The sequence below is a fragment of the Liolophura sinensis genome, chromosome 13 (assembly GCF_032854445.1).
Source record: "Liolophura sinensis isolate JHLJ2023 chromosome 13, CUHK_Ljap_v2, whole genome shotgun sequence".
Lineage (NCBI taxonomy): Eukaryota > Metazoa > Mollusca > Polyplacophora > Chitonida > Chitonidae > Liolophura > Liolophura sinensis.
In genome coordinates, this window is record NC_088307.1 from 24,662,446 (window position 1) to 24,806,624 (window position 144,179).

Consider the following 144,179-nt stretch of genomic DNA (forward strand, 5'->3'; position numbering starts at 1 on the left):
AGTAATGACAACTGTGATATACATGTAGAATGCAAAATAGGTGAATAATTAAATGACCTCATCAATAAGTTGGCATAGTTGGCCAGCTGGAGCAAAACTTCAGAAAGACTTTGATTGTTGACAGAATAATGAAAAGAGGAATATTGAAAACATATAGATGTTATATTGCTGTTTATTTGGATGAAACATCTGTATTTGGTAGTAATATTGTACTGTATGCAACAGGATGAACCTAAACACCATGACTCTAGCTATAGAGAGTTCCAAGGTTTACACACGTCAGGGCGTGTCCATCTCGGTGACTGGCATTGCCCAAGTGAGTCCTAGACCAATGAGAAGTTGTTTAGCATTGATTGTTCCACCCACTTTCCCCCCACTCCTTCGATGTATAGTTGTGTTTATATGGTTCATGGTAGTTGGCTTATTACCTGAGTGTATTTGGATCCCGGTGTTTACATTGGTTGAAATAGCAGTGTTTCTTGTTTGTTTATATTTTTCTGTTTTCACTAAATGGCTGTTGTTTTAAGTTTTTGTGTGTCCTGTGTTATTGGTAACTGTTTGTTGGTGTGGAGAGTTAATAACAGATTCCCCATTGTTTTGTCACTTATGTGAATATAGGTGACATGGGTACAGGGAAGAATTTAGCTTAGGCACTCCTGGCATTAAATGCTAGAGCTAAAAAATGTTCACCCATTTCTTGTGATAGGAAGCTGAATTGTTTTCATCTTGACTTTATAATAAATACATCTCCTTTCAATATTAAAAAGCACAAACATTTTCAGCAAAGTCCATGTTTTCAACACAAGACTCTTTAGTTAATTCTGTATACAGCTGACATGTCTAATATATCTGAACATGTTTGCTGCAGATATTAAAATGTACATGTCAACGTCAGTCATGCCAGTCCTTTGATTTTCAGCATCATGCGCACCTGCACAAGGTATAGTGATATCATCATCTAATAAGTCTGGCGAACTTAGAACCGATGGTTTTATGTAATAAGTCAGGAACTGTAACAATGCAAAACAGTACTCCTATGTGACTATAATAGTTTTTACACTTTGTTGTCGGACCAATCAGCTCTTGCCAGACTTTACCAACAGAGACTGCCCCACATTCTTTGGTGGTGGTGTTTACTTCCGATTGGTGGTCGACAAAGTCTGGCAAAAGCCGAGTGTTCGACAAGCTGGCCAACAAAAAGGCGATGTGTCAACATGACCGTCCAGTGCGAAAGACTTATAAAATGGATCCACCTTTGAGGAGTTTTGTACTTGTGCACATGAATCAAACTGAGGGGGACAGAATGGTACGTTGGTAAAATACGGCTTCAGGGAGTAGGGAGAGGCTTGGGCTTATCCTCTATAGAGAATAATCTATGAGTAAGCCCATTAGAGCTAGCGGGGCACAAGCTTTTAATACACAGACAGAGGTTTCACTGTTGTGGTGATGTTTTCTCTTTCAGAATAAACCTGAACGTTATGAACTTGTTTATTGAGAGTACTTTAGTTTACACCTCTCTGGGTGTTCCCATCTCAGTCAATGGCATTGCTCAGGTGAGGCTTCACAGGGGATGAGGTGCTATAGTTGGTTCTGCTTCCCTGACATGGGACTCATTTATAATAAAGGGTGAATATACCTGGGAAAATGGTACGCTTCTGTTCATTTCTAACGAAGGGTGTTTGTACCTGGCTGTGAAAATTACCGATGTACACAAGTTTCTAATTTGGTGACTCTTTGCAGCAATTCTGAATATTTACAAATAATAATGATAAAATTATAAAAGTATTGATAAAATAGTAAGTAATAAAATGCCTAAGCTCTACACTCAGTTTGTTCATGAAATTAGACCCTGTGGCTTGACTGTACTTTACCACAGAGGCACTGCTTGCTTAACTCAGATCAAGCATACCTTTACTCTTGAAGTCCAGTATGTCCAGAGCATTTCCTCTCAACTCTAATCATGACAAATTCTACACACAAGTCTTGATGCATATCCCATCTAGATTCAGCTGGAAGCATGTGGTCATGACTGCCCTCGATAGGGAGAAGCGAACCTAAACCTTAACTGGAGAAGTACATTTTTATCCTCCGTCCTCCATCATTAGAAATTTACAATCCCAGAATGCACCTTAGGGTACATGGGAATTCAAGGCCCGTGTATAATGACAGGATGTCATACTTTCAGAAGTCCTGTTTCGATAATGCCCTGTACTGGAAGGTTTTTTATACAAGTTTTGGTGGAAGGACTCAGATATTGCTTGCTCTAAAGGGAGATAATTCTGAACAGCAGCACCATCCACTTCTTCAGCATGTTGAAGGTAATGGCTTTCCAGTTTTAGAGGGGACTTGGCATTATATTGGTGTTTTGTTTGCGACGCAAAGTTAAAACTGTTGAAACTTGTGGATTGCTGACCTCCCATATGCCTGCTCTAATTACCCGTGTAGATGCTTTTTTACTTATAGTATTTTTTCATCATCTTCATGAGATATTTACATGTACATTTTCGTCTTTAGTAAGACTGCTGCCATTCTCGTAGATGGTATATCTTCACTCATTTTGGGGACATGGTGTGTCGACTATCATGATTTTCGAGATCATACTGCTAGCTTTCAAGGTCTTTTCATTTTTAATTTTTTATTACCCATACCCATTTTAATACCCATATTGTTAGAGTTGATTACTTTTAGGGTTATCAGTAATTTATTCTGCTTTAGCGTTCCATTGCTATATGAATGTAGAGCTGTTGTAAAGGGCTCATTGCGGACTGTCCATTTACCGACCATCCATGTCTGTAGATACCCAACATGTGTGTCGGTATTAGTGTTTTGCTGTCAACATTCTTAACACATTTACGTGTATTTTCATTGCAGTTTAGGCCTCCGTCACAACTTTCGTACGCATGTAGTATTTTCACTCATTTCAGGATGCACTCATTTTCAAGGTCAAAGTACAGTTTTCAAGGTCATACCATTTTTATTTTATTCATAATCCATTATTCATTTCTAGGTACATACTATACAGTATATGCCTGGTGTAGTTTTAAGAATTTGTAAATTCTACCTGATAAAATTCTGATTGATTGACTGACTGCTGTATCCATCCATTGACAGAGTTCACCTCAGTGTTATGACCCTTCACATAAGCAGCTCCCACGTCTACACTCAAATGGGCGTACAGGTGTCTGTGACAGGCATTGCGCAGGTGGGTGGCCAAATGATCCCCACCCCAGGGCACACTCATTCCTTCTCACTCTCTGAATGTATAGTTTATTTATTTATTTATTTTATTTATTTTTTTAAATTTTATTCTGTATTTGATGTAGATTTTCTCTATGATTTACACTTGTGGCCAGGTTTTATGACTTTTGTTGCTCTATTGACCTTAGAAAGTGTTTTAGGTTTGTTTAGAAGATAGTTCTTGTACCATGGTATCCTATTGGGAAAATTGAAATTTCTGCAATGGTAAATAAGTGATTTTTCATGACCTTTATTTGATGCTTATTATGTAATTTTTGGAGGCAAATTTTAGGCCAAGTACAATATTTTTTTTGCTGTTGCAGTGAAAAGCTGCTGTGTAATTTACAATTACATAATTGTCTTGTAAGTTTGCAACTTACAAGGAACAAATTGAATTTAAGCAAGAAGTAAATAATATTGAAATATTGTTTAGACTTTGGTAATGTATACCAAGCTACAATGTTGTAGTAGCAAATTTTAGTGCAAGTACTGGTAAATTTACCCATGACCCATTGGCTGGATGAAGTGAGAGTACTAAAATTTGTTGTTGCACAGTTACTAAAACTATATTTTGCCACCAACACTATGATGATGTGATTTCTCATATTCAGCATGTAGGACAGAATGGTTTCAAGTCCTTGTTTCCACTCCGTAACAAAACATTTGATTTGTTTTTATTTCTCTCTGTCTGATTTCTTCTTCTTGTTTTTCAACTAGACATGCAGTGTTTTTGCTATTCCTAATTTTGTATTCAGTTAATTTTATTGACATCATCACCCTGTATTCCTTCATGTTAACATTGTCTATCTGATTCGTCTTTGTGAAACAAGTGCAGAAACATGCATTCTCACAGGTAGGATATTGGAAAAGGTAGAATTTTGAATGTAAACAAGTTGACATCAAGAATTTATAATAGTTGAATGAACGAGATCTTTTGGCCACCCATTTTGTGATGTTTAAACTACTGGTCATGTAGATGTGTTTGGAAGCAAGGTTTATTACTGCGTTATAGGTTGCCTAGCATTGTACATGTACACATGTTATTGAAGCTTCAGAACTAACAGTTGTACATGCCATTTTAGATATACAGTAGGTGCATCAGACACATGGTTAATAAGTATGATTAAAGTAAAGAGAAGATGAATTTTGCTCATTACAGATGGTTTTCCATCTTTTCCTTTTGGCATTCAAATTGTATGGCAGGCATTTTCTGTGGGTGTCAGACTGATAGCTAAACTCATTGCATGGTTTTGTCTGTGTTTATAGGGTGACACTACATGTTGCGTAGGTCAAGTGTCTTAGAGAACCAAAGGGGGTGTGAACTTGTAAAGCGACATTGTGCTGTAAAGTGAGATTTGCGCATTATAGGATAGCCTTGTGTTCACGTCAGGCCTATTGCATTGAATAATTCCTGCTGAGAAGCAGGATTTTGCATAATGCGAGCGCTGTATGCCCAGAGTTGTCAGATGACTTGGTGTAAGCTGTTTAATGGTGGGATGGCACTAGTGTGGAGCAGGGCCTCGAGAACGTCAGAAATGGATTGCAATGCAACATCTGCAGTGTTGCAATATGTCAGTTTCTACTGTGTTTAATGTGATGTCATCATGCTGCCAGGCATTTGACAGGTGCCCATTAGCGGATCTGTATAAAGCCTGCTGAAATAAACTGGAAGGGCAGACCTAGCCGTCCTGAAAGCCCCCTGTCTACATGTATGTCATGATTCTGAATGTTATGGGAAGGTTTATGTTTGATTCCATTGTGAGTACTTGTGTTATCTATTAGGTGCTATTTAAGTTAGAACAGTAGTACCAGAATTGCTATATATTTGTCTGTGTACAACATGAAGGGATTTGTTTGCTGGTACATGTATGTTTGTGTCAAATGTAGATTGTGCGGGGAACTGTTTGCAAGGCCTTGACAAATTGTCTTGTGTAAGAAACAGGCCCAGGGATCACAAAGCCATCTTAGGCTTAAGTCAAAATCAAAAATTATTTCTTATGGAAAATGTTGAAATATTGCCTAATAGCTTAAATTGTGGGTAAGTTATTGTGCAGCAAATTTCAGTTAAAACAAGGGAAAGGAACACACGTGTACCAGACTTAATGATTGAAACTTTGACTTAGTCTTAAGATCCTAGGTCCAGAATGGCAGTCTAGGCTTAATCAAGTGATTTACGTGATGGAGTTTGTAGCTTTACACTGCAAGGTACAGAAGAGGTTAAGGAACTCTTTCTCATTTGTATTCCTTCATGAAAGGCAAACTCGCAATAACAAATGTTGTGTGCTTTAGTACCTATTTATCCCAGTTTTTCATGTAAAATTGTTACTCAGTATCATAAAATCCCCTGACACATTCGTACTGGCACACTTTCCTTTAATGACACACACTTCTCCAAAACGTTTATTGCACGGACTCCGGAAGCCCGTGGCTCCACCTCTCTAATCATCAGGGGCGATAACTTTTTACTACTAAAGTGTGAGAGACAAAATAACAATCTCCCTTCTTTTTTAGGCCAAACTGAAATTACTCTTTCAAGGAAGTCATACAATGAAAGAATCTTATTTATAAAACAGTTCTGTATTGTCTCTCAAAATTCAAAAAAATTTTTTTTGTTCAGAAAGTGTCAGGTCATTCCTCTTAAAGCCATCACCAGTCAATCACATTTGGAAAAAGCACCGCTTTCAATAAAAAAGACCTTTCCCCTTAAAAAAAAAATTTTTTTTCAAAGGAAACTGATGCAGCTGTTTGTGTACAGAATCATCTAAGTATTCTACCTTCACTCAAAGTTCTCAGCAAAGAGAATGGAGAATAATAAAGAGTTCACCTTGTGTACCCTCATCAGGAAGGTTGCTAAGTGATGCATCACTGAAAACAAGCCTCTCAACACCTTTGCTGGGCGCCTAGATTTGGAAACAACTCTGACACCACCTCAGATTTTAATCTACGAATTACTTTGTTTAATTCTAGAATGATCTGACTGGTTGCTTTCTTCTGAGCTGAGGCTAACATGGGCACATCAAACGACATGTCAGGTCTGCTCTGTCGCGGTATCCACAGGAGCTGTCCCACTTTGGAGCAATGGGCTTGCAACTCATTGTTGGTCAGGAAAGATTCTTTCTGATCAGAACGTGTTTTCTGCACCGCTGAGAGCTTAATACCATCAGTGTATTGCTTGCCATAGTTCCTGTGTGGAGTAACATAAACAGCCTCTTGTTTTGAATTAAATCCGAGTGTTCCAACTTACTTTCAGTACCAGTGAAAAGGCCTGATTTTATGTCGCAAACAGTTAATTCACTACAGGCTGTGAGAGCCAACTGTCTTTTTTTTAATCACTAAATTTGCATCATAACACAGATTAAACGCCAAAACAGCATCAGGAAGAGTCATTTCATATTTCCATGCCTTGGACTATCTTTTCTCAAATTCAATTATATAGTCTGACATCTTGATTTCTTCCATTTTCCAATCAGAGTCAGATGTTTCATAAGCACTATCTCTGGCTTGTTTCTCACATATATACCATCGAATTTCTGGAACAAATTGTCCATACCCATCTTTGTATTTAGTTCGTCGGTTGACAGATCAATGGCTGCCTCTCTGGATTTTCCAATTAGGGACAGTGACATTGCCAATGCCTGCTTCTCCATCGTGAGATCTGTGATTCGTCGCCATACCTCTAATTCGTTTTTTCCACAACTCATAAGACTGTTCCTCAAACGTTGGTGTGTTATTATAGCTTCCTGCCATCTTAACCTAACCACTATTTGCTACCAGTGTTACTCATTATCATAAAAGCCCACAACACATTCGTACTGGCACACTTTCCTTTAAGTGTATTGCATGGACTCCGGAAGCCCATGGCGCCACCTCTCCTGTCTTGAGGGGCGATAACTTTTTACTACTAAAGCCTGAGAGACCATTAACAGAATTAGTATAGTGAAAATTACTTACACCATAATGTCACAACTGATCAATGATGATGTTGTGTAGTTAGATGTACATTTCCAGTAATCCTCGCATATATGCATCTTTATTTACCCTACTTACAAAGAAAATTGAATTTTGCTGAAAAAATATTACAGTAATTTTCTTCCAGGAACAAGTTCAAAGTCATCTTCATTTGAAGACAAAGGTTTGGAGATTCCTGTACGAGGATCATATACATGTATACATCATTGGCCAATGTGAAGTTCTTGGTTTTTGGCTGCTGTTTGGCTGCAGATGGCCTTTTGCCAGACCCAAAGGCTGATAGTAATAGAACTTACAGTAGATACTGCGATAAGCCTAATGGTATGCTGCAGTTCTAGTCAGAAGTCGCTCCATTTAGAATGATGAAGGGTTTCCATACAAGGTTGCCAATGCTAAACTACCCTCGTTATCTTCTCGTTTCACCCTTGTTCAAAGCATGTATAGTCCTCTCCTCTTCCGCAGTTAGTTCTTTTACCTGGTAATCCCATTTGAACAGTATTTTGGTGGATAAATTCTTTCACTATGGAAACTCTAAGTTATTCAAAATGGAGTAACTGTGACTAGATCTGCAGCACGCCTTTCAGGCTTTTCACATTATGTGGTTAAGCTTGTGTCAGAAAATTCAGACTAACAGTATGAGTCTTCCTTTTTCATTCACAGAATTTCACTTAATACTCTGACCTTGCAAATAGAAAGCAATAATGTTTACACCCAGCTTGGAGTTCCAATTTCTGTGACCGGGATAGCACAGGTGAGAAGTCGTTTCCAGAGAATGTGGTGACATTAGCAGGAAGGTCATTATCTGGGTCAACTGAAGGTCAAGGCTACCTGGTTTTCAGCACCGTGTTACATTCACTTCCATCTTGTCTTCAATTCCCGTTTCCTGTATACTCTATGTTAAGGGTCTTTTCTTGTGAGGACCGCTTTTCATCATCATGTTTGTCATATCAGTATCAATGTCACATAGGTTATATGTGCTGTGGTTGAGAAAAATGATAGGAGGTACTAATGTAGTATTATGAAGTTTGATCGAAGTATGCCACTGGTGAAGGAGATTGCATACGTGTAAGACTAACAATGAATGGTTTATTGGGCCGAGAAAAAGATCACATCTACAAGTATTCGCATCCACTGCATGCCTTTTCACGAACACAACATGCCTTTTCACGAACACAATCATTTTTGTACAATCACATGTGGACCAAGATTAAGTTACATTCCTGTACATGTAATAAGCCTGACCCATAATTACATCATTGCCTCTTTACGACGGTGCATTCTGGGAAAACCTGGGTGTGAAATGACCATTTTTGTTTGTTTTCTGGGTTGTGCTGTTTTGGGATCTGCTTTAATTCCAGTGTTAACATGTCACATGTTAACATTTGGGTACCAAATTATGTACTGACAGTTCAAATGTCTCCTGGCTCCCCTAACATCGTTGTTACAAGAAATGCCTTGCGACAAACAAATCAATGATGTAATTAGGTTTTAGGGCTAGAGTCTACTCTATTCAGCCAACACACTCGTTTGCATATGTGTTGTAATCAGACATCAGCCTATCAACTTGTCCCATGCTGACGGTTATGAACCATGAGAAAATGTTTTAAGAAACCTTCTGATCTAGTTTACCACTGTATTAGAAGCCTTATTTAGAGGACGTATATAGTGCCGTAAATATTTGTGGCCAGTTCTGTTATTGGCGTCATTCAGATAGTGAACATTTGTTGGTTAACCCAAATGCAGCAGAGAAACCAGACACTCGCTTTGCTATTGTACGTAAGCTGCGAGCTGTTTTATTATATGTATCCTCAGTATTTCTTCGGCTTAAAACTGTGCTTTGTGAGGACATTTTAGGTTTGATCATCTCTACATCTACCTGTGGCCCCTGCCTTCGATGCTATATGTTATGGCTTTACCTCACTAAATGTTCAGAGCTGGTTCGCTTGTTTTCAGAATTTTTTCACATTCGTCTCTGCCTCCAGAGCAAAGAAGCCTATTGAAAATGAGCCATATTGGTTATTGGTTACATTTGTTATGATATTTTTGTGAAGTCAGCACTGTATTTTAAGAAATATGTCAAGAGTGTGAAATAAAACCATACTGTGTATTTCGATCCAGGTCTGATGGCATTGCCTTTAAATCACTCAGTTTGTGATTTAAATGGGTGCAATCTTAGGGTTCCGAAACTCTAGTTGTGTATGAAACAGGCTGTTTTATATCAAAGTTGGCTTTTTCTGTGTTACCTCTGCTTAGAGGACCTGATACAGTGTACTTCAGGAAAAGGAGGGGATATTTATGGGTTTCGTCAAGGATGCAAATTAGTGAGTAATATGAAAATATGCCTGCATGACCAGGAGTTCTCAACAGGGGGTGACTGATCAATGTAGGTGGATGTTGCATGCACCATGGTGCCTGAAGTTTGGTGCTCAAAGCAGGGGTGACCGATCAGTGTCTGTGAATCTCAAAAACATCTGTTTAAATGTTTTGGCATTATTTCTGTCCACAGACTGTCCCTTAATGTACTGACTTTACAAATAGACAGCAGTAACGTTTATACACAGCTGGGTGTCCCTATTTCTGTCACAGGTATCGCTCAGGTGAGAAATGTCGCCCTGACCTTCAAGGTTTTAAAGTATAGGTCAAGGTCATGGGATGTAGGTCAAGGTCACTGCCAGGATCAAGGTCGCTCTGCCCTGATCATAGGCATGATTGTCACTATGACAGTCTGCAATAAGTAGAGGTATAAGAGAGAGTATTATTACTTATTTATCTATTCACAGAGGTTGTATAAAGATCTTACATGGAACATCACTCAATAGCATAGCAAATTATAAACCGTCAGTAAGTCACAAACAACAAAATAACGACAGCAAGGTATTTTCAGATTTACAGGAAATATAAATCTGTACTTAGGTTTGTTCTGCAGCGTTGTGAGGAAAGAAAAAGCTGTGAAGCAGTGAGTCTGGTAGAGTAATCCGCATACATGCTCTGAGTGAGGTAGAAACAGTGTATACACACCTGCATTCATACTCGTTATTTTTCTCTCTTATGATTCTCTCACCCATACACCTAACTGCCGTCATATAAGTGAAAAGTACTTGAGTATGGTATTAAACACCAATCAGTTCACCAGTCACCAATCATATGATTTCTTCTCTGTATCAACAGAAATGTTGTCATTTTTTTTTCTTTTTGTATCAGTTTGTTTATTTTTTAATTTTTAAATAAGCTTACACTTGCAAATTACACCAGCATTTTCACGTTAACCAATACATAATCTTCCACCAATACTCACACCTTTACACAAATCTAACTCTGGGTGGATGTTATTTTGTTATTAATTAATGGGGTTCTGTGTTGTGTGTGACCATTCTACTTCTTTACTTTCTTTACATACATGTGTATTTTTTGTGATACACCTGTACATATTTAATTTGCATGAAGCTTCATTTCAAAGTTGGCGTAGTGACAGTGGCCTTGGATTTGACCTTTACCTGCTTTGTGGACAATCTTTAATTTTGGTTTAAAAAAGGACAGCTACCTACTTGTATGTTAATTGTAAATAATAAAGATTTGTCAGATCTCTATTTCTTTTATTTAATGAATAACTGTAAATCATAATGTATACAAGATGTTGTTTCTGTAGAATCGTCAATGAACTTTAAAACTAATTCTTGATGGGAGTTTATCTTTTTTTTTGTTGTTTTTAACATTTCATTCTGTCGAATGTGTTGAAGTAATTCTTGAGTATTGAATTTCATATGTTTTCCCCCCGTTGTATGCTTTATATGTGGACGTAAGAATGCAGTATCTCAACTATCGAAAACTGATTTAGGTAAAAATTCAAGGACAGAGCAATGACATGCTGGCAGCTGCTTGTCAGCAATTTCTGGGGAAATCTGAGAATGAAATCCGTAAGATTGCTCAGGAGACACTGGAAGGCCATCAGAGAGCAATTATGGGAAACATGACGGTCGAGGTAAGTGGCACAGCCTGATGGCTTAATCCCTAAACCGTCAGTTTTAGGCCACACAAAGCTAAAATGGTTTTTTTTTTTAGGAGAATAAACCATTTTTTCTTGCATTTTCCTTGTTTCTTTCATCCAAATATGTTGTCTGTCAGACACTTGACACACCTTTTCTATATCTTTACATGGGCACGTTTAATAATTTTGGCAGGTTTAAGGAACAACTCGGGTCGAGTTAAAAGGTTTCGTGTTTGTTTATTCTGTTGGTTATTTATGATTTTTACTTTATTTTTCCTGATAAGAAAATAATCAGATTCTGCAAAAAAATCCTCAAGTGGCTCAATAATGTGTTACATGAAAAAAAAGATGAACTTTACGTTAAACAATATATTTTGACCTTGCATTTTCCGTCCACAGGAGATCTACAAGGACAGGAAGAAGTTTTCCAAGGCCGTGTTTGAAGTGGCTTCCTCAGATCTGGTTAACATGGGCATCTGTGTGGTGAGCTACACACTGAAAGACATCCGCGATGAAGAGGTCAGTAGTCTCCCTTTTTTATATTGAAACGCTTGGGGAATCCGTTGCTAAAAGTTCACCATGCCGTTTTCAATGAGTTACGGAAATAACATTTTGCAGGACCATGTGTTAACGAATTATGTAGTCCTCATGAAGGATATGTCAGAAAATATGTGTTTTTCTAGTTTAGGGGGCCTCCGTGGCTCAGTTGGTTAGCACGCTAGCGCAGTGTAATGACCCAGGAGCTTCTCACCAATGCGGTCACTGTGAGTTCAAGTCCAGCTCATGCTGGCTTCCTCTCCAGCCATACGTGGGAAGGTCTGTCAGCAATGCGCGGGTGGTCAAGGCTTTTCCCTAGTCTCTTCCCGGTTTCCTCCCACCATAATGCTGGCTGCCGTCATATAAGTGAAATATTCTTGAGTACGGCGTAAAACACCCATCAAATAAATAAATAAATAAATTTTCTAGTTTAAAAAAACATAATGCCACATTGATTGGGCAGTTAAAACATGAAGACAGAAAGGACAAAAGGATGTGGCTAAGTTGTTTATACGCAAGGACTCACAAGGTGCGTGTTTAGTTTCAGTCCTGGACTTAATATTTATACCTGTACATTCCCCGTCTTTCCCTGATCGTGTGACTTTAGTGTTGACAAGTAGTTGACAACACTCATGTGGCCTAAAATTCGTAGCAGACCACTTTTTCACCAATCAAGTGTGTAGTCTATTGGGAAAATTCACCAGTATCTTGTCAAAGATGGTTTTTATTTTCCCTGAGCGTTCCATTCATCCACACCAATAAAAATGAACAGAGTGGAAAATTTGTATGACGTTAAACAACATTCATAATAAATTATAAAAGGGAGGACAGATTTTTTGTGTAACAATTGGGTTCTGTCCTGTTCTTCAACAGGTAATTTTAAAAATTCCCCTGCTTTTGTTGTCCTTGGGGGCCCTTGGTGGATTTCGAGTAGTCATGCATGAAGTTTGCTTGAGGCGACTTATTATTTGCCAACATGACCAGCATACACATGCCACACTTGGGAGATTTCTTTATTAACTCGCCAAAGGTTGACATTTTATACTGTTTAGAAATGTAAGTGATGAAAGACCGTGCTTATCTAAATGACAAATGCTGTTATTAAACGCTGTTCTATTTGTTTTATCCAGGGCTACCTGAGAGCCCTGGGTATGGCCCGTACTGCCCAGGTAAAGAGAGATGCTCGCATTGGCGAAGCTGAGGCCAGAAGAGACGCTGGCATCAAGGTAGGTCTGTCTGTGGCCTTCGCGCAGAGACAAAGATTTCTCCTGTCTACAAGGAATACATATACAGCTGTAATACATGATATTGTGATCTGGGAAGTTCTGCCAGCAAGCTGTTGGTCGTGGGTTTCCCTCGGGCTCTGCCCGGTTTCCTCCCACCATAATGCTGGCTGCCGTCGTATAAGTGAAATATTATTGAGGACGGTGTAAAACACCAATCAGATAGATAAATAAATGAATACATCATGGTAATTGGTTTCAATAAGTGATTTTGCTGCGAGATGCAGTTTAGTAAGTTTAATCTTTCAGTCTGTAAATGAAATTTTTCACATGCCACCTTGTAATTTGCCCGATTATTGGACATGAACATTTTGTTAAATGTTGCAGCTAGTCAGTACTGCAAATTTGAGGTTATTTCTGGATATCTTTGAATATAAAAGAAAAGAATTGTGTTTTGTTTACCTGTAAATGTTCACAGAAAACGGCATCAACTCTTGGGATGTCCTCATTTGTTCTTTACCTGTGGAGCAGACTATAATTGTCTTTGTTTTCTTTTTTTTCATTAGGAAGCCCAGGCTGAGGAACAGAGAATGGCTGCTCGATACGCCAACGACATTGAAATTGCCAAGGCCCAGAGAGATTTCGAACTGAAGAAGGCTGTCTATGATATGGAGGTGCAGACAAAGAAAGCCATGTCAGACCTGGCATATGAGCTTCAGGTAGATTTCGCCGAGATCGAGCTTGAATTTCCCCTGATGAAAACAGAGTAAAGTTAGGCATAGAGGTTGATTTATCCATTCCCTTCATTGAGGGCTATAATATAGTAAGAATGGACGGATTGGTATGGTAAACATTGCAGCATCTAATCTGTCCTGGCACAGTCTACACACAAGTAAACCTGCTGCTGTTGTATGTTTAAGGCGGCCAAGACGAAACAGCGCATCAAAGAGGAAGAGATGCAGATCAAAGTAGTGGAGAGAACTCAACAGATACAGGTGCAGGAACAAGAAATCGTGCGACGTGAGCGCGAACTCGACTCCAACATCCGCAAACCCGCCGAGGCAGAAAAGTTCCGTCTGGAGAAACTTGCAGAGGCTAACAGGTGCTGGGAAGCTTTGTAACAAGAGAAAGTTTTAAGTGTGCAAAAATATGATGGTTTACCAATAGAAAGTTTTCGTACAAATTTCTTTCATTCACAGTTTTAAAAGAACTCTTAAAAAGCATCATTTTTAGTTTCATTTTCAGTATTTCTTCATGCACTTTGATGTGACCATTAAAGTTTGAGATCAGAACCTTTAATGTTTTTCTAGATATGAATGACATCTCCCATTGTAGTGGTTTTCAAAGCACAAAATTATTTTTCATGAGTGAACCAAATGAAGTAGCGATTGAAATTGTGAACTTCTGAAATGTGCTTAAATCTAAAAGAAATGTTCTTCAGGATTCAACATGGTTTGTTCTATTTTCAGAACCCGAATTATTTTGGAAGCTGAAGCCTCAGCTGAATCTATCAAGGTAAGGCCTGTCTTGTTCTAGTGTTATGTCTGCTACTTGAACTGTTTACAACGAATTAAAAGTTCTCAGGTTATACACCAATTGATTGGTTCGTCCTTCACTCCTATCCTCTGACTCGTATTGGCCATGGGTTTCCCTAGGGCTCTGCCAACTTTCCTCCATAATGCTGGCTGCAGTCGTACAAGTGGAAATGTATGGCATAAAGCACCAATCGAATTCTGATGTCCGGAGACTCATGCTCTGGTGATTTTTATGACTTCAGGTGAAGGGTGACGCTGAAGCATATGCCGTAGAAGCCAAGGCCAAAGCTGAGGCAGAACAGATGGCCAAGAAAGCTGATGCCTGGAAGGATTACCAAGATGCTGCTATGGTGGACATGGTCCTCGAATCTCTGCCCAAGGTCTGTACTTTATACATTTGATTTGTTTGCCAGCCTCAGGTTGTGGACCCTCTTTTCAGCTCATGTCTCATTGGCTTTGCTGAATTGGGTGATGCAGCCGTTGGCTAATAAGATCAAAGAAGCTTGAAATCAGTTGTTAGTTTTGCTTCAGCTTTAAGCTGTGAAGGGCTGTTTACTTCATCCAGAAATCTTTCTCACTGCTGTCGTATGAGTGAAATACTCGAGTTCAGTCTTTTCTGCTGTAATGGGAATTTCTGAGACAATAATTTACCTTCCATTTTGAGGGAAATTAAACGGTCCTTTCTATGGAAGTACCCTTTCAATGCAATTTATGCACATTTTTGTGTGATTTTTGAAACAAAACTACATTGGTTGGATTGGCCAGTTTCAGGGCATCACGAAAAGTATAACTTTATCAGTCAACACAGAATAATGCCTTCAGAATATGCTTGAATAAACACCTTGCCAACAAAGGAAATGTTGAATCACTGTAAACTGTAAGAATTTTGGAATTTTTTTTTGCAGTAAGACTTTGTGACGTTAATAAATAGGCTAGTATCATTGTCATTAAATACCAATTACAGAGGTGTGGAAGACCAACTGAACTAATCTTCTCTGTTTATCTACGTCTGTGAGATTCTTTGATGGCCGTTAAATTGATCTTGCAGCACTCCAGTTTCCCCGACTGGTTATTTTTCGATAAGGGATTTAAGAAGCAGTCCAAACGAATTAAATTAAATTGGCTCTAACCGTTTACTATGTTTTTGTATACCTCAGATTGCGGCTGAGATTTCTGCACCACTGTCCAGTTGTAAGAAGGTGACGATGGTGTCCAGCGGCAAGGGTGATGTGGGTGCCCTCAAACTGACTGGTGAGGTAATGGCCATCATGGAGAAGCTCCCCAAAGTGGTGGAAGGTCTGACCGGCGTGGACATTCACAGGGTAGGTTGACATTACTAACAGCAGTCGTAATATGTGTGTGGAACACGGTCAGCAAACAGTTAGGCCAGGTATTGCTAGCAACATTTTGACCCATTTCAGCCTGCAGTGTTTGGGCCTGTTGCAGCCTGCAACTTTTGGGCCTTTTGCAGCCTGCAACATTTTGGCCCATTCCATCCAGCAGCATTTGGGCCAGTTGTAGGTAGGGGCGCAAGGAAAATGAGCAATGACTTTTTTTGTGGATTCCCCTACTCTCACTGTTCGTTTTTGTGACAATAAGCAATTGTCAGTGTTCATGTGGCTGTTTTGCACATTCTAACGTTCATTGATGACCACTTGTCTTCACCCCTGTGTTTTGTGCAGCTGCACGTGATTTTTCCCAGGCACACAATTTTATTCCACCCATAAAGCTCGTGTAGGTGGAACATTCTTCAGTGAAACTACAATGAAATAAATAAATAGGTGAGGCCTAATTTGGCTTAAGTATTATTCTTGCTCTTTCCCTGGAGGCCTTCATGGCCTGGGGGTCAGTGTGCTAAAGACCCAGGAGACTCTTACCAATGCGATCTTTGTTAGTTCAAGTCCAGCTCCTGCTGGCTTCTTCTCCAGTCGACTGGCCCCGATAACACAGTTGATAGAGCGTCCGTTTTGGGAGCGGTAGATCCAGGGTCAATCCTGGGTCGAGTCACACCTGAGACCTTAAAAGAGGAAGTTGCAACTTCCTCGCTTGGCGTTCAGCATGAAGGGAATAGTGCGACGACTGTTTGACCCCTATCAGTATAATAGCTTGAGAGGGGCATCTTATTTGCCTTCAGTAAGGCGTCACAGTGAAGCAGCACTAGATAAAAGAGCTGTGGAAATCCATCCTGCAACAAGGAGGCACATTATATGCACTCTAAGGATTCCTTCGTCGTCATATGACTGAAAAATTGTTAAGTATGACGTTAAACCTCAAGCACTCACTCCTCTCCCGTCTTGTGGAAATGTATGCCAGCTACCTGCAGATGGTCGTGGGTTTCCTCTGGACTCTTCCCGTTTTCCTCCAATCATAATGTTGGCCGGTGTCGTATAAGTGAAATATTCTTGAGTACGGCATAAAACATCACTCAGTCAATGCATAAATAACAGATCAAATCAATAAATGCTAATTATGTTGCAGGCCTTGAAGGTGGGGCCTAAGGTGAAGTAACTGACCAGTATTCACCCATACACATCCAGAGAGTGGAACAGATAGTGGCAGCATTTGTGTAACCGATGATGATATGACGAACATTTCTAACTAAGCCTTTCTCTGACGTATTCAAGCGTTAACCATGTAACGTTTAAAGCCTCCTTCAACTAAGTTATCGCTATGTTGGTGAAGCTGGGAACTTGTTGAAAAACTCAGAATTGTCAGGTACATTACACTGTCTTATATAAAAGGACTTGTGTAAAATGTTCCTTTAGTCAAAAACATCTTGCATTGATCTAAAACTGAAGTGTATATACATGTACCATTATGAAGGTGTTTGTAGCCACTGGTTAAGTCATAGTAAACTGAGCTCGTCATAATCAAAAGTCCAACCATACAGTTGGTTATTGATGGTAAGCCAGAAACCCGGATTCTGTTCTTTAACAAGGGTGAAGAGGAGTGTCGTATTTTGGTAAAGTTAAACCAGGTAGCAGACATTTGTCTGCCTCCTGGATGGGAAGGTGTGATGAGTAAGAAAAAGGAAAACCATGATTACGTTTGTTTTGTCTTTATAAATACTACAGCCATAGGTTGTCAGAACTTAAGTCGTAATTCCAATCATTGTGATCTGGTTTGATTTTTATTCCGAGATCTGGGTGAACTTGTGTCTGCGTGAATATTGCAGAGTTCTTCACAAATCTGAGCCCCAATGTTTAGCAAGTTATCTTCCTCCAAAAGTTTCCCAGTTGTCCTCTGCCATATCTGTTACGAAGGTCTAAGGTGTCTTTGAAGTAGACAATGGCATTATTTCATCTATTGTTCATAATAAACACTTGTTTTTTTTTATATTATTTGTATAACCTCATTTTTGTTTTTTGTTTTTTTGGAATGGAAGAGAAGGTAGACAATTGTTTTTTGTTATGAAAATGTATTTTTAAGTTTCAAATTGTATCTGTTTGCCCGATTCATGTCACCCGTAAAGAGCATGTGGTTTTATTTTAGTTATTAAAGTGAAGTTTATGTATGTGCCGCCATTCCTATGTAACAAAGTATTATATGAAAAGATTTGTCATGATTGTACATTATTTTATCGCCATGATCTTCTTGGCATGAAAAACCTCTCCTCCCATATCCAGCAAATTTCATAAAAGGACACTGGAGTGAACGTCTTTCTTATTGTGAAGGAGCCACCATACTGTCTGCGGTTGGCAGTGCACTTTGACGTGTCTCATTTGGTAAAATATTTCAACAAGCTCAGCAACATGCAACTCTGCCTCGTCCATAAAAAAAGATGCTTTCACAGACATCGCATTTCCAATGTCAAACAATCTGTTCATTTGCCAAGCTGTAACCAGCTGTTCACCTAATAACCAGCAACCAGTTACCCTAGTATTTTTAAGGACGTTGAAGAATTGAATTGATTCTATAGGACATTTGTTATCGAATGATAAAATAAGCCTGGCTGACTAGAAAGAGAACATAATGGTATACATGTATAATGTGCATTTGAGAAATCCAAAATATGAGATAAATGTAAACATACATATTTTAAGAACGTAGTAATTTTTATCGACAATTATTCTGAGAAGTCCTTTTAATTGGCAGCCTGGTTCTATATCTAGAAGTTCAATTATGATTGACTGGAATTTTGTCTGTAACCTTGGATGTCCCCTTTGGATTTGCTCATGTCTCGGTGCCTGTGAGGCTGTAGCATCGAGAGACACAATGATTTACATAGATCCATGCAAATATACCCAGCAAAGTGTCCGGTTTAGTCAACAAGTTTCAACATTCATGGATTCTATGCTATCTATATAAATTTTTAATCTATTACAAGTTCTTTGTATCTGTATTACTCTTAAGACCTTCGTTACACGATGCTTAATTAACGGCATAGTATGATTACTGTAGCAGTTGTTAGAAAAATGATAAATTTTGCCCAAGTTTCTGCTTTTTAGCTTGCTCATTTTTATTATACGTTTATGTATTTTGTCATATTTTGTTAACCTTATTTTGTATCGTGTTTATGCAGAAGTATGGCATAGAGCTCATTTCTGTGACTCCACGGTTTGTATAACACTGATACATGTATGTAGCTATTGAGTAAGCTGAGTCAACATTGCTCATTTGAAGAAGCTCAAGTCTGATGAACTGCCATTGGATTGGTCAGCCATGGATGGTATATTTAATTTTCATTGTTTGGCTCACTCTCTTCCAATCCCAGTCCCAAGATGAGAGAATTCAGATGTCCACACTCCATGGCTTTCACAACACACGTTTGTACAGTTCTCATCCCTGATGTCCATTATGTGAGTCATCAAATTTATCACAATATACAAGCACCTTCTATGTTAATGACCCAGTAGACATCTCCTTGAATATGACAACTGTTATCATCCTTTCACCTGCTATATTGCCCTGAAAACAATACCTGACAAACCGTCTTGCATATTAACTAATATTTGCTGGACCATTTTGATTTGGCTAAATACCAGTGCAGCACTTGTTGGTTGGTTGTGGAAGTGTGAATTGCCTTGGGTGTCCTGAATGAGAGTGAGTCTGCACCTTAGTTTGTAGCTTCACTTGAGCTTTGAAAAATGCAGCAATACTGATTCAGTGCCCACAAATGGACGAGTCTTGGCATAATTGCGAAGAAGGTGGATTAAATGTTATTGAGATGTGCATTCAGCAGAACAACTGTCACTTGGAATCCAAACCTGAAAGGACTTTCAAAGGTGTTCTTAGCGCATAAGTATCATAATTGTGTCATTATTTTACTTAAACGAGAATTGTTCCATGTATTACTGAATTTAGCATAGGAAGTGTCCTACAAGATGTCCAAAGTATGTGTGTGGTGTTTATGTACTGGCTTTGAAAGAAGAGCTGTTTGAAATTGTTTTCTGTAAACCGAGTTGTTTGCCCTTTGGTTGTGACGTCACGTAAAATCATGACCTCCATTGTAGCAAGGGTGGTATATGCACCATCTTGTGCCAGTAATTGCAGTCAAAACTCTCTAATGTGGATAAACCAGTATCTCAAGGATGGGGTCATTTTTCTGAGTGTCTGTGCTAGTGGTTCTATTGTTTACAAGTAATTTCCAAGCCGTATATCCAGTATTACCAACGTTTGGAAAGCAATCATAATCAGAAATGTCTATGGCTGTCCAAATATTATCACAAATTTAAATTCAAAATATGACCAACATTTGATAAGCCATCATAAAACAGAAATGTCCATGGCTGCTCAAATATTAACACAAATTCATGTGAGAGCGACCAAAATTTTTTCACTGAATTGAAAATAAGTCTCCTGACATTACAGGTAAACTAATCGTCCTGGCAAGATTGAAATATATGTACTTGCTCTGATCAAGCCTATTTATGGAGAGAAATCCAGGCATTGCTCAAGATATGATGGAAGGCAGTTGTTGACGAAGTAGTTTAAATTTAGTGATGGTCAACCAGTCAACTTTGACTATCAGTAAATAACGATCGAGTGAATGTTGCATCTACCTCTTAGTAATTCTCATAGATGGAGTGAAAATTATAAGCTCTGAACCCATAACTCTTAGAGTTTCAGCCCTCTCCGTTATGTAAGATGACACAAATATTTTAGCATGTCAGTTCTGTTATAACGATATAATATTGATGCGATGTAGTACAAAGGACGAAACATTACTTCTCATAATTCATTTATATGAACTAAAGGTAAATGGTGTGTATCCTTAATATCTGCATGTGGATTGTAGAAATTCTGTCAGTGATGTAACTTATCTTTGCCTGAAGCTGAGAGCTGCTTTGGTATCATATTGTTAACAGCATGCAAACAGTGTGTAAACAATAAAAATGTAGTGCTCATTTGTGTTGACCATTGCGAACAGTTCCGACATCATGAGCTGTAGTATTCAGCTGTGCGTGACTGCTTCTGTAAGCTCCTGTAGCACTATACTGCTGTTGTAGATACAAGAACTAGGATTTAGTTCCGTCAGCATCTGTCACAATGTTGATCCTTTTTAATACTTCGAGAAAAAATTAGTCTCATGTTTGTATCATAATGCTAGATTTTTATTACGTTTGGAGATATTGTCAGCTACTGTACGATCGATAGATGAAATGTTAGTGATTTCCTTTGTGATGAGTTTTAAGCAGTCTTACGATCTTTTTATGATTTGTATTATACATTCACTTTTATTTGATTGTAGAACTTTGAAGGTCAATAAAGTAACTGTATGTCTATAAAGTTGGACTTGTTTTGGACAGGCTGTGGGCTGCAGCTGAGCGGTTAAGATGCAGGTACATTTGCATTTGTTAAATGATTGTTCTCGGGGGACCTGTGTGGCAGTATGCAATATGCAGGATCTCTTATGAGGTCTTGTTAGAATTGAAATTGTTGCTGCAAATGAACTTTCCTCCAGCCATAAAACTGGCCTCTCGAGCATTACATTGAACAACAATCAGGGGCCTTCATGGCCGAGGTGGTTAGCATGCCAGCAGGGCACAGTTACGCAGGAGCCTCTCACCAATGGGGTCGCTGTAAAGGTATGTGGAAAGGTCTGGCTGCAACCTGCAAATGGTCGTGGGTTTCCCCCGGACTCTGCCTGGTTTCCTCACACCTTAATGATGGCAGGTGTCATAGAAGTGAAATATTCTTGTACGGCGTAAAACACTAATCAAATAAATAAATAAATATGGCATTAAAGTCAACCAGTCATTGAAACAATTCCTGTGTTTTCTATCATGGAAATTTATTCACAGCTGATGCTTTCCTCGGAAGGTTGGGCGTATCAGTCATGAATCGCGAAATCACGCATCAGTGCCAGATTTGCAGGCTATTGGATAGACTAGTGTTTACGTGTCAGTTTTATCATTTTGAATTAAATTTACGTTGAGAAATTTGGATTAAGCATTACATAAACAACACCCTGAACGTTGTCAGATAGATATAATTCAAGACATGATGGTTTCCTCCCAGATGTGATACAGGTGTCTCAGTTTCCTCCATGACGAGGAGACAATGGTGGCACCTGTAGGCCTACTACTGACAAGTCTTTTTGAAAGAAACAAAACATTTCCAGGCATTCTACTGTAACAGAGAACATTTCAAGGCATTCTACTGTAACAACTGTGATTTATTACATTCTATACAAATTAAATACAGGAATTACAACTGATATATAACTGTACCGATTCGCATCCCATACATTAATACACAATGTATTATACCTTACATTGACAATAACAAATTCTAATCTGGCGACGATCACTTAGACCTTACACTTGGACTTTTTCAATACCGGACTATTGGGTAAGCATTTCAACACAAGCAGAAGCTTCAGTCGTGTATAAATGGATTGCCAAGCCCATCTACAGCAGTATACCAACAGGTAAAAACTGATGCCTAACATTCAAAGCAAAAGTTACTGGTTTTAGGTTGCCGCACGTTCTTCCTTTGCAATAAATTCATTGCACGTATGGTAATGGCCATAAAGCCAATTTTTTTAGGCATAAAACATGACAACTGTGTTCTTTAATAAAATGTTTGTCTTGATTTCCACTGTACAAGCTAGCTTGGTCAGTGTGATTGTATTTTGTTTTACCTGCAACGCTAATGACATATGACAATACAAGCGTGCGGAAATAATTTAAACATTGCACATTGAAAAAGCTCAATGAGAACTAATGTGTCAACCATGTGCATGCTGGCCCAAAACCTTTCACTGTGTGGACTTTGAAATAGATAGGCCTATCAAAAGCAGGAATTCAATGATTAATACTTCAATTCATGGTAATCATGATCAATCAAGCCTCTTTTTCAACCTAAAAATGGGTTGGCAAATGAAGTTTAACACTATCTCCTGATCTGGTTCAAAATTTGGCGTTTGTTACCACACAAGTGCAAAAAAAAACCTATCCATACTTAGCAAAACACATGTGTCCTGACCTGCATTTATAGCGCGAATTAAAACTCTATTTTATAACTGGCTAAATCTAGAAAACCTTGCTAAACCGGTACCCTTATTAAGCTGATATATTAACAACACAGCTCACCGGAGTTGAACTCTTTTTACAACAACAACAACAACTTGCATCACTTTATAACAACAACACTGCTATGTGTACACAGTAACATATGTATGTAATGGGCAGGAATATATAAATTATGAATCTTTGATCAAGATGCTCACACTAAGGTAACCATTAAATATGCCCACAAAAATATTGAAGTTGTTAAAAAGTGCAGCACCCACATGGTCGGGTTATGGTTATACCAGGGTTATGGTTATACCAGGGTATTATCCCATCAGCTCGCCAGCAACCTTCTGGCAGGCCAGAGGCGAACCACTGGCATGTTAGATGCAAACCATTGGCAGGCTAGAGGCAAACAATTGGCTGGCTAGAGGTAAACCATCAACAAGCCAGAGGCAAACCACCAGCAGGGCAGAGGCAAACCATTAGCAGGTCCAAGGCAAACAACTGGCTGGCCAGAAGCAAACCACTGGCAGGCTAGAGGCAAACAACTGGCTGGCTAGAGTGGCTAGAGACAACCCACTGGCAGGTCCAAGGCAAACCACCAGCAGGCCAGAGGCAAACCACCAGCAGGCCAGAGGCAAACCACCAGCAGGCCAGAGGCAAACCACTGACAGGATAGAGACAAACCACCATTTAACGAGAGGCAAACCACCAGCAGGCCAGAGGAAAACCACCAGCAGGCCAGAGGCAAACCACTGTCTAGCAAGAGGCAAACCACTGTCTAGCGAGATGCAAACCACTGGCAGGCCAGAGGCAAATCACTGGCAAGCCAGAGGCAAACCACTGTCTCGCCAGAGGCAAATCACTGTCTAACCAGAGGCACAATATCTAGCTTGCACTGTATGTATAGTACTCTGCACACTTCTCCATTTGGCAACCATTTGAATGAAGTTCCAAAAAATGACCTGAGCACTGTTAAGAGCTGTATTTACCGAGCCTTTTCAAACAGCAACTGTTCATGAATATCAGAGGTGATGGGTGCATCACTGCCCCCTGAAGGAGGCAACATCACTTCTTACATGTTTTTAGCCAATAGCAACCTTTTATACTAACCGTTAACTTTCCAACATAGTTCTGAGGGTACTAAGTTTAGTGCTCCTTGCCCAAGAAACAAAAAAAAAAAATTCTACTGACTTCTTGACAGGTAAACAAAAGATGAAAAATAATAATAATAAAAGAAAGAATACCCTATTTGACATTTTTTACTTTCATGACCTACAGGATTTATAACCATCTCCTGATATAATTGCAGAATGTCATGCGACAGTCACTAACTGAACACCCTGGTATGTCAATCAATAATTCCTTCTATCTTTACACAATGCCGTTGTACAGCTCAACAAAACTTTGTTTATAATATATACAAAAATATGACATCTATTATGACAATTAAAATATACAGACAAATGAGGAGTAACACAATCTTTTGGTTTGTCCATAAAACTTTACGGGGTATACCGGTCTGTATAGGCCATCTGATCTACAGGAAGAGGATGAAAAGGTAAGCCAGAAAATAAATAACCTAATGAGAAACAAGCCCACTTGTAAGAAAAAAAAATGCAAATAATTTAAAATACATCTTTGCTGCGGGTCAGGTGAATGCTGGGGGTTACTACGTTCACCTGCAACATTTTGCTTATGTCTGGATTATCACCATATTTTCCCATCTTTTCATTTGTCCATAAATGCTTTCATTTTAACATGAAAAAGCCTTCAAAGACAATGACATGCAACTTAATTCAAAAAGTTTCATTTGATCAAGACAGCACAAAATTTTTCACTACACAAAACTAGTGGTTTACTAGGGGGCTTTTTTTGCCAGATTTAACAAAAAACAATTAATGAAACAAAAGATAATGTTAACTTAGATACTTGATTGGCATGTGTATGTTATAACCTGTACATCTACTATTCCAGCCACCATAGTGTTACATGTGCATCATTTCCCCTCACTGTCATTTCTTTATGCTTTTCTAAACAAAATCTAAATGGTCAATTTCAACCACTCATTGATAATCAATGTTGTCCTATCTCTACACATACCCTTCTATGTTTATATCGCTTAATTATGTTTCCACTGTTTGGCAACTGGAATAAGCTTAGAGACATCTAGTACCATCTTTGCTGCTCCATCTGTATGTGTTTATATTTTTACACAATGTGTTTATATTTTTACACAATGTGTTTTGACTCCCAGGCACACTCCCAGGTGTTTCTCTTGATACACTAAACGTGCTTACAGCTTCAGACAATGTGCTTACAATAAAACCACAAAACTGCTCAATCTACAGCTCCATAAAACAACATTAGCATAATAATGACCACATGTACAGCCCACTTCACACTCTACACATATATGTATGTACACATAACACAGGACTTCACATTGATCTAAGAGCTGGCCTCTTGCACTTTTTTTTCAGATATAAACGTATCAAAGAACAAAACGTGTATGTTTATGCACATACATATACAATGTGACGTTTTTTGGAACCATCTCAGACAATTTGCACACAGCAGTCTGTACCCACAATCTGCGCATTCCACATTCATCAGAGAATTAAAAGGTCTTTCAATTCATGAACTGCGCCTTGAATTCACATTGACTTCCTGGAAATTGTGGAGCTGACAACCAGGCTTTCCAAATCATACACACATGTGCAAAGCTTTTTCGTCGTTCAAGAAATTCCCCTGGCTTCAAATGTTGCATGCTCAACATCTAGCTATAACATGTCAACTTAACCGACCTGGCACTTACAGTATTCGAATTCATGGAACTCAAATTCTGTGTTCACTTTGACAGACATGCTTCCAAAAATATCACAAAATAGAACTGACACACAGCTTTCTTATGTACAATTTACATGTTAATCATTACCTAGTCTTGTGCAAAAAGTATTGTATTCTTGCACTGACACATTGACAAAGTGCTAGTTTACCCACTACAGTACTGTGCATATGAAGTCTATTGCAACACAAAAAAAACAGCATCAATTTACATCTATTTACTACAACTAAGTGTCTATTGCACAGAACTGTTAACTCTATGGCAAACATTTTTTTTATAAAGTTATCATTAACACAAGTGGGAAACTCCGAGAATTTTAAAAATTTCGATAAAGTTTGAGTCGCACAAAAAAAAACATCTTACAGCTGTCAATCGATTTAAATGCACTACTTGGCTGAGTCATCGTATTTTTAAAACCATCCATATTTTCTATTTTTGAACAAACTTTCTCCCAGCTGGGTAAGATTTAAACAAAACAAAAAAAAAAAGAGTAGCACAGTTATAGACATTGTTTACATGCTATATGATTACACGGGAAGTTTAAAACATATTTACATTTACCAGTTAATAGTATACATGTATGTAGCCAAGTGAGTTAGGAAGAAACTTTTGAAGCATTAGTTTCTTCACTTTCTCAGAAAGTTATTATTTAAGAAAACACTGGAATGGAGATCACAAGTACCTACAGTATACATCGTAATAACGTTATTAATAGTTGCATAAAAAATTATGACGCTGACAAAATTTCTCCCACTTCCTCATGAATATTCAATTAGGAAAAAAATTGTCTAAGGCTATAGAAATGTTTGGTCACATGACTGGTCAGATGATCTGAGCATTCTCTAAACACGTGACACAAATGCTATTTAACATAATATTATATCATGACTTCCAGCATCACCACGGCAACTGCATTGCTATACATAAACATGTTTTTTTTCTTCCACAATTGGATCCCGTTGTTTAAGTATCTCCCTCTGTAGTTGACTTCTATTGTTACTGAGGTCGGGAGGGCACAAGTGGCGGTCTGTCAGGGATCCGAGGAGGAACATTGGGCGCATTGCTGTTTGGCCTTCTGCAAAAGAGATAAACACCCGTTATTCAGGTAAAGTAAATGCGATAATGAGCGTTCTTTAATTGTCCATCAAATCCTGAAGATGTGCCCTCACTTTGCTCAGCATGTGAAACAGTTACCAGCCGATAATTATTGCCTTCTTCGGAAAAGCCTGGAATGTCAAGAGAGTTACATTATGTGCAATAAATAATTGAAATGTAAAGCACAGAAGTTACACAAAACGTAACTTGTTTATAGGCTTCTCCAGCTGTAACAGAAGAATGTGGCAGTTTTGCTGTGGAAGTCACAACTTTGTCCCTTTAACAATTTTTTACATTTGTTCTAACAATGTACGTAGAAAAGACATGGCTAGTCTTTTTCTTTATATAAGTTACAACTTTGTGATGGTCTCCTTTCATTTCCATATCATAAAATGTAATAAGTTTAAACAACACCATCAAATGCCAGACCAATCAGCTGTAACCATCATATTGTCATGAAAAGGTCTGTCAGCAACCAGCAGATGGTCGTGGGTTTCCCCCGGGCTTTGCCCAGTCTCCTTCCACCATAATGATGGCAACCGATGAGTGAAATATTCTTGAGTAGTGCGTAAAACACTAATCAATAAATAAATAAATAAATAAATACTGTGATCAACTTAACATTTATTTCATTGGTGTTGTACACTGCAATCAAGAACACTTCACTTCTGGCAGCCAGAATTATGGTGGGAGGAAATCGAGCAGAGCTCCAGGAAAACTCATAACCATCCGCAGGTTTCTGGAAGACTTTTTTTTAAATACGGCTGAAATAAGCCATCCAGAGCTAGACTTGAACTCCTTGCTACAGCATTAGTGAGAAGTTCTGGAGTCTCTGTGCTGCACTAGGCATGCTAACCATTCAGCCAAGGAGACCTCTAGGCATTTTACTTTAGTTCTTGCAGAACTACTTGTGGTAGTTCTTGTATCTTTTCACACAAGAAATGAAACCTACACCTAAGTCTCATTGCAAGGTTATAGTCTTAGAAAATGGAATATCTGGATGAAAATTTTAAGTAAAATCAGTATACCACCAAACAGGTTTCAATGAATAAACATAATGTATGTACTGCAAATCTTCAACCTTTTCAACCACCAAAGCACTTTTTTTCCAATAGAATTTAAATGTACAATTATTATCAAAATGATGCGAAAATGATTTTGTGTCACTGAAGATGCAAGCTTCACAAAACTGTGAAATTTATTTCCCTTCACCCCTTACTTATCTCAGAATGTTTCAAAATATTGGTGGCAGAGGCAGTTGAAACGGTTGAAGAATTTGGATACATCTCTCTCTCATTGCAAGGGTACAGTGTGACAAGAGTGATATACCTGTATTTGGATGTAAATTCTTAGTGAAATCAGTACAATACCATGGGCTTCAACGTATAAATATATGCATTTGTATCCAAACCAAGAGATACAAAATTTGAAACCTTTGGAGGCAAACTTTTGCAATGTGAACTTTGTTGGAAAATTCGGGGCAAATGTTTGTGACTGCACTATGCTGATCATCTGTTGTAATGATGAGCATTGTAACAAGGTAGACGTGCACTGGACATAAACAACTTCTGTTGTCTTGTTTTTTCAAATGCAAAATCAACCTATTTCCTGGAACCTGTCAGAATACGAAAGATTATTTTTACGAGAAAATATTTTTTTCGCGCATGTATATCTATTCTGTAATACTGTTCACCCTTATTGTATGAAATGGCGAGAAAAGTCGAGCTCAAAAGATACAGTACAGGAGCATGGTGGCTAGCGTTTCCAAATCCCACAACCTCGTAAAGAGCAAAGCATATGCAAGGATAATGCCTCTAAGACAAATGTTACTACTCTTTTAGTACAGTTTATTTGTATATTAAGAGGAAAGCCAGAATCAGAAGGTAAGACAGTTAAGGTTAGAAATTCATGAGTAACCATCTATAAAACAAGCATTCTGTAAGCACTGCTGCTGGAATAAGTGGTATGCCCATGTACCTTATAAACATAAAGCAGAAACTCTCACAGGGGTGACATGAAAAAAGGGAGTTTAAAAAATGAAGCCTTTTGTAACTCTTAATGGCAGAGCCACATAGTTATTTTCAACTGGCTAAAGAGCAGTAATTTCATGATTGCTGATTAATTTATTACTTCACTGTCTATAGCTGTGATAAATATTTTTCTTGTACATAGAGTCAGGTTTATGGTTAGAGGAAATCTAAGAACCAGAGGATAAACCAAAACCCTATGTCCAAGTATCCAACAAACCTTCTGACTATAATAAAACTGTTCTTGATAATATTTGTTCTTTGGAGTTATACGCTGTACTCATTATCATGGCAGAGCCCAGGGCAAACTCATGACCATCCATGGTTACTGGAAGACCTTCCCATGCTCCTGGGTCATTGTGTTGCGCTAGCACGTTAACCACAAGGAAACAGAGGGTGCTCTGTAGCGAAGATGAGGAAACTGGACACACTGGTCACAAAACTCATTGATATAATCTGCGACTGACCGTACAATAGCTTTAGCACTATTTATTCATTAATTTGATTGGTGTTTAATCAAGAATATTTAACTCATACGGCGGCAGCCAGCAATATTGGGGGAGAAAACTGAACAGAGCCAGAGGGAAACACACGACCATCATCTACAGGTTGCTGACAGACCTTTTCATGTACGGCCATAGATGAAGCCAACATGAGCTGGACTTGAACTCGCGTGTTAGGCACCAAGTTTTAGCTCAATGTCACACATGATTTTGCAAATATGAGGGCATTGGGGAATGCCTCTTCACACACATGCAAGTTAAATATTCTTCATAAAAAAACACCCATAATTTCTTACAAACATTAATCAATCGAAAAGAAACTCTAATCTAATTGAAAATCTTCATGATTTCAAATCTAGGTATTTCACTTTCAAAAGTGTGAAGTCAGAAATGACGATCATCTCATGTTTACGTTGGCGTTTTAATACCATTCTCAAGAATTTCTCGCTTATGCTATGGTAGTCAGATGAGTGACCAGCGTATAAAACAGCTGACCTTTGGCATGCCACTGATTAACTTTCCTAAATGTACAGATTTACCAATCATACAAGCAGAAGACAATTAATCTTCAAACATGTAAGATTGAACAAATGGCAGAATGACAATAATATCAGAGGATACATATGAATTAAAAACCCAGAGAATGCCATGCAGAACTATCTACTACGTATATACACAATGAGTTAGACGAGATACACTCAGTCAGTATTAGATCACAAAGCTTACAGCAAAGAAGACCAAATAATTCAGCATTCACAACACACTATACAATGTTACCATGGTTACAGGCTACGTGTACATGCAAATGCTACGCCAAAGCCTTGAAACAAAAGTGATAAAACTGAAATCAGACCATAACCCTTTTTGTAACCTGGTTAAAGATAAAGTCACTGATGTGGGATGTTCGAGGGAAGATCAGCGAACAAAAAATGAAAAATGTAGGATCGGGACCACCTACAGTATAAACACTCATTTACAAAGATCTCTGGAAATAGCTGACTGTTTCTGGAGAACATATAGGCACAACACGACGGACTACTTTGTTTTCCTAAAACAATTTACATTTATGTAAAATATCTGTTAAATTTTGGACTGGCTGGGGAGCAGTGTGACAAAATCCCCAACAAACGGAGACTGGGCATGTGGAAAGTTTGATATCAGTTCTGAGACCCTTACTTCAAGGCTTCACACCAAACTAGAGGGAAGGCATCCGGAGCATAAAGCGAACCAAATGGCAATGAGTAACAATGGCTGCAAATTTCCACATTCACATACTTAGGTATTGTTGGTGACCCGGTGAATTGTTGTCTAACGTAACTCTTTGTGTAGTTTGTGGCTGCGTTTGCCGCAGCGTGTCCAGCGGCTTGACCGGCGCTAGACTGAGCGAACCGTTTGGCGATTTCCTGAGACTGACGGCTGTTCACCGGTAAGCTGCCCACTCGGGTAAGATTTTGGCTCATGGAGTCGGACATATCGTAGCCTGATTTATTCCACCCAGCCCTAATCACAATGGGAATAGTGGAGGAGTCAAGATGCAGAAGGGTAATCAAGTCACAGCATTCACAACAACAACAACAACAACCACACACAACCATTTACAGCCCTATCTTAGCAAAGTTAAAAAAGAACCAACACTGACTGAAACAATCTGTATAAGATGAATCATCCCGTGATAGGCGAAAGAAAAAAATTTAGCCAATAAGAATCAAATAATCCACACATACAATAAAAAAAAAAACGTAAACAGCAATTTTAACACTAACACATTCTTATCAGAAATAACAATGCATACAATGAATCTGAAGAATTTGCCCATAAAATTCAGAGCCATTCTCAAACATATTCAGCACTGAGCTTTAAATCAAACAACTAAATTGAAGCACACAAGACTTAGGATCACACAAATCTGAATAGTTCACCCACAATACCCAGATGTGACGTGCTACAGAAGTTCCCCTGTTAGCCCACTAATTATTAGTATTGCTGGACAACTAGCCCATACAGTACGAACTAACTAAACCAAGACCTAACCATAAAAGATTATTTTGTGGTCAGCGTAAGAGGTCACAGGTCAACCTACATGTAAAACATGTCAGTGCGGTACAGAGCAATAAAATGACTATACTGATCTCGAGGGATCCAAGATTATATGGTAAATTCCAGGTGTGCTAGTGTGCCTTTTTTCCATAGGGCTGAAACAACAAACTTTGGTTGCGGAGCTGTGGATTGCAGGGTGCTAGGGGAAAAAGCTTAAGTTAGACTTAAGACTTAAGTCTCATTTATGCATTCAGGTGCCAATTCCACACAGCCACTTGTGCACAGTTAACTTTAAACGTGATTTTGATGCATATACTGGATGCTTTAACTACAACATTCGGCCCCTGAATGTCTTTGAGAATTAGAAGATGAAGAGTACACACAATACGAACAAACATCACACCGTGTACTCACGTTGGAATAAGTGGCTGAGGCAGAGGCGCTGCCGGTGCTGGCCTAAGAGGTACATGTGGTGCAGGGCGAGATGGCACTGAGGGGCCTCCTCCAGGGCGATTTGGAGGCGGGGGAGGAGGCCGAGACCGTGACAAACCTGGTGAAGGTGGTCGGCTGTGGGAAGAAGAGAAACACAGTCAAGACATGTGAAGCAGAAGTTCCTTGTACTTGTATTATACTTATATCTTTTACTATATCAAGGTGTGTCATATACATGTTCAGGTAAAAGACAAACAAAACAATTTCCCCCTATGTACTAAACAAATGTCAAGAGACCTTTGAAATAACAACTCTTATTCATGACTTCAAGATGCGTAGCGACGACTGGCTGACAGACTTCCGTTTAATGCAAAAAAAGGGCCATTTCCAAAGAATTTGTTTTCTTTTTTTACAGTCAGAGCATATGCAGAACAGGTTTGATGCACATACATGCATCTTAAGGCTGAGAAGGCATTCACGTTTTTATTTGTTCAATAGAATTTACACCCTATACCTCTGACATATTTACCTGATAATCATCTTACTGTTCAAGAGAATAGATCTAACTCCATCAAAGACACAGTTGTAACTGTTGTTACTAACAATAATGTTCTCATTTAAAGGATTTCCACAAAGCCATTTCTGACTTAAGTCAAAATATAAAATACTATTATTTCGTAGCTTATTTTACAGAGATCCAAATATTAAGCACCTCATAAAATTTTACATTAGGACAACAGATGCCAAAATTTCAACTTCCAGTACCAAAAAGGCATTCTGACAGGGTTTTTCTATTTTGACTGAGTCAGAAGTAGCTTTGTGGGACCAGCCCCTGATATGAAGATGACCATTACAAGCAGGAAGTGGATACAACAGACGTCACACGCGGATGGCCCTGGGTTTTCCTCATCCTCTGCCCGCCTTCCTCCCACAGTCATGTTGGCCTCCGTCGTATGAAAACTTCTCGACTATGGCATAAAACACCTAGTACTCTAACTGACCATAAATTTTGTCCATGACTAACTTGCCCATTTTTCCTGATTTTGAGAGTTCTATTGATTTTAGAACGGTGTTTTCAGGTTTGCTTGGAACATGGGATGATATTCTACTGGAAAATTGTGAGTTTCAGCACCAAAAATAATATTTTATGACATTTATTTGCCTCTAAAAATGCACTGCTGTGGTCAAAATTTGTGGTCACTTGGGTTAAATAGAGAAATAAACACAAAGAGAAGTCACGATTCTCACCCGTTGTAAGAAGAGCTGTCCACCGTGAGCCAGTCATCATTGACTGGGGGTGGCATGGGGGTAGACACTGTTGATGTTGACACCTCTGATATAATGCTCAGAGCCTCCTTTGTGGCGTGGTACATCCTTAACAGCTCTTCTCGACGGCTAGCTTCTTCTGCAGACTCCTCCATCATGGAATTCTGGGATGGGGAAGAATGCAACAGTCTTTGTACATTTGAAGAGGTTTTAGAATCTCTAACAGCTTGAGGCAGAAATTTCCAGACATAAATTTGCACATAAGTGGAGATGACTTTAAAGTGATAGTTACCTGGTCACCCTGCGAGTACAGATGTGCCAACAGTTCTGCATGAATAAACTCTTTGATCTGAAAGACAAAATTCACAGATGTTTCAATAATCGCATGACATGTCACATATTTAATGGACACCACAGTCAACTCTTTTCAAGTAAATGCCCTGCGTAAATTTTGACATCTGGTACTACAAGATTCAGTATTCATTAAAACGTTATATTTAATAACCCAGACTACCAACTAAGACATTCACATAAAAAAATCCAGAAAACGGATAATGAACAAAAGCATTCCAACATATTCCTCAGTGCAAATCAAGCAATTACAAAACAGTCTGAACATAAGAATATACATCTATGTATCCCAGTATCTGCATCACAGAATTCAACAAAAAACATGTTATTCAAAGGGAGTAAATTCAGACTCACGTCATTGACAATGAGGTGCATGATGACCTTGGGCACAAGGTCACGCTGCGTTTTGTTGATGATCTTCATGTAAGAATCGACCAAATTGCGGATTGTCTCTACCTGACGCTCTAGCTGAGGGTCCATTGAACCCAGGTCTTCCGATCTCTAAAAGTGCCAATACCAGCTTATTTAATAATGTAAAAAACACAGATTTTGCTGCCCTCTTTCTACTCAGACAAAAACTGTCAATAAACACGTGATTTTTCAAAACATTTCATCTTCAAACGCTGCTGTCTGGTGTTAAAATTCCATAAAATGTATTTGATTTACAAGAAAACAATTTGATACATAGAATGGAGAATGGACATGATTTGCAAACATCTATTTATTTATTCATCTGGTAGCAGATTAATACCACGTTTGAGACGTTATACTTTCGCTGGTATGACAGCAACCAGATTTATGGGTGGAGAAGACCGTACAAAAAGCAAAGAAATCAAATAATTGGTAACCACAAATCCCAGATGAGGTAAACATTCAACTACTGTAGTCCAGGAAAATTATTCTTTATACGTGATGAAACACAGCATATTGAGTATTTCTAGACCATGCAGTCACGTCTAATAAATGCAGCGACGTTTACTTGCATTGGTTGATTTCTTCATTTATTTATTTATTTGATTGGTGATTTATGCCGTACTCAAGAATATTTCACTTATACAACGCTGGCCAGCATTATGGGAGGAAACTAGGCAGAGCTTGGGGAAAACCCACAGCCAACCGCAGACCTTCCCACGTATCCTGGAAATGAAGTCACAACCTCACTGGTGAGAGGCTTCTGGGTCATTGTGCCACGCAGGGGTGCTATCCATTTTAGCCACGGAGGCCCCGTGCACTGTTTAAATGTGTTTGTATTTTAACTGTGATAGCTACACAGCATTTTGAGTAATTCTAAACCAGTGACTTATAATAAAAGTAGCATCCAAGCATTTTTTTAAATGTAATTCTGCTCAAGAAATGGTTCTAGAGGGCATGTAATTTGCTACTATAATTAAGCATTTACATGAACAGTTAGATTAATACCCTGAGGTAATCTGACAAAAAGGCGTACTTCATCAGTTGCATTTGATTCTTTGCCAACCATCACACTGTCTTTGCTGCTCTAGTTTTACTCTCCATGCTGCAAGTCTAATATATTATGTTCTTCAGCTAGAAAGTCCTTACACTATCACTGTCTTCCTGTGATCTGTCTGGATAGACTCCTGCTCGTAGGAAGGAGGCTTTCCAACTGTCCACTTCCTCCTGACTGTCAGCGGACAGCTCAAGCTGCTTGTAGTCCTTATACACATTTCTACAGAGGAAAAATGGCATTCAATCAGACAGGTGCTCCAATGTTCACAGAAACAGCATAGAATTTTGAAAGAATTGTGGAAACATTTTATATGGTAGAATTATGTTTTAAATAAACAAGGAAATCCTCTTTCATAGGATTTATGGAAATTCTTTTTCATAGGACTTATGGAAATCCTTTTTCATAGGACTTATGGAAATATGGATGACTTTAAAAACAGTGAAATATAAAAATTGGGTATAAAATCAAGGAAACATGGAATTGTAGTAGACAGAGAAATATTAATCTGATACCTAGAAGAATGGAAATCGTATAGAATTGTTATTATGTTAATGAAAATGACTAAAACAAATGAATTTCTGTCAGCTATATACAAAAACTGGTAAAAAAAAATTTTTTTGAACTGTATAAAAATATGGAAATACATGTATAAAAATTGACCTTAAAGATGTGTTAATTGTGAAATGTACACAGACGTATGCTGTTCATAGGACCAAAAACTTTCCATCTTGGATAAGACACCTGCAGGTAGATCACTTTTGCAAAGCTATTCTTGACTTTAATGAGGGAAATATCAATTCTTGGAATCAAATTTAAAAAAAAAATGCAATATGTGTAAGGATTTGAAAAACCAAATCCTAAACCAAGCATTGTAACTGAAGATTTACATTTTTCACAGACATCGGATCAGGAAAATTATTTCGAAATGTTAGAGCCAACACAGACACAGTATTTCAATGCTATCATGTGCATCAGGATAGAATTCTGTAGCTGAATTAAATTCTGAGCTCTACATGCAGATTTTTGCACCAACAAGTACATGTAGCCAATGAAATCACTCCCTGTTGCAGTATTAATTTTTCTTTGTTGCTCTATTTTTTTTATTGTTCCCATGATTCAAGAGAAGGAAAGTGGGGCTCAAGTTAATAGGGAAGGATAATAGCCATTAGTCTTCTACAGCCTTGGATTCTAATTAACAAGTGGTTTCCGCATGAATTAATGCCTATTTAACACTGAATTACGAGACAGTCTCCCTTGAATAAATCTTCACTGTGGAGGTAGAAAAACATTTTCAGTTCTGAAATCATGTCCAGCAGGTAACCTGTAATACACCCAAAACAAATCGTTTTGAAAATATGGAAGATGGGGAGTAAAATATTTTAACATAAAATTATACATTGAACTGCCAAAGAAAGAAAGCAGAAATCGTTAAGGTTAGCATTGGGATCAGTTACATGAAGTATTGGACCCAAACTGTACAATTAGCAGATAGCCAAAACAAGAATGTATCAACAGATACTTCGTAACTTTTAGATTCATGTTATTAGATCATTAAATCCAACCTATAGAAACCACTTGTTTTGAAAGTCTGAACACTTAAATAAAACCTTAAAATTAAAATTCATGCAAACACATACAGCTTGAAAGCAAAAAAAAAAAAAAAAAAAAAAAAATGGAGAGAAACGTAAAAGACACTGTCTTTAAAACAGTGTGGGGCCACCACATAAAATCTGCCATCAAATTTAAGCAACAGGAGTTGATAAATTTGTTTGAAATTATGTCAGATAATTTTCTGGTAATTTCATGATGTGAGCTGATCTGCAAGATTTTGTTATATTTGTAGACTTTGGTGTTTTACACACTAATTAAGGGTATTTTAGTTGTAATACAACTATCAGGTTTGTGTGGGGTAGAACCTTCGGTAACCCATGTTACACTACAGCCAATCCAGCAGCAGGTCAATTGGAAGGGGACAAATCTTGGGAAAAGGGGACAGCTCTTGAGAAGGGGGACATCGTCTGGGGAAGGGGACAGGTCTTGGGAAGGAGACAGGTCATGGGAAGGGGACATGGTCTGGGAAAGGGGGACATAGTCTAGGGAAGGGGACAGGTCTTGGGAAGGAGACAGTTCTTGGGAAGGGGACATGGTCTGGGAAATGAGGACAGGTCTTGGGAAAGGGGACATGGTCTGTGAAAGGGGACAGATCTTGGGAAGGGATAGGGCCTTGGGAAGGGGACAGATCTTGGGAAGGGAACAGATCTTGGGAAGGGATTGGGTCTTGGGAAGGGGACAGGTCTTGGAAAGGAGAGAGATCTTGGGAAGGGATAGGGTCTTGGGAAGGGATTGGGTCTTGGAAAGGGGAGAGATCTTGGGAAAGGGGAGAGATCTTGGGAAAGGGGAGAGATCTTGGGAAGGGATGGAGTCTTGGAAAGGGATGGGGTCTTGGGAAGGGGACAGGTCTTGGAAACGGAACAGGGCTTGGGAAGGGATGGGGTTTTGGGAAGGGGACAGGAAAGAAACAAGAAGATCAAGAAGTTTACGTCTTGAAGGTCTTAATCTTGCCCAATATCAAAAGGACAGCTTATTAATTTTTTGCATCATCTATTGATTATATTTATATTCTGTGCTGTTTGGGTGAATGCTGAATTTTATGGTCATCTGTGTATTGGAAGAAGAAACTTTTGCGCAGTGGGCATACTCCAAAATCTGCAAGCTTGTCACAAGTGTTCATGTCTTAATACAAGATACCAGCAATGTCTGTCTGGTGTAAGAACACTGATGATCCAGAGAAATGCACCACACCTGGCAAGCTACCTGACAAATATGCTGAGTCAGCAGAAGCTATTGTCGATCAGGGAATCTTCTGGCCCAACAGCAAGAGACCCTTTTTTCAAACCACATGGCCAGAGAGAACACCTCCCAATGATGATTTGTGGTCAGAATTTACTGAGATTGAAAATATCACTTTGTAATATCACAAGTTGTGGTCCTGTGAAAGTATGTGCGTATGTAATTATGTACGTACGTACGTATGTTTTAGGTTTAATGTCGTACTTAACTCGCCAGGAAATGGCTGAATATTGCCAATGTGGCATAAAGCCATAATCATTCATTCGTACTGAACTCATACTACGGCGATGAATCATTTAGGTTGTAAAAGGGCAAGCCCGTGCTGCTAAAGTGCTGCCGCAACTGAAGTATCATGCTGAAGACATCAGACATGACACCATAAACAGTCACATTATACTGACATTAGGCCAACCAGTCCAGCTTCCTTGCTCTAACCTATCAGTGCTGGGTGCCAAGCAAGGCAGTACAAGTACCATTTTTGAAGTCTCTGGTATGACCCGACCTGGGTTGGATCCCAGGTTTCCCGACTTTGAGGTAGACTGTCCTACCATTAGGCCACCGAGAAGATCTCCTGTGAAAGTGGTTGTATCGACAGGAAAACACAGAAATGAATGTAGGTCTTTTGCACTAAACACTAGTCAAATGTACCTCTCTATATGGAAATGCTAGAAAACTGTTTTTTTGTTTTTTGTCTCACTATAAATATGTGAGACACGTTCAACAATATTGATCTAATATTGTATGGTGTAGGTGAAAAAAATAAATGTGTTAGTTTGAATAGTTGCTTAGATTCTTTCATATACATGACAGAAACATTTTCTTATAGAAAGGATATTTTAATCCCAAAACTGTTTTCTCACTCGAGTACAGAAACCGCCAAGAATGAAAGCTGTTCCGTTCCTTACAGCAATATCGGTGGCCAAGCATCAAGGCCCAATTGAATGTCAAATAAGAAATCATGATGAAAGTAATGCACTGAACTGATTTGCCATGATCGGAAAAATTAAGGTTTGGAAAACATCTGTTTACCAACAGACGCTAACACACAATGACAAATAGCTTTATTCAACTGCTGAAGTACACAGACAATGGAATATTCAACACTTTCAACCTTTTACAAACTGTAACAGTATTTACAAAAACAGGCAACATGAAGAAAAAGCATGACAAAAATGGAAAATAATCCATTAGGTTTGAACCCCACACTACCAGATTTCATATGCAATGCACCACAGCGTCTTGATCGGGCTAGGCCTTGGCGATCATCATCGCACCTGGTTAAGAATGTACATTTCAGGTTACTCAACACATGGTGTGCTATCACCTCACTCTAAGTTTCCCATCTGGTTTGTCGGGGCTCAGTTCAGGTTTGACAGCGGGTGAGGACAGAGTGCATGTAGCTGGCCAGAAATGTTAGGAGATTATAAAGATACGAAATTTTGGTCTAAACAGTTAGAAGGAATAAGCGGTGTTGTGTGTTGTTTGTTGAATTTCCTCAATTCAAAGCCATGGTGTATGGTTTCGCAGTTACTTTTCTGTGCGATATCCTAAAGCCCGTCTCTTCCTTACAGGCATGTAAGGTCTAGACCTGAACAGAAATTGGAAACCGTGATATTTCTTTAACGGTTGAATTTGGCCTAATAAGAGTAACATGTTTTAGGCTCATCGTGACTCAAGGTACATGTGTGGATAGACATTTTTCACAGGGGTATGGGGGAATGCCGTCAAGATTGTTGACCATTACCCATAAAGGCTTTATGTGCAAACATTGAAAATTGTCTGTTGATAGCTGTAGAGAGGAAGGAGAGTTGTTCATTTCTTGGTTTGAGTGAGAGACGGCAACCTATGGGGCAGGTTACCTGCAGCACATGTATAGTAATACACAGTTACCTACAAAATCTATGTTAAGTGTACCGATTTACTGTAGTAGGGTGGTGTCACTTAATCCATTAGCATGCACCAAAAAGTACATGTCTTGGGCTGCAATTTGGTGCAAGTCTCAGATTTGTAGCTTTTGTGGTTCTGGAGTCCCAGGTCACTGAAATTATGTGACTGAAAACAGTTTTTGGCCATATTTAAAAAGTTACGAAGATAATCAAAATCCGAAAGCAGATTCAGAATCAACGTTGTTAAATACACCTGAATACATGAAAACATTATCAAACTTCGCTGTCATATGCTTGACCAATCACTCTACAAGTATACCAAATTTCAAAAGAATCCGTTCGTTGGTTCTTGAGAAGAAGATTTTTAAAGGTTTTGATCAAAATCCACGATGGCCACCATGTCACTTGACCACAGTTAACCAAAAACAGCCAAAATTTGCCTTGTAACCTTGTTCCTAAAATCACCATATTTAAACAACATCCAATAAAAACTTTTCACTTTACAGTTCTTAAAGCTTTCAAACAGCTTTCAAAACAACAGAAGAAAAATAAGAAAAAACCGACCGATGTCAATAGGTGTTCCAGCAAAGAGTGCTTGACCACCTAATAAAGAACCAGATGAGGTTTAGTTCTTTCTTTTTGTATATTTCATTAAGTAGTTTTACATTTCCAGTTTATAAGCATATGAAATTTACTAAAACTTAAAAGAGACAATTCTAAGTAGCTGCAACTGCAAAACTGAAAAAGAAACAAAGAGCACCAAAAAAAAATCAAAAAAAAAAAATCACAGAGGAAAAATTTTAACTCAGAAGTAAAATGAATGAGCCACAATACTGAATAGTTAAACAAAAACCATGCATCAAGTGATTTCTGGTGCAACCAATCAGAATGTGTGTTAGACTTCAAAGCAAATAAGGAGAGACTGTGACCAATCAAAAAAGATCTTCATGCACAGTGAAGAAAGCAGTCTGTTTTCAGCCAAAACAGCTTAGAAAAAGAAATGTGCCAATAGAAACAGTTGCGTGGATCTTAAAAGCCTATGTTTTAAACTTAAAAGGATAGCAATTACAAGACACAAAATCAAGTGCAGATTGTGAATTTAGGTATCGTATGAAGGAACCAAGATTACATGTCACATCTTGTCCAAATGCATGCAGAGAAACAAATGTTTATTTCTCGACTATCTCGAAATGTCCAATTATGCAGGTCAAAACTGGGAAGGGCATGCCAGGTTTTGTTTTTGATAAAAAAAATCTCCAAAGGGAACTTCAAAAAAGGGGAAAATGCGAAGGCTTCTGCAAGAACATAGCTCATGTGTCCAAGCAGATTTGATCAATAAAGTATGTCAGGTAAACTTCAAAAAGCTTATCCAGAGTGGTAGATAGGTGCACGGTCTTACCAAGGCTGGGTCATTCAAGGTCTTACTAGTTCTTAAAGCAGCATCTTTGTCTATATAAGCAGAATCTTGTGACAAACCTTCCTGCCTAATAACGACAGCATGGAGGATTTACTGTCTAACAAAAGAGAAATTCATCTTGTACTCGGCAGTCTGCTTAGTTTCAAGTAAAAAAAGTTGTACATAAAGACAGCAACTCCTAAGAATCGCATTAATAGTTAAAACTATTAGTGTAGATTGTAAGTACATAACAAGTTAGTTTTCAAGCAGAAAGTGATTTATCCCAGTACCTGAAATTTGGGATGCTGATAAAATTACCGAGGATAATTTAAGTTGACACCTAAAAATCTAGCTGTTTTACATTACTAAAGGACATTTAAGTTGACACCTAAAAATCTAGCCGTTTTACACTACTAAAGGCCATTTAAGTTGACACCTGAAAATCTAGCTGTTTTACACTACTAAAGGCCATTTAAGTTGACACCTAAAAATCTAGCTTTTTTACATTACTAAAGGCCATCTCCCTGCTACCTTCGCACAGCCTTTGTTTGACTTCTTCAGATACATGTACTAACAAAAGAAGACCTAAAAATCCAGGCATGTCAACTTGAACACAACAGCAAAATTTTGATTTTATATGAAAGAGGGAATGCTTTATGGCTTTGTAATGCCAGACTCCACATGCATAATAAATCAACACAAAGCCATTCCAGAAGATACAAATTATCCCACTGGTCTACTCTTCACAGTCCACTAACCTTACTAGCATGCTTGACAAGCAAGGAAGGCTTCATCCTCAAAGATTTGACTAGGAGTTGAATCAAACCAAACCAAAATTCAAATCTGGTTTTTCAGCCACTACACCAAAGTACAATGTCATTTGCGATGCATACATGGAAGCATACAGAATCTTTTTCACAGACTAGAAATCTGTGTACGGGATTTGTCTCTACACTGAACAGGTGTGATAGTATACACTTCAAAATCAAGACATGAAGATAATTTCAAACATAAGAAAAGGGTAGTAACTCACAGCAGACAACAGCACCAACCCAGGTGTGAGATGCACGCACAAAGAGTCCAGATATGAGAGAACAACGTGGAGTCAGTGTGACAAGAATTCAGTCAGGGGTCGGTGAACACACGCAAAATGGCTTACCTAGCTTCTGGATTAAAAAGAGCGAAAAGGTGTTTCGAGGAAAAAATGCCACCTTCGAGGTCGCGCAACTTTAATCCATCCAGAGGAAGCATGAAACGTTTCTCAGACTCCTGTGCACAGCGAAAGATGAAGCCAAAATCAAAAAGGGGTGAAAAAAGGAAAAAAAAAACAAAACAGACAGCTTTAGTACACTGTACAGCACAGACAGATAAGAGTGTCTTATAGTGCTGTATTTCAGAACCGGACTGCAATCCAATTCTGTTCAGGACAGTGAGAGTTACCTCCCTTGAAATGACGACCTTGTTTATGTTCAACCTTTCTACAGCATAACCAGCTAACACAGTCCTCCACTACAAGGACTGATACACTGGTCAACTACTGATGATGCTAAAACCTTCAGATACCTAGACACCCCCTAAATATTTGTCTCAGGCAGAAAATAATTAACCTTTACTGCAGCTTGCACAAATGCGAAATGTAGATTCGGTGTGATTGGGTTTTCCTGTACATATGTAGTCCGACTAAATGGAGTTTGCATTGATGGTTTAGGGTGGCTTTTTGACAAGGTTTTGTAATACTGAGAATGTACATGTACTGCAGTGTGATGTTTATGTCTTTGGAGGTTGGGGTTTGGGGGGGGGGGAGGGGGGGTGTAATGAAAGGATCTTGAGGGGTGGGATAAAGATGTTTATATGGGTTGAAGAGAGCAGGGTTAATTCCTAACAGTCAGTTTAATACTTACCATCCATGAACCGTTACATGCACCAACTACCCTCACTTGCTTTGTCAGATTTTGCTAGGCTGAGATTATAACTATATGGTCCTTCCCAGACCAATAAGTGACTACCCTATGAAAATTATGATTAAGAACACATGAAGTGCTGTAAATGCAAAATGCTGGGCATCCATATGAAGGAATGTATTAAATCATGCTGTCTTAAAAATAGCAAGAAAAGCAGATGACTCGATGGCAAGCTGATGACTCAGTGGCAAGCTGATGACTCAGTGGCAAGCTGATGACTCGATAACACAAGCAGATAACTTGGTGGCAAGCAGAAATGCAAGCAAGCAAGCGAGTAAAGCATTGCAAAGCAAGTTGTAACGACAATGATAATCAATTATCATGTGATTCTGTGTTTCAGAAGGTCTTGTTCAATACCTTGAGTCAGGGTTGAAGAGTTTAAATTGGTGCTTCTTAGACATAAAACTTTGTTCCTGGTTATCCCGTAATTTAAGCCCGTCGAGAGGTAGCATGTAGCGTTTTTCTCGCTCCTAAAAAAAAGTAGCAAAAAACCAAACAGGCCATACAGATACACATGCAGCAAACAAAACACTCAGATGCGCAAATACATGGGCTAAAATGCTTATTGTGTACTTTGGTGCGTTGCCATCTAACAACAACACATTTACACTTCTCGGAAACTCGCTTGTGTAACAGGTAACGAGTCTCAAATTGTGCAATCATCTGTACCCTTTGGGACCATTTTGTTTTCCAACCATTTTCGTTACACATCGCATGTATTCCAGGATAAATAACTAAGAATGTGTAGCTACAGATTTATACAAGAACATCTGGCTCACACATCAATAGGCCTCCTCAGAGTTACCTCCCTTATCCCAAGCCAGCAGCTTCAGGTGTGGTGTACCACAACATTAGTTTTTAAGGCATGAAAACACGAGAAGCTATTATCTCCGAAAAGCTTAACAATTACATAAGGTTTATCCTGGTTTATCCTCATGCTTTCCAAATCATTTTACAAAATTTATATCTGTCTTGTAGGTCTTAAACCGACTTACGCACAGTTGGCTTCAAAACTCATTATTAGCCGTTTTTCAGGTTTTCAGACATGCTAACTCACACCTAAATGTGCCAATTAAATGGGAGAGTGTCACCTCCAGGGAGGTAATCTGGTGCGGTCCTACTGAACTGGCTCAGACTCCACAGTCATCTCCTGAGCTTAATACTAGAAAACAATGAGGATCCACTATTTTGGGCCTTCAAAGTTTCACAATTCACATGTAGCAGCAGGCTGCCATCCAGTTAGTAATGCAATGTTGTCTCCTCCCCTCCCCCCCCCCCCCCATCCCATCCCATAAAAAACAACCATAAAACAACTGTAGATATGCATCTACTGAAATTCCACCTCTGGGATGACCCTACATCTTATGATTGTGGCTATTTTATTTTAGAATTAATTGTTAACAAACATAACCCATATACACCAGAAAATTGTCTTTGTGTAAGCAACACGTTTTAGAACAAAGAATAAAATAAAAAAAAAATTTAAAAAAAACTTTTAGGAAATAATTTGATCTAAATGTGCTGGTATATAAATGCAATATTTCTTAGGTTTATGGTTTAATTCTGTGATTTTTAAAGTAGCTTTTGAAGCATATACAAAAACTTTTCATGATGTGTGCTTGTGGGGGCTTAAAAACTACATTCGTACTTTTCAAACCCTACTTGGTCATGCCTTGTTTTAATTCTAGTTTTTGTTATTTTCATTTTTCTTCATTTTTTGTTTATGTCCCTATAAATATCATGGAATATATGTACAAATATATACATATATAATATGCTCAATATACTTTTGCAAATTAAGTAAAGGAAAATCAAAGGTGTCAACAAGAAGCAGAGAAAATTGTGTTATTATTTATTAGATTGATACATATTTAATGTCTTGGTTAGTGTTACGTTTATGCTTTGATTAAGACGATGTTGCTGAAGCAAACTATGATAATTGTATGCTATATGTAAGATGGTCATTAAAAAGCACATGATAAACAATAACCCAGAAACCTTATCCGAGAGAGTAAAAAGCCTGACCCTGGAAAAACTGAAAACTCAACCCAACACCATGTGTACAGGATGTGATGAGTGGAGATGTCTATAAAGGGAGATAACTCAAAAGCCATCACCTTGTACACACAAACTAATAAAAATCATGTGGCCATAAGCAATAATGTACACAGCAGTATGCCAAGCCAGCTGAAAACCCATGCACATTTAATATTTCACTCTGTGGTTAATGTTTCAATACAGGAGTTACCTCACCATGACATGGGAACTCTTTCCAATTTAAAGGTAAAAACAGTACGCCAATTTAGTCGAGAGAAGCTTGTCAAGACTGATCAACTTGTCAATAGGGTTTGTCGACGAAAATCCAACATGTTAAAACAAATGAAGTGAAGACTTCAAGAAATCAAAAAGCAGTCTGAAATGCGGTTCTGTAGGTCAGTGACAAAGAATAAGCTTCTGAAGAAATTCTGATAATTACTTATGTTTCACTGTTTCTACCTTTAAATTAGTTGTAAGCAGCCCAAGCCCAAGGCATCACAAGGGAGATAACCCATGTACCCATTCAAATTTTAATGGCTGATTTTAGAGCCATGCGGAAAGTCTCTTGTTAGTGATGTTAATAAGCTTGTGTTTACCAAGGTCACGCATCCTTCCATAGAAACAGAAGAATGCTTAAACCTTAGGTACAAAGATATTTTGACAGCATTTTTTTAACCAGACATGACAACTTCATGCACCAAATCCAAGGCTTTGAGAGATGACATTCCACCCATATTAAGGGGACACAACTCTGTCGACTGTAATAAAGGGAGGGAATTAGCAATCCAAACTTAAAGGAAGCTGTGTGAAAAGGCAATCAGTTGTTAAAGACTAAATCAATACTTGCCAAAAAAAAAAAAAAAAAAAATTGCTGCATAAAACATTGCAGTGACTAGAAAAAATCTAGAATGTACAAGAGGTTTTGTGTTCTTTCCTCCATGAATAAACCTGTAATACAATGTCATGAATGAATCTATGGATGACAAAAGGTACCTATTATCAGTGTTAATCAAAGCAAAGGTTGGTCTCCGAGAGAATATTCCTGTCTCCATATCCCGGATTTTCAAGCAGTCTAGAGGAAGCAAATATTTCTTGTCCTTCTCCTGAAATTCAAGCGGGAGTGTTGAGACGAGATCAGAAAACACTAGTTTAATGGCCAAGCCTAACTAAAAATATGACATGCTAACAGCCAATACTAAATTGGGATCAAAAAGAATTTATGAAATTTAATTATGCTATTATTCCAAGCTGGCTTAAGAGTTGTCCTTCCACTGAAATTCAAGCGTCAATGTTGAGCAGTGATCCAAAAATACTAGTTTCGTAGCAAAGCCTTAATTTTCTTGTGAGTCATTTTAACAGACAATACTAAATCTTTACCAAAAAGGCACTTAAGAAAATTAAGTAAGCTATTATTCCAAGCTGACTTAAGGGTTAGCTTTTTAAAGTTAAGAGCAAAAAACAAAAAATAAATAACACCAGACATGATAACATACGTTTTGGGTGAAAAAAGCTTTTCTGTTTTTCAGAAGTTTATACAGTGCTTAAGAACTGTATCCCTTTTCCTATGGCTGTACACATAAAATTATTACAAACTACTTGTAGCAATATTTACACATAAATGATCATATTTTTTCCTTTCATTGGAAAATTCTGACAATTTCCACGGAAAATTTATTTACATCATTGTGCTTGAAATCCACTGTGGGTGTGTTAGTTTTTCTTGACTGCCACTAGTGAGACAGCGGCATGTTAAACGTTATGAGGCAAAAACATAAACTGCTCATAAGAGTAATTCTAACGATAAGGAAAGAAAATCTTCTAATCAGAGTAATTCTAATGATAAGGAAAGAAAATCTTCTAATCAGAGTAATTCTAACGATAAGGAAAGAAAATCTTCTAATCAGAGTAATTCTAATGATAAGGAAAGAAAATCTTCTAATCAGAGTAATTCTAACGATACGGAAAGAAAATCTTCTAATCAGAGTAATTCTAATGATAAGGAAAGAAAATCTTCTAATCAGAGTAATTCTAACGATACGGAAAGAAAATCTTCTAATCAGAGTAATTCTAATGATAAGGAAAGAAAATCTTCTAATCAGAGTAATTCTAATGATAAGGAAAGAAAATCTTCTAATCAGAGTAATTCTAACGATAAGGAAAGAAAATCTTCTAATCAGAGTAATTCTAACGATAAGGAAAGAAAATCTTCTGATCAGAGTAATTCTAACGATAAGGAAAGAAAATCTTCTGATCAGAGTAATTCTAACGATAAGGAAAGAAAATCTTCTAATCAGAGTAATTCTAACGATAAGGAAAGAAAATCTTCTAATCAGAGTAATTCTAACAATAAAGGAAAGAAAATCTTCTAATCAGAGTAATTCTAACGATAAGGAATTACCCTGATGAACAGATTATGTTTCTGCCTCATGACATTTAACATGCCGCTGTGTCACTGGTTGGGGACAAGAAAAACTAAAACATGCCACCTAATCATGAAGAAAGACTGAAATTTCAATTGTTTTTCCTGAAAAATTTATAGTCAAATTAAGGTTATGTTATAGAAAATGTAAAGTAAAATTTCACTTTTTTGCATTTTTCCCAAAAGGCGTTTATGTATGAATGATAAGCTGATCGATCACTTGTATCTGCGGCTAAAAGTTTATATTTTACACGTCTGTTTTTTTTTTTCCTAAATTGTTAAGAAATTTTAGACTAAATGAGGATATGGAGCCATGTCATTAAGTTTAGGAGGAACACTGCAACAAAAACACAAAAAAATGCCCACACACACATACACACTTTGTCCTGCACAGTTGCTTTGTTACACAATTCACAAGCTTTTGGGGAATACTATTTGTCAAATTGTGATCAATGATTTCTGCACTATTTCTATTTGGAACACCAAATCAAATACATGAAAATCACACCCAGTGTTGGGTGACACCAAATATGACACCTAATTAAGCTGTCACATCAGGTCGACGCCAAACATGACACTGTGACTTGCTATAGTACTTCATAGTACCAAGCATTAAGTATGAAACTGTATCCAGCAGTGACCTTAACAATCAATAGTACGCCATGCCACTTCGTAATATTAGATTTTGAGTGGCATTTTGTAAGAATATACATAAATCACAATGAAATACTGATATTCATTTTTACCAAAGCACCAAAAAATATGTTTAAGTTTAAAGCAATTTAAACACATGATAAGGTATGAATAATTAAAAAAAAAAAAAAAGCTCAATAGAAATAATTCTGACTTCTACAAAACTATTTTGGGAAATAGCTGCATCAAATTTTATCATGACTATAAATTTAATTAAAATTTAATTATAAATTTAACCTTAATTTAACATAATAATAACGTAATCAGAATATTTCCGGTGAAATATGAAAATATACACTGAACAAAAATATAAACGCACGAACAAATATTTTCTGTTATTTATATGTCACAAAATATAGTACATATCCCAAAAGAATGGGACATATTTCTGAACAATTCAGCTTTAATTTGCGAGCATTGCAATCAATTCTCAAGCAATAGCCCTGCAGTAATGGCAGGAAGAGGACAATGGGGGTCAATGGGTCAAGTTTACAGACGTCAGTAACGCGTGTGACCACCATTGGCCTCGCGTAGAGCTGTCCACCGGCGACGCATGGTCATCACCAAGTTGTCAATTGTGGGCTGGGGGGATGTTGTCCCAGTCCTCCTGGAGTGCCACTCGCATTTGGCGAATGTTCTGGGGAACTGGAACCCGGTGGCGGACACGCCTATCCAGAACATCCCAGAGGTGTTCAATGGGTGACATGTCTGGTGAATACGGCGGCCAGTTGAGGACAGGAATATCCTCCTCCTCAAGGAAGTCCCTGCATATGCTGGAAGTGTGTGGGCGGGCGTTGTCGTGTTGGAAAGTCAAATGATGGAGCACCACAAAGGGCGCAACAATAGGTCTAAGGTTTTCATCTCGGTAACGTTGTGCATTAAGGTTGCCGTCGATGAAATGCAGACGTGTGCGCTGTCCATGACAAATGCCTGCCCACACCATGACACTTCCGCCACCGTAAGCCACCCGTCGCAGGACATTAGCGTCAGCATACCCCTCACCAGCACGGCGCCAAACCCGAACTCTGCCATCAGCATGGTGCAGCTGGAAGCGAGATTCGTCACTAAAGGAGCACAGTCCTCCAACGAGCAAGTGTCCAGCGCACATGAATATTGGCCCAGTCCAGTCGTGTCCGACGTCGGGCTACCGTTAGGTCGATGCCCTGGTGTGGTCGACGTGACCGGAGATGAGCCTCCCGCAGCCGGTTCCTGACTGTCTGGGCTGAAATCTGCCTGTTGTGAAGACCGACAGTCTCATCAGCAGTTCTGGTTTGCTGGGCGGGGTCCGATCACGCAGGTGTTGGAGCCGCATGTGCTAGTCTTGTGAGGGCGTGGTCACACGTGGCCGGCGTGGCATGTCGGCATGTGGCACAAATCCACACTTTGGGGTGGCCTTTTACTGAGCAAGCTGTAAGGAATGTCTGCGTGTTGCTCACGCACACTGACCATCGCACTGTCACGCCCCATTGGTCACATGGGTTGACTTTTTTCAGCATATGAGTATACCCACTCAGAATGGTCAATTGCAATGGGACCACTTGTGTTGTGCAACACGAAAGGACCTATTAAACAAATATATCACTGGTTTGACCATTTCCAAATAATGGTCAGTTTGACTTGGATATATAGGTTGGTGCGTTTATATTTTTGTTTCAGTTTAGTTCAATTCCCATCATAAATTGCAATTCTGCTTTGTCCCATTTTAGCATAAAACATTTTCAGCCTAGTCCATTACATAAACTTCAACTTTTGCCTTTTTTTTTGTCATACATATTAATTCACCACAATGTTTTTCTTACCTCCTCATCCTTGAACCAGGAGAGCGTCTCTGCAGTCAGCACAAACCAGAAGTCCTTTTGACCCTCCCTTCATGAAGCTGATATTATGTAAAGTTAACCAGCCTTTACGAATCACCTGCAGGCACATAGGAACAAGGTTATGGTCAAGTAAGCACAGTAAACAACATGCTGCTGGTGAGCACTTTCTTATGTTAACCCTATGCAGCTACCAGAGGTTGCTTTAACACATGATATGACAGAAAATTACACCAGATAAAAGTAAAAACAAAACATGAGGTACATATCTATCAAACGCATAGTGACTTTACTATAAATATTCGACCTTTTTCAACCCCTAAAGCACGTCTTTCAGTGGAATTCATGCATACAACTATTATGTTAATCAAGCTAAAAATTATTTAATGTATTTATGTCACAAAATATTCAAGCTGCATAAAGCTGTGCAAATTATTTCTGCACAGCCATAGTTTACTCAGAATGTTCATAAAAAATAATGGACAGCACTGGCTGTTGAAAAGGTTGAGGCATAAGGGTGAAGACTTCACGACTAGAATTAAATGTGTTGCTACTGAAATCTAAAAATTTGTACACTGATTCTTTACTGCAGAACAATGAACCGACCACAATTCGAGTTCAATCCTGTTCTGAATTTGGCTTTTTAAGCACCTGTAATTGATGACTTGAGTTGTAAGTTAATCAATAAATACGAGCCTTAGGCCCTCGCGTCATGAAGTGATTACCAGCATCCTGACTGTAACTACTGTGACTGTACATAAACACATCAAAGATTTACAAAACTGAAAATCTTCAATCTTTTCAACGACTTCAGAACTTTTTTGAAGTGGAATTTACGCTTAAAATTATTATGAAAATGACTTGTTCCAGCCATTAAAGATGCAAGCTTCATAAAACTGCAAATTATTTCTCTACACTCCATTGTTCATAATTAGGGAATGTTGCCATGGTAGTTACAAACAACTTAGTTCATCACCACTTGTTGGAAATGGGACATAATTATCAATAATTATCAATAATTATCAATAATTATTTTGGTATAAATAAGTTATAGAGAGATGATATACATGTACCACAGAACACCATCTTTGATCCTACAAATTATTTTTTCAAAGAGACTATTTCAGAGATGCCATACCTGATTCCCGACTTTTCTTTTGTTGTGCTTTCTGACTTTTGTTGGGCACTGTTGAAAAAAAAACAAAAAAAAACAAAATCAGAATCAAATTCAAATATGGTCCACATCAGAATTCTATTGTATCATTCACTAAAAAAAAAAAAAAAAAAAGAAAAAAAAGGGTTCAAAAATCAATATTCTTGTACAAGTAATATTTTGAAATAATTTTCAACATGTCAACAAGCCCCCAGACAACGCCAGCTTATAATTTGAGCTTTTTTCACGTGCATTTAAGAGGAACCCCTGATGAAACTTACTTGGCGAATCCAATGAAATCTTCATGGTTTGTGTTCATGTACGCCAGTTGGACCTCCACCAGCAATAAAATCTGCTCTTTTGTACACTGTTCCCGCTCTCTAATACGCGTGTTCACAATACGCTCTGTTTCTTCTCGTAACCGTGGGTAACGATTCATCTGGGGAAAGAAAAACATGGAATATGGTTAAACTGCAGTAGGAAGTTTCAACCTCAATAAATTTTTTTGTGAAGAAAAAAAAACTTTATTTATTTATCTATTTGATTGGTGTTTTACGCCCTACTCAAGAATATTTCACTTATACGACGGCGACCAGTATTATGGTGGGAGGAAATCGGGTAGAGCCCAAGGGAGACCCACGACCATCTGCAGGTTGCTGAGAAACCTTCCCACCTATGGCTTTATTTCAGTGTCTACAGTAACTGCATATTTAAAAAATAAAGGTTAGCTTTTTGCGGGAAAATTACTTAGTTACACGCAATGAATCATGGGGTACACTTAGGCAAATCTGAGAGTGGAACGCGCCCACCCCCAAAAAAGGGACACACAAACGGTTTGAAGATGAGAAAGCAGCTGCTCAAGTCTGCACCATAACACAGCAGATTGTCAAACAACAGGGTAAAGTGCTTATAAACAATGTATAATTAAGTTGCACTTATAATCTAACATGTCCCATTAGACTCCACAACATGCTTTACTGCTCTAAAAATCACTAGATTGAAAACTGATGAATGATTTGTGATATGTTATAAATAACTCCAACAACTATTTTTTTTTCCTTAAAATTTTGGTCAGAGTTATTGCAGTCAGCATGCAGAGTTCAAGAAAACTACATATTGCCATTTACAGGACAAACATTAAGCTCATCTATATTAAACACACAGCTTTATTGGTCTGAGATTCGTGACTAAGTGACATCTCATTAAATCAGTGAGGCATTACAAAAACACTAATTTGTTTAGAGGTAATAATTTGATTGGTGAATCCAAGATTTTTTCACTTGTCCAGTTCACGGGATAAGGAAACTGGATATGCTGGAGTGCCCTGTGTAAATCAACTGCCCTGTGTAAATCAACTGTCTTTCACTAAGAACCTGACAAACCTCTTGACAAAAAAGTTACAGCCAAACAAGCAAGAACTGAATTTGAGCATGTACATCACCTGAAGTGAGAATCATGCTTAGGTTGAACTTAAAGGCTACCAAAGAGTTTAGCCTGATGCATGAGGTGCAAAGTCGTGGATTTTGTAATTCACGGTGATTAATATACACACAGAGCATCAAGAATGGAACATTTCCCTCAAAGTCACTGTGCTTTAAATGGACACAAAACCTCAGTTCAATACATGCATCACTTTCTGAGATGTCACTGCAGACACTGATTCCAATACATAATACACTAAGACAAAAATTTTGTAATTTTAATTCAACGATGGAACACTCCGCTGCTACTGCGCTCTACATACATGCAAAGCCTGTGCTCAACACATGCAGTACTTTCTAAGACACCACTCCTAACATTTTGTTTAACTTTGCATTCACTCCTACTGAACAATGACGTCGACGCTAGGGGACTGACATAAGCTACGCTACGTATAAGCTACGTATTTTGTATGTATGTCTGTATGCCTGGGGTTAATGTTGTGCTTAACAATTTTTCAGTCACATGACGATGAGGTGTCATTAGTTGTGTGTACATAAATTGTGTCTTCTTATGGCAGGGCGAGTCCATGCAGTTAAAGTGCTGCTGCCACTGAAGTATCATGCTGAAGACACCAGACAAGACACTCCACCAGTTACATTATACAACAGGTCAACCAGTTCTGTTTCCCTGCTCTAACTTCCCAGAGTTGAGCTCCATGCGCCTGTACTTTGTAGCAGCGAGCCAATAAACCAGAGACTAAACTAATTTGAGGAAGAAAAGTCTGTATCTCTTACCTGGTCACTCATTTTGCGGACTATGTTTGTGAGTTCCTGTATAACCATGTCGACACACTTCACTGATGGCTCTCGCAATTTGGAAATCTGTTTCTTGACAATTGTCTCAAAAGCCATGTCTGGTGTGAACAGGCCAGTCCTTATCAAGGGAAGAACAAAAATAGAGATTGTCAGTGATACCATAGAAGTATAAAATCCCCTTTACCATGAAAGCTAGGAAAACTTACTTGATAAAAAATATGTTACGAATAAGCGATCCATGGACCTGAGAAGACAGGCCATCGAAAAGTCCATATATCAATTCGAAATAGAGAGGATCTAGTCCATACATGCAATTCTGTAGAATACGAGTCACAGTTTCAGCTGAACTTAGCTGCTGACTTTAACTCCTGGACCACAATCACGGCTTCATGAACAGTTCGCACGTCTCTATGGTTACAATCACTGCATGTCTCTATGGTTACAATCACTGCATGTCTCTCATGGTTACAATCACTGCATGTCTCTTATGGTTACAATCACCGCATGTCTCTTATGGTTACAATCACTGCATGTCTCTGGTTACAATCACTGCATGTCCCTATGGTTACAACCACTGCATGTCTCTATGGTTACAATCACTGCATGTCTCTTATGGTTACAATCACTGCATGTCTCTTATGGTGACAATCACTGCATGTCTCTATGGTTACAATCCCTGCATGTCTCTTATGGTTACAATCACTGCATGTCTCTATGGTTACAATCACTGCGTGTCTCTATGGTTACAATCATTGCAAGTCTCTTATGGTTACAATCACTGCATGTCTCTATGGTTACAATCAATGCATGTCTTGATGCTTACCTGATACCATGAATATTTTTGATAGCAAAACTGATCTCTCGTCGTAATTCCTTTTCATCAAACTCCATCTAAAAATAGAAAAAAAAAATTTACTTTCATAATCAATCCTACAGAAAAGTGCTGCTCAGATATTAGGGTCCCAATGAGTTTAGTTTAATATTTCACCTAATATTTCAAGATATTTAAGAGATTTCTGACAGACATCAGCTCAACACATATACTTCGCTCTCTTTGTTGGTAAGTCAGTCTGTCTGTTGGACAGATATTCATTCAAATTTGACATTGTATCATTTACCATGGGTAAATGATAGAAGAGTGGGCTTGAGGGCAAGCTGACATCGATCTTTAGTGGGAAGTCGCAGTTACTACAATTATGTTTACAAAAACAATTTTATGTACCTTGACCAGTTCAAATGGGAATCGTTCGTGGAAAATTCTGTTGATTTTGGCCCCTCCGGACAGTTCCATGGTGCTGACCTCCGCCCCAGAGCCCTCAATACTCTTCTCGATGTCCACGGCGAAACCCTGCACCATCCTGGCAACAGTGAACACAGATAAAACACTGACCAGAGGTCAAAATAACAGGGTGTCCACGTGTCCCAGAGCAACAAAAGTCACATATGTCATAAGAGTTTTTAGTAAACTATTCATGAAAAATTCTAAAATATTTTTCCGTATCAAAAAATCAAAAGTATTTTAATCTGCATATTTGAATTTGTTTGAAAATAGGAGTGACTGACTACCCTTTACAAACCGATTAAATTGGGACATTAAGTCTCATTGAAGTCAATTTTTCACTGATTTCAAGACACACATTGGTACATGTATAAATGTTACAGTGACTATGGCAGAAATCATACCAAAATCAATTTGTTCTTTTTTATTTACATGCATTTCCCTGGGCTAAAACACTCTCACAAAACTTTCGAAGTCAATTTTTGTTAACTTTCTCTCTAACTAATGCCACTTTATTTGTATGTTCCATAGTCTAAACAACATAATTACTAAAAAGGTTAACAGAATTTTGATTTATAAAGGTTGCATTTAAAGTAACAAAAAGGACTCACTGCATCATGGCTTTGGTCTTGCGCGCGGGATCGTCTGGCCTAAAGTTTTTGTACTCTGCGACATCTTTCTCCATGGACAGGATCTGTGACTGAAGACGGTTCCTCAATGATGGTAGCGTGTCTCGGATATGATTGGTTAGCTGCTGGTTCAGCACGCGCTGGAGGTACGGGGTTCCCATACGGTCAGCCATGTGTCTGTCAAGTTAACAACAGGTTGACTGGTTGAGAAACCTTGTCTTTTATTGATTAGTTTAATGTAATACAAGAGTAGTGCAACTCTGAAAAACAAAAGACTCAACGATGTATTAAGTCAAATTGAGACTTTCGTTATTTCAGAGTTACACTACCCTTTGTCTAGGGAGTGACAAATATCCGCAAGCTAACCACCTCATCAGACTCTTGTCAAAATGAATGAATGAATGAATGAATGAATGACCATAGCCCAACGGAAGCATATGTATTATACACATTTCTTGGAATGTTTGTTCTTGCATTCCAGAGAGGAATGTTTTTTGTTGCACAATGCCAGCATGAGTTTAAGGAGTTGTATACTGACCTGTAGGCCGGATGACTGAGGAAGAACTTTCTCTCTCCTGCTAAAGCTGCTCGGATATCCTTCTTCCCATCAATGTCCTTCTGACTTCTGTTGACAACCCCAATGTATCCTGAGCAACAAAACAAAAACAAGACACTGGAGATAATTTAATCATGTATTTGATAACATACTCAAGAATTTTTCAGTTTATGAGTGGACCAAGCTGGTATGCCTGACTTAAACCACTGACCTTGGGCAAGCTATTCGCAAACTTTGCCTTTTGTGATGCACAGATGTGCAGACTATATTGGCAAAGAGGTCTTTAGCGAATATTAGGCTGTGCAAATGGCATCCTAAGATTCTACAACTGGTGACGGTCCATAAAGTCCTACAGGGAGAGCAGGGAACAAATTTTCATGTTTAAGACTGGGTTTGAACCCATGCTAGGTGACTCATTGTGATTACTTTAATAGGCCAGCAGCTTAACTGTTGAAGCAAAGCCTTTTCCAACAGAACATGGTATACTTGAGAACAAACATCCCAGTAACATAATAGTGTTTGATCAGTTTATTAAAGACAGCCTTCGGTGGCTTCTGATGTGCCACAGTACAATACTACATTAGAGAACTATGATTGATGAGAACATAAGTTTACAAGCTGTTTGATAAAAAAAAACAGAACGAACAAACAAAAACAAACCTCTGCGAAGTGGGAGTAATCTGTTCTCTAAGATGTTACTGGCATCTGTCCCTTCATCCATCAAGTCCAGCTTTGTGATAACACCAATGGTACGAAGACCTGAAACATGAAGCAAGACTTCATGTATAACCACGTGTAAATGACTTTTCAGCTTTTCTCCACTAAATGGTTATTTTACATATATTCTAGCAGTAGGTTATGGGTCTATGGACAAATTAGAATAATTTCTTTCACTTTTGCTTAACATCGTACATTTTTGGTGAAGGAAACCAGGGTGTGCTTTCACTGCGCAAGCTTTTCCCATAAATATGGCCTTATGGCACTATACCCTAGACAATGTTTTTTTTCACAAAAAAAAAAAAAGATCAAGAAATATGACTTACAAAGCTTTGTGAAAGTGGATCGCTGGAGTTTTATACTGGTTAGCTGTTCAAAAGGCTAGATGTTTCAAATATACAAGCTGTTAGTACAAATATCCATTGACAAAACATTCAAAAATTTGGTTCAACTAACTGAAACACAGCAAATGACCAATAACTTTAAGACAACCACATTCACACATCAGTTCACATCACAAGCTCCCAGGCGGGATCTATATGGATTATCATCAATGATGTCTTGATGAACACACTCTCCTTTGTCCCCAGAATGGTGCCTGCATACTTAAGGTATTTGTCCATTTATTTTACTTATTTGATTGGTGCTGATTGCCGTGCTCAAGAATATTTCACTTATACGACAGTAGCAGCCACTATGGTGGGAGGAAACCAGACTGAACCCGGGGCAAACCCATGACCATCTGCAGGCTGCTGCAAGACCGTCCCTCGTAAGGATGTAGAGGAAGTCAGCATGAGCTGGACTTGAACTCACAGGGACCGCACTGGCGAGAGGTTCCTGAGTCTCAGCCACGGAGGCCCCTCAAATCACCAATAAGTAGAGATAAACAAAATTCACAAATCAGTTCACATCACAAGCTCCCAGCTGGGATCTGTATGTATTACTCTGTCAATTTATTCTCGATGAACACATTCTCCACTATTCCCCAGAACGGTGCATGCATTCTGCAGGTATTTCAGAATATGAATGTCAGTGTTTTAGTTTCACTGTCAAGTTCTTTTTTTGTAAGCTCAGGAAATGTCATTAATTATCCCTTTTGGTCCAGAAACTTATATTTTTTCTGAAGGATACCATCCTGCTTTCCAAACAAGCCCCTAAACACCTTTCTAAGACCAGCAGAAAATGCAAAATCCAGCAAACTGTTGAACTTAGGTCAGCTACTACATTAACTGTCATGTCCTAAGATGACTGTGACGACGTACCCTGGGGGTCGACCTCCTTGGCTATCTTGAGGGCGTCCGAGTTTGCCAGATCGGTGTTGGCCGGCGACACGGCCAGGATGAGGCAGTTGTCCTTGCTGATGAACTCCATGATCATACTGCGGATCTGGATCTCAATGTCCGCAGGCTGGTCCCCGACAGGTACTTTAGTCATCCCAGGTAAGTCAATCAGTGTTAGGTTCAACACTGGCAACAAGACAAAAGATTTTTTTTTTTCAATTTATTATTCTGATTGATGTTTTACGACACACTCAAAAACATTTCACTTACATGGCAGCAGGAAACCCGTCAGAAATCCAGGACCATCCACAGATTGCTGACAAGACCTTCCCTCATATGGCCGGAGGGGAAGCCGGCATGAGCTGAACTTGAACTCACAGCAAGCACATTGGTGAGCGGCTCCTCCTTTTATACATAAGAACTGTACAGTCCATGTACAGATCTTATGGTTTTTGCACTGATTTTGCTTTATATTAGCTGAACTTTGCAGCACACATTAATAGCAATGACATTTAGGATATTTTTTTTTACATAGTTTAATTTAAGCTAATCTTGTATTAATGTAATCTTGTATTAATGTAATCTAATTCTGGTTTTTATTGTGAAAAAAGCAAGTAATGTTATGTTGAAAATCACACAGTGCAAAATTCTGTTCTCAAATCTCTATTTTTCTGGAGACAAACACTGTCAACTTCATAGGGAATGCATAAACCATAAACATCTGATGTATTAAAGTACAAATTGAAGAAAAAAAGTTGATTCAAATAAGAGATCAATAGCCATTCATTTTCATAATGATCATGTCTAAAATCTCAATCTCTTCTTATCTCATTTGTAACAGGTCATAGCAAGTACTTTTATTCCATAAACAACGACACGGCAAAAGTTTATTTTGGCGAAAATACACAAATCCTTAATATTAAAAGTCAATGACATACCATGTGGCGAATATACTCTAAGATTTATTGGAATGTTGGAAATTCCTTTGTTGCCGCCAGTCACCCGATCAGTTTCATCTTCAATTTCCTTGCGAACCTGATCAAAATCCACAAACTTCTTCCCTTTACAATGAAGGAACTCTGCATATTCTAAAATCAGAAAAAAAACACACTGCTGATATGAGAGAAAAAAAGAAAATACACTGATTCAAAAATTACAAATATTGTCACCAAGGCCCCACAAACAATAACAGTAAAAGGATCTATGAGGATTCATTAGGTGTGTGTACATATGCTACAGTATGTGTTCTTGTTGCAGGGCGAGTCCATGCCGCCACCACTGAATTATCATGCCGAAGACATCAGACATGACACCCCACCCAGTCACATTTTACTGACACAGGGCCAACCAGTCACGTTTCCTCGCTCTAACCTTTCGGTGCTGAGGGCCAAGTGAGGCAGCAGCAAGTACAAATTTTGAAGTCTGTGGTGTGACATGACCCGGGTTAGATCTTGCGCTCTCTCAACTTCTAGGCGGACTTTCTTATCATTAGGCCACATAAGTGGTCAAAAGACTCATGGCCAGGACTAGCCAGCGTATTTCACCCACTGACTCTCGTCTTGCTCTCAACATCCATTAATTTCTGAATTATCAAAAACGGATCTGTACTACAGAACATTTGTAAAAATGAGGTGAGATACTAATAACACTGTGAAAAAATTTCACCCATTTACATCTGCAACAATATCATGATTATGTAACACAGAGACAAAGATTCCTCATAATACATCAGCTCTGAGGCTTGTCACAGTAGGGTGTATACCTTAAAATACCTAAAATTTCGCCCCAATATTTTTTTACACACAAATAAATGTCAGAAACATTAATGATATGTGGTGCTAAAACTTCTACTTTCTCTGAAGGATATCATCACACCTTCCAAACAAACCTCAAAACACCTTTTAAAGATCAACGGATCTCACAGAATCACAAAATGTGTGCAACTTAGCCATGGACGAGATTTTTGTACAAGTTGTTAACCACACATGTAGATTTGATACATTGTTGCACAGAAGCTCTGAAGACACTTTGTTCAATTGATCTAAGGGTGTGCATATGAAATTTAACCTACCTTAGAAAACAGAATCAGGTAGAGAGAGGAGAAAAGAAAAAAACAAAACAAACAAAACAAAAAAAAAAATGCCGACAAAGTATTTGTAAATTTCTCACCTGTTCTGGAATAGTTCAGTTGTAAGACGAGAGGTCTCCTGGTCACAATACCTGACCCACGTGGCAGAAAGTCTCTGTGAAACAACAAGAGAGATAATCCTTGTATTAAAAATGATTGTGTTTTTATCTGCAACAAACAGGTAGGTTTTTGACGTCCAACATGAATACCTTTTAACATGAGCCATTCACTTGAACAAGGGACGTCAATCAAAGACGTCAGCCATTTGCAGATGTTGTAGCTATAATGAATTTGTGCTTGTTTTAATATCGGATCTTTCGTAAGGTAAGAAATAATATGCACACAAAGTACTGAATTACTTTTTACTTTCACCTGAAAAGAATGCATTTTAGGGCCAAATATAGCCTGTTAATTTGGGCACCCTTTTAGTGAGCTTATTTGGGCTAAAACATGTTCAGAAATTAGGAAACCTTAGTATCTCAGTAATAAATTATTGTCAGTATTGCTTATAAATTTATAGTACTGCTGCTTGAAAAGGTTAAAGGGGCCTCCGTGGCTCAGTCGGTTAGCGCGATAGAGCAGCGTAATGACACAGGAGCCTCTCACCAATGCGGTCGCTATGAGTTCAAGTCCAGCTCATGCTGGCTTCCTCTCCGGCCGTAAGTGGGAAGGTCTGTCAGCAACCTGCGGATGGTCGTGGGTTTCCCCTGGGCTGTGCCCCGTTTCCACCCACCATAATGCTGGCCGCTGTCGTATAAGTGAAATATTCTTGAGTACGGCGTAAAACACCAATCAAATAAATAAATAAATAAATGAAAAGGTTAAAGAATTGAAGTGCATTCAGTTTACATAAATTTATATTTAGAATTTTTAAGACCATTTTACAAGCTAAATTTATTATGTACAATTCCCCATAATTTTGGCCATTTTAGGGGATGTTGTAATGTGGGCGCCTCCATCTTAGGGATATCAAATCACAATATTTTTTTATTTAGCCCTTAGACAGTTTAAGCTCCAATCTGGGGAAACAAAGTTCACGGCTGTATTTCAGTGTAAATGGCAGGCCTGTAAACCCCTCAAACTGCCTGTTAAAACTTGTTCCACATTTCATGTGAAAGTCTTAGATTTCAACATTTGGCTACTAATGGAACCATTTTTGTCTGCACATATCATGGTTAATATTTCAGCTACTCATTCAGAACGTCTGTGACCAAAACTGATGCTGAGCATATAGTGTGCGTGACTGAGCATGCCTTAAAATGTCAAGATGTTGTGAGGGTACCACTATCAGAGAGTAAACATGAGAAACAACTGACTCAGATCAGAAATAGGCCTTACACAAGATTAAACAAAGAAACACAAAGACGCTTGAATAAGTTCAATACATATATTTTAACAAAATAGACAAATAATACAATATTTACAATAAGACAATAATATACAATAAGTGGTTTATGCCCCAACTGCCTGTGAATGTGTAAATTCTTAGGGCGGACTTCTGAGAGGGTGTGGACAAAGTAATGCACACTGTGTGTTTGGTGTAGGTAGTTACATGTACCCGGTAATATCCGGTTACACAAGGAAATGATCAAGCTTATATTTTATACTGTTTAGATGTAAATGTACACCAGCTGCAATTCCCAAATTTTTGTTTATACTGATCTTTTTTTTGTCTACATGTATGTTATTTCCTTCGTATACATACCCTGATATAACTGATCATAAATTTCGTCCATGACTAACCTGCTCATTTTTCCTGATCCTAAGAGTTCTATTGATTTTAGAAAGGTGTTTTGAGGTTTGTTAGAAAATGAAATCATATTCTAAAGGAAAGCTGCAAGTCTTAACACTGAAAATAGTATTTTGTGATATATATTTGCCTCTAAAAATGCACTTTTGTGGATAAAATTTTAGGTCAATTAGGGTTTATATAACCTACATGTAAATGTTTGAGCAAATGCTCTCTCTCACTATTAAACCTTTCTTACCTGTATCACTACATGAAATGTACATGTCTTATAGTATCAATGTGCAGGGCCATATCTAGAGACGTCATTGTTGCGAAAAACACCTGGCCCCTTACATTGTTGGGCGCCCAAGCTATCAAGCTGTATTAAAGCTAATAAATATCCAATAAATATGATAGATGTAGTTCGTCAACAAAAAGTTCATCTTTTCACACAAATTTCTTTCATTCACACACTTAACATCCCTCAGATAGCACCATTTTGAGATGCATTTTACAAAATTTCTTCACGCAAGCAATGTGTCAGCTTTAAAATTTGGATTAGAACCATCAATTTTGTCCTAGATATGACCTTACAGTATGTCTTGTTCCAGGGTCTACATAAATTAAAAAGCATCAACTCGTGCACATGTCAACATGCTGCATGTATCAGTTGTCCATGTATACACCTCCATGTATTAGCAATCTTGATTCAAGGGGAGATAACAGTATGTGTACATCAGACATAGAGGAATTATTCAGCAAAGATAAGTGAATAATCTACATGTACATGAATGTTACACATGTACACACACACACACACACACACCTGTCCTTAAATGCTACACCTGTTTACATCAGCACAGCTCACTTATCAACAATTGTCATCTGAGGTGGAGATAAAATAAACTCTTTATAGAATACAGAGAAGGGAACTCCATCAAGACATGGTTTTATGGAAAATAAAGTTAAGAAAGTTATGCCAATAAAAATCTTTTTTTTTCCATTTTTGATGCATATTTTATATTTCAGAATAAACCCTCTCTTTTATGCATGTTTTTCATCAATGTTGGAAATTTTGGGAACTGATGTTACTTATGAAGTTATGGGAATGCACTACCAGCTTAGCACCTTCCTCATACTGACTATTTCCGCACAGAATAATTTTGACAGCCATCACCACTGACGCCATCACTGCAGGCAACTTAACTTCCAGGCTGATCTCAAGGGGCCTTAGGGAGGTTTGAGATTTTTTTTTTTTACTGTAATATGTTATTAAACATGATAACCTTTATAAAATTAAGAAATAAGATTAAATATTTCATGTATCCTTTAGTGACTTTGCATATTTATCTAAATGTATATATATCCTTCAGTGTAATGCAGATGTTCTGTATACAAAAGGGGGGAGGGGGATAACATACTGACAGAGTTACTGATATTACATGTATATATGCTTCAGTGTAATACAGATGTTCTGTATACAAAAGGGTAAGTCATAATATACTGACAATTACTGATATTGCATGTATATATACTTCAGTGTAATGCAGATGTTCTGTATACAAAAGTGGGAAGGGATAACATACTGATAGAGTTACTCATATTACATGTATATATGCTTCAGTGTAATACAGATGTTCTGTATACAAAAGGGGGAGGGATAAAATACTCATAGAGTTACTGATATTACATGTATATATCCTTCAGTGTAATACAGATGTTCTGTATACAAAAGGGGGGGAGGGGGATAACATACTGATAGAGTTACTGATATTACATGTATATATACTTCAGTGTAATACAGATGTCCTGTATACAAAAGGGGGAACGGATAATATACCGACAGTTACTGATATTACATGTGCATACACTTCAGTGTAATGCAGATGTTCTGTATACAAAAGGGGGAAGGGATAATATACTGATAGAGTTACTGATATTACATGTATATATCCTTCAGTGTAATACAGATGCTCTGTATACAAAAGGGGGGAGGGATAAAATACTCATAGAGTTACTGATATTACATGTATATATACTTCAGTGTAATACAGATGTTCTGTATACAAAAGGGGGGAGGGGGATAACATACTGATAGAGTTACTGATATTACATGTATATATACTTCAGTGTAATACAGATGTCCTGTATACAAAAGGGGGAACGGGTAATATACCGACAGTTACTGATATTACATGTGCATACACTTCAGTGTAATGCAGATGTTCTGTATACAAAAGGGGGAAGGGATAATATACTGATAGAGTTACTGATATTACATGTATATATCCTTCAGTGTAATGCAAATTTTCTGTATACAAAAGGGGGAAGGGATAATATACTGATAGAGTTATTGATATTACATGTATATATCCTTCAGTGTAATGCAGATTTTCTGTATACAAAAGGGGGAAGGGATAATATACTGATAGAGTTACTGATATTACATGTATATATCCTTCAGTGTAATACAGATTTTCTGTATACAAAAGGGGGAAGGGATAACATACTGATAGAGTTACTGATATTACATGTATATATCCTTCAGTGTAATGCAGATGTTCTGTATACAAAAGGGAGAAGGGATAAAATACTGATAGAGTTACAGACATTACATGTATTTCATCATTTACCATCAGTAAAGGGTGGGAGAAAACATAAAAATGACATTAAGTTTAGATGAAAGAGTGCGAAAAGTTATTCCAAAATGTGGTCTTCAATAGTTTTTTTTTTTATTTTTCCTCAAAGAGAAAAAAGGCACTTGAAAATAATTTGTGTATGGTGCGTATTTGTGACCACCTTTCAGTATTTATAGTCTTTGTTTAATAATGTCATAAAAGAGGATGTAACACAGGTTTAATAAATACTTTTGCAATAGTATTTGTTCTTTTCAGCTAATAAATGTATTAAACCTAAATTTGGATCATATTTATATTTTTATTATGTTCATAAATATTATCATAATTTAGGTTAAATGCATATGTTTCAATATAAACAACAAATTTACATTCAAATAAATTTATTAGACAAGCATCACATCCTTATTTAGAACATTATTATGCAACAATGATAAATACCAAAAAGTCTCAAATACCCACCATACAAAAATATTTTCAAAAATCCAAAAAAATATTGAAGCCCATATTTGCAAATAAGTTTTGACACTCTTTCATCTAATTTTGGTATCATTTTCATGTTTTTCTTCTTTAAAGTTGCTTTATGTATGATAAGTAATCTACAAGAATATTTACTAAAATTACTTACGTAAAAAAAACTTAGGGAATTTCCCTCTGAAAACCACATTTAGCCTTCAAATTAATTTTCAAGTTAATTAATATACAGATTTGCAATGCACACGTGTGTTTGATAATATCAGACCAGCCACAGCCCCCTGGGTTATAAAGAAAAAGCAGCAAAACAAAGATTAAATGCTGATTTTGGTTATAAAAATTTTTAGGGGGTTGGGTGGTTTTCATAGGGTTTTGATTTATGCCTGAGTAGGTTCTCATTTCTACAGGATGATGTACTTTCCATTCTCTAGGAGGCTGTACATAGGATCACAGTACGTGTACTGCATACATGTGATTATGTGAACACGTGTAATTAGTTTGTCTGCATGCTCTCAGTATAAAGACATGCATGATTGACAGGTTATGACATGTGCACAAACCATGTCTGCATGTTCATTTGTGCCTGGACGATTTATCAGCACCACAATCAAAGCCCACAATGTTATCTACATGTACATGCATGAGTACTTTCTGCTCTCAAGAAGATATATACATAAATTTTACAGTGTAACTGGGAACTCTATTTTTATACTATAAAGCACAATTGTACATGTACATGTAGATCTCGCCTGGAATCTTGATACATGCATTTAACATGTTCATGAACAGCTACATGTAAATATTAAAAATTGGTGGGACTGGGATTTGAACTCTTATCTAGTTAAGGCAGCAATGGGGGCCTTTTCTGCTCTTAAGAAAATCCAGAATCAAATCGTTAAACTGTTCCTGGGACAAAGAATATGACAGCCTGGTAAAAATGAGTGCGTGAGAGTGAGTTAGTGCTTGGGGTTTAATGTCATACTTAACAATTTTTCAGTCATATGACAATGAAGGAATCCTTAGAGTGCATGTGCGTGTAATGTGCCGCCTTGTTGCAGGATGGATTTCCACTGCTATTTTATCTTGTGCTGCTTCACTGAGACAATTTAACGAAGGCAAGTAAGTTGCCCGCCCAAGCCATTATACTGATACGGGCCCCTTCATGCTGAACGCCAAGCGAGGAAGTTAAGGTCCTAGGTGTGACTTGACCCAGGACTGGCCCTGGATCCACCGTTGTAAGAATGAGAAAATACTAGTCTACCACACTACAAGCCGGACATAGATGTATTGTACTATTAGCTACATTGTTACTATGTGATAGTATGAGGAAATATATGGGGCCACAATGCATTGTAACGTACAGCACAAGCCATGCACAACAAGCATGACTAAATGATCCTCACTGACAGGTTACTATGGTTATGGTGGGATTTATCTCTGTGTTTAATACAACAGCAAACAGTAAACAAACATTGATTCCATTCAAAACAGATCAGACAGCAAGAAACGTAAACAACAAGAAAGACTGATGACAGTTACATGTACTTCCAAAACACACACCCAGTCGAAGAAAGAGCTAAGCACCAAGTGTTGGGGTATCCCTATTTCCTCCACTGGGCCACCCTTAATATTCCGGCACCAGATTTCAGCTAGCGACTTGCACTGCCAAAGGTAATCAATATACAAAGCGTATTGATTTCTATCTCATGTTTGTGAATGCTGGAATGACCCGAACCAGTGCCTGGCACACAGTCCGCGCACAAACGCCAGCTAAATTGGTCAATTTAAGAGTTACACTGATATGTACATAATGTACATACAACTGGCAGGTATGAGCATTCAAACAGGAGCTAACTTATAGACAGATGTATATACACGCATGTCAGTCTTAAATATTGGTCACAATAACGCATACCATAAATGACCTAAAATTTTGCTCCCTAAGAGTACATTATTACAGGCAATTTTACCATAAATGACATAAAATTCTGTCCAGTAAAAGTGTATTTTTGGAGGCAAATAAATGCTACGATATATTACTTTAAAACTTCTTCCAGTAGAACATCATCCTATATACACCGTGCATCTTCCACACAAACCTCAAAACACCTTTGTGAGATGAATAAAACTATCAGAATTGCCACTGGGCTATTAAAATGAGCAAACTTAGTCCTGAGTGAAATTTTAGGTCATTTGCAGAGATTAACTCAGCTCGCCTCACTTAAATCAATTTTTCATTCACTCATTAAATACTACTCTTCATAGTCATTTTTCTTTTTTTAAATTTTCAAATAACCTTACTCGGGCCACTTGCACAAAGGGGTTGATAATAAATCACTAAGATCTTGATCGTAGCCTTAGCTTACTATCAGGTCGACCCAGTTGTAAATATTTAGAATCCCCCAAAATTAATGTTTAACTCGGTTTGCAAAGATATACACTGTAATCGTCTCAAAAACATGTTACAAGCATATTTTCAAAAGTTGTTGTTGTTAACTGCTGAATCATTATGATGTAGAACTCTTTGGAAAGTGAAGGCAAGAAAGTTACTGACCGGTAATTTGTTCATTTACATAGACCACCTTTATGTTCAAGTCAAATTTGGCCTGCAATCTTGAATGCAATTTGAAAATTTACAATTGCCTTATTATTCCTTTGTGTAAGAAGAGCAACTGATTTTTTTACAATTAACTCTGAACTTAATTGTAGGTTCTTCAATCGATTGTAGCCACGATCTCTTGGTGCAGGTGCACCCTGGTCTAGAGCCTGTTTTGGCTCCTCTGTAGCACAGCTGATATTTTTTTTAATACAGCACAGAGCCTGGTAATATTTCCCATAGAATATTTCACATGACTGAAACTCAATAATCCCAGTCTTTCTTTCTTGTGAAACAAAAAAAGTTTACAGTGGTTTTGTACTGGAACATATTTAACAAGAGAGATTCCCAACAAAGGAGATTGTGAGAGGAGAATCTCTAACACCAATGTCTGCATGCGTGTCTGAGCCTAAATGTCTGATGGAAACATATCAATGATACTGAAGCTGGAGCCAATACCATAAAATTTAAATGTATGTCCTCAGTGTTTTGTGAAACGTCTGTAGATTTGGTTACATAGCCATGTTAGTAGAGAAACCAGTGACAAATTGTAAGTTGTAGGTGCTTCAGTAAAGCGGCCAGTGCAGGCACAGTGGCTGAAAGTTTTTATTTACCAACGCAGAAAGCGTTTACCAACGCTAAACTGTCCAGCCTTCCCCGTGTAACTGTCACTTCGGTGAGATAATTTCACACTATACAGTTTGTTGATACATATTGTTATTTTGGGTGGTTAGTCGCTCTTGCATATATATGTTCAACCCACTGCTTAACCATTGACAATGTAGGTTATGAAGCAGCACATGGACCTATTGCTTGGAGCGTGAAAACGGGTTTAATACTATAACAGTATTCCATACTTTTTAACCTTTAGATACATGTATGGTGACTTGAAAAGTGTGGGAAAACAAAAAAAAGGAAGAGCCCTAGAAAAACACATCCCATATAAAGGCTACAACATTAGGGAATGGGTAAATGAATAGAGACAGGGCCCTTGGGAAACACACAACCCTTCTGTCCCCCTCAGGAACACATAGCAAGCTAAACAAACTAGCATTGGTACATACATGTACATAGATGTGCTACTGTCAACAAATGAGACCTTAGAACAAACCCATTCATAACCCTGTTCATCAAGTGCAGGACAAGTTCTTATTATTTTCAGGAATAATAGGCCCAGGAAGTTTAGTTTGGAGTCAAATGCAACCAATTTTTGTATTTACCAGAAGCAACTCAAAAATTATGAATTTCTTTTGGTGATATAATGTCCCTTTAATAACATTGCAGAAACAACAATGAAGAAACTATTGTTTTTAGGTTTCTTCATTATTAGCTTCAGTGTCCTAATTCTGCTAATTTTCAGGACAGATGTTAGTAGTGTTGAAAGTAAAATATTACACTTCTTTACCAGCCTTTTGGAAAGGTAACAATACGAGTATGTTGTCCATTAGATTGACTAACCATCTTCATACTGACCTCATTTTAAAAAATGTACATTAACATGTATAAGGGATGGTGCACACCTAAATATAAATGACCACATCTAAATATAAATGACCACTCCTAAACATCCTTGGTCCTGTATTTTATGTTGCCATGTCGCAATAAGACTGTCTGAAGTAAGGTAAACACTAAATTTAAGCCCTCTGTAGTTTCATAGTACTTAACAAACTCACATGTCCACGACGCATTGCATACACCAAAAATCCAGAAAAAAAACATGGATAACCAAGCAGGTGCCTCATGAAAGCTTCAAGCATGGGCTGGAACCTTTAAAATTGTGTTTTCTCGCTCGACTGACTGGGCAAATTGTTCTTTCTAGCCTACATCCATGATGACTGATGAAATCATCGTTAAAGTTGTCATTTAAGACCACCTTTATGTTTCAGTCAAGACTAGATCTTTTCTTGTTAGGTTGACTTCCTTGTCTTCTGGCATGCGAATCCAATATTTAAGTACACCCGACTCGCCATCACATCACAAAGTTATTTTCACGAGCAAGAAGGGATTATTTCTGTGGATTTACACACTAAAAGTGCCTTGCGGAAAGGGCCTACCATGTTTTTGAATTCAATCATTAAACACTGAGGCAGGTAAATATTAGAAATTCCTGAAAATAGGCCTCAACACTTAATTTAATTGAACTAGTAACTCAAATGATCATTTTCAGCCCTTGCTATGTCTATTTCATGGTGAAAACTACAAGAATATTATGATGACGAATGATTACTACATAAACCTAATTTGAAAACTCAAATTTATGTCAGTACTCCATAAATCTGTCATAAGTTTCTCACTACCTCAACATTTGGAGGGGCCTCCGTGGCCTAGTCGGTTAAAGCGCTAGCGCAGCGTAATGACCCAGGAGTCTCTCACCAATGCGGTCGCTGTGAGTTCAAGTCCAGCTCATGCTGGCGGCCGTACGTGAGAAGGTCTGCCAGCAACCTGCGGATGGTCGTGGGTTTCCCCCGGGCTCTGCCCGATTTCCACCCACCATAATGCTGGCCGCCGTTGTATAAGTGAAATATTCTTAAGTACGGCGTAAAACACCAATCAAAAAAAAAATCAACATTTGGATTGAGTCACATTTAAAACATCAATCTCTGTTTGCTTTTCAATAACAAAATCAGAGTAAAATCACATCAATTGCTGTAAATGTCTATCAGAAAAAAGCAGACCAATAGAAATACAAACTGCTTAACAACCTAAACAGATAAGAGGTAATTTGATACATTTAAATGGAATAAATAATAATAATAATAAGTAAATGTAGGCCTATACATATTTCTTTCAAACCCGAAACATATATTCTATATTCAGCGAATCAATTACCTCTGATCAATACATAGTAGCACATGACAGTGAAAACATCCGCATGTGTCGTAATCCATAGATTGGATCTGTGTCTACAGAACGTACGCCCCCCTAACCGATAATCGAACAACAAATTGTCCAACCTATTCTAAACAATACAGTAGTAGCTACAACCCCTGTGCTAACGCCCAAACAAAGCATTCCTGATGACACTCAAATAATTAGTCAAATGAACAGGCACTGGTCCATCAAATGTTGACACTGTTTTTGACAGCAATCCACCGGGGAAAATGCGGAAGACGATAAAATATCAAATCATCAACGACTTACCTGCCGACAAAATTCTCCAGCACCGAACTCTTGCCGGCACTTTGGCTGCCCACGACGGCGATTTGCGGTAGATCGAGGGAAATCGGCACACCGAGTGAAGCAAAGGCATCCTGCAGCTTGTTGACTACAGGAATCAGCTGCTCCATTCCCATATTACCCGACATTTTGACTGGTTTCGTTAACACTCTCTACATCCAAATTCAGAATTTCGACATTATGGCCGTCACATTGGTCAACTGCGCATGACCGTCGTCCCCTACGATGATGAAAATGTCATTGAATGCAAAATGCCTCGGGTTAAAAGCAATGAGTTAGCATGAAATTATTTTGTAGAACATAGATTTGAAGTTTCTATCAGTTCTCATCCAACAACATTGCATTGATCAAGAAATACATATCTGTAGCGTTGTAAGCGGCTGATGTGATGAGAGGGTCCCAAGGATGGGGACCTTTCCTTGACATTATCCAACAGGGCAAGAGCGTTCAATTAGCTCAAACAGTTCAACTGGAATATGGCAAAAATTATACGAAACGATTCATACATTAGTTGCTTGAATGGCTGACCTATCGTCAGGCGCGAGATTATTTATTTCTTAATTTTTTTTTGTCATGCCACATTTATCCTCTGACCTGTCAACACACATACAGTGATCGTCATTTCATGAGTCAGAGTGGTATGTCTTGTCATCTCGCTGAAAATAGGTTTCTCGTAGTACTTCTTAAAATATATCGGTTAATTGTTCAGTGTCTGTTTATTGCATGCTGTGTCTGACCTGATCAAAGCGCGGACCAAACGACACATCTATGCTATGTTTTTTTTTTCGTGTGTGTGTGTGTGTGTTTTTTTTTTGTTTCCCGGTCAAGCTGTTATGTATTTCGTGACCTTCCCCGGCTAACAATGATTTCTTTAATTATAAATACATCCCAGCTTAAAAGCACAAGTCTTAATAGGCGTAACCTCTTTTATATTTTCTTTGTTTCTTTTCTCTTCTTTAAGAGTTTGATTTAACAATCACAAGAACTGTCTTCTAAACATTCGTGCCCACTCACTCATTTGCCTTTTAATAGAGGTATCAGTTGCCTATAGTGGCTAACGTGCAAGTGCAGCAGAAATGACCCTGGAGTCCAACATCCATGCTGTCGTTGTGAGTTCAAGTCCAATTTATGCTGACTTCCTCGCTGGTGGTATGGATGTAAACACCGATCAAATAAATAAATATAACATACTGGCATAAACTATACATACCGGCTTATTATACAACGAATAAAATCTTCGGTATTTTTTTTAGGCCCGTGAATTGTTGTCGATGTTCAGAAGTACCATTGTAATCTATGTGTATATGTATAACTAGATCGAGTGATCATAGTACCGGTATTCAGATAATTGTAATAAATATATTTGGAGGGAAGTGCGCTTTACAAAACAGCTTAAGTGTCAGTATTATATATTTACATGAACCGTCACGAAAACAGCTGGTTATTTTAAAGTATATGTATGAATGGATGAATGCTTGGGGTATAACGTCGTACTTATGACGACGAGGAGTCATTAGGCCTGTGCACATATTGTGTCTTCTTGTGGCAGGGCAAGTTTTTGCGGCCAAAATGCTGCCACCACCGAAGTGTCATGCAGAAGACACTAGACATGACACCCCACCCAGTCACGTCATACTAATGCCGGGCCAACTAGTCACGTTTCCTGGCTCTAACCTGTCAGTGCTCAGCTTCATCCGAGTCATTGGTGTGAACCGACCCGGGTTTTATCCCGGGGTCACCGGACTTCGAGGTGACGCTCTAACCATTATAACAACGAAGCGGTTTAAAGTATATATCTAAGCAGATGTAAACTCAGCTTTAGATTTATTTATTTGTATATTTGATTCGTGTTTTACCTCGTACTCAAAAATATTTCACTCATACGACGGCGGCCAGAATTATTGTGGGTGGGGGGGGGGTTCTCGGGGGGGTGGGGGGGGGGTGGCCTGACAGAGCCCGGAGGAAACCCACAGCCATCTGCAGGTTTCTTACAGACCGGATTTTGGAATACCACACACTCATATAAATAGCTTGAAAAACGCCTTCTGGCAAGACGTTAAAGTACATGTATTTCATATGTTGATATCTTTATAAAGGCTGATGAACAATTAACTTGCAGTAATTTTATTCAAAGACGATTATACATACATCCTGCATAGATAGATATATATAGATATATATATATATGTATATGTCAACTGAATGATTACATTTATTGTTGTATGTTGCCGAGAAATGGTAAAATTACGTCTACAGCAGTCTAAGAACCAATAGCTTAAACACGGGGCATTAATTTATATATAGAGAGACGGCCTCTGAAGTTTCCTCTAATAGTGTACTGGGATAATGGACATTTGGAATTTAATATAGACATACCGTAGACTATACCCTTTATGTATTTAGATTAGAGAAGAGCTATATACCAATATTGTAATTAAAGAAGTTAGTCCTATATGTGTAGGCCTACCAGGGTTTTACTATTTTTTTTTTTTTTTTTTGCCATTTTCGCTATTCAGATCAAATGTGCTTTATTTAACAAGTATAGCTCAAATTATCAATATTCAGAACCTGCATTGTTTATAGTGTTAAAATCATTCTAAAGTTTGAAAACGTTATAGTGCGACCTGCGCTTTATAAATTTTAGAAAGTTTATCAAGTCTACCAAGTTTAACGGTAACACCTGCTTAGTCGAGACTTTCATTTTGTGAAAGGTAATTATATTGGTTATTCTCAGGTAATAGCCAAAATTCAACAGATTTACGCTGATCGATTTTTTGCCAGAAATCTCAAGTAGGGGCCTATAGCGCGTTAATTTACATAAAAACAGGCCTGTCGGAAAGGCCTATCACATTTGTTATTGTATTTTTTAACATGAGTGGTCTTCGGTCTGTCTTATAATTTTAATGAATAGAAACTTCACTCACATTCAGCCAAACATTCATATTTTCTGATATTATAGGCCTATATAACATGTTTACCACATGCATTTCGCACTGGCGATATATATACATATATCTTAGGTCACAAGTTCCAAATACTTACATTTTATTTTATACCATGATTTTCACATATATAGGCCTTACACATGTACATAGGGAACTGCTGGGCATGTGAAAATAATGGTATTAAATAAAATTTAAGTATTTGGAACTTGTGACCTAAGATTTTACATTCTCTTGTTCATGAAAGGAATCGCGTTCAAGCCTGCCCTCCAGTCATATTGCTGAGCTGGTATTTAGAGTTGTCGTTCTTTGACAATGAGCTCTCTCACGCGCATGACTGCGGCACGCGGGCACCTTGGCGACGGCATTCACATACACACACACCATTTTCTTCATAAACCTTGGCTGAAGGTATCCATTATATCTCTTGATTTCTGAGTGCAAGCAACAAAGCCACGATGCCGGGACACGGGAAACTTTCGCATCGCCCGATTACGGAGCAGATAGATGAGTTGAAATCAAAGATGGCCCTTCTAGGTAAGCGAAAATTAAGTTGTTGTAGTTCTACAGCTGTCAATACTACAACAACAGCAACGATAGCAACAGGAGAGACATGCATTATACTTGAAACAAGGGTAAAAATATGAAGAAGGTAGGAGTGATTTAGTTCAGACAACGCTAGACAAATGAGTGAATGACCATTGACAATGACTGTGTCTAAAGGACTACGTGTATATCCGCCCGTTTCTATGCCTAGGCTATGTGTAAACGGTAAAGACCTCAATACTTTAGTGTCAAGACTTGTAGGTCTTAAAAGCAAGGCCAGATTGTAAGTATCGAGATAGACGGACTTACTTTCTGACATTGTGAAAAAAAATTCATTATATTACAGCGGCTGTTATTAGAGTTTGGGAAGATAACACGGAAGCACTGGTTTTCTGTCGTTTCCAATTTTGCCTGGTGTGACGTCGTAAAAGAACACTAGACGTCACCATCGATGTATAACCACACAATACTCATACTCTTAAATGTGCAAGACGCCATTCCAGCATAACTGCCTTACTCGACGTCATGTCTGCCAGATTCATTGTCACATGAGAAATATATTGACATCAAATGAGGAAAATTTTACAGAAACTGCCGAAGATTTTGTTTTTGAGTACTCTTTACTTATAGGGGTTAAATAGAGTTGTTCATCGTAAAAATCGTGGGGTATCCTTCATCTCATTTTAATATTTCTGCCTGGCCTCACTTGGGGCTGAAATTAGGATGTACATTTGTAACAAAAGACTGATCGCATATGTAGACTAGTGCACTTACCACGTAACTAACAGTTTATTTCACTTTAGATTCATATTCTGTAACATAAATTAAACTTCCTCAAATCTCAACTTTTTCTGTGCCCAGCCTCCTGTCATAGTAGGGAAGTTGATGATATGAAAGTGAGGCTCTAGTCTAGACTAGTACCTCTAGTCGGATCTAACTACAAAAAAAAAAAACAGCCTTTTTTAAAGCAACTAACTTTCTGAAAAAGTGGCTAAGGGTATAGAAAATTATTTTGCTTACCGTGATTGGGCCTTTGTGTTATTACCTAGGAATAGTTTCAAATATAATCGTAAAAAAAAAAAAGATTAGATCAGAGTGACATTGTTGTTCCAGCACGTTACATAAGATAATTCTATTCTGAGTGATACCAGCAATGTTTTTTGAGAGGAGTAAACTATAATTTTGAATGGGTGTGAGAGTGTTTTTCAAGCAGAAAGGCATTACATAACCAGCAACAACAAAGAAAAAGATCACATGGTCAGGAACAGGTAGAGGCCTTTAGCACTCGGCCTCAGATACAGGTGGGGCTAGAAAAGGTAGATTTGACAAGGTACTGAAATAGCACATTAAACCAATGCTGAATGTACACTCAATTCAAGTTTTGAACCTATAATTAAAGTAAGATTAGTTAATTGGCCATATGGCTTATTTATTATTATTTATCACTGGGCCTATCTGAGCCGGCAGACTTCCGGGCAACCACCATTTTACTCTCATCTACAGGCTGTACTCATGAAGGCATGGAGGTGAAAATATTGTCTAAACTACATAGGTGTTTATAAATTTATTTATTTGATTGGTGTTCTGCATCATACTCTGGAATATTTCACTTATACGACAACAGCCAATATAATGCTAGAAGGAAAATGGGTAAAACCCGGCAGAAATCCATGACCATCCGCAGGTTGCTGCAGACCTTCCTGCATGCGGCCGGAGAGGAAGCCAGCATGACCTTGGGCAATAATAAAAACTTTGCATCTACATCAAGGCAACATAAATTGAAAACTACACTTTTTTGACATTAACAATTTCCACATGCTGTGCACATAACATTTCAGATTATTATCAGGCACAGTTCTCAGACAACCTTCTGTTGTTTTTCTTTCTCTTATACATTTCCATGTTATCTTTCACCTGGCGGGCTGCTAACCATTGCCATACCTAGGCAAATGAAATTCCTGGGTGTGCACGTGCTGGAATGATTTAGTTCTCCAAAATTCCAACATAAAACATCAATCAGATAAATTTGTATCCTAATTCCTTAATCTTTTGCACACATGAAAGAGTGCAATTTATGCACATTTATAATTTGTTTTTGGGTACAAAACTACATTGGTTGGATTGGCCATTTTCAGGACTTCACAAAAAGTATAATTTTACCAGTCAACAAAAGAAAATATCTTTAGAATATGAATGGATAAACACCTTGCACAGATGTGAAAAGTTGAAAAATTACTATAAACATCATTTTCAACTAATGATAAAAAGAATGAATGACCTTAATAGTCACTTTTTTTCTTTTCCAGAGGGTGACAGAAAGGCTTACTATGAGACGTCTCAGTATGCGATGAAGAAGAACAGAGATAATATCCAAGAAATGAGAAAAGAATGCAAGGCTTTAAGACAGAAACTCAGTGATTCATTATCAGTGAGTGGAATTTCCAGTTCATGACTGACTGAGTTTTACATAAAGTTTTTGGTGTGCTTTTTTTCACCAAAGTAGAAAATGAGAATTAAAATGATGTACATGTACCTGATCCATTTACACCTATTTTTTTGGCATTGTAATGTGAAATTGTGCGTCTAATGCACATACAGAATATATAAACAAACTGTATAATTTCACTTTTAGCATCTTTAAAACAGACTTTTTTTGTCAAAGGTCACACAAATTTTTAAAATTTTGAAACATTTTTAACGTATAATATGTTTTTCCCTTGATGTTGCCAGCAAGATGAACATGTCATTAATAAGGCTTTTCGAGACAAACCTGTGGAGAGAGCCTCCCTGAAAAACAAATCAGGTCGGGTAAGTACCAGTCAGAGGTCCATCGGCACTTCCAGTCAGGTGGTTGTCTCCCCCTGAAAGTGACAACCATGGTTTCTTTATTTTGACCACAAGAAGTCAATGATATAAACAGTTTAAGGGTTGAATGAATTATAAAAACTTTATTGAATGGCTGCAAAGAGTGAAGTTTGGTTACTAATATTTGCAATATAAAAGTATTTATTGCATAACTATGTTATTAATGCTGAATTCATAAGAACAGTAAGTTGATTTTTATCGTGGCAGGATATGTGTGAACTCACAGATGGTTTTGAGTCAGTTTTAATTAGCAAGTTTGAAATATAAACCAGTGAAGATGGTTTGGGTATGGGTAAAGAAAGATGGGTTCCCCCCTAAATCTTCTGTAAATCTTTTCAACCACCAGAGCACTCGTATCAGTGGAGTTTATGCTTAAAATTATTAATGATTTAATTAAAATTTTTGTGAAAATTTTTCATTGGCGTCCTTATTTTTCTTCTTTATACAGTTTTCTCAGAATATAGTTCAAAATAGTGGTTGCGGAGATTGAAGAATTAGGGCACCTTCAAAGCAAACGCCTTTCTAAAATACAGTAAGCCAAAATTATAGAATAAGCAAAATGTGTAATTAGGTTATGGACAAAATTTTAGGTCATTCAAGTGCTATTTATTCACATGCTTGAGAAAATAATGAATAAAAAAAGTTCCTAGTTAATGTTAAACCGCCTACTTTGAGACATACACGAATACTTTATGTTAGTGTTTCTTTACCTTAAAATAAGTTTGACATCAGTCATCCATGTTGAACGTATGTTTTATACCAAACTAATTCGGTGTTGTATATTCAGGATGCAATTACAGTGATGGATCACAAAGTCTGTGACACACTCAAACATTTGAACGCGCTGAAGCATCAGACAGCGACCAAACAGAAGAAACTGGAACAGCTTCAGACACAGTACAACCAGATGGTGAAAGACGCATCGGAAGCTGTTGCTACTGACAACGGCGAGAGTGAGGATGCTCAGGTGATTGTTTTCTTCTATATTTATTTTTTTTATTTATTTATTTTTTTTATTGTTTCACTGATTTATTAAGGTTTATGATATTATTTAAAAAAGAAAATTCATTCTTGTGTAACCGGAAAAATACTTATCAGGAATAATTAAGTAATAATTAAGAAAAAAAAAATTATTTTTATCCTCATGCGTGTAGATGAAAATTTTTTGAGTACTGCAAAAAACACTAATCAAATAAACAAATTTGTCAACCAAGTTCTTACCTGATTGATTTGTCTACATTTACAGAAGATGAGATACCTGGAGAACAACTATGACAAAGCCAGGCTGAAGAATCATGAAGCAAAGCACCTGAACAGAATCTACCTGCAGATCAAAGCCAAGTTACAAGGGGTGAGTCATGGGTCTGAGGTGGTGAAATCAACCAATGAGAAATTGTATTCTAGAAAAAATTCCACATTAAGCCACACAGATTGTTTAATCAGTTTCCACTTATGAACGTAGCCATTACTGTATCAGTGAAAAGTTCTCAAATATATTACAACGAAATAAATAAATTAGAATCGTGCCGTCTATTTGTAATTATTATCATGTTTTTTCTGTGACGTGAATTTCAGGAAGCAATGACTTTCAACAATACGCTCAATACCATGGAGGCTGAGATTGGCCGATGCCAACAGGAGCTCAAAGATCTAAAGGCTATGAACAACGATGCTCAGATATCTAAGGAATCTGCTCAAGTTGAGCTCAGGAAGCATGAGGAGCTGGTGTACAGTGAGAGGAAGAAGCGCGAGATTGAACTGCAGAAGATGAAGAAGGAGGCAGAAGAAAAGAAAATGCAACACGAAAGAATCGAAAAGAGAATTGTGAGTATATGGATTTCTGTCTGTCTATTTTAATAAGAATATCCCGTCAAGTGAAATGTGAGACATTGTAACTTTAAAAGCGAATTATACTCAGAAAAACAGTAAGATACAAAGTTCTGCATGCTTGTCATGAGATCTTGCACCATTCAATTAGAAATAAAGCAACCTAATAGACGTAGTATATGATGACATACATAAGGTTTGAAAAAGTTTAAAAGTTCTACTTCCTGTTTCATCAGAGTTTTTATAGATGCTGTTTGACTCTGTTTAAGGTTTAGAAAAGTTAGTGCTAAAACTTCATGTGTGGTGACATGATCTTGCATTATACCTTACAGGCACAGAGAGGCTCCTTGCAACAAGACGACATTGCTCCTGGAGAGAAACAAATGGTAACAGGAGAAGACAACCAGCAGAAAATCACCACCTACGAAGAGGCTTTTAAGCAAATCAAGGAGGCCACAGGTGTCTCTGATACACAGGTGCGCTCACATTAGATTCACTCCAACACCATTCACCTGCCCCAGTGGCTCAGTTGGTAGAGCGTCTTCTTCGGGGGCTGTAGATCCAGGCTCAATCCTGGGTCAGATCACGCCTAAAACCTTGAAAGAGGAAGTTGTATCTTCCTGGCTTAGCATTCAGCATTAAGGGAGGTGCAACGACTGGTTGACCCATATCAGTATAATGGCTTGGGCGAGGCGGCTTACTTGCCTAAGTAAGTCGTCTCATTGTAGCAGCACTAGATAGAAGAGTAGTGGAAATCTGTTGCAACAAGGAGGCATATTACATACACTCTAAGGACTCCTTCCACGTCATATTACTGAACAGTTGTTAAGTACGATGTTAAACCCAAAGCATTCACTCACTCAAACAGCATTGATTAATAGACCATTACTGTGCTGGTCCTAAAACTGGCCCATACTAAGAGGTGGCAATTTGTCTGTCAGAAACAGAGTTAACTACAGTGAACTGAAAGTGGGTAAATTTATTTATTTATTTATTTGATTGGTGTTTAACGCCCTACTCAAGAATATTTCACTTATACGACGGCGGCCAGCATTATGGTGGGCGGAAACCAGGTGGAGCCCGGAGGAAACCCATGACAACCCGCATGTTGCTGACAAACCTTCCCTTGTACGGCCAGAGAGGAAGCCAGCATGAGCTTGAGAAAGTGGGTAAATGGGTTCACCATCAAAGGTAACAGATCAGCACTGAGTGTCAAGCCATTTTGTCTATTTTCGACAAACATGCTTGTTTGATCTTGTTTTGGAAGTTTACAGAGCTAGTATATTCTAACATCTCAGAGGAGTAGAGGACATGTTTTACATCTAGAATGCTTGTTTATATATGTATTTATTTGCCCCCCAGGAAGTGGTGATGAGATTTGAGAACCAAGGGGAGACAACCCAGCACCTGGAGGAGCTGAAGAAGGATGGAGAGAAGCAGATCGTCCGTATGAGAGAAGAGAAGGAGAGGTTACAGCAGGAGTTTGAGGACATGAAGTACTCGGGAGAGGCTAAGCTGTCAAGGTTTGTCTAAATTAGTCATCAGTTTAAAGTTGACATGTGGTAATAATTTTATGTTTGGAGGTCAGAAAAAATGGATCTGCTTTATCGAAGCCACTGGCATTTAGCTCTTAACTGGCATAGCAACGTATTCTGTACAGATGCAAAGTGCGTTTGACTAAGGACTATATGTATTTTAATTTAACACTAATTATGCTTATAAAACTGACCCATGATCTAAAAAGGGGATTTAGTTAGAATGGCACAACAAAAACCTTTGCTGTCAGTGAAGTCAACTAACTTAAAGTTATGAACAAAAAAGCTTGTGAAACATTTTATGTGTACAAATACAATATGCTACTTCAACAGTAGATATAAAATTTACATTTCTATCTCCAGTGGCCAGAGAGCTCTTGAGGACTTTGAAGTTCACTTGTCAAAGGAGGAGGAAAGACGTGACCAGGCAGACTTTAAACTGCGGAGAGCAAGTAAAGTGTTGGTGTCTGTGAAGGCTGGTGTGGAACACCTGGCAGAGAAACTGCAGCACCTCAAAGCTGTGAGTGAAGAGTTTTTGGCAGATATTCTGTTGTTTGAATAAGGAGAGCCCCAACTACTGACAGTTTTCTTAAAGTGTGTTCTGGCTTTATTTAGTAGTGTTATGGTTGAACTATACTCTTCTAAACCTGGGCTTAACTGTGTTTAGACTTAAGGTAAATGTAGCTTAGAATTTAACTGCTGTAGTGTAAAAAACTAAAAATTCATTTTAAAAGAAAATATACATATGTTAAACAACTGTTAATAAAAAAAGAACCGATAGCTATTTCGACTGTGATGGTTCAGTTCAGATTGTGGACAGGTACTTTCTATTTGGCAAGTGAAAGTATTCTTGATCATGGCAAACCACATTGAAATAAATAATGTTAAAAACAAAATAACAACATGCCCCCAAATGAGTTCTTATAGCTACATGCTTTGCAAAAGATTCTCCTCAAATCACAAAGAAATTTTGATTTCATTATAATGTGATAACAGATCTTATTAGACCTGAATATATGAGAAAACAATCATTATTCCAGTAATGGTCAGTCTGTCATTTAGTTGCCGTGTGTGTATGTTTCAGACGAAAGGTCACATGCCCACTGCTCAGATTTCACCCACGTCTGATGAATATGTCCTGGATCAGCTGTCAACGTGCGAGGAAAAACTCCTCAAGTTGTTAGAAGAAATGGACGGCAAAGATTTGAGTGAAGTTCTCAAGCAGATGGAGGACGAAGAGGTGAGTGTCTTCTGCTCTCATAGGGAAACCGACTTTCTGAATACGGAGGGCAATGTATGAATACTGTATCTGTGGAAAACAAGGGCAATAACTCTTGACACACAGATGTGGCCCGGCAAAACCTGCATGATGCTCAAATCAAAATAATGTTATAATGGGTATTCTGCTCAAAAAAATTGGAAGGATGAGATTAAAGGATATTGGTTTGTGTTGGGATCAGGCTGTTTTTGCGAAGGCCATCATATACACCCTTTAAATGTGAGTTAAGGGTCTGGGGGGGAGGGGGGGACTGGGGCTTCTTAGGCAGTAAGCTGTAAACAATGCTTTTTCGTGTAGTCTCTCATGAAAGTTGCTTCCACCAGTGTAACATGTACTTATCACTGTAGAAAGTTGCCAAAGGTGAATGGTTTATCCTGGGTACTCCGCTGTCCTCCGCCCAAAAAGTACTAGTCACCGTTGTGCAAATAAAAAAATTCCTGAGCCGGGACTTCCACCTTCACGTACAAGATATCTCATGTTCATTGAAGACCACTTGTCTTCTGCCAGTATGGTTTGCATATACGTGGATCTTGTGTGGGAAAGGTTGTCAGGGACTTTCCAGAGATCGGTGGTTTACCCTGACCACTCTGCTTTTCTCCATTCAAAAAAAATATTGTCAGTGAAAAAGTCGAGAGTTTGGTGTTCAGCCAAAAAATGAATAAATAAAACAACTAAATTTCAGTTGAAATGCATGTCATGATATAAAAAATGACTTCTGCTATAGAGAGTAAACCCAGAGCATCGATGACAGTGTGATAATTGACAAATGGTCACACATAGCCCGTGAAATACGGCCTCTTGTCAGTTTTTCTCAGTGTTTTATTCTCTTCGTTGACACCTGCTTTATCACTGTTTCAGTTCCATGCAAGCATTGAAGGGAAGCTGCCAACGTTCAATACAAGAATCAAACTCCCCCAGACACAGAAAGACAACGTTTATGATGGTGAGTGATTTGACTTACAGCATTGGACTTCCATTTTACAACAAAAACTACATCAGTTTGTTGACATTTGTGCTGTCTCGAGAAGACTTTTATTAATTTTTTTTTTATTTCATGAAGGGGGAGGGACTGTGGCCAAGTATTAAAGATGCTTGTTTTTCAATCACTAGAGGTGTTAGTTTGCCAGACTTAACTGTTTTCTAAGCCTAGAACGTATAGATGACAAAGCCCTGGTAGATGTGTAGTGCCAAATCAGTTATATTTTACGGTTGCCCTCAGCTATGCCTTTGCTTTGTGTTAAGATGGAACATCTCCTGAATGTCTGGTAACTTCCTCTTTATTGTGCTCCATTTTTAGTGATTGAATCATTTCTCTTCTGTTTTAAATGCAAACTCAGATGATGTTTACGGTGAGTTTCTAAAAGGTTTTATATTGTATTGCTGTACGATTTAAGCTAAAACTACAAGCCAACTTTTTACAAAATGATGTTATAATTTATTTTGATCTGTATGCAAATCCCACTGGCAGTAGATTAGCCTCTGAAGCAGAAATATTTCTCACAAAAATAACAAATTATTATCATACAAAACAAAAATTTGCACAGTCAGGCCAGTACGTAGAGTGCTTTAGCAAATCATAGGCCAACACTGTTTCTGAGCAATGTAAATACATGCATGTGTTGGCACCCCATCACAAAGCCAGATAGTATTAAGTCCATATTTATTCTACCATGGTATCTAGTACTATCAAGATGCTGTGACACATGCACTGTATGTGGCTCTAACCGAGCGTTTGTAATAAGCCAGACAGTGCTAGTGAGTGTGCATAAATATGCGTGCACAGAATGGGTCATATGGGTAAAAAGAAAAACATATGGTCATTTAAGCCTGTGCTAGAACATTGCAGACTTTGACAGTGATCTAGGTTTCAGCTTAGTTCTTGTCTTTTGAGTGTATTTTTTCGATCTCAAACTCTACCTTGATCCATGTAAATGCCCAGGATATTATATAGTTTTATAACGTAGTGACACATGCCGTTGGTTCACCCCAAAAGCCTGTATGTGTCATTCGTACTGGAAGCAAATATTTGTCTTCAGTAATCATGTCCAACATAAGTCAGTATCGTCATGGAAACAGGGATGGCTTTGTTTGTTTCTGCTTTATGTTTTACTTTAACTTTTGTGAACTCTACGCCATGAAAAATCTGTGACTGTACAAGGGGCTATATCAATCTGTCTGTAGCTGTTTATACCATTGTCTTGATTCTTCTCGGTCTTTTTTTGACTGCTGTACTCTACCCTACATAGAAGGTAACCCTGGTTCTATTTTATCAAGATCAATCACATTTTCAGTTGTTTCATCTTCTAACCTGAGAGGGGCCTCCGTTGCGGCAGTGGTTAACACGCCAACACGGCGCCATGACCCAGGAGCCTTTTCACAATGCAGCCGCTGTGAGGTCAAGTCCAGCTCATACTGGCTCCCTCTCTGGCCATACGTGGGAAGTCTGGCAGCAACCTGTAGATGGTCATGGGTTTTCCCCGGACTCTGTCCAGTTACCACTCATCATCATGGTGACCGCCATCATATATATGACATATATGATACTGATATAAGACAGTAATATTCGAGTGTGTACCCAGTTACACTCCTATTTAACACCTCCTCTGTACTTTGCTTATTGCAGATGAAGACGAGAGTGGAGAAGATGACACAGATGTCCCAACACGAAATACCATCAAGAAACAGTCACAGTTTATCATTGATGCCAAGACCAAGCGACGAACCACACGCAAGAAGAAGAAAGTCAAATAAATGATCGACTGAGCACAGACATATACATAGTACCAGTGACTGTAGTTTATGTAAATATTCATGTCTCTGTCAGTTCCCATCATAATGAATGATGTGGATAGCAATATATGATATATAGCTCATATTTCATGTACTTATACATTTCGTGCTTTCGTGACTGTTACATGAATGATAGTGTGATTTAGGTTCATCAGCCAACCACCTTTGAGCTTTGCTCATTCTATTACTATTCTAAATCACTTTCAGCTCAGCTTGATAAAGTTAATGTGAAGATGGGTAAAAAATTTACATATATGTTTGCTGTGTATATTCAAACTTATTTGATAAGGACATAAGAAATCTGTGATAACATATTTTAGAATGAATGTTTTTTTTTTTTTTTTTTTTTTTTTTTTGTTACAACTGGAATGGAACATCCCTGTAGTAATATACTGGCATGGGTGATGGCTTTATGTTTGATTTAGAACTAGTCTGATACCTTGGGGAAATGAGTGCCCAGTTATACTTATGTATGTAATAACCGTTACGTAATGTATGTGTATATACAAATTATTATTTTAACCATTTCCTAAGCAAAAGTGTGCTAGCAGTGAACAATTCAGTATGTAGGCTGTATATGACTTATATGAGGAATATCTGTTGATTTTACAGTACATGTGTGTGTGCGACATACTCACAAACAATGTCTGAGTGGAGACAAGCCATACCATGTCTGCAGTGACTGTAATCTAATAACATTCACTGCCGGTGTGCCTACAATTGCAACTGTTTGAACAATATTTTTTATTCCTTTCACGTGTATGTGTTCAGATAGTTTGTATAATAACTCACCACTTAAGCAGCAACACCTTGAAAACCCAGTGAAGTCCTATACTGTTCAGAAAAAGTCTTGTCCTCCTTACTGCATTGTGACAAGTGCTTCTGTCCTGATCTGGTCGTTGTTGGGAATTTTAATGCAGTACCTGCCCCAAAGTGTTTGTTGTTAATGTTTCTCCTGTTTGATCCATACATATCTCTACTTGTCTACTTACAGTATATACGTACATACATGTACAGTTGTATATGTAGCTATCAGAAAGGTGTTTATCAGGCACTCGTTAGCTCGATAGAAATAGCTTTGTAGGAAGGTTTAACAATACATGTAATTTTACAGTGTATGTGTTAAAAATGTAATAAAACACAAGGCACAAAGTTACCTTGATGACATTGCTTTGTGGATAGGTTTAAAGAGGATCTACCGGAGATTTTTGTCAAAAAATCCATACTTGCTAAAATCCAATCAAATTTCCCCTATTTATCAAGAACAGCACAAATTATTGCCTTTCAGTAAATATCAGACTCACACCTGCCCTATTTACAGTGTTGAAATGATTTTAGAGTTTGACAAAATTGTCATGAGACCTGCTTGGGTTCTTCATATTCAGTTTTGAATGATAACACATGCACAGACCAGGAGGACATTTTGTGACAGGTAATTCTTTGGGCTAATATTCTAAAATAATACTAAACTTCATTTGGATTTGAGCTGATTGATTTTTGCCAAAATCTCCGTAATAGCCTCAGTTTAACTCTTCACCTGAGACTTCATGTCCTCCATCATCTAAAGCAAAGTGTCTCGTGTGTGTTTTAATAAAAATGTCATCGTAAACTTATACCTTCAGTTCCTTTGTTTAAAAATTTTACCTGTATTTGTCTAAAGTCTGGCAGTGCGCACCTGTATATGAATTACAGTGTGTGTTCACAATTGTTGAGAAATCTGGGGCTGTTTTGTTAAATTGATCACAAATTTTTCACTGACTGTTAAACTAAATCATTCACTCATTATACTGCTGTTGTGTTCCCATTTTAACATTTTACCATCGTATAAGAAAATTGTCAAACGCTGCTCTCTTTTGCTGTTAAAGGCTTTAATGGAATACTTGTGTGACTAGGTAGAGGCCTCCGTGACCTAGTAGTTAGTGTGGTTAGCATGCTAGCGCAGTACAATGACCCGTAGCTGTGAGTTCAAGTCCATCGCATGCAGGTTTCCTCTCCAATCATTCGTGGGAAAATCTGTCGACAACTTGCGAATGGTCGTTGGTTTCCCAGGGGCTCTTCCCGCTTTCGTCCCACCAAAATGTTGTCTGCCGTCGTGTAGAAGAAAAATTCTTGAGCACGGCGTAAAACACCAATCAAATGAATCAAATCCAAAGCAACACGTTGTTGAGTCAATTTCACGTAATTAATTTCTCTTCAGAATTACAATGTAATAAACCAGTGCTCATTAGAAAAAGAACGGATTGGCGACTTTCTCAACACTACATTGTATTAGCATTTCACATACGGAATTACTTACCGACAGCATGGCGTAGTGGTTAGAATGTCTGCCTAGTAAACAGTAGACCCGGAGTTCTATTCCGAAATGAGTCATTCCTAAGACTTTACCATCAGTAATCTTGGCATTTCCTCGTATAACGTTCATAGTGAGAAAAACAGACCAAATACTGGTCGTTCCAGTGAGGCAGCGCTGTACATGTCTAGAGTACTGCCTCACTGGGGCTCCATCGTTTTGTCTGAAAGGCTTCTAGAAGGTGCATGGACAAAGACAGCCATCCTCTGTAAGCTGTAATTAAGTCCTGCACATTTTGGCTCGAAGTTAGTTACCCGATCACTTCCATACCTTACATGTGTGCACTTTGCTTCCATACAAGGCAAATACAGTCGAAAAACACATAGGGTCATTTGCAAAACATTTACTCAAACATTACAAGTGTGGATAAACTGAATACATGGAGGGTAGCCGTTTCTAGAATCCACTGATCCAAATAAAGGCATTCGTGGCGTCAGCTGGAAACATCAAATGGGATATACGGCGTTCACTGGAAACTATTACTTTAGTCAAAAACGCCTTCAATAGTTCTTTCTAATCACTCTTATACAGGTATCATAATGTCCTGGTATAGCAAAGTGTGTATGTGGTAAACTGATACATCACAAAATGAAATTCCCATCCACCATTACGATAGAGCCCTGTATGTACTCGGTATTCTAACGTTTTTAACTTTGTGGCAGAAAACTTGCATGGAACAGTTGCTTATGGTTGTGTATCAAAGGGCAAATACTGATTTGAGTTTTGCTATCGGATAAATTGTGACGAAGATCGTTTGACGCGGCGTTAGGCCTTTCGGAGAATTTCAAAGGGCTAAACGGTTTGAATGCTGAGTTACTGTGCACGATTAAAATTTTCAGATGCTAAAACTGGCTTTCGTGGCATCGGCTAAAGATGTTTATCCATAAGAGGCGATTAACGACAGCATGGGGACAGTTTTCATTGGATCGAAACATTCTCACGGAAATCTCGCTGTAGGGACAGATTGTTGTTGTTCCGGACTTGTCAAGGTAGCTGGAAATTCGTCTGAAGGACAGAAAATGAAGATGACATCCGCAAAACGGATTTTGTTATTTGGTGCAAACATGCAGACATCCGGCCTGCGTCGTCTTTTAACAACCCGTCTGTGCTTTGCGTACCACGACAGAGGCTTGTGCACACAAAGGGTGGACTGTGAGCCTCTTGAATTATCCCGTTATGTAAGTTGTCAGGGATTATGGGTTGTTCGCCCGCATGGCTCACACTGGCATTGCCAAATCTGCAGACCGTATTATAGGGGCAGAGCAATATTTATTCAGAGTGTAGGGCCGGTACAAACAAAAATTTGTCACCAAAACAAGAACAACACAAAAAAAAGTCATCAAACAAAACCGAAACCTTCTACTTCCGCACACCCCCCCCCCCCAAAAGGTTTTAGCTCTATCAATATTTCCTTCCAACAAAATCAAGGGCCTAACTTATATAACCAGTGTTGTATAACTGCATTATACTAGGGGTAGGTTCAGCACGGTTGTCAGACCCAAAATGTGATGTCATGGTGGTTACAGCATGTACTCAAAAATTAATCTGTTAAATTAAGCCGAGAGTCTGTTCTTGAATGATGCTAGAATGTATTATGTTATTACAACACAATATTGTGTAATATTTAACATAATATTCTGTTAGTCTAATAGAATCGGTATGTTGAATTAAATGTGTTAAATTAAACAGAATTACCTGCTGAAATAACAGAATACATTCCAGCATCACTCAGATAACAGACTTTGTGTGAGGTTTAACAGATTATTTTTTTGAAAGTTCATGCGTATCAGGATCCAAAAGATTTCCAGTATTTATTTATCTATTTATTTGATTGGAGTTTTAAACCGTACTCAACCTACCAGAATTATCGGGGAGGAAACCAGGGAGAACCTGGGGTAAACCCACAACCATGAGGTATGAACCATCCGCAGGCTGCTGCAGACCCATATATGACCGGTGAGGAAGCCAGCAGGAGCTGGAATTTACAACGTTACAGCGCTAGTTTGACCCCAAAACAGATAGACAACATTGTATTTTTGTTATTAGACAACAATCAACAGACTGTGGATTTTTTATATATATATTTGTCTAAAACAGTCTCATAAAAATAACTGCAGAACACCCATGTGTAGTTCCGAAGCTATAGCGTCTTGACAAATATTACGCAAACCCTTACTCAGCGTATATATGTATAGGAATACATTTAATGTGTGCGTCGCAACAGACGTTCGTATTCGAGAGCCGTCAACCAATAAAGACGTTTGAGGTCAATAATCGCACGGCCAATTCCCAAAACGATGTATGACACAAACCACCAAAGATCTAAGAAAGTATATGAAGTAAGAAAATGTGACGGATTACATACATCAACTGTTGATGCCAAAAGTATGTCGAGAATGTCATGAACGTACGTGCTGGAAAGGTCTGCAGCAACCTGCGGATGGTCGTGGGTTTCCCCCGGGTTCTGTCCGGTTTCCTCCCATCTTAATGTCGGCTGCCGTCGTGTAAGTGAAATATTCTTAAGTACGGCACAAAAAACCAATCAAACACATAAATAAATTACTAACCATAGAAGCTCTTGAAGTATGAAATCTAGAACAGCGTAAAATATTCAGTTCAAGGTGTCTCATACTTACTGCAAGATACTTATGAACTGTTATAATGATTCAGCGCTAGTCAGACTAGTGAGATTAGTGCTCAAAGCTTTAGACCACAGCGTGAGCATTTATACTTGACCATCCACAGGGTTGCTGGCCGACCGTGAGCATTTCATCCCAATTAAAACCGACAAACTAAATATAACAAAAAAGATGAAATAAATCATTTCTACTTTTGCCAGTTATACATACATATATTTTATTAGCAATACGCCTGGTCTGATGAATTATAAGTTGGTAATATTGAATATACAAACCAGTACCTTTGCCTATATGTGAGAAGTGCAAAAGTTTGAAACCTGGCATCATAATGACTTCCCTCTTCGTGGCCTAATGCAGGTCTCTTCCGACAAAATAATTAAGCACCAAACTAATTTACACTGCATTGCTGTTCAAAGACACTCATTAGGAGTTTAATTATACGATACGAATGGACAGCCCTGAATATACATTTCGTGTCGTGTAGCATGAAGTATATCTTCAAAACCCAGCCGAGAGTTTTGCTCTGACTTTCTGACAAATGATCGAATCTCATGCTGAAAGTCCCTTTATTATTTACAAGCTTCGTGCATAGGTTAGTATATATGTAGGGCTTAAATGATCAGAACCACGCAAATTCCAAATTATTTTGAAAATTATATGTGGTCATACACAAAACCACTCATGCTTCACGTGAAGAGCTGTGGATAAACTCTTGAAACAATTAGTTTCTTCAAAGGCCATCTGTGACCGGTTTCATGAAGCGCACTTGGTTAAGTAAGTACTTAACTACTATGAAAACATATGTTGTAGAGATATAAAGAACAACTTGGATTAAGAGTCTGTTAATCCCACAGTGCTCTTAGCTAAGGGCTACCTAACACTAGGTACGCTTCATGAAACCCGCCCCTGATAGCACTGGTCGACAAACCGGTAGGCATATATTAAGTGATATTATAAACGGTATTTGTATACACAGGCAAACTGTCAAAGGTTCACTGTCCAAAAGGCGGGTAAGGCCTTTCCTTGTAGTGCAAAATGGTTACAGTTTGGTACAGCTCGGCTGATAACCAATGATTTCTTGTAGCAATAAACATAATCATTTACCAGTTGTTTACTCAACAGTTTCATGTCTGATTATACCAACCTCTTACAACTGGTTACTCACTGGTTATACCACTTGCTAACTTATATGGTTACAGCTTTGTTTTGAACTGGTTGTGGCCAAACATAGACGTCACTATTTACCAATGTCTTAAAACCTTTGCAGTAAGCCTATATACCAATCATTTCAGTACCAAGTGGTAGCTTGTTTCCAGTTGGTACAGACTGGTCAGAGTTTGAGTTAATTAAAAAACATGTATGTATAAGCGAAAGGCAGTGTGGTTACACTTCATCTGTTCTCTTCAAGCATATGTTTTTGTTTCTTGAATTCATCTCTTGGGACATATCCGTATTACAAGTGTAAAGGGGCACCTTATTATTTCATGACAGACTCAAAGACTTAACGTCTCTGCAAAAAAGTCAAAAAATATTTCACTAACACACATGAAATTTGTAGGCCTACACTTTCAGCAGGCTAACAATTCAATACATGGCCTTGTTATGGGGATTTACATTAAGGATACCGCAAAGCGTACATAATCCTGCCCATCACAAAACATATACAATTCTGCCTCTTTGTGGTTTGTTCACAATGATCCCTAAATAAACACACGTAACAATGCAGAAAATGATTATCGAAGCCAACTGTCTTGTTTGGCAAGGGTATACAATTGGTCTTTTCATTCTCTTTTTTTTTCATGAAAACGTTTCCTCTATTTTCCAAGCTCCGACTTCTTGCAAACTTTATTGCCTTCGCAGCAATCTTCTGTTTGTGTATCGTAGACGTCCTTCCCACAACACGCCGCGGTCGGACCACTTCTTCCGTTGAGTTTTCCGTCACAGCAGATTCCCAGATTCATGTTGTAGGTGTGGACACCACAGCAAGCAGCTTTCATCGACGGCTTTTTCTTCACAATTCCGTCACAACACATGTTGTAATACCTGTCATATTCAAATGTCCCGCAACATCCGGGCAGTATACCCGTGCGATCCAAGATGGCCTCCCCACAGCAAATCTCATCACGCGGTACGTACTTCCTGTTTCCACAAGGCGCTGTCAAGAAACAAAAAGTAACAATATAGATACTCTAAATCAATTTTACAAAAGGGGTTGCGAAGACACTATTTCCTTCAATCGATTTTTGATCATGTTGAGATGTAAGTTTGAGGCATGGTTAAATCGTCCAAGTGCTAAAGCGTCCAAAACAAGTCAGTCAAACATGTTGGTCAAATTGTCCAGTATATAGAGTGTTTTCCGTTCCTTCAGGACAAAAAATCATATGTTACATGCATAAAGCGGATTCCTTCTTGGTGCTATTATAACCTGCATTCATTAGCAGGTGTTTATAGTAAAATTTGAAAGATTTACTTCCCATTATCTTAGGGTTTAGTAAAATCTTGAGAAAGTCATTGTGTCATATGTACATTTACGAATACTTAAAACAAGTCTTTGATAACCAAATAGGCAGATAACAGTTTCAGATACGTAGCACAACTGTCAGCAAACAGACTACATTTTAACCCCTTTCATGGTCTTCGAGTGGCATACGAATATCGGATCTGACATTTACATATAGATCTTGGACAGTGCCTTGAACAGTATAAGGCATCCATATCACTAACAGCTAGATTCGGGTCAACAGCCCTTTGCACTAGTTTCTAACGGAACTTTTCAGTCGGGAGCACGCATGGACAAAACATATCCAATATTCTTGCAAACAGGTCCACCATTTGTCATACACATTGATTTGCAAATGTTTAACACAGTTCCTGCATGTGCCCCCACGCATGGGCAGCGAAGTAATGGTGACCTCAAAGTGCAGTCCCGTGGGAAAGTATGGATTTCGTATTGGTCGGTTTTGAAGGACTCGGATAAATTCCGATGATTACGGGCATCTCCGGCCAGGACATGGCGGAGGTAAACAGCAAGGTTTTCGAGGACGCGTTCTCGTCGCGTACGTGCCGATTCCAGCGTACATGAGGTCACAAAGGAACCTGAGGTCAGTCCTGTTTATGTCTTGGCCAAAATATTTGAAGCTTAGCCGGACCCACTGGAGAGTTCTTCGTTAGAACATGGCCTACAAAAATTCGAAATCAAAGAAAAAGAAGCGGTTCACGATTCCTATTTATAAATTTATTACTTTGCCTCTCATCCCTTCCTCGGAGCCCCTCCGCCAAGATATCATAAATTGTCCAGAATAACTATTTATTTTTTAAATTTATTTGATTGGAGTTTTACACCGTGCATTGTGGTGGGAGGAAACCGGGCAGAGCCCAAGGGAAAACCCAAAACCATCCGCAGATTGCTGACAGACCTTCTCACGTACGACCAGAGAGGAAGCCAGTATGTTCAGACTAACTTTAGCCTGTGCTCTAGAATTTCTCACCAAACCTCCGTCATGTTTCGAGTGAAGATTTATGGCTTCAACTTTAAAAAGTGGTAAACTTTTGGGCATATTGTGTACTTGCTCCTTTTCTCGTGTATTTTGACAAGAAGGCAGGTTATAAAACATAAAAAAGTATATTACTTTCAGATGAAAAAGTATGAAAAATTAGTCGAAAACGGGGTCTTCAGTATATGTTTCGATTTTTGTTTAAAGAGAAAAAGACACTTGAAAATAATTGTATGGTAGGTATTTGGTCTTTGTGTAATAATGTTATTATGCCCTGATGAGGATGTATCACATGTTTAATAAATATATTTGCACCAGAATTTGGTCTTTTCAGCTAACAAATGTGTTCAACCTGGATTTGGATTATATTTATATTTTTAATATATTCATAAATATTATCATAAATTCAGATTAAATGCTTATGTTTGGATATAAACAACAAATTTACATTCAAATAAATTTATGAGACATGCATCACATCATTATCGAGAACATTATTATGCAATAACGATAACTACCACAAGGTTGTCCCATATACCCACTATACAAAAATATGTTCAAATACCCTTTTCTCCAGACAAAAAAAAATCGAAGAAAACTTTAAATACCATATCTGCATATAAATATTGACGCTCTTTCATCTTGGCATCATTTTTATGTCTTCTTTTCCTTTAAACGTCCGCGTGATATTTTCAAAACCAATGAACCGAAGTTAGTATGACCATAAACAATGTTTTATGGTCATTTTTTTTTTGGGCTGTGACGTAAAAAAAGAATATTTAAAAGCAGGATAAAATACGGTGGCCTTTTCAATGAGGTGATGTGACGTTACATCACCTTGTTCACCTTGTTCCCACTGCTTGTCAACAGCAACTTAAAAATAATCTGAAAAACTTTTGCCAAAACACCCACCTTATACAAAACAGTTGTTTTTATTTGGAATTTCTTGGTACGAAAAAGTGTAAAATAAAACGTATTTCCTTAAACAATTTTCAGTTCCATTTCATCTGATGCACACGTTATTTTTGACTTTATGTACGCAAGTTTAGCCAAATTTGAGATTGCCTCGTGGAATATAGTACATTTAATCGGCGGCGGCCTTATGTAATACAAAGTTGAAATGAGACGAAGGGCTATTGTTTCTTGTTAAAGGTATCTGTCCGGTTTTACCTACTAATGCACTTTAGTGATGTCAGACATCCGGTTAACATTTTTGCGGGAGACGAACTAACATCGGTCAAAATAAAGAAAATACATGACTTAATTGCTATTATTTTAAGGGCAAACTATTTATACAGGTATCATCATAATCAAATTAAGTGTAGGCCTACTGTCTTGACGAAACCACAGAAACCTGTGGATGTTTGTCGTGAAAAACACGTTGTCGGAGGTATGTCAACATGTCTGGCATGCTCTTATCAAGCTTTTCCCAGGAATTAGCACCGTCCTGTCACATTCGTAGCGGAGAGACAAACGTGTTAGAGACTTTATACACACATTTGTAGCATCCGCGTTGGCTAGAGGCCGTTTGTGAAATTTGCCTTCGAAGGACCCACTGACAAAAAAATTGTAAGTCACGTGTACCTTCGAGATATAGAAGGTTCTTGAAGCGGTGGGATTATTCTTTTTTCGCCCGGACTTGCCCAATATATAGGCTAAAGAAACATCGGCAGATTGCTGCATGAGACCTTTCAAAACGATCATATAGGCGTAAGGAAGCATATCTTTAGTAAATGTCATGTCTAATTTTGGTCATGAAAAATGCGTAACAAATCAATTCATACGCATTATTGATGTTTACTGAAATACATTAAAAGAATTACTTTATTAATCATTAGTTATACAATGACGAACAAATTTAGTGACGGGGATCACCGGAGTTTTGGGTGTAAAAACACAATCATTCGCCTGCCAGAGATTGTCATTTTAAACCGCGGCGAGAGCGAGAACCGGCGAGGGTCAGATTTGAGCCTGCGGCTTAATGGATCTGACTGGGCGATGTAATGCAAGATTAATGATAACTGAAAGTATTATATAAATACGCCAACGAGGTTTATATCTTCAACTTATTAATAACATTTATCTAAACTATTGGATTGGATTTTAACGCCGTACTCAAGAAAATGTCATTTACACGACGGCAGTCATCAATATGCATGGTGGGGGAAACCGGACAGAGCCTGGGGGAAACCCACGACCATCTGCAGATTTCATGCGACTATAGCATTGCAATGTGTTCATAAAGACAGCTTAGAAAACTGACTTGCCTTAATTTATCCGACTTGTCGAATCCCACGAGTCGATACGACTTATCGCATCGTGTGAGCGCGAATTTAAGAATAAGCTGTTCTCGAGGTTTTATGATTGTCGTCAAAAATTCACGCACTAAGACTGTCCCGGTGTTTTTTTAAAATTTATTTATTTTATTGATGTTAAACCGTTCCACGCCATGCTCAAGAATATTTCATAATGGTGGGATTAAACCTGGGGGAAGCCAGGAGAGGAAGCCAGAGTAAGCTGGACTTGAACTCACAGTGACCGCTCTGGCGCGAGGCTCCCCAGGTGTTTTGTATGACAAGCACCTGGACATAACCGAAGTGCATTTGGAAATTTACAATTAAACTTGTCAGTCAGTCAATTTCCATAAATTTGACTGTCTAATTAAGGGCTAGAACTTGTCCATTATCATGCAGATGTCACAGTTTTACTGACAAACTTTATTTAACTAAAGGTAGTTATTTATAAAGAATTTATAGAGAATATAGGATATATCCGCTATATTTTATTACGGTATATCACCGTATTAAATTTCTATAAAATTTGTTGACCCAGTAATTTGTTGTACTTCACGACAGAGAAAAGTAGGCTTACTGTACGTGTAAATCCGTGTAGATGAATGGTGTAGATCTGTACAAAAAGAACTGTATAAATACAAGTAGCATCTGTAGGTTTGTTACACTCACATACTTTTGAATTAAGCACGCTGACTTTAGCTGTAACTTTACGTAATTTGTGTAAGTATGAAAAGACCTTAGGTCCAGGCTCAGTCCTGAGTCGGGTCACAGCTAAGACCTTAAAAAAGAGAAGGGGATAGTGCGACGACTGGTTGAACAGTATCAGAATAATGGCTCGGGCGTGGCGACTTACTTGCCTTCGGTAAGTCGTCTCAGTGAAGCAGCACTAGATAAAAGAGCGGTGGAAAACCGTCCTGGAGCAAGGCGGCACATTACATACACTCTAAGGACTCTTTCGTCGTCATATGAATGAAAAATACGACGTTAAACCCCAAGCACTCACTCACTCACTCACTCTTTGGATACGAGGTCCACTTAGCGTAAACTGAATATAAATACCAATTTTTGAATTTAAATTTCATTACTTAAATGTGTAAAGCATTTACCTGTGAGTTTCTGCTTTGGAGCTCCTAAGGTAACATGAACGACACAGATAGCTAAAATCACTCGGGGTATCATCTTGTGGGGATACAGCTGTTCTTCCAAAAAGTTTTCAAATGAGAATAATAACCTACTAGCAGAGGAGACTTTGTCCACTGTCGTCTGTCGTCTGCCCCCGTCTGCGTTTTCCACAGGCAATATAAGGCAGTCGTTTCTCACGATGGGAAGGTGGGGGAGGGGGAGGGGTGGCTATAGATCAGAAAGAGTCTTAGCCTTTGGAGTTTACACTGGGCTGTCTTTGCTGCCTAGGCTCGATGTAGTTATAGCCTTCCTATCACGCGAGGATTTGCGAATTTGTTCAAAGACACCCAACACAAACATCTGTCAATTTGGATACGACCTCATTTAGGAGTATCAATATTGTATCCAGCAAATAACACCGAATCCAGTAATATTGAAATTCTGCCGATCGTTTTTTTTTCGTCGTGCCAAAATGTAAACAAAATATTTTTTCTGCACCATGCACCTCGGACCTCTAAAGCATGCCTGCCTCTGTGGTTGGTTGTTGGATCGTCGCCATTAAATGTTTTGTTCTTAAGAATGGAGGGTTTTCTTGTGAGGTGACAGAGTCCGTAACGGTTTGCAGATGCTGTCATCGTCCGCGCCTGCACCAATTTGCTCCTCCAACCCCGATAGCTCCGGATCAAACCGTACTCTCAGGAGCTTCTGTCGGCCATTGATCACCGTTAAATAAAAACGAAGATTTGTTGTTGGTTTGGAAGTTTGTCTGATGATGCCGCGACATGCCAAGCTCACGGTTTTAGGTTAACAGAAAAACACGAATGGATAATGCTAAACGTTTGATGGGGCCAGTTTCAACAAATCGAAGAAAATCACGCGGTATTTCCACACATCGGTGTGTCTCGATGCGCAAGAACTGATGATTAAAATGAGGATTACGATGTTTTAGCCTCTACAGATCGTTAATTGCGAGAAACACATCGAGGTCGTCAAACAGTACAACTCATCAATTAAATCAAAGATCAAATTTGCTGATGTATGCACATTTAATAATCCTTCACTTCTCTTGTCATATTATCAGCAATTTGCGTTTGGGATGTTAACTTTGTGTTTTTGTTTCTGTTTAAAGAAAAAAGATGTCAAACAAGAAATATGGATATTTAATTTCCTTCCATATATATTATATATAGATTTATAGATAGATATATTTTCCTTCTATTTATGAAAGTTGAGAATTTTCACAAAGCAATTAATATTTAGCATCTTTAATTAGGCAATCAGTTAATCAGTAACACTGTATGAAAACTCGACCAAGGAAACAGCATATAGATGCTATATTTTTGTATTTCTTTAATTCTTATACATTTATTTAGCTAGTTAGCCAGCGCGGGTAAACAGCAAGGTTTCCGAGGACTCGTTCTCGTCGCGTACGTGCCGATTCCAGCGTTCATGAGGTCACAAAGGAACCTGAGGTCAGTTCAGTTTATGTCTTGGCCAAAATATGGGAAGCTAAGCCGGACTCCTAAAGAGTTCCTCGTTAGCACATGGCCTACACAAATTCGAAATCAAAGTTAAAGAAGCGGGCCACGATTTCTATTCACAAATCTTGTTACTTTGTCTCTCACATCTTTCTAAGAACACCTCTGTACCAAGTCATTATATGTCGTCCAGATGAACTTATTTCGATTCGAGTTTTACACCATCATTATGGTGGGAGGACAAAGGACAGAGCCCGGGTGGAACACACGTCCATCCGCAGTCAGACCTTCTTATGTATACGTATAGTGTGCACAGGTTAGTCGTCGGTTACCCAGTCAAGTGCATAGAAACTTGATGGAAACCTGGAAGGCAAATTTTGAAACTCACGTCTAACGAGATCCAAATGTTGAATGTATAGGTGCTGCAAACAACGATTACAAGTCGTCGTATAAGTGAAATATGCTTGATTATATACGGTGTAAAACATCTATCAAACAAATAAATAAAACTATTACAAGCCGTCGTTTAAGTAAAATATTACTACACTGAAAAAACTACTTTGTTACTATTAACAAAGTTTTTAACAAACTTCCATGTGTTACAACTATGAATTACCTGTTCAGCTCGTAATGTATGTTTTCAAAGATTAGATAAAAGAAGAGGTTAGGTTAAATACTTATTTTTTATTACTTTTTATTTCTGAGACAGCGTCAAGACAATATTTAGGACTTACCCTGATTATTTCAGTGTCGAGTCAGAATTCCTCTGGAATTATTTTCCATGTAAGGAACGACTTATGTATCGAATTATCATCGTGCTGCAAGAAAGGCTGCTACAAGCTATCACGTCTTGTACCTCCTATTTACCCTGAAAGGCCTACACTCATATCCTTGGCTACAGCTGTTCAAAGGAACATGTAGAGCACTCCTGCAGATTTGTCTCTTTAAATACAAAATCAAATTTGAAAAGTAACTCCAGGGGCCCGTTTTACACAGCTTTCGTAGCACTACGCCAAGCGCAATTACCATGGTGACGTATCTCTTCACTATATGTTGCCATGGAAATTACGCCAGGCGCAATTTACTGCTTCGTAAAACAGGACCCAGAACTTCATGGGTTGATGTGACGGCAATGAAGAGGATCTGTCCAGATAGCATAAAATTGACGAAAGCATTGGGCTAGAAGTTCTTGAAGCGAAAGGGTCACTGTATGTGAACCTGGACCTTTCTGGTACTATTACCTGTCAGTTGGTTTGTCTGCAAAATAAAAGAGTGACATGGCTAAAAATTTACTGATTCATTTATATTCTCATAGATTTTATCAGGAAATGATAAATACAACATGCACTAAAGACTTTCTACCACCAAATAATGGTGCTTACAATTATATATGAATAAACGAATGTTTTTCACTGAAGTAATGAAAGTAGGCAAAAATTTAGAAGTCTTTTATCTGGGTAAAAGCCTCAGTTCAATTTCTAGGGATTTTGTAGTTATTAAAATTAGAATTACAGAATTCCTGTTTGAATACTTGATTTAGTTTACTAATTAATTTCAACTTCAATGGTAGATAGTTTACAATTCGCATTTACCCCCCTCCCCCCCCCCCCCCACTTATCAAGTCATCACTTACCATCTGTATTTCCAGTTGCCGTCCCTGTATAAAGACTGCATGTAGAGATTTTTGGCACAATGACAGAACAGCAACAATGTTTTACACCAAGTGGAAATCTCGGAAAATCTGTACAACACCGAAGACAATTTGGGAACATACCGCCAAGAGAGACAGAACAGCACAATGGATATAATATACAAGCATATTGGAAAGTACAAGCAGCAGAATTTATCTGGGCCTAAGGCTGTACATTTCAACGTTCAGTAGAGTTCCTAGTCATTTCAATTTTCACTAGGCCTAGCTGTTACATGTATACCATAAATTAACTAAACAATTGGAACAAATGAATTCATCAGTACAGTGTGTGACTGTTCATCCATTTACTATTCCTAACAAAACACCTAGGCTCTGAACAGTTCAGAATGTTAGTAAATTTATTCCAGAAACAGGTTTAGTCAATCTGTGGATCTGTGGCCTAGCTAGGATTTTAAGTCCTCGTGCTGGCGTTGTTTGTTGTTCTTTGGCTATTTCTACATTCTTGTAAACGATAGTTTTCAACGACTTTATTGACCTTTACATGCTCATTCTGGAAGATAGGTTTAATCTGAATCTACACCAAATTAGGTGTACATACCAGGACTGCAGAGCAGAATCTTCCCTCGTCAACCTTTCCAGACAGTCGCTTAATTGTTGCAGAATCGCAGCGCGCCATTGTAGAGGGCGCTGCCGGTTCATTAATTAATAAAACGATTAAGGCTGTCTAATCTATCGAGATCATATTAGAGTGAGCGAGTGCTTGGGGTTTAACGTCATACTTAACAAGATCATATTAGAAAGACACTGCCCTCGCTGGCTCGTTCCCCCAAAGTGTGCTTTTTAAATGAGGCAGTTGATCGGCTTCACTAACGAATGCGCTCGCAGGCTCGAATGAAGCTACACTCATTCATTTAAGTAATAAACTTTTTGGGTGTTGAATAAACCATGTTGAAAACACGACCATATATAAATTTGATTTCTTCCTTTGGTTTAACGCCGTACTGAATAGTATTTCACTACGACGGCGGTCAGTATTATGGTGGGAAGAAATCCCGCGTAGCCGGCAAACATACGACCATCAGCAGGTTGCTCTCAGACGTTAACACGTATGCCCGGAGAGGAAACCAGCATGAGCGGAACGAACTCACAGCGACCACATTGGTGACAGGCCCCTAGCTCATCGGTCCGCCATTGGACAACCTCGGCCGCGGAGGTTCCCAGCACAACAATTATTTGTAGCAAAATTTCCAGCAAATTGTGTTGACATATTACAAATTGGTCAATATTTGAAAAACCTTTGAACAACAGATTGTCGGCGTAATAAAACGTTTATTCCATGTCTATATGTACATTTGGCAAAATAACAAATCTCCTCGGTGTAATCTGGCCTCACCTTGGCCATTTCCAAATTCTAGACCTGGAAAAAGTTTTTTCTTCGGCCTTCCAAAGCATGAAGTTCAGCTGAAGACAAGTACTGAAAAGGCAAAATGGAAATAAGTGTTACAGAGGTATGCACATAAAAACAACGACTGAAATGAAGACGTGCAATTTTATGTAATTTCAGTAATTTTTGATAGTGAAAATATTTATTTTATTATGATGTTTTCACCGCATTCAAGAATAGTTCATTTATACAACGGCGGCCATCATTTTTGTGAGAGGAAACCGGCGGAGCCCTGCGGAAGCCCACAACCACCCGCAGGTTACTGTCGGACCTTCCAACTTAGGACCAGAGAGGAAGCCAACATGAACTGAACTTGATCGTACAGCAACTGCATTGGTGAGAGGATCCTGGGTCATTGCGCCACGCTGGCATGCTAGAACCACCTCGGCCACGGATAATGGAAATAAGTGGACTTCCCTACAGTCTTTAAATGAAAGTATGCACAGCTCTAATCTATGATGCATTTCACACAAAATAACAGTTATATACTGTCTTAGACTCACAGTCCTAGTTGGGTTCAATAATAATAATAATAATGGTAATGATACGCTGAGACATCAACACGTAAATGGAAAAGGTTTCACAAGCTTCGACCCACACTGCCAGGTTAAAACATTGTGTAACGAGGACAGATTTCCTGCAAAACATTGTCAGGTTAAAACTTTGCTTAATTTGGACAGTTCCTACCAATAGTGCCCGGTTAAAACTTTGCTCGACGCAGACGGAGTTCCCACTAACAGTGCCAGGTTAAAACATTGTGTAACGTGGACAGAGTTCCCACCAACAGTGCCAGGTTAAACCTTCGCTCAACCTGGACAGATTTTCCCACCAACAGTCCAGGTTAAAGTTTCGATCAACGTGGACAGAGTTCCCGCCAGCAGTGCCAGGTTAAACCTTCGCTCAACGTGGACAGAGTTCCCGCCAGCAGTGCAAGGTTAGCTTCATTCAACGTGGACAGAGTTCTTTTTTAACCACTTGAATTTATGACTTAAGATACTTCAAGAATACGGACCCAGGAGTCTTGGTCAAGCTCGCTTAAATGTGCGTTACCCAAACTTCAGGCTAGCCTACGCAGAGCATGGACTAGCCTCCCACGCCAGCCAATCAACGACAATTCTGTATCCCTCGCATTCTTCCATTTACACGTACATAAAATGTTAGGGCGTCAACTCACGTGATCTCTTAAATCCAGGTCTGGTTCCACCGCCGGCTGCCCCAGCGTCTGCACCTACTCCTGTGGCAGATGTGCTGTCAACAGAGGAGGGAATAAAGAAAATCTATAACTAAATTTAAGGTAAAAAGAAACACAAAGCGCTATTCAAAAAGTCCATGTTTTTTTGACAGCTAAAAATAGAGGAGCTTCGAAATCTTTCATCGCTAAAGATAATCCTTTATGCACGGGTGTGATTCCACCCAAGAGAATGTCCAAAATATATCACAGGCCTAATACCCAAATGAAAACATAACGGCCCGTTATTGCACTAAATGTAGCGGAACGGTGATTTTGGCGCAGTTTAAATCACGTGCCAGGACGTGAACTCACGTGATCTTTTAAACCCAGGTGTGGTTCCACCACCGGCTGCCCCAGCGTCGCCACCTACCTCCTGAAACTGATATGCTGTTAACAGGGGAGAAAATAAAGAAACTCTATAAATGAGGTTAAGATAAAAGGGAAAAATGATTTTCAAAGAGTCCAAGTTTGTCAGCTAAAAATAAAGCAGCTTCAAAGATTTTTTTTATAATTAAAGGTGATCTCTTACACACGCTTGCGATTCCACCACCTGGAAATTCGAAAATATTATACAATCCACATGTGAAAACATAACGACCAGTTATTGTACTAAATATGGTGGACTAGAGCTTTTAATGCAATTTTGTTCCAGTTTTAATTGATATGCCAGGGCGTGAACTCACGTGATCTTTTAAACCCAGGTGTAGTTCCACCGCCGGCTGCCCCAGCGTCTCCACCTACCTCCTGAAACTGATATGCTGTCAACAGAGAAGAAAATAAAGAAACTCTATAAATGAGGTTAAGATAAAAAGAAAAAAAACGATTTTCAAAGAGTCCATGTTTGTCAGCTAAAAATAATGCAGCTTCGAGTGAGTGAATGAGTGAGTGAGTGAGTGCTTCTGGTTTTATGTCGTACTTAACAATTTTCCTGTCATATGACGACGAAGGAATCCTTAGAGTGCATGTAATGTGCCTCCTTGTTGCAGAACGGCTTTCCACCGCTCTTTCATCTATTGCTCCTATACTGAGAGGCCTTACCGAAGGCAAGTAAGCCGCCCCGCCCAAGCAATTATTCTGATGCGGGTCACCAGACGTTGCACTATCTCCTTCATGCTGAACGCCAAGCGAGGAAGTTACAACTTTCTCTTTTAAAGTGTTAGGTGTGACTCGACCCAGGATTGACACTGGATGTACAATTCCCGAAGCCGACGCTCTACCAAGTGACAGGGCCGGTTAAGCAGCTTCAAAGTCTTTTATCATTAAAAGGTGATCTCTTACACAGGCTTGGGATTCCATCCCCGGGAAATTCCAAAATATTATATAATCCACATATGAAAAAATAATCACCAGTCATTGTACTAAATATGGTGAAGAAGAGATTTTCGTGCAGTTTTGATGCAGTTTTAAATGATGTACCAGGACGTGAACTCACGTGATCTTTTAAACCCAGGTGTGGTTCCACCGCCGGCTGCCCCAGCGTCGCCACCTACCTCCTGAAACTGATATGCTGTTAACAGGGGAGAAAATAAAGAAACTCTATAAATGAGGTTAAGATAAAAAGAAAAAAACGATTTTCAAAGAGTCCATGTTTGTCAGCTAAAAATAATGCAGCTTCGAGTGAGTGAATGAGTGAGTGAGTGAGTGCTTCTGGTTTTATGTCGTACTTAACAATTTTCCTGTCATATGACGACGAAGGAATCCTTAGAGTGCATGTAATGTGCCTCCTTGTTGCAGAACGGCTTTCCACCGCTCTTTGATCTATTGCTCCTATACTGAGAGGCCTTACCGAAGGCAAGTAAGCCGCCCCGCCCAAGCAATTATTCTGATGCGGGTCACCAGTCGTTGCACTATCTCCTTCATGCTGAACGCCAAGCGAGGAAGTTACAACTTTCTCTTTTAAAGTGTTAGGTGTGACTCGACCCAGGATTGACACTGGATGTACAATTCCCGAAGCCGACGCTCTACCAAGTGTCAGGGCCGGTTAAGCAGCTTCAAAGTCTTTTATCATTAAAAGGTGATCTCTTACACAGGCTTGGGATTCCATCCCCGGGAAATTCCAAAATATTATATAATCCACATATGAAAAAATAATCACCAGTCATTGTACTAAATATGGTGAAGAAGAGATTTTCGTGCAGTTTTGATGCAGTTTTAAATGATGTACCAGGACGTGAACTCACGTGATCTTTTAAACCCGGGTGTGGTTCCACCGCCGGCTGCCCCAGCGTCGCCACCTACCTCCTGAAACTGATATGCTGTTAACAGGGGAGAAAATAAAGAAACTCTATAAATGAGGTTAAGATAAAAAGGAAAAAATGATTTTCAAAGAGTTCAAGTTTGTCAGCTAAACATAAAGCAGCTTCAAAGATTTTTTTTATCATTAAAGGTGATCTCTTAAACACGCTTGCGATTCCACCACCTGGAAATTCGAAAATATTATACAATCCACATGTGTAAACATAACGACCAGTTATTGTACTAAATATGGTGGACTAGTGCTTTTAATGCAGTTTTGTTTCAGTTTTAATTGATATGCCAGGACGTGAACTCACGTGATCTTTTAAACCCGGGTGTAGTTCCACCGCCGGCTGCCCCAGCGTCGCCACCTACCTCCTGAAACTGATATGCTGTCAACAGAGAAGAAAATAAAGAAACTCTGTAACTGAGGTTAAGATAAAAAGAAAAAAACGATTGTCAAAGAGTCCATGTTTGTCAGCTAAAAATAATGCAGCTTCGAGTGAGTGAATGCGTGAGTGCTTCTGGTTTAATGTCGTACTTAACAATTTTCCAGTCATATGACGACGAAGGAATCCTTAGAGTGCATGTAATGTGCCTCCTTGTTGCAGAACGGCTTTCCACCGCTCTTTGATCTATTGCTCCTATACTGAGACGCCTTACCGAAGGCAAGTAAGCCGCCCCGCCCAAGCAATTATTCTAATGCGGGTCAACCAGTCGTTGCACTATCCCCTTCATGCTGAACGCCAAGCGAGGAAGTTACAACTTCCTCTTTCAAAGTCTTAGGTGTGACTCGACCAAGGATTGACACTGGATCTACAACTCCCGAAGTCGACGCTCTACCAAGTGTTAGGGCCAGTTAAGCAGCTTCAAAGCCTTTTATCATTAAAAGGTGATCTCTTACACACGCTTGGGATTCCATCCCCGGGAAATTCCAAAATATTATATAATCCACATATGAAAAAATAATCACCAGTCATTGTACTAAATATGGTGAAGAAGAGATTTTCGTGCAGTTTTGATGCAGTTTTAAATGACATGCCAGGACGTGAACTCACGTGATCTTTTAAACCCAGGTGTGGTTCCACCACCGGCTGCCCCAGCGTCGCCACCTACCTCCTGAAACTGATATGCTGTTAACAGGGGAGAAAATAAAGAAACTCTATAAATGAGGTTAAGATAAAAAGGAAAAATGATTTTCAAAGAGTTCAAGTTTGTCAGCTAAAAATAAAGCAGCTTCAAAGATTTTTTTATAATTAAAGGTGATCTCTTACACACGCTTGCGATTCCACCACCTGGAAATTCGAAAATATTGTACAATCCACATGTTATTCAATCCACGACCAGTTATTGTACTAAATATGGCGAACTAGTGCTTTTAATGCAGTTTTGTTGCAGTTTTAATTGATATGCCAGGGCGTGAACTCACGTGATCTTTTAAACCCGGGTGTAGTTCCACCGCCGGCTGCCCCAGCGTCTCCACCTACCTCCTGAAACTGATATGCTGTCAACAGAGAAGAAAATAAAGAAACTCTATAAATGAGGTTAAGATAAAAAGAAAAAAACGATTTTCAAAGAGTCCATGTTTGTCAGCTAGAAATAATGCAGCTTCGAGTGAGTGAATGAGTGAGTGAGTGAGCGCTTCTGGCTTTATGTCGTACTTAACAATTTTCCTGTCATATGACGACGAAGGAATCCTTAGAGTGCGTGTAATGTGCCTCCTTGTTGTGGGACGGCTTTCCACCGCTCTTTGATCTATTGCTCCTATACTGAGACGCCTTACCCAAGGCAAGTAAGCCGCAACACCCGAGCCATTAGTCTGATGCGGGTCAACCAGACGTTCCACTATCCCCTTCATGCTGAACGCCAAGCGAGGAAGTTACAACTTCCTCTTTTAAAGTCTTAGGTGTGACTCGACCGAGGATTGACACTGGATCTACAACTCCCGAAGCCGACGCTCTACCAAGTGTCAGGGTTGGTTAAGCAGCTTCAAAGTCTTTTATCATTAAAAGTTGATCTCTTACACACGCTTGGGATTCCATCACCGGGAAATTCCAAAATATTATATAATCCACATATGAAAAAATAATGACCAGTTATTGTACTAAATATGGTGAAGAAGAGATTTTAGTGCAGTTTTGTTGCAGTTTTAAATGACATGCCAGGACGTGAACTCACGTGATCTTTTAAACCCAGGTGTGGTTCCACCGCCGGCTGCCCCAGCGTCGCCACCTACCTCCTGAAACTGATATGCTGTTAACAGGGGAGAAAATAAAGAAACTCTATAAATGAGGTTAAGACAAAAAGGAAAAAAAATGATTTTCAAAGAGTTCAAGTTTGTCAGCTAAACATAAAGCAGCTTCGAAGTTTTTTTATCATTAAAGGTGATCTCTTACACACGCTTGTGATTCCACCACCTGGAAATTCGAAAATATTATACAATCCACATGTGAAAACATAACGATCAGTAATTGTACTAAATATGGTGGACTAGTGCTTTTAATGCAGTTTTATTTCAGTTTTAATTGATATGCCAGGACGTGAACTCACGTGATCTTTTAAACCCGGGTGTGGTTCCACCGCCGGCTGCCCCAGCGTCGCCACCTACCTCCTGAAACTGATATGCTGTCAACAGAGAAGAAAATAAAGAAACTCTATAAATGAGGTTAAGATAAAAAGAAAAAAACGATTTTCAAAGAGTCCATGTTTGTCAGCTAAAAATAATGCAGCTTCGAGTGAGTGAATGAGTGAGTGCTTCTGGTTTAATGTCGTACTTAACAATTTTCCAGTCATTTGACGACGAAGGAATCCTTAGAGTGCGTGTAATGTGCCTCCTTGTTGTGGGACGGGTTTTCACCGCTCTTTGATCTGTTGCTCCTATACTGAGAGGCCTTACCGAAGGCAAGTAAGCCGCCCCGCCAAAGCAATTATTCTGATGCGGGTCAACCAGTCGTTGCACTATCCCTTTCATGCTGAACGCCAAGCGAGGAAGTTACAACTTCCTCTTTCAAAGTCTTAGGTGTGACTCGACCAAGGATTGACACTGGATCTACAACTCCCGAAGTAGACGCTCTACCTAGTGCCAGGGCCAGTTAAGCAGCTTCACAGTCTTTTATCATTAAAATGTGATCTCTGACACAGGCTTGGGATTCCATCACCGGGAAATTCCAAAATATTATATAATCCACATATAAAAAAAATAATGAAGAGTTATTGTACTAAATATGGTGAAGAAGAGATTTTCGTGCAGTTTTGTTGCAGTTTTAAATGATGTGTCAGGACGTGAACTCATGTGATCTTTTAAACCCGGGTGTGGTTCCACCGCCGGCTGCCCCAACGTCGCCACCTACCTCCTGAAACTGATATGCTGTTAACAGGGGAGAAAATAAAGAAACTCTATAAATGAGGTTAAGATAAAAAGGAAAAATGATTTTCAAAGAGTTCAAGTTTGTCAGCTAAACATAAAGCAGCTTCGAAGTTTTTTCATCATTAAAGGTGATCTCTTACACACGCTTGTGATTCCACCACCTGGAAATTCGAAAATATTATACAATCCACATGTGAAAACATAACGACCAGTTATTGTACTAAATATGGTGGACTAGTGCTTTTAATGCAGTTTTGTTTCAGTTTTAATTGATATGCCAGGACGTGAACTCACGTGATCTTTTAAACCCGGGTGTGGTTCCACCGCCGGCTGCCCCAGCGTCGCCACCTACCTCCTGAAACTGATATGCTGTCAACAGAGGAGAAAATAAAGAAAATGTATAAATGAGGTTAAAATACAAAGAAAAAAACGATTTTCAAATAGTCCATGTTTGTCAGCTAAAAATAATGCAGCTTCGAGTGAGTGAATGAGTGAGTGAATGGGTGAGTGAGTGCTTCTGGTTTTATGTCGTACTTAACAATTTTCCAGTCATATGACGACGAAGGAATCCTTAGAGTGCGTGTAATGTGCCTCCTTGTTGCAGAACGGATTTCCACCGCTCTTTGATCTATTGCTGCTTCACGGAGACGCCTTACCGAAGGCAAGTAAGCCGCAACACCCGAGACATTATTCTGATGCGGGTCAACCAATCGTTGCACTATCACTTTCATGCTGAACGCCAAGCGAGGAAGTTACAACTTCCTCTTTTAAAGTGTTAGGTGACTCGACCCAGGATTGACACTGGATCTACAACTCCCGAAGCCGACGCTCTACCAAGCGTCAGGGCCGGTTAAGCAGCTTCGAAGTTTTTTTTACCATTAAAGGTGATCTCTTACACACGCTTGCGATTCCACCACCTGGAAATTCGAAAATATTATACAATCCATATGTGAAAACATAACGACCAGTTATTGTACTAAATATGGTGGACTAGTGCTTTTAATGCAGTTTTGTTGCAGTTTTAATTGATATGCCAGGACGTAAACTCACGTGATCTTTTAAACCCGGGTGTGGTTCCACCGCCGGCTGCCCCGGCGTCGCCACCTACCTCCTGAAACTGATATGCTGTCAACAGAGAAGAAAATAAAGAAACTCTATAAGTGAGGTTAAGATAAAAAGAAAAAACCGATTTTCAAAGAGTCCATGTTTGTCAGCTAAAAATAATGCAGCTTCGAGTGAGTGAATGTGTGAGTGAGTGAGTGCTTCTGGTTTAATGTCGTACTTAACAATTTTCCAGTCATATGACGACGAAGGAATCCTTAGAGTGCGTGTAATGTGCCTCCTTGTTGCAGAACGGCTTTCCACCGCTCTTTGATCTATTGCTGCTTCACGGAGACGCCTTACCGAAGGCAAGTAAGCCGCAACACCCGAGCCATTAGTCTGATGCGGGTCAACCAGACGTTGCACTATCCCTTTTATGCTGAACGCCAAGCGAGGAAGTTACAACTTCCTCTTTTAAAGTCTTAGGTGACTCGACCGAGGATTGACACTGGATCTACAACTCCCGAAGTCGACGCTCTACCAAGTGTCAGGGCCGGTTAAGTAGCTTCAAAGTCTTTTATCATTAAAAGTTGATCTCTTACACACGCTTGGGTTTCCATCACCTGGAAATTCCAAAATATTATATAATCCACATATGAAAAAATAATGACCAGTCATTGTACTAAATGTGGCGGACTAGTGCTTTTAATGCAGTTTTGTTGCAATTTTAATTGACATGCCAGGACGTGAACACACGTGATCTTTTAAACCCAGGTGTGGTTCCACCGCCGGCTGCCCCAGCGTCGCCACCTACCTCCTGAAACTGATATGCTGTTAAGAGGGGAGAAAATAAAGAAACTCTATAAATGTCCATGTTTGTCAGCTAAAAAGTAGAGGAGTTATGAGTTAGAACTGTTTTATCATGTTTTGTGCACAACTGCCGTCAGCTTCTAAATTTAGCTAGCCACTGTTGAGTTATATTGCTGAGTTCAGGGCCTGCTGTCTGCCTCTGCCTTAGAACGTCCCAGAATACCCCCAGTTCGGGGCCTGTTTGTTTACAAGTGTTCAAGAATTTTCTTATTCTAGACAATTCCACTAGTCTATATAAGACCTATGGAAGCAGGTCAAAGGAGGAGAAAGGAGAATTATTGAGAGTTTTGGATGCTGTGCGTTACTTTAGTAGGCCTTTTGTGCTGAATTTTGGTGTCTTTATAGCCTCTGGCTTTATTATATCTTATCTCCACCGAGCACTTGTTCAGTCTGAACTTATATATTTCATTTGTGCTCTTGTGTACACAGTGCTTATTAGTACACGGACCCTGTCTGTGGAATTTTGTGTATATTTCGTCGTACACTCAGTTATACTGTGGATTTTCCCTCTTATTTGTGCATTTATGCCTGTATGGGTTTCCGCATTGTGGAATATATGCGTCCGTTTGGACTTGACACCGTTGTACATGTAAGTACTTTAATATTTGTATAGATACTGCTATCCTTTCTTGTTAAACTTAAGTACTTTAGTATTTGTAAAAGTCTTGTAATCTGTTCTTGTTAAACCTAATAAATTGTTGTAAAATAAAATCTGCTGGTTCAACAGATGAGAAACAAATATCTAAATACCGTTCAAATAAAAAGAAAAAAGTAATTTACAAAGAGATGAATACATTTCCTATCTCCATCGATCCCCAAAAAACTCGTATGTTGCGCAGGAAGATGTACAATGACACTATCTATCATGCGTGGGACACCAGACATGATGACGCACAGCACAATGACACCGAGTCGATCATTCATTCGGAGCACACCAGAAATGCTGCCCCACTGTACAATGACTTCGGGTATATCAGCCATGCAGTGGACACCAGGCATGCTTCCACACTCTACACTGACACCGTACTAGTCGAGCGATCCAGTCCCAGTATCGCCATTTATTAGAACATAACATATAGCGAGACTTGAGATTGATCTCGTATCTCCGGTTTCCCAGGCGGATTCCGACCAATTCTTAACAATGACAAAAACGGATTAGTCCTTTGCACAAGTCCATCCTGCTCCAAATTTGTACATAACGTTTGCCGTAAAAATTGTTGACCTATAGGCAGACATACAGACAAAGCCGGCTGGTTGCCTAAATATACACTATTTAAAAAAGGAGGTTTTCGACTTCATGATGACCGTTCTCGGAAAGCGTTATGTAAATTTGTCAGTCTGTTTCCACACATTTGGCTGGTTAAATCAGGACTCAGCTTCTACTGAATACTGTTATGTGCCTCGTGTATTAAGCCTTTGAAATAAACCGGATTTTTTTGGAATATACACACAAGTACAGTTACACATAGAATTACAGATGGTTGTTCTCCGTAAGTTCATTTGTACGGACGCTATAACGCGTGTAACAAATGTAACATGCACACGGTCGTAGTTATATGGTTTTAATTTATTTGTGAACATAAACTGTGTTATGAGAAAAAACATCACTTACGTGCTCTTTTCACCAGGGCCTGAAAAGAAATTAGAAACAGATTAATATAATCGTCGGTATTCAAAGTCAATAGTTATCAGAGAGATTTGCCAACTCCGCAAATAATTGCCTCGATGTCAAACTATTAATGGGTAATTTTTTGTATCTTTACAAAGTCATTTGTTAAACGGTCATCTCATGGCGAAAATATAGGCCTATTCTTGGGTCCAGGCCAAATATACGTATAATGCCGCTCCACTAGAAAGCCACGTCAAAGACACCAGACGCACAACTCAACCACCCAGGAAATATTAATTTTAAAACTAGGCATGACATGACTAAGTATGTCTACCATAAACTTAACATATTTATTTGATTTGTTTATTTGATTGCTGTTTAAAGAAACTACTCAAGATTTTTTTCACTTATACAGTTTTATGGGTGGAGGAAATCTGATTGCCTGGGATAAACCATCCACCTTTGTCAAGTTACTGGCGAAGTTTTTCACGTCGACGTACACATATGGCGAGACACACCCTAATGGTGGAGTCAAAAATATTGTTTTTAAAAAATCCCATATTGATAGGAGACATGTGATATTCAATGAACATTAGACAGCGCGTTGTAGACCTGTTATTGCCACCAAGGTACCACAAACAGTGACAGCAGGAGTATCAAATCCACTTTGCAATGTCGGGTTTGAACCTCTGATTCCACAACTGGTACTTCGATTTAAAGGCCAGCCAAAACGGAAGAGAAGAATTAAGGCTAAATTTTTACGAGACGCATTGTATTAACAAAATTGTAATTTTTATAACTTATACGAGCACCAGCATTTTCTGCTGTATAGTTACAAGAAACAAGAAATATATATTCATATAACAATAAAATTACCTCCCCCACCCTAAAAAAACCAAAACAAAACAAATGTGCTCTGTGTAACTTGCATCTCTTCATAACATGGATTGGTTTTAAAAGTTATTCAGCTTAAATAAGAAAAATATTGGTATTGTTGACTTCACAAGCGTATTGTAAGCAAATTTTGAAAATGTTAATTTTATAGATCAAAGACTAAAACAAATACGAGAGAAAATGTCACAACGTCATGTACTTCGGGAAAAATTCATCTCAGCTGAAATGAAAACAGAAAACCTGTATTTCCTCTGACAACTTTTACTCAATTAGTGTCAGACTGAAAGCCAATAGCTTGATTTTAACTTTATATTTTGACTTAATATTTCGGCTTCATTTTGACTCAGTGTACACTCTTTACGATGCATGTGTAATAATTGCCGAAATAATGAGCAAAAATGAAGGTGTCGGTTTTTGGATGAATAGTACTAGTGTGTAAAACAAGTTTTGGACAAAATTTTGCCTGAACGAAGTTTTTGACCAAAATGTTAATACGGAATACATAACGCTATGATAATAATAATTATATTAGTTACAATACTAATAATTATAATATGTAAAAGAAAAAAAAACTGTCAACTCACACCAGCCACAAGAGGCAGCAGTAAGGCGCACAGCGCTGCGAGCTTTCTATAATCCACCATGATGACCTTCTGTTCACAAACCGAATGAGAAAAAGCTAATCCAAAGCTGGGATTATATACGGCTCGGCCACAACAGGTGAGCAAACGCCACACACACTTTAATGTGTCACTGACGTTTACCGTTCATTGTTATAAAAGGAAAAGCCAATATAACGGATGCTAATAAAACCGCCAAAATGTCCCCATCTAATATTTTGGATTCTTTTGTCGGGGCAATGGGATATGATTTTGGTGCACTGACGCAGTAGGATAGGTAGTAATAGCTATTTCACACATTGTCAAATTGTTCAGTGCTGTGAAAAGGAATATGGGTACTTCAAAAGTTGATGAAATGAACGCTTTAGTCCGAGTTCGATTTTTTGGGGAAAATTTCAATATTCCTTGCCTTGATGCACAGTAGTGACGACTTAACCACGTCACCATATACAGGGCCTATCGCACTGTATGCGAACAATTGCTGTTGTTGCATAATAATGTTCTAAATAAGGATGTGATGCTTGTCTAATAAATTTATTTGAACGTACATTTGTTGTTTATATCGAAACATATGCATTTAACCTAGATTATAATAATATCTATGAACATATTAAAATATAAATATGATCCAAATTGAGGTTTAATACATTTGTTAGCTGAAAAGAACAAATTCTAGTACAAAAGTATTTTTTAAACCTGTGTTACATCCTCATTTATGACATTATCAAACAAAGACTATAAATACCAAAAGGTGGTCCCAAATACCCACCATACACAAATTATTTTCAAGTGTCGTTTTCTCCTTAAGGAAAAATCGGAAAAAAAACTGAAGAGCACATTTAGGAATAACTTTTCGCACTCTTTCATCTGAACTTAATATCATTTTTATGTTTTCTTCACCTTTAATCTGTTAATTTTAACAGAAAGTCAGTTGTCTGAGTGATTCCAGACTGTATTCTGTTATTATAACACGATATTACGTCATACTCAACACAATATCCTGCTAGTCTTTATGTTGAATCACTAGAACATGTGTTTTATATCTAACAGAATTATCTGTTGCAAAAGCAGAATACATTCTACTATCACGCAGACAACAGACTGTTTTTTAAAATTAACATATTAATTTTTTGAGTGTATATAGCACTCAGTTTCTCTTGGTTTTGCCATTCCCGATGTTTTTTCCTCCAACATCATTTTAATTCCCATTTCCTCACCCCCATCTATATAGCCTACTTTTTTTTTTCGCCCACATTTACTCCGAAATGAAAATAAATACGCCGTTGCGGCCGTGCGGCACACATTTCAGATATATATCATCCTCAGAAGGCGAAGATAAATTATTTATTTTTTTAACTTTTGTGACTGGTTCATAAAACAGTAAAGTTCATAAAGTTTTTGCTGATGTTACCAATGAAAAAATACCCAAGAATTTACATGTATATTTAACCAATCAATATCCTAGCAGAAGCTTATATGTAATTTAAACGTGAATATTGTACGGCTAAGTTTCTATCTTTTTCTCATGCAAATGAACTACTATACGGCCATTGTGACGTCAAGTTGCAGTCGGAGTTATGACACTTCTTGAATGCCTCCATGACACAAAGAGCCAACTGAAGGTCCTTCTTTTCTATAGTGACGTAACTTAACGCGTGTCATTTCATCGTTATCTTCGTCATGGTGGTGACGTCACAATCACAATGCTTCCTCACCAAGACTAAACAGAATCAGTCTTCTTCTGCCGGATCCAGAATCGGGCAAGATGTTTCGGAATTACAAGGCTGACGATTTGTCCAAATATGCCGAGGTATTGAGGCGAAGGGGCATGGTCGAAGTCAAATACGACGAAATAAGGTCAGGAAACTTTCATATATCACATATATTTCATATATAAACTTTTCATATTTCGTCACCTTTTTTTCAAGCTTCATAACATTTATAAAGTTATCCTGTAGAACTGAACATCTTTCTTTAATGTGTTTGTATATTAAATGTGAAAACAATGCAGCATTTTGAGTAGTTCTAGAGCAGTGATGTCTAATATACGGCAATTAACATCAGTGTCGTTTTATGTTTACTGTGCGTAAGCCATCGTGAAAGTATAGAGACGGAAACAGATATAGGCCTAAATGTGGAATTTAGCGCGAGGTGAATCAACTGCAAAGCAATTAAATAAGAATTGCATATTCGTATTAAGTACGAAATAATTCACTTACAGGGAAAGGGATAGAGAAATGTGGGATCTTAACCCACATAAAATCAAGTGGAAAATAATTGTAACATTGTAAGAAATAGAGAAATATCGGACTGATGGGACTGATGAAGTCGTCATTATGACAAAGTGGAACCGACCGTGATCAGCCCAGATCTATAGGCTTAATTATTGATCAGTTGATGGATTTACGGCGTGGTTCATATCGGGATTTTAAATTTAGCACTCTACAAACTGATCTAAATGGAAATTCGATTTAGTACATAGTATAAGTACTGAAAAGCCGCTCACGTTGCTACATGTGGCCATGTATACATAGCCTTATTTGGAAATGGTGCAAAGAAAAGAACACCAAAAGACAAAGACAAACCATAAACGGAAGAATATGACATGTATTGTCACTTACATAAAGTTATAGGGAAGCCACAAAGATTGGGTAGAAAATAAACAATTTCAATATACTAATAAATAAACCGATGTAATGGATAACACAAGGCTCTCTGTATTTACACGAAAATATTAATAACGATATACGGTTTCTAGTTATTTAGTTTCGAATTTTATATCAGTAATATAATTCGGCGCATTCTCCATTTAGTTTGGGCGATATTTTACAGTCACGGTATTATTGCATACATTGGCCGTGTGCTTTGTTTGCCACCGTCAGTTGTATCAATGGTCGTACTTAACACACTGCCTGTAATATTAGCATTCATAAAAACTGTACATAGACCTTTATATCGACTTGTGACTACATATATTGCATGACGAATGCGAATTCGGCATGTAGATTTATTATATCCTTACATGTAGTCCATGGACCGAGGCTTAAAAATTCCACATGTTGGTACCACTCAGGGTGGTCAAATCTCCTTGCTGTTTTTAAGTTGGTACATGTCTTCAGTTCATATTTCAATGTGATAGCCCTCGCAGAGGGGTAGCTTTGTATGGGTTATGCCCCCTTTACATAAACATACTTATTGTTCAGTGTACTAATTCGTACGTTGCCAACAGTCATACAATAAAAGAAACTCAGGAACATAGTGTTTACCTTTAGGGATACCTCCTTAACTAATTCAAGCTAATCTTCTCAAACATAATGGCAGATTTGTAAATTTTAGATGACATTTTAGCCCTATCTGGGTTGGGTGGTGGGCTACAGGGGCGAGATGGACTGCATCAGCAGTTTTGTTTGCAGCCAGAAAACGACAGAAGGCATGAAGTTTATGTTTTGTAACATTTTAGGGCATTCTAGCGTGATGGTGTTAACAAATAACTGTGGACATCAGGTCTAAATATCCAAATGATAAATTCTAAATGGCACACAGTAGGGGTCTTTCCATGACCCCAAAAACCAAAGAAAACTGTAAGACTTTTAATTCTTTCAGACGGACACTCACACTCTCATTTATCTGTCAGCGGGTGCCATGGATGTTTAATCAACATTTTGCTCCTTAATTTGATGTCTTAATTGCATGGTGGCTTTAATTACGGAACCCTGGGTGTTGGCTGTCATTGATTCGTTGTATGGTCAAGCTGTCTGGATAAAGAAGATTTTTCTTCTCTAATTCACTTAACTCAGTAAAAAGCATGATTGTTTGTGGACGTTTCGAATCTTGATGTCTTAATCTGTCAAGCGTAGCACTTTTTGTTTTAGAAGGAGAACATCCCTTATAAGAAGTACGTTTTCAATAACTCCCACGACCTGTTTCTTTTTCTCCCTTGCTCTACTTCTGGAGGGATAAATGGATGAGTATGGATTAACGCAGTTATTTCTGGAGAAGACTCCTGTTTTGTGCAATCTCGAGCTTCTAATGCACAACTGTAACATCAAGTCCGTCTTATGTAAGGCAAAGATTCTTGGGTCAAGTTTTCGGATTGCTATTCTAAGTCTGCTGTCCTTTGCACCAAGCTAAGCAAACTGGATATGACGCTCGTTTGTTTTCGTCTGTTACAGAACAACTACTTCTATCTGATAATCCTTGAAACATCTTTATCTGCTTTACTGCTGGGAAAGAGTAAGCGCACAATTTCATCTCTAAAGAGCGAATATTTTGAGATCTGCCAAAGAAAGTGTTGGGTGGAATGCTATAGAAGTAATTGGTGTATCCCTAGAAAATCTTCTATAAGTGATAATTACACGTTAATCATAAGCACTTTTGGATAGTACAAGTCTTTGTCATGGTGAAAATGTTACTGAACTAGCTGTCATGTTACCTTTTCGAAATTTGTCCGTGTTTAAGTCCCGTTGCCTGATTTCCATCGCTCGTTGTAGAATGTTCCACGAACCTAATCTTCTCGCGATATCAGTTATTTCATTCATTATCAAAACAGTGCTAAATGCCTGACTGCTCCATTTGCATAGTGGTATCTTCATCGACGAATGGCACATACATTAAGAAGAAATAACTTGCTTTAGGGCCTATTCAGTTAATGCATTTATGGCTCCATCCAAGTATGTGTGTGCATTTTAATGTATTAGTTTAGCAGTCTGCATTTCAGTGGAAAAAACCTTAACTTACGTTAACTTACCTGAGCTAATTTACCTTAAAAGTGGGTGTAAATAAAAGACATACCCAGCTGAGCACATAAACAGTCGATACACTGTTATCAACCCAGCTGAATACCTTACAAATCTTCCACGTAAATGTATAGGTCAACTGAATATTCAGCCAATAGCTTACGTGAAATACAGACAAAGTATGGGCAGCTGAATTTTCTTTGCATCATAAACAAGCAAACCACCCTTTTAAATTGGCCTTATTATATTATAAAATTGTGAGTCAATATATTAACGTTTCTCTTGTTTTTTGTAATTTGCGCAATGCCTTATAAGGTGATTTTCATTTGGTCAAAAGGTCTGATAAAGCTACCATTGCAGAAAGCCTATCATGTCTTAATTAAATTCTACTGATCCTACAAACATGTTAGTGCCAATTTGGTTTGGCCACCTCAGGAGGTACCAGTATCATTCTGGACAATGAACTAATGCTTAGTGTTTTACGTCTTGCAGAATATTTATTTATTAGGGGTCCACGCTAGTAGCCACGCTGTTTAAACAAACACACTATCTGGTGCCCATTGACTACCACTGCGATTACAAATATGCTAGAATTATTTTTGTACTTTGTGTTGTTTTCATGTTTTGACCAAAAAACAAAACAAACAAAAACTTGACAAACCTGACCTATGTAAATTACACGGGAGCTTCGTGCTAGACTGCATGAAACCATTGACTGCAGTTAACTATGGGAACGGTCATCATCTTTCTGTCTTCTGCTGTCGGACACCAACTCCACAACAATGTATTCTTCCTGTATTTTGTCGTAAAGCCGCCTAATCTCTATTCTAGTCTTTAGTGCTTGGCGAATTATAAACGATACTTGGCAGTGTAGGGTTCAAATCCAGTACATTCTTTGCATTTTTTTCGTGGTTTTCAATTTAATTAATTTATCTATTTGACTGATGTTTTACGCCGTGCTCAGTAATATTTCACTTATACAACGGCGGCCAGCATTATGGTGGCAGGAAACCGGGCATGCGCAGTAAATCTAAACTATATATATGGCCACACGCATGACAACGTTGACTGTATCACTGTTTGTACACACATAAACTCAAACATCTTTTAAAATAATAATTTTGTTCGTCGTTCTTTCGTGCAAAGATGTGACGGATTTTTGGATACATAAGCGGTCAACAGACTGTACAGGAAACATGTTTGCGGTAACTTATAACAATGTATTTTTGTGTGTTTTTTTTTAACCAAAACGTTCCCTTGGTGGTTTCTTGTTTCTGCCATCTAATTATTGCCAAGCCACAAACTGTAAAGATCTGGATTCGATCTCACGCCATTTACTGATGCATGAAGATAAGCTGCAATCAAGCGAAACCATTCACTATTATCAAACTGCCCCCGAATATCCGCATATGACAGACATGCACACTCTTCATTTATGTTCAGTCTGAAACTTTTGTGTCTTTGCTTCTTTGTTTATAGGCAAGACTCGCCAAGATATGGCTGAAAGATTGTCGATGTGACCATAATCACTATTTCATGCTATAGGCACGCTCGTAAGAAACCCACTTATTTCACAAGTGACGAACTTTTAGGTAGATCTAACCATGTATATACCTTCCAAATCTTGCCTTGCCACGCAAAGTTCTCGCGAGATTGTATCTGAAAGTCATAGGTGTCATGGCAGCGGCTAAGCGACCGAAAAATGTTCGCCTGTCTATGTACAATGTATGACAGCGGGTTAACTCTTCTGCATAGACTACCTCTACAGAACACACTTAAACCCGTTCCCGGTAACTGTAACACAATATACCCCATGCTAACTGTTCAGGAGGGGTTTGCCTGACAGACATGCAAAGCTAACTCTTGCAGCGTTGGGCTATTTAAATGAGAAAATAAAAAGCGACAATGAAAATGGTCTGGATTGAATGGACTCGTCCTGCCGTAGAGGCATCAACAGGAATCATTCCGCACCATTTGTGTCGTCAATATAAACACAAATGTATAAGACTATGTGGGAGAGTCTTTTCAGCTATAAGCAAATACAATGAATATTTTGTGATTGCTGGGAACCAGTGCTTCCTACATGTAGGCCTATATGCTGTAGGCTGATAGAACTTGAATATACGAACGGAAAGACAACCTTCCGAACTTAAGTCAAGTTAAACATTCAGCGAACTTGTGCTATCAGCTGTTTGTATACCAATGACTACGTTATAGAACCATGAAGGACAAATACGCTTTCATACAAAATGAGCCAGTCTACAAACCAGAGTAAGTACATGTATATTAGACCTCTGTATATGTCAATCAAAAATTGCTTAATTACGATTAGTTCACATGCATGACGTTGTCGTAATGCACGCGCCATTTGCATATACGGACCCTCCCCTGCTATACAGTGTTTGCTTGTAACATTTTCTTTTGGTACAGTACATAGCACGAGACCATCCAGTATTTTTCCTGTATATCTTGTATTTACAGCTGATAAATTAAATTTATGTGCTGGAATATTCATCAAAATAGTTTGATTGAAACAATGTTTTGTCTTATGAGATATCGAGCTCATAGAACCTATCAGTAAAACTGACTGTTCCACTAATTACCCACATACCATTGGAACAAAAGCGTAATTCACGTAATCAAGTCGTGCAAAAAGTGAAAAAATTGTTCACAAAGCTAAAGTTAGTTAGATATATATTTACGTAGTTCTGATATTCCACAACGTTGAGTAAACTAAGCACTGGGGAAAAAAAGGATTTCACTTATTGAACATTAACGTTCCTAGCAAATGTCAAATTTCCTTCGTTTTCCCTTCATGTTGATTTCTGCCTTTGGAAAGAAAGTTAGTCATATGTAAAAAGTATACGTCTTGAACCTGGCGACGGTCAGACACTAATTTACAGTTAGACGCATGTCGACTTTTATTCCGTGAACTCCGTCAATCCCCCCCCCCCCACCCTCCCCAAATTTATATATGTATATGTCGATCTTTGCATGTCTTCACGCAGAGAGCGACTGATACTCTAATCTACCTTTATGATAAGCGTGCATGTGCACTAGGACAGTGAAACGTACAATCGCCAATAGAGTAAATAAATTAATTTAATCTGCTCTCAACAGAGCTCTGCATTTGATAGCAGTGTAGGGTTCATACCAGGATAAACAGACGTATTGACTTTCGCTATATATAACACCCAGGCTGGTTTACTCTCTCTCTCTCTCTATATGTGCACATTTCAGTAACGTTTTCCGTTCATAGTCAGGTTGTTATTGCTTTAACGGTATAATTTATAGGTTATAGTCTACTCTTTTAGTCGGCCTCCGTGGCTCAGTCGGTTAGCGCGCTAGCGCAGCGTAATGACTCAGGAATCTCTTATCAATGCGGTCGCTGTGAGTTCAAGTCCAGCTGATGCTGGCTTCCTCTCCGGCCGTACCTGGGAAGGTCTCCGGCCGTACCTGGGAAGGTCTCCAGCAACCTGCGGATGGTTGTGGGTTTCCCCCGGGCTGTGCCCGGTTTCCTCCCACCATAATGCTGGCCGCCGTCGTACAAATGAAATATCCTTGAGTACGGCGTAAAACACCTATCAAATAAATAAATAAATAAATACATCTATTTCTTTTAGAGAGTCGCCTATATTCAGCAGTCTGTAAAATCGGTCATACTCACTATCAAAAATGCTCTTAGTGAAACGTGACAACGTGACAACGTGAGCCATACGCAGTCATATGTTGAACGTCCGTATCACTGTCATATTTGAAACTGTTGACACATTTTAGTATAATATAACCTTAATAAATGAATTTTATTTTATCTCTTGCAATATATGATCTCATGGCAGTACGGTTTTAAAGTTGGATTCGATTAGAGTGTAGTGTAGGTTGTGTTACTGCGTGCAGTTTGTTGTAACCGCATGTTGGTGCATCTATTGTAAAACAAATTACTCTCCAAGCCCATTCTCCCAGCAGGCCACAGGTGTCTTGATAGTGATGACGTAACCCGAGGCAATAAGTTCTTGGTGTCGAAACTTAGAAAAGTGTTCCAACTGATTTTCTTTGCAAGAATATGGACTTTCAACATATCTATGTGTAGATCTTATGTAACAGACTAAAGGCAATTTTAGTATCGAGAATGACTGATTTTACAGAGGGCCGTATATGAGCGACTCTCTAAAAGAAATAGACTATAGTACCCTCTGTACGTTGGTATAAATTGTATTGTGTTCTCCAGCCCACAGACAACTACCGTTATTCATGTACCCCTCTCCTCCCTCCCCCCTCCCCCCCCTCCCCCCCCCCACACACACACACCATCTGCACTTTATATAGCTTATTGTCTGCCTCATCCTCGGGGTGATACGGGTTCAAATCCATGTCGGGTCATACACGTAAAGTGACATTCGACTCTGTCTATTTAGGTCACGTATGCCTAAATATTGTTTGGTATGCAGTAAGAGTTTTACCGTAATGTACCCGGCAACAAACAAGATGACACCGTAAGTCACACGAGACTTGAGTTCAATCCCGTTCTCGGGCTCGAATTTTCAAGATTCTCCAAATTCCATTGCTCTCGTGGCCTTTGTGACAAAGAGCGGTCGATGGCGCTTTCTCGTGCAGTCTTAAATGAAGTTCAGTTGAAGCATTTGTCTTGAATCCTCCCGGTATGACAAATATTGTACCTTAAGAAACTTCACCAGTATAATCAGTTGTTGTTGTTATAATCATTGCAGGCCGTTTTCCTATTTATTTATTCTTTGCCAAACATGCCGTTTAGCATTCACAGCATTTTTGTTGCGTATGCAAATGCTGTTATCGGATAAAAATTATCAATATCTCCAATTAAACTAATGCAATAAATTTTAAACATATTTTTAAACAATTTGGAAAACATCCATGAAAAATATTATATGACTTAGTTTTTGGCCAGGAACCATACGCTAAACTTCAAACTTTTCTTTCTGCCTTATTACACTGGTTAAACATTTTTCACGCACACAAAAGTCACCATGTCATAAATCAATCGATCAGCGCAATCCCCACTGTGTCGGCTGTTCAAACATTCCAATCCCGTTAACTTTCTCTCAGTGACCTTGCCCCCTCCCTCGGGCTTTATTGGAGTGGATTCAAATAATATTTGTTTGACCTAGGAATACTATATTGGCCATAATTCGGGTAATTGGTTGTAAAGGTCAGCCCACAAAACCAACATTATTGACAGTAATTTGTCCTGTTTCACACCTCTAAACATTTTGTCAAAGAGATAACACATTTGCCAACAGAATATATATTTGTCAATTCATCATCAGATTTTTTTCTGTCCATGCAACGACGATACGGTTGTTTACGTGTATGCGATGTCTTGGTGACAAGATGTAGCATTTCAATTTGTATTTTAAGATTCTATTATTCTTACCGACTAAAGGTACTCTAAAAAAACGATCTGTTAAACCAGGGACAATATGTCATATTGTATCCCAGATTAAACTTAAGTCTGTTATCTGAGTGATGCTAGAATGAATTGTGTTATTGCAGCATGTTATTCTGCTAAATGTAACACACATACTGTATTAATTCAACATAACTATTCTATTAGACTAACAGGATATTATGTTGAATATTGTGTTATAATATCAGAAAACACATTCTATTAGACATTATTGATACCGAAAAGTGTATCAAGAAAATACCATGACCTGTTAACAAACAACGGGTTTATGTCAATAAACCATTGCATCGTATGTCTCATCCGACAACTATATTCTATATTCTATACACACATATACTATTAATTCAACATAAAGGTTCTATTAGACTAACAGGATATTATGTTGAATATGACTCAATATTGTGTCATAATAACAGAATACATTCTAGCATCAATCAGACAACAGACTTTCTGTTAAAATTAACAGATTAATTTTTTTTAATGTATCCAGAATTCTTGCTGCCTCCCAACATATGTGAAATATTTAAAACGCAAAGCTTGACAAAATTTGTTGTTTGTATTTTTAACATATTCATATTCATTGTCTAATTTGCATACACAGTAAACAGTATTTTGAATACATATACGTCACACTACACTTCTCATTTGGGTTCTCAATACATCAATGCACTCACCAAGTGTGAAGATGATTGGATGAGCGGTTGTGTATAGAAAATCCCCCCCCAACTCCCCCCCCTCCAAAAAAACAACAAAACAAAACAGATGTGGGTTCTACGCACAATACATACCCCAAAAAAGCACTTGTGTGAAATCTAGTTCATGTTTAAAACGTAAGGGTCTAGATATAAGAGGAGCCTCTGTTTATCTCCCTTTGCAGGCGCCTGTTTAGTATGTATAAAACGTAAGGGTCTATATATAAGAGGAGCCTCTGTTTATCTCCCTTTGCAGTCGCCTGTTTAGCCTGTATAAGACGTAATTGTCTATATATCAGAGGAGCCTCTGTTCATTTCGCTTTGCCGTCGTCTGTTTGCCATGTATGAAACGTAAGGGTCTAGATATCAGAGGAGCCTCTGTTCATCTCGCTTTGCAGTCGCCTGTTTAGCATATATAAAACGTAAGGGTCTAGATATCAGAGGAGCCTCTGTTTATCTCCCTTTGCAGTCGCCTGTTTAGCATATATAAAACGTAAGGGTCTAGATATCAGAGGAGCCTCTGTTTATCTTGCTTTGCAGTCGCCCGTTAAGCATGTATAAAACGTAAGGGTCTAGATATCAGAGGAGCCTCTGTTCATTTCGCTTTGCCGTCGTCTGTTTGCCATGTATGAAACGTAAGGGTCTAGATATCAGAGGAGCCTCTGTTTATCTCGCTTTGCAGTCGCCTGTTTAGCATATATAAAACGTAAGGGTCTAGATATCAGAGGAGCCTCTGTTCATCTCGCTTTGCAGTCGCCTGTTTAGCCTGTATAAAACGTAAGGGTCTAGATATCAGAGGATCCTCTGTTTATCTTGCTTTGTCGTCGCCTATTTAGCATGTATAAAACGCAAGGGTCTAGATATCAGAGGAGCCTCTGTTATCTCGCTTTGCAGTCGCCTGTTAAGCATGTATAAAACGTAAGGGTCTAGATATCAGAGGAGCCTCTGTTATCTCGCTTTGCAGTCGCCTATTTAGCATGTATAAACGTCCTACCGCGTTTGAAAAGCCATACATATATTAAACGAGCCACTATGGAATCAATAAAAACAACCCAGTGTTGTTGCCAAAAAATCAATACATTGACGTTAACCATGAACTTAAGTCGCAATTTTGTCAAATCTATACCGTCACTAATATTGACCAAAATGTATAATTACTTCCCACTCATGCGATATTTGAACGTTAATTGGTAAATGGCTTAAATAATTGACCAATTATTTCTTGTGTAGCGGACGCCTGATTTTAAAACAAATCCTGTGTTCAGAATTTTAAGCTATCAGGCTGTATGCTATTTTTGCCGAAGGTGCCGGTATTTGGTTTCCATATGTCAGTTACCAGAATGCCTGCCCTTATCAGTATGTATACTCGTTGGGACGCATTCCGACAACTCTGTTAACCTGCCAGTCATGTAATTCAGTACAAAATAGTCCCATGGTGCTTTTCAACTCTGATGTCCCCTGTTGCTGACATAGTTAGGTGATTTAGAAAAGTCATGTTCACAATTTATTGAAGGTGCAAAACCGTCGCAAATTCTAGTGATATATCAGTTTTTAATTACGTTAAAATTTGCTAACCTTTTTGCATGCGAAACCATATACATATAGTGCCGAAAATTTGAAATTCGTTCTTTATAAACCTTTCTTACTATCTCAGTGGATTTAACAGTTACCTTCATACATTTCTTGGAAAGTGAACAGATGAAACTACGTGTACGTGATACATTACACTGTCTTCGATTACACAGTGTTTATTTCCATGTACCTACAAAACTTTGTACTCGGTGAACATCTTTCACTTTTACAACATTGAGTGAGCTGAGGCAATAGTCAATAGTTGAAACTTAAAACACATGCATGGAGACGGGTAGTTGTGGGTTTAACACCATGCAGTTATACAACCACACACCTAACCTTGTGACGAATAGTTAATGAGAATCACGCCAGGGATTGTGTTTTGTACGGAATCACCCGAAATCTTCCAGCAGGTCTCACGAATATCATTTTCCGAATCATCGGACTTCTGGGAGATCGAGAAACCTGGCGGCTTCCAGCAAGGACCCTGATGTAAATATTGTCCATGTTTACGTATTCTTGGGAAGTAAAACTGCCAACTGTCATATACGTTTCACATACTGTATACGTAGTGCACTGTGTGTGTAGTGAGGTTTTCCATTCAATGGAGTTCTTCTCAACAAAAACAAAGTCATTTGCCATAATTGACTTGAACTCGGGTCCAAGCTGGATTGAAAGTTGTCACTACCTGGTGGCACATGAATATTACGTATAACCCACTATATATGCTCACAATTCGTCATCGCAACGGCAAGTTTGAATAGTACACTCAAAAAATTAATCTTAATTTTACAGGAAGCCTGTTGTGTGAGTGATGCTAGAATGAATTCTGTTATTATAACACATTATACAGTCACATTCAACATAATACCATGTTTGTCTAATAGAATTTTTACGTTGAATTAATAGAATATCTGTGTTATATTTAACAGAACAGTCTGCTGCAATAACAGAATAGGGCTTACATGCTAGCATCACTCAGATAACAGCGTTTTCTGTTTAAATTAACAGATTATTTTTATTAGTGTAGACTATACAGCTTTGCCTCGAATTTGGCGGAAGCGGTTCATGAAAGTTACCATCCCACTGTGTTAATCGCCTTGATGGATGCAGCAAGAGGCTATAAAAGAACAGTTAACAATAGCGTAAATATCTTGATTTTTAACGTCTTTCTGGCAGATGGCGCCTAATAATACCCGAGACAATTTCGCTTACAGGTAGTAACCGGACCATCCCCAAATGGAGGTTGGTCTCTCTTAAACGAAGACTGAATTTCCGGTATAGCGCGTGACGAGTGAAATTTACCTGGGTTTCGGCTTACCCAACATCAATCGGCCAGTTAACACGGAAAGTTCGTCACGCCTTTGGTTCTATTGTAATGAGCTAAACACAACAGTGCTGTAGTATTTCCAGTAAATTAGCAACGTCAATATTAATCACTCTATACCTCTGGGATTACTCGCGTATTCCACTCGGTGTCCATGCGCTCTTCAGAAAGCAATGATATTAATGAACTGGCACATAATTTTTAGCACAGATATTAGAAGTGCTGAAAACAAAAAATTCCATTTCTCTCACAGTATTTTTGAAAAAGGAATGATATGGATGTCTTTTTTATTCCATGGACTAACAATATAAGAAAGGATGAACTGTGTATTTCTGTTAAACTTACATGTGTACTGGATAAAAAGAGCAGCCCAGGTGTCCCCAAAATTAGAAGAATTAGGACACACGATGTGTAGAATGCCGATCACAGGTGGGATTTGACATTTCGATATTTGCGCACAGTTTACCCTTTTAAAACATGAAATTTTTTAATTTGTACACCAGCAAGCCTAAATGCTGGCTTCACCTGAGATTTTATACTTTCGTTACTACTGGCATTTTGTGGACAGAACTGTATGACACTGCTAGGAGAGCAGTACATTTCCAAACTGCAGTAAAAAAAAAAAACACATCTTTTTCTGCTATAACGTTACAACGCTTGTGTATTACCTAAGTGGTTTATGAGTGCTCGCGCACAGAATGATGACACATTAGACAAAAAACTACAGTGCATAGCTTTGAACTGCTTTATATAAGTTTTCCATTTTCCATCAGGTATACTAGCATTGTAGGACAGCTTTATGTACATCTGATCGATGAGCTATTGAAAGTGAATGCAAAGACAGAAGTATTTCCATACCATACTTAAAACACACCTGTAATCACACCAATGTTTGCACCTGAATAGAATATTAGAGGACTTACGGTCAGCACAGGTGAGTCTGGCGTTAAATCGAAATCCGAGACCCAGAGACACCTGACCCCGATCTAACCCGCGAGAGTCATTTGCATTAAGTTTAATCTGTGAGGGTGGTATGGATGACACCACACCGAGCGCCGCTCTGGTTTTCATTCTCTTATAGGAGCATCTCCGTTGTATCGGAAAACGAGTTCACTTAGTGTGCTCACAGATATTTGGATTTTATTGTTACCTGTTCACACCATGGATAGTCTTTGATGAGGGATATATTGTTGCTGTGTTTGTGGATTTGCGTAGGCGAGCACTTTCTGCGTTTTTCAGGGACTGACTTGATTAGTTTTTCTTCATTAATTAATGAGGTTTAGAGGTATAATTTATAGATGAGGTAAGGCTGTGTTATTTCAGAATATTTCTTATTTTGGTTCCTCATGAGCGGTTTTAATGGTTGATTTTCATACTTTAATTTTTGACTGGCAAGACATTATGTTGCTTGAAGAGAAGTTCGTTTGAGAGGTAAGTTGCGGCGTAAATCTGTTGATTTTATGTTTATTGGTGTAACTTCAATGTTAGCACTTCCATGCGAGTTCACCTGAAAGTTCTGGTCTACGTTTTCATCCATTACAAATGTCATTGCGTGCTTCTGGGGAGACATTTCTTATCTTTCATTCCAGAAGAGAATTTTGTATGTCAAATTTAGTTCATCCTGCTTTGTCGTTTTCGTGCAAGTTTCAGATGAATTATTGTTTAACGCGTACAAGTGGAGTGCAAAAGTAGTCCTCGCAGAAAACAGCCTTCCTTTTTTTTCTTTTAAGATACATGGATGGCTATATAGAGTTAACCTTGCTATTTGCATGTTCTAATAGGGCTTTTCTTCTTTTATGAGTGTTTCTGAAAGAAGTGTAAATGTATATTAGTACATTAGACATTTGAAACTATATAAGAGTCTTCTGTCTGCGGGCGGTTTATGATTAAGAAGTGCAGAGGTAGAAAAGACAAATCTTTTAAGTAGCAATAACCTGTCGTTCATTTGACCAGTTCAACCTAGGAAGCTAGCAAGTAACTAATGACTTGATATCTAGGTTTCCTTAATGTTTCTTTTTTATATTTCCCTTCCATATATGTTTCACTCTAATTTGTATAATTTCAATTCGATGATGGAATTTGAAATGCAGGAATATTGAAACATATAAAGATATCATTTTTGTTTTTTGGATTCATGGTTTTTAAGTGTTAAACTGCAGAATCTGCTGTTTGAAGGAAAAAATCAAGGTTTTTACAAGACGTTTGAACCAAAGTTTGTCTGGGAGAGCAACAATTTTATCCGTCCTTTGAAACAAGACAAATTTAATAAGTGTAGTTTGGGGGGAATTTTCTACTCCTGAACTCTAGAGTTTTCTACAGACCGGGCACGGAGTTAACCCACAAATCTGCAAAAGCGGTGTTCACACGACGGAACACGGTGAACTTTTTGGGGCTGTCAATAGTCTTATCTATAGTTTTATTACGGGACAAGCTTAACTGTTCGTGGTAAGCAAACATGGAATCTGAAGAACACAGTTCCCAGGAAGCGCATGTTGGTAGTGAAGTGCATAATGCGGAGGAATTTGTACCTGCACTAACGGAACAGGGCGACGAAGCTTTATCACCCCCTGGGGGAGTGGGCGCTTCATCCTATGATGAGGACATCGTTCCCAGGGGTTCGGAGGTAGATCCCGCGGTCACCCGGCGAAGGAAAGCGATTATACGGCGCTTGTTGCAGGAGTTTGATTTAGAAGACACGATAGATAACTACCGATGTTTGGACCCTCGGGAATACCGCTTTGACGAATCGGACTTCAGTCTCAGTAGGTGAGATTCGTGAATAGAATTTTCTGTCAAAGTAGTAAAACGAAAATAATGTAGTTTAATGCATACAATTGTACAAGGATGATGTTTTTGCTTTCCTAAAACGATCGATTTCTTCATTAGAAGGCACTTCAAGAGTGCAAAGTACCGTCAGAGCAAAATGTACAAATTCCCGCACTACAGACAAAGGGATTTAACTCTGCATTTCTGTCTGTCTAATAGTAGCGAGGAACTCAATCTCTATCCAAATCTTAACCAATACGTGGTGTATTGGTCATTATCACAAAGCCATGCTGTGAACAAAGTTTTCATCTCAGCTGAGAACGGACAGATATAGACACACAAATAAACGCTGGCAAAATCATAAACACCATGTCGAGAGAAATAAACATAATTTACTTGGTAATGGTATTAAATGGCCACATATCATGTCGAGAGAGAGCATCAGGTTTTTCTCTGCTTGCGTTGAAATTTAAGCAGATTATGCAAGTGCTTATAATGAACTTCTTGTTTACTTTACCATTGAAAGCTGTGATTATTTCTGGTCGAACTGGATACCGCCCGAATTATAGTGCCATGGGTTGTCTTTTACAATTCGTGGTCATTTTTGTGTGTTATACGAATAAGAGCTAAGAGTGATATACGCTGAGTAACAGTTGCACGTGTACATAGACCATCTGCTAAAATATGTCATTCAGGCAAACTTAATTTCACCGGTCACATGGCTCAATTTATCAAATAACACAATGTCCTCGCTGCACTGGGTTTACTCTCTATGCTGTAAGTGTTTTATATTGTATTCCTGGATAAACCCGGATTCTCGTGGTGGACTGAAAGTGCCTGATGCATGACCAGTGCATTGTTTTCACGTGATTGTCTATTAAATCTGATGACAACACAGCTTTTGGAGTAATTCCAAATCGGTGATGCCTAATAAATAATAATTAACTTCAGTGTTTTTTGTTTTATCTCATTCTGCCTACGCCATAGTGATTTTTGTTTTTGCCTACGCCATAGTGAACTACTTTAGAATTTTCATGAAAGTTATAATAAAACGTTCTTCAGACAGATTGACAAGAGGCCGGATTTCACCAGTTATATGTGGCCATTTGCCAACTATCCCACTACATTTTGTATTTCACGAGTCTTCGCAGCTGTCACGCTAATTATACGTCGCCATTCTGCACATAAATGAAACGCTTCAAACTGACCGATTCTTTCATTTCTTGTGAGTGATCGTTTTTTTGCCAAGGCAAAAAAAACAAACAAAAAATACCTTGCGTAGTTTTACATTGAAACCTTGATGCAGAAATCTTACAGATTTGAAGAGCGTTTTTAGCTTGAATAACTTTTTGTTTGTGTTAGACGGTTCTAAGTAAATGTTTACCTAGATTACACAAAGCGTTATCGATGGGTCCGTCAAGGCTCATTCAGGACTATGGATGCCGTGCCGAAGCGGATCACTTGTTTGCTCTTGTAAAACTCTTCCTAAATATTTACAAAGATTTTGCCTATCGGTCAGTTATAGTTCATTCAGGAATATCATCTCTTTAATAATAGTACATGTATTAAATTCATTAATATTTAATACATCTTTGTATGTTTAATATTGTTTATTACTTAACACCGTACCCAGCAATTTTTCGCTTGTACGATGGTAATCGAGTTTGTGGGTGGAGAAAAGTTATAAATGCCTGGAGAAAACCACTGACCTTTGGCAATCGGTGACGAAGTTTCCCATATATGCACACCATGTTAGTGGAACTCCAGTGGTCTTCGTTAGACTGCGCAACCGGCCACACAAGGGTCATCGACCGGTTATTTTGGCCAAGGTCTCATAGGTAGTGAGGGCAGAGGAACAATAGACTTATTGAAATCGTATAATATTTGTTACATTTATATTTCTAATATCTCAGCATATTATTGTACCCTATAATTTCATGCATTGTTTAAGCGTCACGGTGTGTCTTTAATACTGCTCAAGTTGCGATGAAGTCTTATCTTTGCTCACTCTAAAATGTCCACAACAGAAAACACAAGCTCGAGCCATGATACGGCTCACGGAACATTGCATTCGTTCTTTGTATACAGGATATATAATAATACATAGAATGTGCGTGTGATTTTGGTGTCGTCTTGAGCGATATTCATGTCATCCTAAGATGACAAATGGTCTCAAAACGGTCATATGGAAAATAGTGCTGCCTCACCGAAACACCTTGCCAAGAACACCAGGCAGGACCCGACACCCATGCAATAGCAGTATATGCAAGAACATCTGTACCCGACCAGCCCCCTTATGCTTAACACTAAGTACAAAGATTATCATGGACCGACTAGATGGACACTGGTTTGAATCCACAAAAACTAATTCGTTAAGTTGACAGAATGATATGTTGTCTTGGGGGTGGTAGAATAGATTATGGAGACTGGTTTTTTATTTTTCGTTTGTATTTTGGCTGTGTTTTCGTCGGTTTTCTGTGTTGTAGTGGGTCACCTTATCCCCGTGTGAGTGGTTAGAGAGACTAATGTTTTGGTTGTATTTTGGTTGTATTTGGGTACCATTTTGGATGTAGGTTTGTCGTTTTCTGTATTTGTAGTGGCTCGGCAAATTCTCGTGTCAAACAGCGGTTAGAGAGACTGATGGGGACCGATGTGGTCAAACTGAACGATAAAAAATACATGCTGAAACTGGAGAAGAACATACAACAGGAATATGAGGTGAGTTGGGCCTGCCACCAAAGCGTGGTTGCTTTCAGCTTGGAAGCGATCATCGACTTCGAAGGTCCCTTTGTGGTATACGAATGGTGTACGAACATGCCTACATGCTTCTACCCGAATCGCCATTATCACAAATTCCAAAGGGGAGCCATGATATTTACGGTCCATTCATAGTAAAATGGTTTCTGAATATTACAAAGGACTCATTGCAATAAAATAAAATACAGTAAAACTCTCAAAAAATATTTAAAAAATATATATATATTCTGAAAATATCTCCATAAAACACAACTTTACCATTCCAAGTAGGCATATTCTGGACATTCAAAACTCGAAGATTCGTGAATATTCACCCTACCATATTTCAAATGCGAAATTCTTTTTCAAAACGATTTTAATTAACTTGATGGAACTAACAGGAAAGTTTCTCTTTTCATCTGTACCGGTAAGCGGTTATTTATTCTTTTAGGCGGCCTTGAACAAGAAAGAAACTGAGCGGATGGCTATCGAGCAGATGCGCATGCGTCGTTTAGTCGTCCAGGGATTATCTTCTGATGATTACGATGAAATGGGAAACCCGAAAAACCGCAAAGGCGTAAGTGGTCATACTCCATACAGCACATGTGCCACTCTCTTCATTCGCTTTACATACCTGACACCACTAGCAAATTTTGCACAGAAATCTTGAAGAACGACGTGGTCACTGGGGCGAGAGGTGATGTCTTTGTTTCTTATAATGTTTTATATATGCATTGTCTTCTTCTAAAATATGCACAGTACCTTATTAACCATCACCCGAAACCATTTTATTGATAATTGTTTATTAAATAGTTCCACACGTTGACGTCAGTGATGAAGCTAAAACTAAACAAGCCTTTGTGCCTCGTACAGGTTCTATAGGGGCCAAGCTTGTCTAGTGGTGGTAGTGATATAAAGCGAGCTTAGGGATTGGCACATGCGCTGTAAGTAGTATGGTAAGTGTTTTGATACATATTGTGTTATCGACAACTTATATTCTAGCATGGTACACGATATGAGTACTGATTACACTCAGTCGAACAGAACATACCTTGCATCTTCCCAACATCATTGAAAACTGTTGACTGCCCAGTTCTCTGGTGGTTTGTGTTATACGTCGATTGTGTTATACGTCGTTTTGGGAATTGGCCTATAGCGATTATTGACCTGGGACGTCCTTTTTGGTTGACGGCTGGTATGCGGATGTCTGTTTCGTCAAACAGACATCATATCTGGAGCATCATAGTTGGAGGGAACCGCGTACAAGCAGGATTGGGCGAATGTATAGCTTTGAATGTCAGTAAATAAACTAATTTATTTTTTTATGCTAAATTGTTTTTCTCAGATCAAATTCGAAAATCAGTCCGTCTCTTGCGTGAACTAAGCAAATTTACAATTTCAATGATTCTGATCGGTTGAGTCATCATCCAAACCAATTATTGTAGGCATGCGTGATTCCGACCTGTTTACCATTCAATAACTGCACCAAACATGTTCTATCTTGTGAAAGATTGCGTGGATTCATTTAGTGGTACCTCAGATCAAGTTCGTACATGATGTTGATCCATGCATTGTCTTTGCACCATTCGTGTGGGACATAAACTGTTCTGATAGTACTGTCCTTAAGGAAGAACAGAAACGCGTAAATAAAATGAAGGGAGACAACTGTCATGGGAAGACAACTCATCCACCGAAGCTTTCGCAGCAGATCAATGGCGGACAGCACAGAATGAAGAGGTTTGTCTTTGACAGGAATAAACCTTATTACCCGAATGCGGTTACATCAATTTGTGCCTACACGTATTGAAAAGGGGCAGTAAACCATTTCTCTGGCAGCAAAGCAACGTAATAAATAATCAGTAGGATTTCCACTATAATGCTGGCCGCCGTCATATAAGTGAAATATTCTTGAGTACGGCCTAAAACAGCAATGGAATAAATAAATAAATCAAATAATCAGTATACGTAATTTAATTGCTTTCTATTGCAGAGGAGACGAAAAAAGGTGACATATGATGATCAGGGAAGCGATAGTGAGGTGGGTATAGTGCTTATAGTGTAAATAATGCTGTTTATTTAGATAAAATGTAAATAAATGCTCCCGACTGTGACGTGATAAATGTTGAAATGTCAAGGGCTAATTTCACTTCTTTTCATTTTTCATGCAAAACTGATATGTGGCACAATCAGTACATAGAGTTTATGTGTGAAATACACTTCCGTTTTTCTTTCGTTTATTGTTTCTGTATTTATGAAGTCTTTACCGTATTGTGTCAACTGTACAGCGAATTTGTTTTTTTTTTAGTTTAGTATTTGTGTCTATTATGTGGTTTATTTGTATTATATTAGAGGTTTACGTTGAGCATAAAACATTTTGATCTTAAGCATTTAGTATTTTTTTTATCCTGTACTTCTGCTAGAGCAAACAGAGGAATATTAAATTGCGTCCGTCTGTCCTGAAGGCTCCAAATATTGTCCGATATTTTTGTTTTTTTGAAACGTTGTGAACAGGTTGATTTTGTCCAAAAGACAGCCTGGTCCATGATTAATTTTCTGTGTATGTACAGCGTGGGACATAAATTCTCTGAACTGAGGTGTTTTTATGCTGAAATATTTGCATTTAATGCCAGATAGGCCTATAAAACATTAATCTCGTGGCACGCGCCGAAAGTGGGAAGGCCTGCTAGCAACATGCGGATGGCCGTGGGTTCCACCGGGATCTGCCCGATTTCCTCCCACCATAATGCTGGCCGCCATCGTATAAGTGAAATATTCTTGAGTACAGCGTAAGACACAAATCAAATAAAGAAATAAATCGTGGCACGTGATCGGACGCTGACCAATGAGACTGCTTGCTCATTTCCAGCTGTCCCTTGTCCGGCTGCGGCTTTAAGCCAGGCCGTTTGTGATGTACCTTGTAAAGACCTTTTCTCTGGAAACTCCGATTTTTTCCACCTAAGGACTCCTGGAGTACAGCACAAAACACGAATCAAATACATGAACAAATATATATATGCTTAATTGTTTGAACTATCAAACAACCATGATTTATTGACTTATTTGATTGATGTTTTACGCCGTCCTCAAGAATGTTTCACTTATTCGACGGCGGCCAGCATTATGGTGGGATGAAACCGAGCATTGCCCGGGGGGAGACCCACGACCATCCGCACTTGCAGACCTTCCCATGTGCGGCACAGGAGGAAGCAATACAATCATAGGCGAATGAAATATTGCCATATGTCAAATATATCAAACCATTGCCATGACTACGACCCAACCGGCTAAAGGTTAGCGTATATGATATTAATTTTTTGATTGGTGAACCACAACTCGTCAAACTTATCAGTGTTCCTCTGCATATGTCGCCTCAGGATCTGAAGAAAATTGCTGGGAAAGGGAGACAACCCGGACACCACGCCAAATATCAGGATGTCAAAGGACAGAAGCCTCGAGATCTCAGGGACAGTCCCGCTGCCGGCGAGAATCATAGCAAGGAGGTAAAACCAATTTGCCAACTTCGCTTTTAGCCACTTATAAATTGTATACTACTGATGTTCTCCTTTTGTTCTTTACTGATAAGATTTTTTTTCTGACAACACTTTTGACAACAGGAAAGTACGGATCTCCAGTTCTTTCTGTTTCGGTTGCGGTTTTAGGGCAGGAGGGTAGTCAGGTACCTGGCTAATGGTCGGTGGTTTACACCATTGCACTTCAGTTTGCTCTACCCCAAAACCCACTCAGTGAGGTGTAACGTTTCATAGTGACGCTGTCTGGTTTTCGTTGCGCCTTTGTTCAGTTTCTGTTGCACCTCTGTCCGGTTTCCGTTGCGCCTCTATCCGGTTTCCATTGCGCCTCTGTCAGGTTTCCGTTTCGCCTCTGTCAGGTTTCCGTTGCGCCTCTGTCCGGTTTCCGTTGCGCACCTGTTCGGTTTCCGTTGCATCTTTATTCAGTTTCCGTTGTGCTCCTCTTTGGTTTCCGTTATACCTCTGTCCACTGTCCTTTGTGCCTCTGTCTAGTTTTCCTTAGTCGTAAAATCTTATATACAGTGAATTTTTTTTACAAAGATCTGTGAAAGAGAGAGAGAGCGGAGGTGTTCCCATCAGATTCATTGATCAATTTTGTAAATTTTGTCAAAAAGCAGCACTTATTAAAGGCGTTACACTTTGGCGTTCCATTTGTAGAGTTCAAAGAACGATGCTCTAGAAGATACTGTTCAAGATGTCATTGATAGTAAGCCGGCAAGGTCACCACGGGAAAAGTATGAGTCTCCTCTAGTGAAACAGATGAAAGAGGAAGAGGTAAGGTGTTACATTTTAGACATGTATGGAGACATTCAGTCTCTAAAAGCTTATATCAGCGGTTGGATGGAAAGTAAAAACAACTACACTCGAAAAATTATTCTGTTAATTTTAACAAAGTGTATTGTCTGAGTGCTGCCAGAGTGTATTCTGCTATTGCAGTGGATTGCTCTGTTAAATATAACATACATATTCTATTAATTATGTTGAATATGACAACAGAATACATTCTAGCATCACTCAGATAATAGACCTGTGTTAAAATTATTTTTTTATTGTAGGAAATTACAAAATATTTACATTTAAATTAAGTAACCCTTTACCCTTTACCTTCCGTAGTAAGTCTATAAAGCTGATATCAGTATACGTCCAGCATTCAGTCATATCTACTCACATGTCAGCGGTGGGTGACGTCATGTATTCGTTTGTGACGTGACGTCTGGTAATTGTGGAAATGACAGAAAAAATTTTGTTTCCGTGTGATTCTCTAAAGCCTGCAGAATATAACTTAATAGGCTACCCTGTTCATTACCTATCATTAAAGAAACCTGTCCAGTTATCGTTCAAGACTTTTTTAACGGAAAAGCTTTGATACTAGAAAGGAAATGTCATACAAAAACATAAACACACGTACCGGTACCAAATTATTCCTTTCGTTATTCCATATTCCATATTCCATTCCGTTATTCCTTATATCAAGAACGTTAAACATATATCCGCTGATGGGCGCATCAATGATCTGTTGTAGTGGTGAGGTGACCATAAATGTCACTCAGGGTCAAAGGTCAGCCAATTGAACTTTTGACAATGCTAGGTATTTTATGGAGGGACGAATAAAACAAGCGCCAGTCTGCAATATTTGCCGCATCCTGCAAGAAATAGATATCGTTTTGCGATCAGACCCCTCGTTAAATAATAGGATGTTATGAATTTGACCAACCATCCGGCAGACCGACACACAGACAGAACGACAGACCAACACACTGACAGAAAGACAGACCGAGACACTGACAGACTGACACACCAACAGACCGACACACTGAAAAACCGACACACCAACAGACCGACACACTGGCACACCGACACACCAACACACCAACAGAACGACAGAACAACACATCGACACACTGACACACCGACACAAAGACAGAACGACTTGTCACTTATACAGAGCTGCTTGTTGCACTGTACGTCCCATGCGTTTTGTCAAATTACGCGCTGGCGACACAGGTGTTTCCGCGTGACCAACGATGGGCTTTTAATTTTTCCATAAGCGAAATCATTGTTTTAACGTTTTAGTACTGTAAACATTCCCAAAACATTCCCAACTCTACCTTTGACAAAGCAGGCAGATAATCCTAACATAGGTTGACCACATAAATCTGGACCTTCCTTCCACAGACACTGGGAGGGATACCTATGTAAGGTCAAGGGGACGTCATTCACATCATCACTACCTGACAGCTTGTAAACCTAGCCCTTGGTCAAGAATTTCAAACTTTCATCAGTGACACTTATATCTCCCCAAAGTTTAGACCATTTCTATTATTTTCATACCAAGCATGCACCTGCACCACCCCCCCCCCCCCCCCCAAATAACTGGCAGTGAAAAAAAGACTTTACATACTGGTGCCCTAAAATACACAGAAAAGCGGAAATGGTAACAGAGTTCTGATTAAAGAGGGTAGCGGAGCAAGCTCTGCGAGTAGTTCGGTGACATGCAAGAATTGTTTACTAGTATTCATTTAATGAATTACAGCTTAATTCCTTTAGCATTATGTCATCTTCTTTTGTTTCAGACGGTTGCTGGGCTGTATAGAATTGCGCAAAAGATTGTGCTGCAATGAGCACCCATTTTGCCATGATCAGGTGAACAACACTTCGTCATCACGTGATTTTCAATCATATTTTTGAACTTTGGCACCAGGTGTACACATATTTGTAAGAAAATACTTTTTTCTACTTCCCGAATAATACCTGTATGGCTTTTATGTATGTAAATACTTCATCAATGAAATAAAAGCAAAACAACACAGATGACGTTTTTACTTGTAGATATGTACCGTTAATAAGCCTCGTTGATACTCTACGATTTGTATAGTGTTCAAATACAACATCTCTCTGGATTTGTGGCAGGTCGGTTTGACAAATCGTTCAGTGTCTTATAAACATGTTTAGTTTAAACAGCCAGTGATGGAAGATTCTGTACCAGTATCTGTTGTGTGGCCTATACAGGACTGGAGTACCCAAGATTGGAGATTTTATTTGTTTATTTATTTATTGATTTGACTGTTGTGTAACGTCATACTCACGAATTTTTCACGTGTAATGACTGTCAGGTTTATGGGTAAACTACGCAAGCGGTTAAACTAACGCCGCGGACAGCGTATTGTCTTTAATACCCCTATAAAAAGTGAGAGCTGGGAAGCAACGTGTGCCCTAGAGCTTGAAAGATAAGCAGTTTAACCACCCACCCATGACACCAGTGTTCAGCATATTTAGCATTATTGCTGTTGGTTTGTTTGGAATCCACCATGGGTCCCCTCATAGACAACTGCTCCCAGTGCCAACACGGTTTTGTGCTGCCTCACGGAAACGCCATTTGGGCGACACCTGAAGCCCCGACTAGTCACAGGGTAAACCGGACAATGGGTCGACCAATAGCTATCATCTGATGCTGAGCGCAAAGCCAGAGCTAGGCGGAGTGCCAAGCCAGAATTCAAGTAGGCGAAACACCAAGCCAGGATTCTAGAAGGCGGAACGCCAAGCCAGGATTCTAGAAGGCGGAGCGCCAAGTCAGGATTCAAGTAAGCTGAAATTCAAGCCAGGACTCAAGTAAGTTGAGTGCCAAGCCAGGATTCAATTAGGTGGAACCCCAAGCCAGGATTCAAGCAGATGGGGCGCCAAGCCAGGATTTAAGTAAGCGGAGCGCCAAGCCAGGATTCACATAGGCTCAGTGCCAAGCCAGGATTCAAACAGGCTGAGGGACAAGCCGATTCAAGTCGGCTGAGCGCCAAGCCAGGATTCAAGTTGGATGTACCAAGCCAAGATTCAAGTAGGCTGGGCCAAGCCAGGATTCAAATAGACTGAGCGCCAAACAAGGATTCAAGTAGGATGTGCCAAGCCAGGATTCAAGTGGACTTAGCACCAAGCCACAATCCAAGTAGACTGGGGGCCAAGCCAGGATTCAAGTCGGCTGAGCGCCAAGTCAGAGTTCAAGTAGGCTCAATGCCAGGCCAGGGTTTATGTAGTCTGTGCCAGGTCAGAGTTCAAGTAGGCTCAATGCCAGGCCAGGGTTTATGTAGTCTGTGCCAAGCCGGGATTCCTGTAGGCTGATCGCTACTACAGGCCTGGAATCTTTTCATATACCTGCCATGGTAAGGTACCTGTTTAACGTGATGTCTCCAATGGACTGATGCATCTGTTCGTACTCACTGACGCCTCAGCTGTCAAGTACAAGCAGGTGTCCTCTTCTGTCATCATCGGTATATCCATCCACACAAGCTCAATTCTTGTTGTATTTGGACGAATTCCAACTCCAGCCGCCATGTTGGAATACATTAAATATCGGTATATAACTGAACAGAAAAGGACAAAACCTAATTAGCTTAGTACAGTAATGGTTTAATCTTTGACAGCTTCATAATCACATCTTAGAAGTAAAACATGTGGGCACAGGCCATAGATAAAACTATAACAATGACACATCACAATGGCAGATTAGAATACATGTACGTTGTTAGTAAGGATTCACCCACCAAGCACTATTGTAATGTATTTGTCCAATGAAAGCCCATTAAAAACTGTCCACAAAAATAGTTCGATATATTTTTTTCTTCCCAAATTTTTTTAATGTACAAAAATGCATTTTACCGTAATCTTTTCTGACCATATTGGGACCAGTGACGCCACATCAGGTTTTTGCAACTTAATGCGCATACACTGCTAGATATCTAAAATACTTATACATGTAGATCTATGAATACATTCGCCGAATGGATCATGAAACGAACGATTTCATGGAAATATTTCGCAGAATCTGATGTTTAAAAACCATTTTATTCAATTTTCTGGCCAGTGTTTAATGTTCTTTCATCTGATATTTATTTCATTTAGCGTTTTTACTGTCTTTAAATGTATTGAACACCATTCATGTCATTAGAGTTATTTGGATCTCAGTCACAGTTTATTTATGCATGGAATATACACAGCAAAGTTTACGCGAATTCGTGTGAACAGTTACAAACATGTATAAACATGTACAAACATTACCAACCTATATACAGGAGAAATTCAATATGGAAATCAGTACAGGGGAGTCAGCATGTAAATCTTATACACGATAACCAACATGGAAATCTGATACATGAGAGTCATCATGGAAATCTGATACATAAGAATCATCATGGAAATCTGATACATAAGAATCAACATGGAAATCTGATACATAAGAATCAACATGGAAATCTGATACATGAAAATCAACATGGAAATCTGATACATGAAAATCAACATGGAAATCTGATACATAAAAATCAACATGGAAATCTGATACATGATTGTAAATGTTTGTAAATGTTATACGTAAGAATTATCATGACAACCTTGTACATCAGAGTTATCATGACAATCCTGTACATCAGAGTTATCATGACAATCTTGTACATCAGAGTTATGACAATATTGTACATCAGCGTTATGACAATCTTGTACATCAGAGTTATCATGACAATCTTGTACATCAGAGTTATCATGACAATCTTGTACATCAGAGTTAACATGACAATCCTGTACATCAGAGTTATCATGACAATCTTGTACATCAGAGTTATGACAATATTGAACATCAGCGTTATGACAATCTTGTACATCAGAGTTATCATGACAATCTTGTACATCAGAGTTATCATGACAATCCTGTACATCAGAGTTATCATGACAATCCTGTACATCAGGGTTAACATGACAATCTTGTACATCAGAGTTATCATGACAATCTTGTACATCAGAGTTAACATGACAATCTTGTACATCAGAGTTATCATGACAATCTTGTACATCAGGGTTATCATGACAATCTTGTACATCAGAGTTATCATGACAATCATGTACATCAGGGTTAACATGACAATCCTGTACATCAGAGTTATCATGACAATCCTGTACATCAGGGTTATCATGACAATCTTGTACATCAGAGTTATCATGACAATCTTGTACATCAGAGTTATCATAACAATCCTGTACATCAGTGTTAACATGACAATCTTGTACATCAGAGTTATCATGACAATCTTGTACATCAGAGTTAACATGACAATCCTGTACATCAGAGTTATCATGACAATCTTGTACATCAGAGTTATCATGACAATCTTGAACATCAGAGTTATCATGCCAATCTTGTACATCAGGGTTAACATGACAATCTTGTACATCAGAGTTATCATGACAATCTTGTACATCAGAGTTATCATGACAATCTTGTACATCAGAGTTATCATGACAATCTTGTACATCAGAGTTATCATGACAATCTTGTACATCAGAGTTATCATGACAATCCTGTACATCAGAGTTATCATGACAATCCTGTACATCAGAGTTATCATGACAATCTTGTACATCAGAGTTATCATGACAATCCTGTACATCAGAGTTATCATGACAATCCTGTACATCAGGGTTATCATGAAAATCTTGTACATCAGAGTTATCATGACAATCCTGTACATCAGAGTTATCATGACAATCCTGTACATCAGGGTTATCATGAAAATCTTGTACATCAGAGTTATCATGACAATCTTGTACATCAGAGTTATCATGACAATCTTGTACATCAGGGTTATCATGACAATCTTGTACATCAGAGTTATCATGACAATCCTGTACATCAGAGTTAACATGACAATCTTGTACATCAGGGTTATCATGAAAATCTTGTACATCAGAGTTATCATGACAATCTCGTACATCAGAGTTATCATGACAATCTTGTACATCAGAGTTATCATGACAATCTTGTACATCAGGGTTATCATGACAATCTTGTACATCAGGGTTAACATGACAATCTTGTACATCAGAGTTATCATGACAATCTTGTACATCAGAGTTATCATGACAATCTTGTACATCAGAGTTAACATGAAAATCTTGTACATCAGAGTTATCATGACAATCTTACATACATATGAGTTAACATGGAAATCGTACAGATGAAAATGAACAATTATTGAATTTTTGACATTGAAATCACTATCTCGAAGCCAGCATAATACTGGCTTAGGGGTCCCATTCTACAAACTGATGGGAACGACGGGCTGTAGTTTCACTGGCCTCGAGATATAACACAGAGGTGGAAATTCAATACAGATTTATGTATTACTCGATGACAATTAACATGAAAATCTTATACACGAGAATCAACATGGAAATTTTGTACACAAGAATCAACATGGAAGTCTTATACACGAGAATCAACATGGAAGTCTTATACATGAGAATCAACAAGGAAATCTTCTACACGAGAATCAACAAGGAAATTTTCTACACAGGAATCAACAAGGAAATCTTCTACACGAGAATGGCATTCCCATTTCGCATAATTCTCCACATGGAGATTTATGGGAATCGGTGCAATGCAAGAGAAACTACACAATGGAGACTGCAAGATAAAGCTATAAAATGATGTTTAATCTCCACACAAAAACATCCATGAAAACATAGCGTGTATCATGACGACAATTTGGCCTACAGATTACGGGACTGTTCAATTAAAAACAAGAGAAAATGTAAATCAGTTGGTGAAAATATACATTCTGTGAACATCGTTTACTAAAACACACACATACATATATACGGCCATGGTTCATCAGTTATTAACATGGTTCCACCTCATGAAAACGATACTTCGAACCCTGCATGTTTTCCTTTCTCAAGATTTCACAGTTTGAACGTTGTCAGTCCAATCCAAGTCTTTCTGAATCAATATCAACGTACTAGTAGGATAGAAGCATTTTTCTAGAAGATGATTGCTAACGGTGATGTACCTGTATATTTTCGGCTAAAAGCCTCCTAAATCCTATATTTGTTGATGTTTAATCCATTTGTTTGATGTTTAATCCATTTGTTTGATTTACACCGCTCTACTCAATTATCAGATAAAGTTTCCGGGCGGAGTTAATTAGTATCATTTCTAATCAACTTAAAACTCATTTAAATGGCAAAACTCTCTCTCTCTGGATTGCCTAGATTTGACTAGATTTTCAAAATTGGCTCATTTTTTTTTTAGAGAATATCTCCAAACAAACTAAGATTAAACAGATGAAATGCTTCGTCAGTTTTTGCGGGGAAAAGAAAATTTTAAAAACCATTAGATGCACCAAAATTACAAATGGTTTCACAGACAGCACCAACAAACACAGAAATGTATAAAAAGGCTCACATATATACAGGACATAATAAAACGATCTTTGCTGCTGGCAAATATAATTGAATATAGCTCATAAAAAATGTAATAAAACATGGAATGCAACAGTGTCAAACACTTCAACATTTTGTTTAAAAATGAAATGTACGCGCTAGGAGAAATATACGCATTCATTTCTACTTGCGACTAAGCACGACTGCAGGCATGATGCGTAGTTAGGTTTCACAGACATTAATGTCCCTGTAGATCTTAAACTCCCATATCTGTTGGGAGTAGTTGTCATGTACGTAGAAAAATCATTATGGAAGGAACTTACAACAAATTACATACAAAAAGATGGTAGGAACTGCATCCAAAATATCACAAGAAAATGTCTTCTACAAAATTATCATCTTGACTCCAACACTATTCAACTAACAGTAATAAAAC

The 144,179-nt window shown here is 38.4% G+C and overlaps 6 protein-coding genes across 16 annotated transcripts in view; 3 read left to right on the top strand and 3 right to left on the bottom strand.

Annotated features, from left to right (window-relative positions):
• The window catches only part of LOC135480678 (flotillin-1-like), a 20,371-nt gene extending 2,692 nt beyond the window's left edge, over positions 1-17,679 (top strand). Inside the window, exons 3-12 of one of the 4 annotated variants that reach the window (XM_064760577.1) lie at positions 226-316; positions 11,042-11,185; positions 11,591-11,710; positions 12,859-12,954; positions 13,518-13,670; positions 13,872-14,053; positions 14,421-14,466; positions 14,729-14,866; positions 15,644-15,808; positions 16,965-17,679. In XM_064760577.1, the coding sequence (XP_064616647.1) occupies positions 226-316; positions 11,042-11,185; positions 11,591-11,710; positions 12,859-12,954; positions 13,518-13,670; positions 13,872-14,053; positions 14,421-14,466; positions 14,729-14,866; positions 15,644-15,808; positions 16,965-16,994 (1,165 nt within the window). In that variant the 3' untranslated portion in view covers positions 16,995-17,679. Of the gene's footprint in view, positions 1-225; positions 317-338; positions 2,319-7,866; positions 7,958-9,712; positions 9,804-11,041; positions 11,186-11,590; positions 11,711-12,858; positions 12,955-13,517; positions 13,671-13,871; positions 14,054-14,420; positions 14,467-14,728; positions 14,867-15,643; positions 15,809-16,964 lie in introns of those variants that run through there. The other 3 variants (XM_064760578.1, XM_064760576.1, XM_064760579.1) reach the window with 3 other exon arrangements.
• Positions 17,680-24,637: 6,958 nt separating this feature from the next.
• LOC135480799 (dynamin-1-like) lies at positions 24,638-70,826 on the bottom strand. The gene is given in 23 exon segments (XM_064760725.1): positions 24,638-26,868; positions 30,694-30,918; positions 31,870-32,022; positions 33,136-33,317; positions 33,446-33,502; positions 33,859-34,005; positions 35,065-35,191; positions 43,423-43,535; positions 50,014-50,070; positions 50,072-50,128; positions 51,167-51,192; positions 51,195-51,214; positions 51,463-51,620; positions 53,398-53,536; positions 54,242-54,309; positions 54,641-54,776; positions 55,309-55,503; positions 55,865-55,973; positions 56,543-56,641; positions 57,862-58,065; positions 58,818-58,967; positions 60,049-60,122; positions 70,584-70,826. Coding segments are annotated over 23 exon segments (2,739 nt in total). The 5' UTR covers positions 70,748-70,826; the 3' UTR covers positions 24,638-26,789.
• A 3,086-nt stretch (positions 70,827-73,912) lies between these two features.
• LOC135480345 (outer dynein arm-docking complex subunit 3-like) lies at positions 73,913-84,734 on the top strand. The gene is made up of 12 exons (XM_064760173.1): positions 73,913-74,098; positions 76,414-76,535; positions 76,838-76,915; positions 77,760-77,939; positions 78,219-78,323; positions 78,548-78,796; positions 79,132-79,275; positions 80,162-80,322; positions 80,698-80,854; positions 81,419-81,574; positions 82,472-82,556; positions 84,237-84,734. Exons 1-12 carry the CDS (start codon positions 74,020-74,022, stop codon positions 84,362-84,364), a joined length of 1,644 nt encoding a protein of 547 aa, XP_064616243.1. The 5' UTR covers positions 73,913-74,019; the 3' UTR covers positions 84,365-84,734.
• A 16,006-nt stretch (positions 84,735-100,740) lies between these two features.
• LOC135480496 (PE-PGRS family protein PE_PGRS26-like) lies at positions 100,741-112,776 on the bottom strand. Of its 7 annotated transcripts, none has more exons than XR_010445935.1 (10): positions 112,707-112,776; positions 111,232-111,250; positions 109,506-109,580; positions 106,892-106,966; positions 105,771-105,845; positions 105,400-105,474; positions 104,659-104,733; positions 103,539-103,613; positions 102,050-102,123; positions 100,741-100,905 (listed from the first exon to the last, which is right to left on the bottom strand). XR_010445935.1 is itself a non-coding variant. In XM_064760340.1 (10 exons), exons 1-10 carry the CDS (start codon positions 112,764-112,766, stop codon positions 102,390-102,392), a joined length of 708 nt encoding a protein of 235 aa, XP_064616410.1. In that variant the 5' UTR covers positions 112,767-112,776; the 3' UTR covers positions 102,278-102,389. The 7 variants fall into 7 exon arrangements, 6 of the variants coding, with proteins under 6 accessions (XP_064616410.1, XP_064616409.1, XP_064616408.1 ...); XM_064760340.1 differs by lacking the exons at positions 100,741-100,905; positions 102,050-102,123; positions 106,892-106,966 and adding exons at positions 102,278-102,493; positions 102,790-102,864; positions 106,520-106,594; XM_064760339.1 differs by lacking the exons at positions 100,741-100,905; positions 102,050-102,123; positions 104,659-104,733 and adding exons at positions 102,278-102,493; positions 102,790-102,864; positions 104,287-104,361.
• A 1,725-nt stretch (positions 112,777-114,501) lies between these two features.
• LOC135481069 (uncharacterized) lies at positions 114,502-138,343 on the top strand. 2 transcript variants are annotated; one of them, XM_064761000.1, is made up of 7 exons: positions 114,502-114,599; positions 131,876-131,996; positions 132,466-132,591; positions 134,005-134,052; positions 135,389-135,514; positions 136,199-136,315; positions 138,115-138,343. In XM_064761000.1, exons 1-7 carry the CDS (start codon positions 114,508-114,510, stop codon positions 138,160-138,162), a joined length of 678 nt encoding a protein of 225 aa, XP_064617070.1. In that variant the 5' UTR covers positions 114,502-114,507; the 3' UTR covers positions 138,163-138,343. The 2 variants fall into 2 exon arrangements, with proteins under 2 accessions (XP_064617070.1, XP_064617071.1); XM_064761001.1 differs by lacking the exon at positions 114,502-114,599 and adding an exon at positions 119,665-119,749.
• Positions 138,344-143,761: 5,418 nt separating this feature from the next.
• The window catches only part of LOC135480343 (uncharacterized), a 9,059-nt gene continuing 8,641 nt past the window's right edge, over positions 143,762-144,179 (bottom strand). The window contains exon 4 of the mRNA XM_064760171.1: positions 143,762-144,179. This exon is cut by the window's right edge and continues 1,049 nt beyond it. The gene's annotated coding sequence lies outside the window, so the exon portion shown is untranslated.

Coding starts and splice junctions, on each gene's coding strand:
- LOC135480345 (XM_064760173.1), top strand. CDS start 74,020: ATGCCGGGACACGGGAAACTTTCGCATCGCCCGATTACGGAGCAGATA. Junction 78,797..79,131: donor AAAGAATCGAAAAGAGAATT/GTGAGTATATGG, acceptor TATACCTTACAG/GCACAGAGAGGCTCCTTGCA. Junction 80,855..81,418: donor AACTGCAGCACCTCAAAGCT/GTGAGTGAAGAG, acceptor TGTATGTTTCAG/ACGAAAGGTCACATGCCCAC.
- LOC135480496 (XM_064760340.1), bottom strand. CDS start 112,766: ATGGTGGATTATAGAAAGCTCGCAGCGCTGTGCGCCTTACTGCTGCCT. Junction 105,475..105,770: donor ACCCGGGTTTAAAAGATCAC/GTGAGTTCACGC, acceptor CCCTGTTAACAG/CATATCAGTTTCAGGAGGTA. Junction 103,614..104,658: donor ACCCGGGTTTAAAAGATCAC/GTGAGTTCACGT, acceptor CCCTGTTAACAG/CATATCAGTTTCAGGAGGTA.
- LOC135481069 (XM_064761000.1), top strand. CDS start 114,508: ATGTTTCGGAATTACAAGGCTGACGATTTGTCCAAATATGCCGAGGTA. Junction 131,997..132,465: donor ACATACAACAGGAATATGAG/GTGAGTTGGGCC, acceptor TTATTCTTTTAG/GCGGCCTTGAACAAGAAAGA. Junction 136,316..138,114: donor AACAGATGAAAGAGGAAGAG/GTAAGGTGTTAC, acceptor CTTTTGTTTCAG/ACGGTTGCTGGGCTGTATAG.